The sequence below is a fragment of the Eleginops maclovinus genome, chromosome 4, assembly GCF_036324505.1.
Source record: "Eleginops maclovinus isolate JMC-PN-2008 ecotype Puerto Natales chromosome 4, JC_Emac_rtc_rv5, whole genome shotgun sequence".
Taxonomy (NCBI): Eukaryota; Metazoa; Chordata; class Actinopteri; order Perciformes; family Eleginopidae; genus Eleginops; species Eleginops maclovinus.
The window spans coordinates 34,319,092-34,440,987 of record NC_086352.1 but is presented as its reverse complement, the minus strand read 5'-3'; the positions used below and the strand labels follow the sequence as shown (position 1 = coordinate 34,440,987).

The 121,896-nt window shown below is 41.3% G+C and overlaps 2 protein-coding genes and 1 long non-coding RNA gene across 4 annotated transcripts in view; all 3 read left to right on the top strand.

Moving 5' to 3' along the window:
* The first annotated feature begins 20,413 nt into the window (after positions 1-20,413).
* On the top strand, positions 20,414-109,966 carry efl1 (elongation factor like GTPase 1). Of its 2 annotated transcripts, none has more exons than XM_063880482.1 (23): positions 20,414-20,442; positions 20,914-21,013; positions 22,792-22,859; positions 22,940-23,024; positions 24,158-24,291; positions 26,656-26,793; positions 27,528-27,757; positions 28,477-28,600; positions 32,035-32,114; positions 32,651-32,787; positions 32,894-33,016; positions 35,366-35,465; positions 52,119-52,276; positions 52,613-52,773; positions 53,798-53,933; positions 84,461-84,592; positions 87,060-87,207; positions 94,533-94,659; positions 94,875-95,001; positions 98,467-98,671; positions 99,562-100,088; positions 100,974-101,158; positions 109,529-109,966. In XM_063880482.1, the coding sequence occupies exons 2-23, from the start codon at positions 20,923-20,925 to the stop codon at positions 109,715-109,717; spliced, it is 3,405 nt and encodes a 1,134-aa protein (XP_063736552.1). In that variant the 5' UTR covers positions 20,414-20,442; positions 20,914-20,922; the 3' UTR covers positions 109,718-109,966. The 2 variants fall into 2 exon arrangements, with proteins under 2 accessions (XP_063736552.1, XP_063736551.1); XM_063880481.1 differs by having other exon boundaries at positions 20,442-20,475.
* On the top strand, positions 63,255-65,541 carry LOC134862514 (uncharacterized). The gene is made up of 2 exons (XR_010165528.1): positions 63,255-64,006; positions 64,574-65,541. It is a non-coding gene; the product is annotated as an uncharacterized LOC134862514 (long non-coding RNA).
* A 9,280-nt stretch (positions 109,967-119,246) lies between the features above and the next one.
* LOC134863098 (uncharacterized) overlaps positions 119,247-121,896 on the top strand; it is a 7,994-nt gene continuing 5,344 nt past the window's right edge. The window contains exons 1-6 of the mRNA XM_063881368.1: positions 119,247-119,593; positions 119,930-120,133; positions 120,621-120,712; positions 120,854-121,227; positions 121,375-121,441; positions 121,614-121,769. Of these exons, the coding sequence (XP_063737438.1) occupies positions 119,247-119,593; positions 119,930-120,133; positions 120,621-120,712; positions 120,854-121,227; positions 121,375-121,441; positions 121,614-121,769 (1,240 nt within the window). The remainder of the gene's footprint in view (positions 119,594-119,929; positions 120,134-120,620; positions 120,713-120,853; positions 121,228-121,374; positions 121,442-121,613; positions 121,770-121,896) is intronic.

Here is a 121,896-nt window from a genome sequence, read left to right as displayed (position 1 = left end):
AGGTAGGGAATGAAGCCTTACCCCAAGTGAAGGAGTTCAAGTATCTCGGGGTCTTGTTCTCGAGTGAGGGAACAATGGAGCGTGAGATGGGCCGGAGAATCGGAGCAGCGGGAGCGGTACTGCAGTCGCTTTACCGCACCGTTGTGACGAAAAGAGAGCTGAGCCAGAAGGCAAAGCTCTCTGTCTACTGGGCCATCTTCGTTCCTACCCTCACCTATGGTCATGAAGGATGGGTCATGACCGAAAGAACGAGATTACGGATACAAGCGGCCAAAATGGGATTTCTCCGCAGGGTGGCTGGCATCTCCCTTAGGGATAAGGTGAGAAGTCCAGTCATCCGGGAGGGACTCGGAGTAGAACCGCTGCTCCTTCGCGTTGAAAGGAGCCAGTTGAGGTGGTTCGGGCACCTAGTGAGGATGCCACCTGGGCGCCTCCCTAGGGAGGTGTTCCAGGCACGTCCAGCTGGGAAGAGCCCGAGGGGTAGAGCTAGGACCAGGTGGAGGGATTATATCTCGTCGCTGGCCTGGGAGCGTCTTGGAATCCCCCAGTCAGAGCTGGTTGATGTGGCCAGGGAAAGGAAAGTTTGGGGCTCTCTGCTGGAGCTGTTACCTCTGCGACCCTGATGGAAAAGCAGGAGAAGATGGATGGATGGATGGATGGATGGATGGATGGACGGATGGATGGATGGATGGATGGATGCTGCTTTTTGTGGGGTCAAGGCTTCAAACGCTGAACAACGTGCTGACCCAGGCGTCTCCACTGCACTTCACCCTCAGCCCTTCAGAAGCAACCGTGTCCTAACGGATTCAGTCCTGCGAGTGCCGAGGGAAAGCATCTCTTAAATTAACAAAGCTGCAAGAGAGCTGAGAGAAATTTGTCTTGTGTTTGAAAAATAACATGGTCCTCAGTGGCATATGACAAACGGGGCAGGACAGTGAAAGAACGAAATGCAACAACCGCGCCAATGACCCCGGGACGCCCGTGACATCGCCTCAACGTTCCACCTGTTCATCACACTGGCCAAAGAGGAAATAATACTGAACATGACAAACCTGGAGGGTTCTTGGAAATATGGAGACTTCTGGAAAAAGATGAACGATACTGACCTGCGCACCTACATTGGGCTGTTAATCTTAGCAGGTGTATATAAGTCCCGATGCGAGGCTGAAGCTAGTCTATGGGAGAGCGGCAGGGCAATTTTCCGTGCCAAAATACTTCTCAAACTCTTTCACATCCACTCGAGACTGCTACATTTCGACCGCAGGTCAAGAGCTGAAAGACGCTCCATGGACAAACTTGCCATAAAACAAGAGAGGTCTGGGATTGGGTTGAGGAGCTCCCTTAGCCCTACCTCTTAAATCCAACGCCTGACGTGAAAGTGGATGAGCAACTGGTTCCGTTCAGATGTGGTATCGATCCATCCATCCATCCATCCATCCATCCATCCATCCATCCATCCATCCATCCATCCCTCCATCTATATGTGACCCTTGTGAGATGTCTTCTGTCTAAAATGACTTCAGGAGCTGATCAGGCTTGTGGTAACAGCAGGTTTATTCCATATCTGCATTCATAACAAAAGAATAGAGTAGAACGTGGGCAACGGCGCATGGTCTGTCTCAACGTAAATCCTCCGTTGCTTTTATATAACCCATCCAGGCATGGACTGGCCATCGGGCGTACCGGGCAATGCCCGGTGGGCCGACGAACATTTTTGGGCCGGGGCTGTCATAATTTAATAATGAAGGGAAAAAAAATCCACCATGACGGTATTTGAGACACGAAACGGCCCATTGGTTGATTTTCTTGACGGACATTGGGGTTGGCCAATGACATCTCTCAGCCCTCCCCCTCCCCTCCCAGGGTTATCAAATTTTGCCATTTGACTCGAGCTGTCTGACAGCGGAGAGAAGTGAGTTTCAGTCTGTGAAATTGTGAAAATGGATAGTAGGCCTAATAAACCACCACAAAAGCGCAAGGGGGGCGCACAGAAGCTGAGAGACAAAAGGCTAAAAAGCCTACAAGTGGACGCAGCAAAATGTGTCAAAATCACAGAAATGTTCGCCCCAAGGTCGACTGTTACAGCGGATGCAGGGCCGTCGACATCGAGTGCACAGGCTGAACGAGTGGAACACAGCTTTGATGTGCAATTTAGTAACACAGAGGAAGGCGAAGTACAGGTGGATTCGGAGGAGAGAGACGTTACGTTTGATGTGCAGTGTAGTGACACAGAGGAAGGAGAAGTACAGGTGGATTCGGAGGAGGTGGAGAGAGACGTTACGGAGGAGGAGGAGAGAGACGTTACCCAGCAGGGACAAATTGAGGAAGAGGTCAGAATAGCTACGGTAAATGTTAGCAGAATGAAGAGGGACGGTTCATGCAGGGAGGGCTGTTGTGTGTGTGTGTGAGGGTAGGGTGACCACCTGCTCCTCCGCTTTCGATTGACATGCATTTGTGCGTTTCTCTGCAGCATGCATCAGTAGTAAAGAAGCCATCTGCATTTTACATTGCGCTATTCGACTGTCGTCGACGCGGAGAGGAGAAAAAAAAAGTTATCCACCACAAATCAACGAGAGGTCGGCCTCAACTTTTTGAGATCTGAAGTCAGTCATGATTGGTCGAAATTGTTGTCAATCTTGACGTAGTACAACAAGCAAACCTATCACATTTCTGTGCGCATACAGGCAGGTACACACACGTAGGTTACACACGCACGCACTCAGAAAGACACTAGAATGACACAAAAATTATGATAGCCTATAACAATGAAAATATTTTGGGATGTGTGTGTATCTTCACCTAATAGTATCTGGGGAGATTGTAGGCTAAACGCATGTAAATGCTCAACATAGGAATTAATTACAGGACTCATTTTATTCAGTCAGACTTAAAACATGCATAATAATAGTAGCCTATAGAGTTTTGTGCACAATCGTTGCTGGTTTGGAGGTGGTCACCCTAGTGTGTTTGTGTGTGTGTGTGTGTTTTAATAGCCTTTATTTTCAAATAATGCTATAGACTCGGTGTCCAACTTACAGTGTTATTTTTGTAAGTTATAGTTTGCAGGTGTTATAGCTTACAGTTATTATTATTATCATGTAATATTAGTGAAACATTGCTTTCCCGAAATGGATGATAAATCATTGGAAACCAGAGAAATAACACTAGTGAAATTAACATTCCTGCCTTTCTCTCTTTCTCTGTGTTTAGTCAAGCCAGACTGTTGAAATAGGAGTGGAGGTGTCACAGGGAGATCAGGCAGATGTAGACTATTTTAGCCGCCCTCATTCCACAAAGAGGCAGGAATTCTTTAAGTTTCACCCACAACAGGATGCCACAAATCCTGTCGTCCAGAGGCTCTTCACTAGAACGGACGACATGGCATGGAAATGGCTGACTTATTGTGGTCAACGTCATGCTTTATTTTGTTTTCTTTGCCTTGCTTTTAGCAAACCCAATGATCCAAGTACTTTCATTAGAGGAATGACAGACTGGAGGCATGTGCACCAAAGAATAGAGGAGCATGAGAGAGGCATGACACACAGAAAATGTGCTGAGGCATACTTTTTAAACTGATCCAGAGCAAGCATTGGTCACCTCCTTGAGGTCACCTCCTTGAGGGAAGACAGTTGACAGGACACCGTGAGCAGGTTAAGAAGAGACGGCAGGTGTTGGAACGTGTAGTGGAGGTTGTGAAAGTGATAGGGAAGAGAGGCTTAAGCTACAGACAGGAGCACAATGAAGCTGCATACACCTTGGACATCGACAGTCTCGACCATGGCAATTTCCTAGAACTAATTATATTGTTGGGGAAATATGATGTTTGTTTAAAAGAGCACCTCAGCAGTGTCATTGAAAGAAGCAAGCAGATCCATGCTTCGGGCACACAAAGCAGAGGCTCTCTGATCACCCTCCTGTCCAAAACAACTGTGAATGCAGTAATCAATGCTATCAAACATTTAATTCAAGAGAGAATCTCTGCAGACATTAAGAAAGCAGGGATGTTTTCTGAGCAGCTAGACACAACTCAAGATATTACAGGGAAAGAGCAGTGTTCTGTGATTTTGAGGTTTGTCACGGATGCAGTCCATGAAAAGCTGGTTGCAGTCGTACAATGCAGCACAACTACAGGACAGTCATTTTTGACTCTGTTAACTGAAGTCCTTGAACGTCTGAAATTAGACATAGGCCTGTGCATCGGCAACTCCACAGATGGAGCCTCTAATATGCAGGGGCGATACAGAGGTTTCTCTGCATTAATGGCATCCAAATACCCCACCCATCAGCATGTGTGGTGCTATGCACATGTCCTGAACCTCGTGTTGTCCGATACCACCCATAGTGTTATTGAAAGTGGATCACTATTTGACCTGCTGAACAACATTGCTGTATTCATCAGGGAATCATATACAAGGGTGAGTGTGTGGGAGACCGAGAGCCAGGACAAGAGGCACAAACGCATTTCAACAATTGGAGAGACGAGATGGTGGGCTAAACATCATGCCCTGAGGAAAGTTTTCGGAAACTATGGCAGACCTGGTGGCCTCTTTGTTGAAGTGGTGTCCACACTCTCTGCCATAATGAAGCTGGATACACTTGGATCAAATGCACAAACCAAAGCCAGAGGATACCGAGATGGCTTACTCCGATATGAAACTGTCCTAACAGCTCAGTTATTCCTCCGGATATTTGAGTTCACCTCACCACTATCAAAATACCTACAGACCAGAGGAATGGACATCCTCTCAGCACATAGGATGGTCACCACAACACAAGATTCACTGAAAAAGATAGCAAGAGATTTCCCCGCAGTCAAAGATGCAGCTGACTGTTTTGTCCATTGGGCAAATGAAAAGCTAGAGGAGCACGATGAACTAGATTTGGAAGTGGCGGCTGCACTGCCTCAAAAAAGGGTGAGGAGGAAGAAAGTCTTACCAGGAGAGATGGCCCAGGATGAAAGCCTGAGTGATTCAGAAAAGGCCTATGAGGTCAATGTTCACCACCAGATTCTTGATACAGCTGTTGAGGCCATGCACCAAAGATTCCTCACCCATGGCACCCTGTATGCAGATTTATCCCTCCTACATCCCAAAAACTTCCCAGTTATCCAGACCAGTGGCAGTGCGCTACAAAATCCTTCTCAGATTTAATATGCTGACTCACGCATACCCCCTACTTGGGTTGGCATACAAGTTTTTGCTGACCCTGTCAATAACTCAGGTGTCCTGTGAGCGGTCATTTTCAACCCTCCGCTACATCAAAATCAGACTGAGGAGTTGCCTGTCTGCCAGCAATCTGGAAGCCTTTATGTTGATGGCCATTGAGAAGGATGTCCTTGTGTCCCTTGATACTGACACAGTGATTGACAGAGTTGCGGAGAAGAGCGAATTAATGAAGAAACTGCTTTTTTAAGGTGAGATTTATGATAAATAAATACATTTGTGTTAAATGAGTGGTTTAATTACACGTTTTGACAGAAAGTAATGTGATTATTGCTTTGCTCTCTCCTCTCCTCCTCTCTCAGGATTATTGGAGGGCCATTCAACATTTTCTCAACCAGCTGCCCTGTCCCTCAGGGATGTTCCAGGGATGTGCCTTTTGGAGTGAAGGTTTGGGTTTGCCTTTCCCTGATGTGGAGTTCACATGTGTTCTTTTTCTTTCATTAGCACCAAGGTCTAGCAGCCTTTTGTCTCAGCATACGGTGCCACTTTGAGGAGCTTTGTTTTTACATGGATGCATGGTCTTATTGTAGGCCTAATTGTCTTATTTGTATAAACAGTATATTTCTTTTATATTATTATTAAATACTGAAAAGACATTTCTAGCAGTGTTTCTTTGACAACCACTTTCACTTCAAGATGGGAATTGTGGCACTGTAGCCATCTCTCCCAAGATGAAAGTCGTGTAAGTAAAAGAGCGTTTACATTTTTTTAACATGTTAAACTCTTAACAGCTATTCCATGTAGGCTACTGCGCTTTATTTTTACTTTTTGAAACACAATGTGCACATATATCCTCTGGTATGTCGTGTGCCTCAGCATATCGTATAAATAATCATTGTGGGCCGCCATGGCCAAAAATGCCAGGGCCATTTTTTGGTCCCAGTCCAGCCCTGAACCCATCCCTACATCTCTTACACTAAGTACAATACAAATGGTGATCGTATAGTGGATTAAACTCAGTCAACTCAATAAAATAAATGAAAGAAAACAGAACTTGTCCCCCTCTTAATTAGGTAAGGATAAGATACAAGACAATATTACAATAAGGCAATTTCACACTGGACTGTTACCTTTTCCTTAGTATTTCACTTATTTAGAAATAACACAATATAAAACCGGTTGGCAAATACCCGGCAACCGTTACTAATTTGCATAATTCACATTTTAGGGCAACATACTGCAACATACCTGCATTCATAACAAAAGAATAGGTAGAACCTTCATCACATGGGTAACAGCGCATGGTCTGTCTGGAAAGACGGCATCGTGTTAACAATTGCTACCTACACAGTGGGGATTTTTACTAACACTAAAACACCTAAAAAGTATGTTCAATCTTCACTAAAACGTGGCGAAATCATTCTGGGATACACAATATCTAACCACGTGCAGCCAGCTGAACTTATACACAGTTATCAAGCAAGTTAACATCGTGTTGCCCACGGACATCTACATACACGTTACCACAACGTAAATCCTCCGTTGCTTTGAAGATTACCCATCATACTTTGCTATTTGTAATCATGCAGTTAAATCTTTATGACAGCAGGTGGCGTAGTTGTCCCATTCAGCTGGATTTAACCTGAACCTTTTTAAGTATGTTCAGGGGTGCGCATAACTGGTACGCCGGTACGCATGCGCGACAAAAATCAGGATTGCGTAATGCCACCTGTGTTACTACACGCCTTAGCGTACTTGACCGATCTCATCTAACCTTGCACATGTTGCTTGTCAACTACTGTCAGAGATGTCCAAAAAGCAACAGACATTAAGCAGCTTCTACAAAGAAACGCCAACTGGAGCCAGAGCCGAAGAAAATAAGACTTTTTCGGAAACGTGGCTCCAAGATGTGCAGTGGCTTGAAGCTAACGATGAACGCACTGAAATGTGATGCAAGATTTGCCGCTCACATCCACATCTAGCAGACAAAACAGGTGTGTTTTATAAAGACTCAAAGAATTTCAACCATCCTTTATTTGACAACATGAAAAGAGCAAGGAGCACATGAATGTGACCCAAGCCATTGCTAATAAACAAGCTAGCCGAGACGAAATGTCCAGTCTTCCACCTGCCAGATGGCGAGACAAGCTGAATGAAGAACAGCGGCAAGCTCTGTTTAATATTTTTCTCCTCGCCTTCCATAAAGCTAAACACGCACGTCCCATGTCTTCCTATTCGGAGAATGTTCCTTTACTGAAGCGGCTAGGAGTAAATGTCGTGCATATCATTCACGTGAAGGGGGCACACGGATCATGCAGAGCATTGCTCACACCATCAGCGGGAAGTTACGAGCCAAGTTGCAGTCTGCTGATTTTTGGGGGCTGCTTTTTGATGGATCTGAGGACATCACAAAAACTGAGCAGGAAATCGTTTACATTGTGTCTGTGTCCAGCAACGGAGAGTTGACCTCGGACTTTAGGCCTATTGGACTGATTGAACTGGGTGCTGACCGAACCGCGCAGGCCATAACAGAGGGACTTGTGAGACTTTTCCAGGACACAGGCTTGGATGACTGGACAAGAAAGTTGGTCGCTGTGTGCACAGACGGGGCTGCTGTCAACGTCGGTGTGTACAACGGCGTTGTGCCAAAACTCCGGCAATCTGCTGTGGTTGGAAACTCCCTTGTGCACATGTGCACCGCGCACACACTGGAGAATTATGCAAAATCAGCTGATCGCAACGTTCCTTACTGTGAGACATTTAATCGCTCTGTGGTCAAGCTGCTGCAGTTTTATTTACAAAAAGGTGGAGCAAAAAAAAACTGCTGTGTGAAGAAAATGGGATCTCCTTTGTGAAACTGGGTAAGTTTCATAATATCAGATGGTCTGCATGGAGGCATGAAACACTGTTAAAAATATCAAGACTATTGCAAGCCATTAAAATGCAACTGGCTACGAGTGATAACAGTGACTTGCAGCATATCTGCACAGAGCGTTTTCAGTGCTTTCTGTCAAACATGCTTGACATTGGCAACATTTTGAAGACCACATCCATTAGGTTTCAGAAGGAAAAGCTGACCATTGGAGAATGTAAGGATGAACTCATGGTGGCCATTGGACAGTTCACACAAGACAAACTTACTCAGGGGGTTAATTCAAGAGTTTGAAATCAGATATGACTCCCTCAAGTCATGTGATCATTTCTTAGTATTTGATCCTTCAACATGACTCCAGGAAATGCAAGACCTCCACAGTTTTGGAAACACACCAGTTTGCAGGATTCTCAAGAAATATGAGGCCACCTTGCAACTTGACAAAGACACCACTGTGACAGAATGGATGCGCTTAAAGCAGGCAGGAAAATGCCTGGGAGCCTCTTCTGTGTATGACTTGGTCCAAATAGTAAATACAAGTAACCCAGATGCTTACTCCAACATCAACAAGGTGGTTAAGCTGTCTCTTACACTGCCTTTAAGCAGTGCAGCTTGTGAGAGGGGATTCTCACATCTCAACATAATAAAAACCAAGTACAGATCTCGTCTGTCACATGCTCGTCTCTCACCCCTGATGCACATTCACCTGTCAAAGCAGACCACAGTGACATTTGACCCAAAGCAAGCTGTTGACCTGTGGATGGAGACAGCTAATCGGAGGCTCAACCAAGGACAGGGAGGTGCATCTGCAGCATCATCATCATCTACCATGCAGGAAGCTGAAGCAGAGGACATTGGGGGCGACACTGAGGAGGACAGTCAGGAAGACTGCACTTATTAAGACCACGCTACATATGGGGTGAGTACCAAACACCATCTCCTGGTACTCACCTGAGTAACTCACTGAAAAAGTTATGTGCACCCCTGACTATGTTACATATATATACAGTGAAAGAAATGTATTCGATACCCTGCTGATTTTGTAAGTTTGACCATTTACAAAGAAATTAAAAGTCTATGCTTTTAATGCAAGGTTTATTTTAACAGTGAGAGACAGAATATCAAAAAGAAAATCTAGAAATGTACATATAGTCATACTCTTACCAAAATCACACTGGTGTTTGCTGTTCCCCTGTAGTTCATTCACAAAAAAGTATTTAACTCTGGGCTCAGCAGGTGAAAATCGAGAAGGGGGCTTCCACACTCAGAAAACGGATTCTTGGCCCAAATAAATAATATATTTTCAGATAAAATATAACTGAAATCTGTAAAAGCAATTGAACACAACGTGAATATGTTGGATATAAACTGAAAGTAAGACAATTACTACAGTTTATTGTATTGAATCCCCTAAAGGGAAGCAAGACCCTGAAGGGAGGTAATTTGCACGCATGTAACATCATGACGTCACTGACGTTGACTATTCACCCTGGACGTAGACTTGGAGTTTTCCGGGTGTCTATGACATTTTTTGATTGTGTTCTGGTTTTATGTTTCTGTAAGTAATTGTAAGCAACTTTGATTGACAGAATATTGCTTTTTATTTAACTTTCATTTTCATTTTTCAAACAAGGCTGATGTTATTTGCACCTGGGTTTCTATAGCAAACAATGCTATATACAGCTGGGTGTCTATGGTCTACAATCTTATATAAACCCAGCGTGTGAATAGCAAATGTGTTTGGGGCACACAGTCATTGCCGAATGATTTAAAGGGCTGTATGAAAGTCTTTATGTTTAAGAAAATCTTAATCAGACAGTATGAAGATGATTTTTGATTGTGTGCTGGTTTTATGTTTCTGTATGTTATTGTAAGCAACTTTGATTGACAGAATATTGTCAGGGTTGGGGTAATAGGACCCAAGTGCAGTGTGAGTAAAGGAGGCAGGTATGGGTCCAAACAAAAGGCGAGCTTTATTCCAATTAAAGCTGTACTTTCAAACAAAGAAAAACCTAACCTACACTAACCAGGGAACACAGGGACACCAGGAACAGGAGCGGACAGACAGTGTGACAGGAACAGGCAGGTAACATAGACGGGAAAAGGCATAGAACATGGACATGACCAGATTGGAAACGACGACAACCGAACAAGAGACAAAAGGGCAACAGAGACTAAATACACAAGGGTAATCACAAGACAAGACACAGCTGGAGAGGGGAGGAGAAACACAGGGGCAACAGGTGAACACAATGACACAGTCAGGCACAGGAGGGAAACGCAGACAGGAGGTGAAACTAAACATGACACAAGAGGGGAAAACATTTCTAAATAAAACAGGAAACAGACACAAAACAAGGATCATGACAAATAATGTTTTTTTTTTGTTTCTTTAAAAGATTTTCCAAATAAGGCTGATGCTATTTGCACCCAGGTGCCTATAGCAAACTATGTTATTTGCACCCGGGTGTAAATATCAAACAATGCTATTTACAGCCGGGTGTAAATAGCAAACTTGGGCTGATGATGCTAACGGCTGATGTTTAGGTTCTCTGATTCAACGTCAGTGAAGGGTGAGATCTGCACTGCTGATTGGCTTATATGAGAACGCGCAATGCAAATTAGACGCTCGACTTGAAGAAATTGAACTCTCGCGATTGACGGCCCCCTTCAATATCTCCAATCACGTCATTCGGGCTGCCGGAGCCAATACCCGTCTATCTGCGTCTTTGCATTGACTTAACATGACTTCACATGTTCACACTGGACGCGATGAACGCACCATAAGAAGTTTCTAGTTACAAAATGACTATCTCCTTTTATTATACCTCCTATATTCCGGTTGCCTTTATACACAGATGAGGTTAAGAGTTATCAGTACGCAGACACCCTGCCAGCACAGCCCTTCCCTCCAACAGTTAGCTTTAGCTGTTCTAGCCCTTGAACAATAGTCTGCTCATACTCAGACTGGCAGAGGAGAATGCGCAGAGTGAGGACACCTGCACAGCTGTGGGTCATGAGGTGGAATACTCTCCAGTTCTCCCTGTCCATATTCCATCTGCTCTTTTGTTCACCCTATGCTGACACTTGTAACTTCACTGAACAAAATAGAGCAGATGTAGTAAAGGCCAAAGTAAAAAGGATTACTAATAGGTAGCTTCAGAAATTTCAACACCACAAAACTTTTCTCATCCGTGGTCAAGTAACATCCAGCCTCCATTTCCCCCCTGATGACCCCACAGTGTGGACATACAGCTGCAAAGTGGAATCAAAACCAGTGTGGTCTCCTAGTGAAACCACCTCTTCATAATGGCACACATGGTACCTAAATGTGCGTGCAACAGGTGGAATATTGACGTGGAGGACTTGTGGTCTCATGAATGGGGTCTTCCCTTCCCACTGTACCTTGGCTGCATGGGTTCAAACACTTCCCGGTGAGTGTTTATTCTGTAGCTGAGTAAATTTGCTACACAGTGGTCACATCAGAAAGCCCAAAGTGAGCATCTTGCCAACATTCCCCAACAAGAGAAGGAAATGCGGTGTAAAGCGCAACTGCACACAAACATACACAAATTGCCTACGTGGGATAGTGTGGACAGTGCACGACAGTCTTTCTTCTCCAACATTATTGCCAAAAACAACACACGTGACCTATTTGCCACTGTCGACGGACTAACAAACCGCCCAGTGTCGGTGGCCTCTGAGTTGCTATCAACCAGGGCCTGCAATGAATTTGCCTCCTTCTTCACTAACAACATTCTGAAGATAAGACATCCAGTCAATGCCTCTGTATCAGGTACAGCAAATGTGCTGTTGGTGTGTCCACCAAAAATCAATTCAGACATCATGACTGAATTCCATCAGATTAATGATACCTAATTAATGACCTGGAGGACATTATTCAACTTCTGAAATCCTCCTCCTGCAGCATTGATATTATACCTACAGGCTTTTTTAAAACTCTTTTTCATAGCATGGCCTCAGGTCTACTTAATATAGTAAACAATCTCTCCATTCACGGGTATTCCCACAGGCCCTGAAAACTGCAGTAATTAAACCGCTCTTAAAAAAGAATAATCTGGACGCTTCTAATGAATAATTACAGGCCAATATCAAACCTCCCATTTGCAGGTAAAATGATTGAAAAGGTTGTTTTTTTTTAACAGCTGAGTAATTCTATGCTTTTAAATAACTGTTTTGATGTGTTCCAGTCAGGTTTTCTACCACATCACAGCGCTGAGACTGCTCTTGTTAAGGTCTTCAATGACATCCACTTAAACACAGATAATGGCAGAATCTCGGTGTTAGTATTATTGGATCTCAGTGCTGCATTTGACTTTGTGGACCACAACATGCTGCTAGACTGTCTAGAAAACTGGGTAGGAGTTTCGGCCACAGTTCTACATTGGTTTAAATCTTACTTAAAGGACAAGAAAAATGTGGTCTCTATGGGAAACTACACATCAGAGTTGACAGATGTGACGTGTGGGGTTCCTCAAGGCTCCATCTTAGGACCTCTGCTTTTTAATATCTACATGCTGCCACTGGCTCATATAATAAAGAACAACAAGTTAAGTTACCACAGCTATGCAGATGACACTCACATTTATATAACAATTTCACCAGGAGACTATGCCCCAATTAAAACACTGATTAAGTGCATTGAGCAAGTCAATGACTGGATGAGTAAGAACTTTCTCCAATGAAACAAAGACAAAACAGAGGTTATGGTTTTTGGATCAGAAGAGGAAAGAATAAAAGTCAGCAAAGAGCTTCAGTCGTTAAAGCTCAATACAACAAATAAGGCCAGAAATCTACGTGTAGTTATGGCCTCTGACCTGAACTTCAACAGTCAAATTATAGCAATTATTAAGTCTGCCTGCTATCACCTGAAGAACATATCTAGGATTAAAAGACTAATGACACAGCAGGATTTGGAAAACTAGTCCATGCTTTTATCTTCAGTAGACTGGATTACTGTAACGGTGTCTTCAGGCCTCATTAAAAAATCTATCAGAACGCTGCAGCTGATTCAGAACGCTGCTGCTGAGTCCTCACTAACACTACTAGAGTGGACCACATCAGTCCACTCTGAAGTCTTTACACTGGCTTCCTGTCGATCAAAGAATTGATTTTAAAATACTGCTGCTGGTTTTTAAAGCTTCACATGGGTTAGGGCCAAAATACATTAATGATCCCCTGCCAAATTATCAACCATCCAGGAGTCTCAGGTCTTCTCGGATGGGTCTGCTTTTTGTCCCAAGAGTGAAAACTAAAAAGGAGAAGCAGCGTTTAGCTTTTATGCACCCACTACCTGGAATAAAGTCCCAGAATCCTGCAGGTCGGCTACAACTCTTGCTATTTTTAAAACCAGACTGAAAACGTATCTTTTTACCTCTGCTTTTGATTGAGCTGTTCATATGTCACGCTGCAGTGTGGTTTTCATTCATGTATGTTATAGCTGTTGTGTTTATCCCACTATCTTTGCTTCTTAATGGCTGTTTTTAAATGCCATTTTATAATGTGTTTCTGCTGCATTTGCTTTTAAATGTTGTCTATTTTGTTTTATAAAGCACTTTGAATTGCCGTGTGCTGAAAGGTGCTATATAAGTAACCTTGTCTTGCCATGGAAAAATTCTGCAGCGTGTGTGTCGATTGTGTGTGAGTAGTACAATCAGAATTATTTGAGAAAATTCAAATCTGTGGTGGAGTTATTTCTTAATTTGGTCACTAATCATCTAATTTGAATGCCAGTCTTTAATGTTTGTGTAGTTTCTGTTGCAGTTTGTATAAATATAGTGATGTTCTAATGGGCTGCCTGTGTGTGTAAAATGTGTTGAGAGCACTCTGCTAACTCCCCAAAACATGTTATTTTCCAAGATGCACTTTAATGTTCAAATGTTTTTTTGACTGTTGTATTTATGGAATAGTGTCCAATTTAAATTGAGAATTACATTTGAAAACTAAAGTTTGAACAACTATTTTAACATGTCTTTAGTTTTCAAACATGGTGAACATGAACGATCTAACAGCACAAAGAAATGTCATTATTATAGAATTCATCGCATGGTGGTACAGCTAAAAAGGAAATTCCACTCAGAACCCAAAGCGGAAACTAAGAAGTCCATGTTGTCACTGATGAACAGCGTAGGCGTTCTTCTCGCGACTGAGGGAGGTGAACAGGGGGGAAAGGAAATGAGTGTCTCTAAAAGGTTCAAGGACAGCTCCAGTGTCAAGCATGTAGTGTTTACTCAGACACTAATCGACATGTTGTACAGACATGTTGCTAGTGGTATGTCACAGAGTGATTTCCCGCAGCCTGCTAGGCACTCTTCTGTCAGGACGTTGGCCATTCCTCAGGCGCACGCCGACATGTACGCGGAAATCCGCAATCGGTCGTGGCGTTTTGTGTCAATGATGAGCTGGTTTGTGAACACTCAGGTCGGCACTCAGAGTCAAAGGGTCCAACAGGCCATCATGGGGCCTGATGCTCCGTTTCAGTCAGAGGCCTTGGTTAAGAGGGAAGAGGCTATTGAGCGAGCCTCGGTTTGTGAGGAGACGACTGCCAATCGTTTGGAGGACGACGTAAACAGGCATTTGAATAGAGTCTTTGTTCAGATTTTTGTGGAGAAGCTCGTCACACGAGCCTTCAAGAAATCTAAAGTGACCCACACTCTTGTGGACCACGGGGGCATCATTCAGAGTCTCTTTGATAGCATTTGGGCTGAAGTAGAGGGCGTGGACTTTTATATCACCCCAATAACCTTCGCTGACCTTGACAAGACTGTTTACCAGCTCTTGTGCGAGAATGAGGGCTCTCCAGATATGGTCCTGGCCCTTTTGGCTTTAAAGGACCCAATACTTGGAGGTTTTATTGCTGGGACCTTCAAAATTCACCTGCAAGAACCTCCTCGAAAGCGTAGCCTCATCTGCAGATTCTTTAGGTCTGTTGGAAAAGTCATCTCCAACCTCTGCAGAAGCGTTCAGTAAGTGAACTGTGACGCAGGGTTTTCTCCAGGTTTTCCCACATTTTAGCATGTAACTGCAAACAAATGAAAAAACTGTAGCGTGCGTTATCTAGGGGCATATTAAGGGTAGATTTCCACAGGTCTTTTTTCCGTTCAAATCCACACGGGTTTCTTCCGAGTGCAACATCTGCTTCGGTTTGCCCACACTGATTGCAGATTTCTGATTGCAGATTTCTGCAATCAAGTAAAAAAAGTAAGATTTAACATCCATTTGGAAGGAAAAAATGTCCAGGGCTCTCCCTTCAAAATAAGGGGTTGGGGCGGGGGTGCTCCAATTTCCCCACATTGATTTAAAGGTGCCATAGAATGGAAAACTGTATTTACCTTGGCATAGTTGAATAAGGAGAGTTCGGTACATTGAACTGACATACCGTGAACCTAAAACACCATGAAACACAGATGAATTACAACAATCCCTGTGTGTGATGTAACACACAGTAGTCCAGCCCCAACATCTGCATACACCAGCTACTGGAAACACTAACGCTAACACTTACCACTCGGTAAAGTTGCTCTCCAATCTCCGACCAACTGGCTGTTCTTCAAATTCATCGGTTTCCTCCTCCGATAAAGGCTCAAACATGTGAGGTTGGATGCCAATAGCCTCCATGGTTCATCTCTCGCTCCTTGTAAACCAGCCAATCAAAGCAGAGCTCGTCATAATTATTTAAATGAGCCCCAAATAAGGCAATTCAGCTTGTTTCATTCTAGGACCAAATCATAGGGTTGTAAATGGGCGTTTAAAACCGCATCTGGACATTTTTTGGATCAACCAAAGTTATATACCTTCTGTAGACATCAGAGAGCAATTTAAAATACCAGATAGATGCTTTCTATGGCGCCTTTTATTAAAAATAACTGTTAGATTTCTTAAAGTTAACGATAAAAACATCAGAGACTAATGTGTCAAGGACAAAACCATGGAAATTAGGAAAACTTAAACTTAAACAATAACACCAGATAATTTAAAACATTAATTGTCAGATTTAGTCAGATTCCAGCAAAATCTGACTAAATCTAAAGTTTAACTAGGTAGGCCATCCGTCCAGTTTTAGATCAGATAGTGTGACTTGGAAGTTTTGCCTCACGCCTGCACAGCCTTGTACCGGGTGATTATTTGTATTCTTTTGAGATCACCCCTATTTTACACTTTTAGTTTTTTTTTTTTACTACCTATTTAACAGCCTGGAGGTCTTAAATGAAAAAAGGAAAAGCGACGCAGTGATCAGGAACCTGACGCCTATTACATGACTACGTACTAAATAAACCAACCTCTTGATTTACAATATTGATTTAAAAATGAATTTGTTCAAAAATTGATCGTATTGCTTCAGCTAAGAAAAACATTGACGTTCCACTGCATACCAATGGCTGGAACTGAGGCGACATCAACATAACTTAAAATGAGATCAGCATTGATGGAGGTTTCCTCTAACTATCCAAGTCTGTTCCCATTTTCTCTTCCATTAACCACGCTTTAAAAAATGCCAGAGCTCATGCTCTCGACAATTATATAAATAAATCAACATTTAAAAAAGTACTCTATGGTGTTTTTTTCAAAGGAGAAACCTGAATTTAGTTGTCCACAGCTGACATTACATGTTCCAGACTTTCTGAACGTTCATACAACTGCACACAGTTCCTTGATCCTCCTTAGCAATGATGTGCTAGCGAAAACAACCTCTGAAATGTCCAAATTGACCAATCAGAATCAAGTATATTCAACTGCAGCAGCATTTATCCTTTCACTTCTTGGCTTTCATTGCCTCTCATTATGTTAATAACTGATTAGTACTTGTATTGTTCGTCAAACATATTCTTCACACAGATTTTAAGATATTTAATGTAATTGCCATTGAGAAACGCTTTTTGATTTACATTATGTATTCATTTTCATGTATTAAGTCAGGTGCTGTACTTAGGTGCAGCTTTGATTGCAAGTGTTTTATTCCGTGTTGCATGTCTGTACGTCTACCACAGAGGCAAATATGGTAATTCTTTACATTACATTTAGTTTAGAACTTTGGTAACTTTAAAGATCGGATTCGGGTTAATCATAGTTTATCTATATATTATACTGTTGTATAGATTAGTCTGTATGTAAAGTTATATGCTAACACTTGTTTATAGAAGATTTTTTTTAAATGTTGAAGTTAAATGCTTTAATCTGGTGCACTTTGAGCACAAAATGAAGAGATCTATGGATACATCTCTAAACACTCTATGAAAAATAACTGTATATATTTCTTATTTTATCAAGGTAGCACACACACACACACACACACACACACACACACACACACACACACACACACACACACACACACACACACACACACACACACACACACACACACAAAACAAAAACCCACAGAGGTGAGTTTCAACCCAGAGTCTGTGTGCTCCTCTGAGGCACTGACGGCTTGCGGTTGAAAAAAAATTATAAACAAATTTGAAAGTGGGGTGGATACAAACGGGAGGGCTGCTAAAGAACAGCAATATTTATTCATTCAATGATCATGGCTCTTTCCGCTTATTCTTTTTTTACACCTGGTTTAGAATGCAGCATGTGTTAAAGGAAGTGACGCTGGTGACGCTCTTTGGTTGCTTGGTTACAATCAACTTAAAATCGGTTCAATACAAACTCTTGGAAGAAATGATAGTTTGCATCCATAAAACACAAAATAAACATTCAAAAAGAACAGAAACTAACGCAAGGAAATTAATACATTCTAGTTAAATACATATACAAAATACAAAACAAATTAAAGTTCATTATATTAAAGAAAACTATCAGGGGAATCACAGTGGCCAATTAAAAGAATAAACCCTGGTTAACAAATATTCAAATCTCTTGCTAAAACAATCGCAGCAACACCTCAGTGCAGAACAAACACAAAGTCCTTTAGCAAAATAACAAAACATTGGCATCAAAATGAACTACATAAAGGATAATAATATACGAATAACTGAATTATAAATATCAACTTGTTCGACACTTCTCTGTACTGTTGGTAAAGGAGAAGCCCATCTTTTTACTATATAGTATATAGGCTACTCATGGGCGTAGCTTCCACTGGGGCGAAGGACATGTTCCCCCCACTTTTCAAAATCCCGTTTGTATCCACCACACTTTCAAATTTGTTTGTGTGTGTTTATACTAAATTAGCCAGCAGTTGGATGTAATGAATATATGGATATTGAAAGCACATTTCTGTTTTGTTTATAGTATATGTTCCATATTCCTGTGGAAAAAGCTAGACAAATGAATCATGTCGAATAGAATTCAACTGAAGTTGCAATTTAGCTGAATAACTATTAGGCAAACTCTCTTAATCAACTCAAAACAAGAATATGTTTAATGAAAGGCAGGTTTCCCTATAGAAAGAATCATTTTTGATATTAAATATACAGCGGGGGCAAGATTTAAGAGACCACTTCAGCATTATTATCTTCTCTTGTTTTATTATTTATAGGTATGTCTTTGAGTTAAATGTTTTTTTTTGTTGTATTCTATAAACTACTGACAACATTTCCCTCTGTTGGAATTCAACAGACACTGGAATGGCTGCCATACTTGTAGAGATAAAGATTTAAGAAACATTTGGAGTGGGCTCTTCATTTTTCCCAAAGCTGTATCTTGGTTTGTTCTTTTCTAAGGTCACATTGTTCGCTTGTCTTACACTCAGTACCAGTACGGTCATCTTTCAAACAGAAGGTTTTGGGTTCAATACCAGCCAAGTCAACAAGTTGATGTATCCAAGATACTTAACCCCGATTAAAATGGCCAACAGTGTGCGAAAGTTAGTTTCCTAGAGCAAGGTGGACTGCTCTGTGTGAATGGGTGAAAGACTTGTAGTATATAAAGCGCTTTGAGGGTAAAAAACACTGAATAAAGAGCTATATAAGTAAAGACCATTTACAAGTATGGCAGCCATTCTAGCTCAATAAGATGTTTGGTACTGAGTGTAAGACAAGCGAACAATGTGACCCTAGAAAAGAACAAACCAAGATACAGCCTTGGGAAAAATGAAGAGCCCACTCCAAATCTTTCTTAAATCTTTATCTCTACAATTATGGCAGCCATTCCAGTGTCTGTTGAATTCCAACAGAGGGAAATGTTGTCAGTAGTTTATAGAATACAACAAAAAAAAACATTTAACTCAAAGACATACCTATAAATAATAAAACAAGAGAAGATAATAATGCTGAAGTGGTCTCTTAAATCTTGCCCCCGCTGTATATTTAATATCAAAAATGATTCTTTCTATAGGGAAACCTGCCTTTCATTAAACATATTCTTGTTTTGAGTTGATTAAGAGAGTTTGCCTAATAGTTATTCAGCTAAATTGCAACTTCAGTTGAATTCTATTCGACATGATTCATTTGTCTAGCTTTTTCCACAGGAATATGGAACATATACTATAAACAAAACAGAAATGTGCTTTCAATATCCATATATTCATTACATCCAACTGCTGGCTAATTTAGTATAAACACACACAAACAAATTTGAAAGTGTGGTGGATACAAACGGGATTTTGAAAAGTGGGGGGAACATGTCCTTCGCCCCAGTGGAAGCTACGCCCATGAGTAGCCTATATACTATATAGTAAAAAGATGGGCTTCTCCTTTACCAACAGTACAGAGAAGTGTCGAACAAGTTGATATTTATAATTCAGTTATTCGTATATTATTATCCTTTATGTAGTTCATTTTGATGCCAATGTTTTGTTATTTTGCTAAAGGACTTTGTGTTTGTTCTGCACTGAGGTGTTGCTGCGATTGTTTTAGCAAGAGATTTGAATATTTGTTAACCAGGGTTTATTCTTTTAATTGGCCACTGTGATTCCCCTGATAGTTTTCTTTAATATAATGAACTTTAATTTGTTTTGTATTTTGTATATGTATTTAACTAGAATGTATTAATTTCCTTGCGTTAGTTTCTGTTCTTTTTGAATGTTTATTTTGTGTTTTATGGATGCAAACTATCATTTCTTCCAAGAGTTTGTATTGAACCGATTTTAAGTTGATTGTAACCAAGCAACCAAAGAGCGTCACCAGCGTCACTTCCTTTAACACATGCTGCATTCTAAACCAGGTGTAAAACAAGAATAAGCGGAAAGAGCCATGTTCATTGAATGAATAAATATTTGTTGCTGTTCTTTAATAGTACTTACGGATAAAATTATAATAAGCTGGATTAAAGGGTATGTAAATTGTGTTATAATAAATATTTCATATCTAATTGGAAATGGTACATACAGATAAAATAATAAGTGGCAAGATAATGGTCGTTTTTACCATGTTCGCTGAACGTAGCATGTCCCGTTAGCAAGTGGGCGGTGCTTGTGTGCACTATCACTTCCGGGAAAACAACGTGAGTTGATGATGTCCACATGTCTTTAAATAAGTGCGTATTCTCACAGTACTGCTGTGTTTTTACTCGACGAAGGTATCTCCTAATACTAGTGCTGCGTGGAGACTGTAGAAACTAGTTTGAATCGTATTCTTCTTTCTGTGAGAAACACAGAGTTTTCACCTGTCACAATTCACAGAGCACCCCGGCTCAGTACCGAATGTCCGGCTTACTTTCACCCTCTGTGTCCATTGTAGTGAAGTTAACAAAGTCCCTGTTTTGAAATTTAACTGTCCAACTGCTCTGTGCTGCCGACTCAAGCTAACGTTAGCCACGTAAAGCAGAGCCAGCACTGCAACATAACTTAAAGTACCGTAGAGAGCTTACTAAAACAGTCACAACCCTATCACGTTGCTACATTGTCATTAGTATCAAATACGCATTTTAACGCAGCAGCCAACAGTGTAGTGCTCTCATTGGTTTTGTGTTTAGGTGTTCGACATGGCACACACCAGCCTGGATAGGATCATCGCTCTGCAGAGGAACCCTGCGAACATCAGGAACCTGTGCATCCTGGCACATGTGGACCATGGTGAGTGACATGAGTCTGTTCATCAGGGCCTGTACGGATGGATACACTGTGGTACCTGCTTCCTACTGCTACGTAATACATTTGGCAAGGACACACATTTTGTTTTTCCTACTGTATCTGTGATTATGGGTATTGTAATACTACATGGTTTCCCGTTTAACAGCAGTGTAATGTAACTTGAATTTCCCCACGGGGATGAATAAAGGCTAATTTATCTTACTTGAGTATTTTCACATTATGCTACTTTATACTTTTACTTAACTACATTTTGTCTCCAAATGTTGTACCTTAGTACTCCACTACACTTATTTTACATTTTGAGTTACTTTACATATTTTGGTTAATACAAAATATACATCAATAAGTATTATAATTCTATAGGTTAGTTAAGATAACCCGTAGTGTATTAAGTTATTCAAATAAACCTCACTATTACCAAGTGCAACAGTAGTTTTATAAAATAATTTAAACACATCTGTTACTTAAAATAGCTAGTTTTCCTAATGAGTACTTGTGCTTTTTGTACTTTACTGCTAATACTTTTTAAACGTTTAATTGTAACTGAGTATTTTTACACTGTAGTATTGCTACTTTAACTTAAGTAAATAATCTGAGTATTCAACCTCTGCCATTTTAAGGCCAAACTGCTCCGCCAAATAAAAATAACCTCAAAGATTATAGATCAACCCTTTCAGAAACTCTATGAATCAGCCGACCATAATAACATATTAACATTGTCTCTGACCCCAACCATGTCCTGAACAGTGAATATACAGCTCTGGAAAATATTAAGAGACCACTGCAGCATTATCAGTTTCTCTGATTTTACTATTTATAGGTATGTCTTTGAGTTAAATATTTTTTTAATGTATTCTATAAACTACTGACAACATTTCTGTGTTGGAATTCAACAGACACTAGAATGGCTGCCATACTTGTAAATGGTAAATGGTCTTTACTTATATAGCTCTTTATTCAGTGTTTTTTACCCTCAAAGCGCTTTATATACTACAAGTCATTCACCCATTCACACAGAGCAGTCCACCTTGCTCTAGGAAACTAACTTTCGCACACTGTTGGCCATTTTAATCGGGGTTAAGTATCTTGGATACATCGACTTGTTGACTTGGCTGGTATCGAACCCAAAACCTTCTGTTTGAAAGACGACCGCACTTCCTCGCAACCACAGAAGTCGATACAAGTTGTATTTTAGAGATTGAGATTTAAGAAACATTTGGAGTGGTCTCTTCATTTCTTCCGGGGCTGTACATATATTGTTGCCATCAAATGGGAGATACAGGCTGTCACGAATCAATAAGATTATACTGAAGCATTCATTTGTGCCCCAGTCAATCCTAAAGTTAAAAATGTAGTTATATTTCAAATCAAATATACATAAACGGGTCTTGAACATAGTGGGATTAAATGTTGGGTTAAAAGTCTGTTTCCTTGTTTTTTGTGTTTGATGTGTTCTTGTTGATGTTTCAAGTGGAGCTGCTGTGATAGAAAAACATTTCAGACATGAGCTGACCATTTTTTATAAATAAATCAGTCAGATCATCAAAAGTAAAAAATAAAAAATAGACGTTAACATTTCTTATAGCTTAAAGTAATAAAACAATCCAAAATGTACCTATATTCAACTTAAAATAATAGATTTGATTTGATTAATCAAAGGTTATTATGATAAGGAAAGTAAGAAAATACTCAGTGTGTAAGTACGTATGCTGTGCACTGTACGGGAGTGAAATCGTTTGGAACTTTCTAAATCTCTGCAGGTAAAACTACTCTGGCTGACTGCTTGGTGGCAAGTAACGGAATCATATCCAGTCGGCTGGCCGGGAAGGTAAGAGCCGCACTCACCTTTTTCACACTCATGTTGTGTTGTCATGATTTGTGCTTATGTTTGGTGTGTGGTTCTGTCAGCTGAGGTATCTGGACAGCAGGGAGGATGAACAGATCCGAGGAATCACCATGAAGTCCAGCGCCATCTCTCTGCATCACACAACGGGTACGCAGGGTTGGGAGGGTTTCTGTTAGTGTGTAGTTATTTCTATAGGGAAACCTGCCTTTCATTAAACATATTCTTGTTTTGAGTTGATTAAGAGAGTTTGCCTAATAGTTATTCAGCTAAATTGCAACTTTAGTTGAATTCTATTCGACATGATTCATTTGTCTAGCTTTTTCCACAGGAATATGGAACATATACTATAAACAAAACAGAAATGTGCTTTCAATATCCATATATTCATTACATCCAACTGCTGGCTAATTTAGTATAAACACTATATTGTAGAGTGTGCATATATATCAACATTCAATATGATCCATGGTGGTTGACTGGCTTTTATTATGTTCTGTTTAATGTAAAAAATAATGAACGATCCAACAATATATAGTCTGTGATGGAAACTTCTGGAGCAATGGAGAGGAACCTCAGAGAGACACAGGGAGAGCTGGAACTTTGATGCAAACACTCAGGGTTTATTATTAACAGCCGGAGAATTGACAAGACATTTGCTGCAGCCACGAGTTGACACAGCGGCTGCCCGACCAATTCTGAAGAACTCTACTGCAGTCCGAGGTTTTAACTAGTTCAGAGTGTATAATCAACATTCCTCATCAGTGAGAATAGACAAATATGGACCCTGAATCTAACTAGAGCTGTCGTCCATGGAAAAGAATGTATGCCAGGGAACCTACGTTCCAGATAAGAAGGGCTTCTAGACGTCCCTGAACAATAAACTATCTCAGGTCAGCTTGTGCTCGGTCAGAAACTGGCATCAAAGTGCCCAAGCTGCCCCTCCTTAAGGGAGACTACAGCACCCCCAAGGCCAAAGACTTATGCCATGGGAATAGAGACAGAGGAAGGAGAAAATCATGAACTAGGTCAAAGGTTAAACACCTAAGCCAAAAATTCCATAACAGTGTCTGCAGCAACAAAGCTTTGACTCATATCACCACCATACTATTGCTTCTCAAGAATTAATATTAGTCTGGTGGAACATTTGATATAGTTAAAAGAATTGCTATTATGAAAAAAAAAACGATTTGCCTTTTTACTCTAGTGTTATTGGAGTTCTAGAGTTTGAGATTACTGTGAATGAGGAGAAGACTGTAAACTGTGTTTCTGTGCCTCCTCAGGAGATCAGGAGTACTTACTGAACCTGATCGACTCTCCTGGTCACGTGGACTTCTCCTCAGAAGTGTCCACTGCTGTCCGGCTGTGCGACGGGGCCATTGTGGTGGTGGATGCTGTGGAGGGAGTGTGTCCACAGGTAAATATCAACATCTGAATATCACTCTGAGCGTCTTTACATGAACTTTAGATGAGCAGTGGAGATGTATTAAACTTCAATAATGATTTGAGCACATAAAGACTTTTTTGGACCTTCCGGTACAGTATGCAGGACAACCCGATCCAACCACAAAGGTTGATATAATACTTGTTATTTATATATAGCGCTTTTCCTGGTGCAAGCAAAGAAAAATAGCAACAAAAGTAAAAAGTTCTAAGCTAGGTGGAATTGGTGAGAGGGGTTGAAAAGGTGAGTTTGAGGCTTTTTTGAATGATATGAGAGTGTTGGCAGATCGGACGTGAGGGGGAGGGACCTCCAGAGTGAGGGGGAGGCTGCAGCAAGAGCCCTGTCGCCCCAGGTCCGGAGCTTGGTTCTGATGGGCTGCAGTAGGTTAGCGTTCAGCAGACCTGAGGTGATGGGTGGGGGGTGTGTCGTTGCATGAGGTCACAGAGGTAGGGGGGGCAAGGTTGTTGAGGGTTTTGTATGTAAAAAGTAAGATTTTAAAGCTGATCCATAAAAAACGTTCAGCATGTAATGCAGGTGATTTCAGAGACTGCAGATGCATGTGCACATTTTTCTATCCATCTCTGAAAAGCTTAGCTGATTTTGTTGCCATTAAAACACAGGGCTTTTTCAAGGTCAGAGTTGTGATTTCTGATGCATGATTTATTGGGGTTTTTGATTGTTTATATTTGTCTTTGTTTGTAATATTATAAATTATTATTTCTGCATCAATTATCGGCGGGATCAGCTGGGTCACATGGGTATGGGCGACACTTATTGTTATTAGAATCAGCTGTTCACCTGTGTGAGGTGTGTGTGGAAGAGAGGGTGAGAGGGTCGCGGAATTTTTTGTCGACCGCAACCTTTCCCAACCTTATTATCTAACCTAACGCAAGATATGTTCCACGCATTTTTGGATACCAGACCTCATTTTTGATAGCGCGTCTGGCAAAGGCAATGTGCCCGACCTTAGCCTCTCAGACCTGCTGCTGCTACCTGTACTTTACATACAGTATTACTACTGTATGATGATATATGAAGTTAATGATGATAATTATAAACTTGATTGAAATAGCACCTCTCATGCAAGATGCAGCCCTGTATGATACTGCAGTGCTTGTCTGCTGGACGTACGACGAGCTGCAAGATAAGGGATTCAAAATGGTCCTTAATCTTCTCACCCTGGGTTACCACTTGCATTAGAATTTGCTGAAAGGTTATTATGGACAGTATTGAGGAGTAACAGATTCAATAATCATGTTATGGGATACTTTAATCAGGATATAGTTAAAGGAAACTGTATTCCCACAGTGACATAAAAAATATCGAATCAGATTACTGTTACATTTCTAATAAGGATCAGGAGTGGAGTGCACCAGCTCGGCGTAAGTCTGGGCTTAACTCTATGTCCGACGTAGAACAGAAGGTTAAGGCCAAAGTAAAGTTATGACTAGTGCACCACTTAGACTTAAGCCCTTTATGCGTTGCGCGTGGGTGTAACTTTTTCGCCTAGTATGGAGCACGTCTTTAAATCGTAAAGACAGACTAGTATCCATAGTAACGGAAAACAAGCAAGAAGGAAAATAAAAAACAATCTTGTTTACCGGCTTAACAACGAAAGGGCATTAAGACGAGATAGAGTCGTCCGTGATCGAACAAACTCTGGACATCTATTCGGACAGTGAGCTGATAGAGAGGTTTCTGCAGACAGCCTTTTTGAACCAATGGAGGAGCTCTCCCCTCAACTACACCGTGGATCAGACAGAAACGCGGCGCTCTCCCCAACCTTGCAGGTGCTGATTCCACTCTGATTTTAAGTTTACAGCTTGATTTGAATGGAGAAGTTCAAGTGTTAAATTATGTAGATGTGCACATCTTGAGACTAGGTGTAAATTCAAATCACTAAGTCGGACGTAGCTAAGCCCGACATTAGAGTTAAGACCTACTTCTTTACGCCCAGCTGGTGCACTCCACTCCTGTAAGCTAATACGGTAGTTTGGAATCTACTTTAGGTCGGGCCGGGCAGAAGTCCAGAGACTGAAGAAGGTCCTACGTAAGCTGCAAAAAATTGCGTAACATTTGGATTGGACTTTCTGACATTTACTCCGGGCTGCATCGTGATCATTTCAGTTGAAATTTGCCCAAACAGCATCTAAACTTTCTGTGTAAAACAGTAAAAAAAACAGACTTAAAACTGACTGATGTCTTTAATCTGTTAGAAAATAACATTTCAGCTACAGTAATGCTTTATTTTCCCTTTGTTTTAAAGAGCTTAAGGAGAATACAATAATGGTGTATATACTGTAGGCCCAGTTAGATTTGATTGTGTCATGTGTGCAGACGCAGGTTGTGCTGCGTCAGGCGTGGCTGGAGAACATCAGGCCTGTTCTGGTCATCAATAAGATAGACCGCCTCATTCTGGAGCTGAAGCTGTCCTCTCAGGAAGCTTTCATCCACCTGCAGAAGATCCTGGAACAGGTGAGCACCTCTCCTCTCGTCCATCACTCTATTTCTCAGTATAAGCATTATCTGTGGCGGTGGTGGTGAAGTCTGTCGGGACTTCAAGACCCTGAAAGACCAGGTGCTACCGAGGTTTCATTTTGAATCGGCCCTCAGCAAATTCAAAAACCATAATGACATATGGCCCACAAATGGAACTGTGCTTGTCTTGTATTGTACTTCTTAAATATATATGTAAACAGGTATAACACAGTAGTATTCATGTGTTAATAAGCCCACTTTTCGAATAAATTCAGTCAATTAAAGCTGACATTTTTTTCTAACAACTCTAAGTTGTTAAGAAAAAAGCTCAACAACTTATTTACATACAGAGCTTGAAATATACCCATCATATTTCCTCTTATGATAAGCAATATGAGGCTATTGTTTTAAGGAATGAGCTGCAAAACTAAATAAATGAAACCTTTTGGAGAGCTGTGATGGAGGCTGTTTTTGCTTCAAGCATATTCAATTAACAAGAATCATTGACCTACATTTGGTTGATTTTGCTTGTGAGGCAATATACCTCACCTCTGGAGAGTGGCCCAGTCCTTCATTTATTTTTCTGTATGTGGCCCCCGGAGAAAACAGTTTGGACACCCCTGACTTACGGGAAACATAAATACCGATTGAAGTGACTCATCGGAGCGGAGACTCTTTAGATATTAGAATACATACTTTAACTATGCGTTGGCGCATGTTCTTCCTTGCAGGTGAATGCAGTGACAGGGACTTTGTTCACATCCAAAGTGCTCGAGGAGCGAGCAGAGAAGGAAAAGGACAAGGAGGAGGAGGAGGACAAAGAGGAGGTGGAGACGCTGACTGGCGACCAGGTGTATGACTGGAGCGCCGGGCTGGAGGAGGCGGACGACTCCCTGCTCTACTTTTCTCCTGATCAAGGAAACGTGGTGTTTGCCAGTGCCATAGACGGGTGGGGCTTCAGGTGAGGCCAGGACACAGGGTGGGGGGTGTGAAGAAGCACAGGTGCTCAGATACCTTAAAAACTGCAGAGGGCAGCTTCACGATTCCCCATTTCTTAGCAATATCCACACTGATTGAACAGTGCTTTTCTGATCTTTGTAAGTAAAACAAAACCTTAGTTTGCCTTATGTGATTGGACGCAGAATGACATTTATTTAGATATAAAAGTCCTCATGCCTTTGGAATAGTTAATATGGCCCTGGAACAACCCAGTGACTTCATCATTTCCCAATCCATTTCATTGTTCTCATTACATATACTTCCAGTGTCCGCTAGATGGTGCTGTCAACTGAGTTTTGATACATGCTGCACCATATGACCCTCAACAGGAACTCATCAGACCTGTTTCTACTCGTATGCGTTCCAGCTGAAGACTTTCAAAGTAAAAATATCCTCCTAGTCTATTATTACTTGCCCTTCACAATATTAATTCTACATCTGTGACATAAAGTGACGTCCTGTCTGCCTCTGCTGCAGCAGGAGAGCAGGAAACTGAGATGTAGAAAACACACTCATATTCACTCCGATGCTCTTAAAATCTCTCAGCCATCATAACAACTCCGTTACATCCAAAGGTATAAAAAGCCAAACACTGCAGGACAGTTTGCAGTAAAGATACACCTGTGTGTTGTCAGTGAGCCTGCATTACAAATGGAAGAGTTTGATTTTTGTCTTTTATAGCATCCAGCAGTTTGCCCACATCTACAGCCAGAAAATGGGTATTAAAGCAGAGGTGCTGCTCAAAACCCTGTGGGGGGACTACTACCTCAACGCTAAAGCAAAGAGGATCATGAAAGGAGCTCAGGTAATGCAACAGCCTCCCTCCAATGCTAACCAACCTTGTGTGTTTGACTTGTGTGTTCTCAAACTGTCGGTGCTCCTGCCTGGTGGGTGATTTGTGTCATTCAATCATCACTGCTATCTTTGTTCATGGCTTATTATTTGTTTCTCTTGATATAACACAGAAATTCAGGAATTTATTTTGTTTATAAAGTATAAGTACAAATGAACCGTCAAACATCAATAATACAAGAATCAAAGAGTCCGATTAGTATTGCCAAAAACAGCTGTTTTTGTCTTCTCTAGTTCCTTAGACTTATAGTTTGGCCTTTTTTTTACTTTTTAAAACTCCAAGTAATCCATCAACAATAAGGTTGATGCAAATGTTTTAAATCTGCTAAGCTTTAATAATCCTAAATCCGCTGGGATATTTAACTGTAAAGATCAGAATGTGTTAATGTTAACGACTTTCTCGTCCAAATCCTCCGGAGACTTCTTTTTGTCAAAAGCTACTAGCGACAAATCTAGCTACTTGATCTGGTGTTATTGTAGACTTTTGGTTGACTGCAAATGAATCGTGCATGCACAGTGCCGCCGCTAAACCCGCCCTGGCTTGCAGGGTCGCTTTGTGAGTCCTAAGCCCGGATAAAGAAGGAAGGCTGGGCGTAGAGCTGCCAATTCCATCCCACATAACAGTCTTTTGGTTAAATGTGGTATTCTTACATTTAACAATACAGGACTAAATGTATTTATGAAATGTGGGCAATAAAGTTATGAAGTGATGGACTATTTCAATGGCAAACATAAAAAGAAAAATCAACAGAAGAAAGTTCATTTGTATTTCTGAACATATTACGGGTGTTTTTACTGACTTTTGTCTCTACAGCGTCCATTACAATTACATTCAAATGGCATATTATGCAAATTTGTTGACGTAATTTAGTGAGTTTTAGGACAGCCAATAGCTGCTTTCCTTACCATGGAGTTGGCAGCAGTGTGTCATTGACTCACTGATGATATTAAGCTTAAATTATACTATCTATTACTCTTTTGTTGTTGTTTTGGTCAGTTCACAGCCAACTCTCTGATAGCACCCTGAATTTGATTTATAACTATTAAAAGACAATCTTCCTGTGACTAATATAAAGTTGAACTCATGAGTAGTGGCTGTTGATCAGTCTAAGACGCTCACTGGTATGAATGGTACCCAATGACTGATAAAGTAGCTAACTTTAGCCATCTTAAGATCACGAGATGAAGGTGATGCAGTAGGTTAATTTCCCTGTTAGTTAGCTAAGTAAAACTTTTGAGTGAGATAAGAAATATAAAACACATTGGTATCTGTAAGCAACACTCATTAAGATGGACTACTTCTGTTTGGTGATCCCTAATTTCTAATATACTCTGCTTACATTGGGATATTTTTTACCAGGGATAGAACACAATAACACACACTGTAACACACACTCAATTGCTACTCTGCCATTACTGGTAAGAACAAGAAAACATATTTTTAACAGCAAGGCGATATTTGAATGATCTGTTTAACTTTTTAGGAGTTTAGTTATTGTTTGAAAAATCTAATCTAATCATTTTATTAAATGTACTTTCTTTTTTTTTAACAAAAACTAGAACTTCTCATTGACTGTCCATATATTTCCATTCCTGTGGGGTAATGCAGGCATCAACTCACAAACCATAACTGTTAGCAAGTTCAACTATCAGCGCCTTACTAACCATTGACTCAGGTATTAAAAAGGCTGCACCAGTATTGTTCTAAGGCAGGAGTGTCCAAACTAGGGACTGGGGGATAACTCCGGCCCGTTTTCCATTTTTAAATGGCCCTTCAAAAAGTATGCTTGTCTTATATTGTGCTCTTAAATATTTATCTAAACAGATATTACACAGAAGTATTCATGTGTTAATGATGCCACTTTTCAATGTCAATTAAAGTTGAAACAATGTTCTAACAGATCTTAATTTATTGTAAAAGGCCCAGTAACTTATTTACATAACAAGCTTGAAATATACCCTTCATATTTCCCTTTGTTATAAGCAATCTGAGGCTTCTGATCTAAGGAATGAGCTGCCAACACGTTATGAAACAAAATAAATGAAATCCTTGGAAAAGATGTGATGTAGGCTGTTGTAAAGCATATTCAATTATCAAATATAATTGACCTATATTTGATTGATTTTGCTAACTTATAACTTAACTTATGAGACAATGTACCTCACCTCTAGTGAGGGGCCCGGCCCTTCATATGTTATTCTATGTGGCCCTCAGTGGAAAAAATGTGGACCCCCTGTTCTAAGGTAAAAGTGTGATAAGGCACTGTACTGACGCTACTGATCGACAGTAGTTTGTGTTCAATACGTTCAGCTATGAACACTGTAAGGAGTCTGTGTTTATTCTGATAGCTGTACTCGGCTCAGGGTAGAAATGAGTGTGAAGAACCTCTTAGTCTTAGAAGTGCATTAATATTAGCTCTGATAGAAAATTGGAATTATTGACTTTCCTCACAAAGTCAATAATTCTGGTTCTGCACTGGGACTGAAATAGACTATTGCATATCTAGGTAATTACTGGGGAAACACTGAGGTGCAGTAGTCGCATATTAACTCTGTACCAACCCTACACGGAAGGTACGTTTCTATAATCAGTGCACTGCATTTCTAGTGTTAGACAGTATCAGCAACATCCAAAGACTACAAAAGAAACACAAACACCTAATGAGCAGAGAAGTAACTCAGTACATTTACTCAAGTACTGTACTAAAGTACAATTTTGAGATACTTGTGCTTTACTTGACAATTTCTATGTAATGCTACTTTGTACTTCTACTCCACTACAGTTCAGAGGTAAATGGTGTACTTTTACTCCACTACATGTATTTAATCCCTTTAGTTACATATCTGGATTAATGATGTGAAATATAATCAGCCCTTAAGTCAGACTTTAGTTCACCTGCAGTAAATTCAGCAGCTACCCTGCAGTATACAAAGCCATTCAAACTAGCTGCACCTTTACCAGCTCTGAGAACACTTTAATGATCAATAATTATAAAACATATCAGAGATATTATTCTGAAATGGACCAATCAAACAATGACTACTTTTACTGTCGCTACTTTAAGTACATTTAGATGAGAATACTTTCTACTTTCACTGGAGGAACATTTAGAATGCAGGACTTTTACTGTGACAGAGTATTCCTACACTCTGGTACTTCTACTTTACTCAAGTACACGATCTGAGTACTTCTACTTTTACTCAAGTACAAGATCTGAGTACTTCCCCCACTTCTCTAATGAGATTATGAAATAACTGTTTGAAAATGTCTGCATCTATGCCTAGAATAAAATCGGAGCTACGTGAAGCCATGTAGCTATCAGTCAAACTGTTTTTCCTTCTGTGTCTCCTACATTCATCCTGATGTTCTCTTCTTCTTCGCTGCAGGCCAAAGGGAAGAAGCCTCTTTTTGTGCAGCTGGTACTGGACAACATTTGGAGCTTATATGATGCTGTGGTCACCAGAAGGTGTGTGAAAGATACAACTTTAAATGGCACACTGAATATGTTCTTGTTTCTTTTAACTTTGAGTTGGCATGAACAAAGTTGGCACCACCCAGAGCGTAACTGCCATATATACAGCCGCAGAAAAAATGAAGAGGCCGCTTCAGCATTATCAGTTTGTCTTGTTTTATTATTTATAGGTTTGTCTTTGAGGTAAAGGATTTTTTATCTGTTTTATTGTATTCTATAAACTACTGACCACATTTCTCTCTTTTGGAATTCAACAGACACTGGATTGGCTGCCATACATGTATAGATAAAGATTTGGGAATAATGTGGAGTGGTTTCTTCATTTTTTCCAGGGCTGTATGTAGTAACACGGCATATTGAAATAAACCGCTGCTGTCCTTAAGCCTCAGCTTCTCAAAGTGCCTAAGCTTGGACCATATTACACCACGATAACACATTAACGCTCATTATATTTACACCAAATAGAACAGCTTAGTGTATGTTATCTACACGGTCTGTCTTTAAAGGCTCTCTCCTCTTCCTGTGACTAGAGACAAGGAGAAGGTGGAGAAGGTGGTGTCCTCTCTGGGGTTGAAGGTGATGTCCAGGGACTCTCGGCACTCTGACCCCAAAGTCCTGCTGTCTGCCATCTGCAGCCAGTGGTTACCTGTGTCCCAGGCTGTCCTTGGTATCCTTTGTCCCGTGTCAGCGCTGGAACAGAACAGGAAGGGGTTATGTGTGAGCATATTATGGGATGTCTGTGCATCTGGTGTGTTCTTTAACTCAGACTGCAGCGATGGTGTGTGAGAAACTCCCCAGCCCCTTAGACATCACGGAGGAGCGGGTGGAGAAGCTGATGAGTGTCGGAGCGCGGAGATTTGACTCACTGCCTGAACAGACGCAGGAACTGAAAAGAGGTACACACACACACACACACACACACACACACACACACACACACACACACACACACACACACACACACACACACACACACCCACGTCCAGCAGTGGCTCAGTCAGTAGGGGCTTGGACTGGGAATCGTAGGGTCGTCGGTTCAAGTCCCCGAACAGACTTGAAAATATGGAAGGTGGACTGCTACTTGGAGAGGTCCCAGTTCACCTCCTATGCCCTGCTGTGGTGCCCTTGAGCAAGGCACCGGACATCTCCAATCCCTCTCCCCATTGCTCCCCGGGCGCTGCACAATAGCTGCCCACTGCTCCTAGTACTAGGATGGGTTAAATGCAGAGGACCAATTTCACTGTGTGTGTTCTGCTGTGTGCATGTATGTGACAATAAAGAGGGTTTCATTTCATCATTTTCACACACACACACACACACACACACACACACACACACACACACACATACACACACTTGATTGAATTAAAGGGGACATCCACTTATTCCACATTAAGGTTGGTTAAATTACATGAAATATATTTTGAATATCTATATCTTCTGTGGAGGGGGGGTTTGAAAGGCTTTAGTGGTTATTAAACAGGGAGGCGCTATCAAAAAGTTCATATCAATGCATTATGAGAAATGTAGTATCCAGTGATTCTAGAGCTGAATACTTGGGACTAAAAGTCAGGATATCCCAACAATGATTTTCATATCCTTCATTATATCTGTCTCTAGGTAGTCCTAATGCAGTGTAATGCAAGATCTTAAAAGGCAGGTTATATAATTGTTATTATATTATATTTATTTAATACAAATCTTATTAAAATGGACATTTAAAATAAATAAAATAATATTTGGTAAAGAATAAATAATATAATGTTGTTTGATACACATCCTCTTTAAATCCAACCATGATCATTGATATGTTTTGTTCAATAATAGCTAGGATTATTATGCAGAAATGATCACTTCTTCACATATTGCAAAAGCAATCTCAGCCAAAATGATAGCGATCCCTTATTCTTTTCAAAATCATGCCTTCATTTTTTTCATTTTTGCAGCATTCAATTCATTTCTCATTTCTCTGTGAAGAAAACTCCAAAGATGTCTCCCAATGCTGTTATGTTACTTATATAACAGTTTTAAAATAAAAACGCTGTACATTAATAAAACACAACATAATGAGAAAAGACATGGAGAGCGGACACAACAAGTCAAGAGGTAAAGTGAATAAGTAAATGAGTGAAAACCAAAAATACATGTTTAAAGAACCTAAATTAAAAGCAATACATCTCAGCACTTTACACATGCTCACAGATGATATAGATGCAAGTTAAAAGTGCAATACAGACGTTTGTATCATATTAAAGAAGAAAATTGTCACAACCAAGTATAACTATAAGCAAATTATAGGTGTGACGTCCTGCCCTGTTCCCCTCTTGTGCACCATCAAATAAAAACAGTGTTTGGATAACGTTTTGACTCACACTTTAAATCAAGTGTTTTTAATGAACTTTTTCACTGCCTATTCACATCAACAAAACAAAACAAAAAAAATGTACAGCAAAACAGATGGCTGATACACATCACGGCATCGTCCTACAAAGTTTTATGGCAAGGTACTTCAACGAGTCCCATTACATATTTAAAGAAAAATGAATCTGCATGGTTTTTCAAATCAAATGAGCATATAATAAAAGAAAAATAAGCATACACATATCACTTGACATTGCAGAATCATAGAAAGGCTGTTGTGGCGTTCTCCCCTTTCAGAAATGATGTAAAGCCTTACCCTTAAGCAGAGAGGTACGTTTTTCAAGAGCAAGGGAATAGGATAGTCCACAAAGCCAGACCTGCAAACTCGGTTTAGTAGCTGATCTCCAGGACTTGGCTATAGTGTTTTTTGCTTGTAATAAGCAGTAGACTGTAATCTTTCTCTCAGACTTGCTGTGTTTGCAGTTTACAGGAAAAATATTGAGAATGCACAAATTAGGGCATAATGAAAATTTCACACCTGTAACATAGGAAAGGATGTTAAGAACTCTTTCCAGAAAGTCTGAATTTACAGGCAGACCCATAGGCATTGAAGAAGAGTACCTTAAGTTCCACTTGAAAAAAAAAAAAAAATTGGGGGCTTTTTGCCTTTAATCGGATAGGACAGTGGAGAGTGACAGGAAAGTGGGAGAGAGAGTTGGGGTGGGATCCGGAAAGGGCCACGGGCAGGGAATCGAACCCGGGTCGCCGGCATACAGTGCAGGTGCCCCAGCCAGTTGTGCCACGGCCGGGGCCAGTTCGACATTTTTTAACACACACTTTTATGTGTGTTTGACTCTTTTTCCTCCTTCTTTGGTTCTTTGCAGCGTTCCTCCGGTGTGGAAGCGGGGAGGATGATCCACTCATTATCTTTGTGTCCAAGATGTTCACTGTGGACAACAAGGCCTTGCCTAAGAACAGACAAAGGTGAGTGTATGAGTGTGTGTACAGATGGTGTAGGCAGTAGATGGTGCTGCAGTCCTGTTCTTCCCTCTTGCTCTGTGAATATGCCTCATATATTGCATATCAGATCTCAAGGCTCACAGAAAACAACAAATCATTTTATCTCTTCACTTTTGAATCCCTGCTCTGACACTAGTACACAAGACTTCATTCAAGAATGTAAAAACTTGAATGAAACGTTTGGTTTTCTACAGTCAGTAATTAAATGCTTGTCGACTGGTGAGGATCACAGCACCGATATCCGACATTCAAACCTTTGAGTTCTCCAATAAATGTATGGTTCCTTAGGTTAGAGTTCTTGGTGTAAAATAATGCAACACTATAGGGAACGGTGGCTTGTTTATATAAACTGCACAAAATACAAAACAATCAGCTGGTATACTGTGTTTTATAGCCACTTTCAGAGTGCCAGACTTCTGTTAAACCAAATTAAGGGGCATCCATATCAATATGTTTACTAAGATGAATCTGTAGGCCGATTCTTAAATCTTGATATTGGTCATGGCAACACAAGTCGAGTTTCAGTCTGGCCCTAATTTCCATGGTGCTGAAGGTTGCAGAGAGTGCACACATGGACACAACAGGTTGAAATAGTTCATATTAAAACTCTTCAGTGTGGTCTGGGGATTAGTCACAAGGAGACTCACAAAGTGTCAGAAAATACAACCCTCTCTCTTTTCCTCCTTACCCACATCTCTAAAACCAGGGGTACAAACCAGCTGATCCAGATTTGCTTCGGTTATGAAGTCATAACCGAAATGTGGGCTGGCTTTACATTGAACTCCTGGCAACATCTCACCCACGTGACACGTCTCAACCTATCGTCCCCCATATACAGTCACGAGCTGAATCCCCTCCGCAGCACCTCTCTGTGTGTCTGTGTATTCAGCAGGATGTCTCCAGGAGGGACTTACAGCTGTGTTTTATGTAATACATAATGTCTCTGTTCTAGTGGTAAACACTGAGAAGTGTTTCAGAAATAATGCTGGATGTGGTTTGGAACATAATATGGTTTAATCACGGAAGCGTTTAGCTGAGTTTCTCCCGATAGAAAACTCTCTTCAGAGGAGAGATCATGACGCTCCAAAGGGGCGTGGCCAGCAGCAGCTAGTTCATTTAAACCTACAGGTCTAGGGTCTAGACACTGGTGGTAGTGGAGGCATGAAGGGATTGATGGAGGTAGGTCTGAAGAGGAGGAGTTTAAGCTTGACATGGACCCTGGATTCTGAGGAACGGGAGGTGGAAGGGGTGGAGGAGGGCTGTGTCAAGTCACCTGAAATCGCAACTGTGAGTGGGGAGAGAGCAGATTTAAAGGTATGACGATGCGCTGTGATTGGTTTGTGGGAATAGAGGCAAAGTGATTGGTTTAGCTGGGGGAGTGCCCCCGATCGCTGGTTATAGGGTGAGAGTAGTGAGGTGGAAATATGTGAATGACAGATATAAAGACGGTCTTCCTGGTTGAACTTGCGCTGAGCTTCATTAGTCTGCCCTCTGCAGTCAGGATTGGGAAACTTTATACCCCGTTTCTTGTCACTCTCCAAGTTGTGTAGTCCTTCTCCTTGAGGGAGATGCAGCTGCCATGCTCCCTATTGTGTGTCCTTGGAGGGGAACTGAGTGTAGACTCCTCCAGTCAGTGATGCAGTGAGCCTGACATCCCAGAGCTCCCTGCTTCAGTGTTTGGATCTAAACCTGGGTTATCCCATTCTATCTTGATCCTATTGAAGCGGGTAGAGGAGTTCCATATTGTGGAACCATTACGGTGGTCCCAGCACTGGTTATGGTGTGGTGTGTGGATCCCATGTGTGAGTTATTAATGCTTTCATTGTCTCTGCTCCGCCCCATTGTGCACTATTGAGCCATTTGCATTTGCTTAATTGTGCTGAAGCTATAAAATCTTCCTCTGCTTTGTTGTGAACTTTATCATTACAGCCGTCTTTGACTCAACACTGAAGCTCGTTACCGGTTGGAAACAAGGCTTTGCAAATTAAAGATGATTGCGGTTTATTACAACACATTTGTACCTGCTGAGGTATGGGAACTCTTGTGTTTGTATACGAATGCGTAGCCTCGGTTTAAGGTTGGGGATGTTAAATATCCTGCCAATAAAAAAAAAATAGTTTCTGCCCTCTTCAAATCTACAGTGAGGTATATCTGTGTGCAAAAAGTGTGAATAAGCTGGTGCAGCAGTGTCTTCCACTCATGGTTTAAAAGTCTTTGGACAGAAACTCTATGAAACTCATGATACGTACAGTTGGAAACAAATGTAAAATGAATCAGTTAGGATCAATGTATTGTGGTTTTGTATGACCAAAAATATTCTAATTTAATCTAAGCTTTTGAAGTCCCAGTAAAAAAGATGCTTAATCTTGTGTCTACTTGATGCGCTGAAATCCAGAAGTTAAGTGTGGGCATACAGCATACATGTTTGTAACACCCAGAGGAAGTACGCCGGCCATTAAAGCACATTTTCGAAGTAGCCAAATGGCGTTGTTGGAGCTATATAAGAGTTTATGTTATTTAGTAATTCAATAATTATTTTCTAGCTGTTTTTGTTTGTACTATATAAATCACCAGGAGAAACCAGCAGGAGGGGCCATAGGAAAGGCCACCGGTGAAATCTTGTTCATTTTTGTATATTTGGAATATGACCAAATAAAAGAACAAACAATATTCTTGCCTGGACATTATTTTACTCCCGTAAGATTCGCTTTCTGGTGCCCCAGCGGCAGATCAGTTTAAATGAAGTCTCTATTTTATTGCTTTGTTTAGTCGTTACAAGCGTTACTACATCTCCTGTCTCAGTCTGTGACGTCATTTGGGCCCATTTCTTTCCCATTGACTTACATTGGGGAAAAGACATCTGTACATCTTCTTTTTTTTTTAGCTGAATCCAGAGTTATTTTCCCTCTTCATTAATTTCCCTGAATAGAGCGTGGAAGATTGGAGACGGGGCTTAAAAGAGACTCAAGTGGTTATGCTCTATGGGACCAAGACCATGGACCATGATTCTGGTACTACTTGTTTCAGGGTTTGGGGAAACAGGACCCAAGTGCAGTAAAATGAACGGGAGGCAGGTATGGGTCCAAACAAACGGCGAGCTTGTATAACACAACACAAAGACATGACAGACACGAAACCAGGATCATGACAACTTGAATCTATAGTAGCTCCATTTACAGTACGGCTTCATGCACCAATGAGCAGCTCTCATAGGATTGGACAGGCTCCGCCTTCGACACTGTGTCCAGTTCTCTTTATACTTCTATGGTAACTCCCTGCTCTCCTTCTCCAGGACTTTCTGTCTGTTTTCAGCTTCTACTCCAGCATATCTGATGCCCACTACATAGGTCTTTCACCCCCCCTTCTCCTGCTGTCACAGTACTGGATCCTAATGGCAGACTCTGCCTATACACTCCTAGGGAAACAGAGCGGAGAGCAGAGTAGAAGACATATGGACAGGCTGTCGGATATAGGTCGAAGGATGAGGATAAGGAGGTTCAGAAATAAGGAGACAGAGAGTGAGAATAACGGATTTTAGTGAAAAGAAGTAAAGGTCATTTCAGACTGTGAGTTAGGAAGAAAAAAAGCCTTCCTAAAATCTCTGCTAATGAGGCTTCATACACAAACTATAATAATACTATATGCCCCATGGCCTGTCGGCTTAACTGTGACACCTTCAACCCAAGAAATCTGTTGAGATTGTAAGAAGTCATGGTTCAAATGAAATAGCTTATGATTCAAATCTTATGCAACGTTTAACATATACAACAAATTAATGAATACATTTAAACAATCAATGTATTGCTTATTAACAACATTATTCATAAGTTTAAATTATTTTTGGATTATATGGAGATCTCTCTCTTTCTCCCTCTCCCTCCCTAGCCCTCTCTCTCCAGTCAGTTTTGTCCGTATCAGTCTCATGCAGCTTGCAGGATCCAGTAATGATTGACCCGACACTAGAGGATATACATATGTATAATTAGTTTAGCCAGTGCCAGAGGTAGATAAGATGCTAAATGTGAAAGGTCTAAATAGAAGCATGTGTTTCTCTTGGCTCACCAGTCCTGTCACGGTAAAATTTACCTTGTGTTAAATCATCTCAAGTTGCCAAACTACATCACCGGAGTTAAGATCAGAGATGAGTGTTTTGCAAATATCGGAAGGTTTACTGTCAGATGCACATAGAATACGTTGAATGTAACCGTGAATTATAAACATGGTGAGTTGTTGATGCACCTTTATACTTCTTAACCAACATATTTTATTAAAGATGCTCTATTCTGCTGATGTTCAGGTGTATATCAGAATGTAGTGTCTCTACTTTAAAGAGTCCTCTCTTGCTGATGTTCAGGTGTATATCAGTATGTAGTGTCTCTGCTTTAAAGAGTCCTCTCCTGCTGATGTTCAGGTGTATATCAGTATATAGTGTCTCTACTTTAAAGAGTCCTCTCTTGCTGATGTTCAGGTGTATATCAGTATGTAGAGTCTCTACTTTAAAGAGTCCTCTCTTGCTGATGTTCAGGTGTATATCAGTATGTAGTGTCTCTACTTTAAAGAGTCCTCTCCTGCTGATGTTCAGGTGTATATCAGTATGTAGAGTCTCTACTTTAAAGAGTCCTCTCCTGCTGATGTTCAGGTGTATATCAGTATGTAGTGTCTCTGCTTTAAAGAGTCCTCTCCTGCTGATGTTCAGGTGTATATCAGTATGTAGTGTCTCTACTTTAAAGAGTCCTCTCCTGCTGATGTTCAGCTGTATATCAGTATGTAGTGTCTCTACTTTAAAGAGTCCTCTCCTGCTGATGTTCAGGTATATATCAGTATGTAGTGTCTCTACTTTAAAGAGTCCTCTCCTGCTGATGTTCAGGTGTATATCAGTATGTAGTGTCTGTACTTTAAAGTCCTCTCCTGCTGATGTTCAGGTGTATATCAGTATGTAGTGTCTCTACTTTAAAGAGTCCTCTCCTGCTGATGTTCAGGTGTATATCAGTATGTAGTGTCTCTACTTTAAAGAGTCCTCTCCTGCTGATGTTCAGGTGTATATCAGTAGGTAGTGTCTCTACTTTAAAGAGTCCTCTCCTGCTGATGTTCAGGTGTATATCAGTAGGTAGTGTCTCTACTTTAAAGAGTCCTCTCCTGGTGATGTTCAGGTGTATATCAGTATGTAGTGTCTCTACTTTAAAGAGTCCTCTCCTGCTGATGTTCAGGTGTATATCAGTATGTAGTGTCTCTACTGGGACATGTCTCCATGCTTTAATGTTCAAAAAGCTCTTTTTTTTCCTCATTCTGCCTGTGCTGCAGCATCTCTTTTCACCCTCTGTCTGAAACCAGAGCCCAGTCTGCTCTGATTGATTAGCTGCTCTGTTGTGATTGGTCAACCACTTACAGATGTCCCACCTCTTAGCTTATAGCGTAAAATGGGCTGGAGTGCTAGACAATAGAAGCGCAAAGGAGTCCAATGGAGGCATTTCCGGCAAGGGGAGTGTGTGAGAGAGGGACTCCCTATGGAGTGAACACAGGGATTTTAACCTTTGCAGACCATTTACATGCACTAAAACCTATCTAACACAGTAGAGGAAAGGGAACACCCAAACAGCACAACATGGCCCCTTTAAGATGAATCCTCTCCAGCTTGAAATCTAATAATCTGTCTCGGCTGTATCATTCTGTGAATGTCAGAAGTAATATCATCTCAGTCGCTGCTCGGTTACATTTCTACACTCCAGCCAGAGTGGAAACAAATCTTCAATCGAAATCATTCAGCGGTACAAAGCCATGAAGTGTGTTTTGCAGACGGCTTTAATATCAATATATTGTTTAATTTTCCAGCACACTTTTCCCCTCCTCCTTCACAATGTAGGAAAGGTCTGCATGTGGTTGTCTTCATCCTTCTTTGGTGTTTGGAAGCCATTACTTCATAACCACGGCAGGCGAGCCCAGAAACCCAGGCATAGCATTCCCATCATTACCACTGAGCGAGGGAGAGGCAGGGACTGAGCATGAAGCCCTGTATCTATCACACAGCTATGTTTTTATTTAGATGTTCGGATTGTACAAATACCTTAATAACCTTCGTTGTAACATAGTACTTTTGGTCTGTTTGTTTTGAAGGAAACACAGTGAGAGAAGCTGTGAGCTGGGCCAGCAGGGTTTGGTCTTGTTAAGATCCTAAACTCAGGCTGTGGACACAATCATATCAAATGAATGCAAAAGAGAGTAGTGATCCACCTCAGTGAGTCTGCTGCTGTTGTCAAGGGCAAATTATGGGCTGTTTTTACGTGGTTTGTCCTCATGGAGCAGAGCTCTGTGGCATGGCGTCACTCTGCCCTATTGTGAGCAGTTGGGATGGAGTAGTCACTGTGGTCCCTTTTTGAAGAGGTGTACACTCACACACATACGCTCACTCTCCAACCACACTGCACCCCACAGAAAAGGTCATGCAGCAACACAGATGTAGGAATAATTGTATTCGCTTTTTGAAGTTTGCTCTCGCTGTGTGGGAAGTGTAAAATCTGACCCTCCTCTGAGAACAGAGTCTATGTCAATCATAGTTATGATATCGAAATGAAATCGGTCAACATTTTAAAATAGGACTCTGTGGGGTATGATTGGTTGATTAAAGGTCCCCAATTATGCTCAGTCCCACCCCTTCCTTATATAACAGCTGATCGATCACAATAAATCCAAACTTTTCTCAGAATATTTCATTTAAAGGTCCCTTATTATGCAAAATGCACTTTTTGATGTCCTTTATACATAAATATGTGTCAGAAAATACAACCTTCTGTCTTTTCCTCCTTACCCACATCTCTAAAAACGTGGGGTACAAACGAGCTGATCCAGATTTGCTGCCGATATGACGTCATAACAGAAATATGGGCTGGCTTTACATTGAACTCCTGGCAACATCCCGCCCATGTCCCAACCTATCATCCCCCATATTCGGCTAGCTGAATCTCCTCCCCAGCTGTGTGTGTGTATTCAGCAGGATGTCTGCAGGAGGAACTTAGAGTAAAGTTGTTATATATCAGTGGTTCTTAACCTGGGTTCGATCGAACCCCAGGGGTTCGGTTAGACAGTCTCAGGGGTTCGGCGGAGGTCAAGACACACACCCGACTCATATGATTCATGATGACACGCCCCGCTTGGCCATCACTGGCTGCAGGTGATCAAGCTACATCGCTTGGTCTATCTGTGCTGCAGGGAATTTGATGCGCTCAGTAGTCGACTTGACTCAGTAGCCGAGTGACTGTTGTGATGGTACGTTGTGTGATTTCTTTCTTAATATTTTAATCCCTTCATACTTACTATATCGAGCAAAAAAAGAAAGTGGTCGGACGAATATGTACAATATGGATTCACATGTATAACGGAACGTGATGGGAATCAGCGTCCTAACTGCATGATTTGCAATGCCAAGTTGAGCAATTCTGGTCTAGCACCGGCAAAACTAAGGGAAAACTTCCTTAAGCAGCATGGAGATGGGGAATACAAGAACACAACGCTTGCTGAATTCAAGGTGAAGAGCACTGGCGTAACACAAGCACTTGGGGCCCCCCTGCAGGTACTTAGACTGGGGCCCCCCACCGCCACCTGCCACGGCCTCCTTACTACTAGCCTACTCCTACTTCTCTCTCTTTATATATATATCCTAATATATATATAGGCCTGTGTGTGTGTGTTTTAATTGCATAAAATAGTGAAAAAGATGCTGCAACTCAGCCCCTGACATCCCATGCCCATTTAATCCATAGGCCTATATAGATGTTTTGTTAACCCATTAATATTCTGTACACAGAGTAGGCTATCCAATCCATTTATTACATATAATTCTAACAATGAAACAGTCAGCAACAACAGTCAGCAATAAAAGTAACATTAATGATGATAAACAGAGCATTTACATCTTTGGATACGAGTATATGTGGGCACTCCTCCTAGCGCACCTATGAGCGAAGTCTCTAACCACACCGTTTAAATCTAACTTGCGAGCGCGCCTGTTCTCTATAGAAATGATGGCTAGGCCCCGTAGCCTATCTTGCGACATAGTGCTTCGCAAGTATGTTTTTATCAATTTTAGTTTAGAAAACGACCTCTCTGCTGTTGCAACGGTTACGGGTATGGTCAAGAACAATTTTATAGCTGTGGCAACGTCAGGCAGACTGGACAATATGGAACTGTGTTTCACAAAGAGAGTGCGTGCCAAATCTTGTACCCCACCACGTTCAATTTCTTTTAGAGCGGGTAGTAATGCGCTTCTAAATGACAGGATCTGATCAGGAAAATCAGCAGATAAGTCGTCATTATATTGCGCAGCCAGAGTACTTGCTGATGCATATAACTCACCATCGGATTTCGAGATGAGTTCCTCGGGGCGTAAAAACCCAAACCTTCGTGCCACTTCTCGCATGCTTTCAAACCTGCGACCCACCTGCGCAACGACTATGTCTAAAGTGGCGTAGAAGACCGACACTTTAAAATTCTCCTCTGCATTCGTAAGCCTTTCGTCCTCACACAATTCGTCGAAATAGGTTTTCGTACGCCTGTTGCGTTTCTCGGGAAATACAGGAGAGATACCCCACAATTTGGCCAGGTCTTGGGCAGCTTCTTTGAGGCTGTCATATTCACCTCTGAGTGACGCAAGGCTGTCAGACGCACTTGAGAGATGCTGGCTTGCCTGTAGTATGTCCACGTTTTGTTTTTGGAGATGTTGGGAAACAATGTGGACTGACTCAAGAATTTTACCCTGTATGACCGTTTGAAACACAAATTCAAAATTTTCCATGCTGGCTTTGAGACCAGTGGCCTCCGCGCGTTCTTTGGGTTTTTTGGACAGCAGGGATATTTTAGTGAGCGCTTTCATTACGTCTGGGTAACGAAACCGAAGGGCGCGCACCGCATCATTTCTGGATGCCCAACGAATGTCGGGCATAGACGTTTAAGAGTTGGCTGCCCTGCCACTTTGAACTGCACTTCCAAAATTTCCCAACGTTTAATGCTTGCGCTGAAGAAGTCATACAGTTTCTCTACTGTATCGTAGTACGCTCTCACCTTTGCCACATTCTGGCACGCATCGTTTAAAACTAGATTTAGATTGTGAGAAGCGCAATGAACGTACATTGCATTTGGTTCCCTATCCGAGATTCTTTTTTGTAAGCCAGAGTAGACCCCGCTCATTGTGGCTGCGCCATCGTATCCCTGTCCTCTGCATTTATTGACCGAGATTCCTTTCATCTCTAACAGCTCGAGAATAATTTTTTCTAAGCCGTGTGCGCTTTGGTCGTGGACTGAATGGAAACCCATGAAACTCTCGTGAATTTGCACGTCTGAGGGCACATCATTGTCATCTTTAGGAATCGTGACATAGCGGAGCACTTGGCTTAGCTGATCCACTTTGGAAATGTCTTGTGTTGTGTCTAATATGACCGAATAAAATTCTGCCTCATGGATTTCTTTCACTATTTCGTCTAAGACAGTTTGTGCCATGATTGAGATCATCTCGTTTTGAATTTTTGGGCTTAAGTATTTGATTTTACTTTTACTTCTGATCAACTTCTCCAACACGGGGTCGTAACGCGCAAGGAGTTCGATGTGGGCCAGAAAGTTTCCATTATTGATTTCTCCTAGTTTCTCGTGGTGCGCACGGAAAGCGGAGTTACAGGACGCAAGGGTTAATGTAACGTCAGCAATCCTTTTTAAAACATCTGACCAAAAACTAACCTCACTTTTGAAATCAGATGAAATCCTTTCGTCGATGGTTACATTTTGCTGCCATGTATCATACACAACACAGGCTGACAAGTGGCAACGGGCATGTTCGTGCTCTCTGATCTTCCGCGAAAGACCTTGCCAGTCATTAATCCCGGTTGTCCATGCCAAATTATGGCCCACAGACGTTCTGTCACCAAACAACCAACAACACTGGCAATACACACGATCCATTTTAGGAGAGTAACACAACCATTTGCGTGATATCTGTGTACCTTTCTTGGACACACGGTTATAGTACTCTTTAGAAAAGCACCTGCCTCTAGCATCCCTCGGATAGGGGCCTTCGTATTTGCATGGCCCCTGCTTTATAATCGATCTCTTAACATCACTGTCAGAGATGTCAACAGGGAAATTAGCCCTGTCACTAGGGTAAGGATCAGAAGGCCTATCAACAGCGCATTCAAGATCAGAAGAAGTCCCACTCCCAACATTCTCGCTGTCCCGGATTTCTTCTTCAGGCCCCGTAATGGTCTCTCCCTCAGTTGAAGAAGAGTCAACGGCACATCCAGAGACATCTTCCTCACCTGCGGCTGCGGTACACGCATCTCTGTCATCAGCAGCCATCTGATGCACGGCATCTCCTCCCTCATCCGATGCACCTGTGATTTCAGCGTCTTTTCAGGCTCTTTATTTAATTGCCACAGGCTATTTACTGCTTTTCAATAATAAAAAACAACAACTTTGATGCTTTGTCTTTATGAAGAAGAGTCAACGGCACAGCCAGAGCCTCACCTGCGGTATGCCTATCTCTGCCATCAGCAGCCACCCGATGCACGGCATCTTCCTCATCCGATGCAGAAGGGCATGCGCCTGTGATTTCAGCGTCTGTCTGATGCGCAGCGATCCCTCCCTCCTCGTCTGCTGCTAACCCTTTGAAGAGTCCGATTGCATTTCAGAACTTATTTTGGGTTCTCACGGCCATGTCACAAATTCTCCGCAAGTTTTTAACACAGACGCCTACGAGGGAGCTGTAGGGGCCTACATGTTAGCTTAAGACATTTCTGGACGGATGGATGAAAATCCAATTCCCTTGCGTTTTAAATGAGAGAAACAATTAGACGTTTTACTTAAGTATTTTTTTCTCTTTGTTTAATTGTCACATGTTATTTACTTCTTTTCAATACAAAACGTAACTTTGATGCTTAGCTTGCATGGAGGCTAGTGGAGGCTAGAGGCTGCCTCAGGCCACTGCCTCGTTTTACTGTAACTGCGCTAGTTTTTTTTTTCCACGACCCTACCTGATTGTGCATCCTGAAGTGGAGAGTTAGGCTGCACTCTCCCAAAAACAGATGAAATTTTGGGCAGTGTGGATGTAAATTCATCTCTTTTCTTTTTGTTTTGTCGCTTTTGAGCACCACTTTTTTCTCTGGTGCGCTTCATTTCTGCGGTGAAATGGCGCGTAATATTAGATCGCATATTTCGTGCATTGAATCATATCGGGAGACGAACACGGGCCCCCCCTAGCGGCCCGGGAAAGCTGTATACAACACAGCTACTGCTTTTACAATGAGCTTACAGCTAAAAAAAAAGAATGGAGAGTATTTGAATAACTTGTACTAGTAGACACAAACGAAGAATAATTAGAAGTGAGAATGAAACAGTGACTCATTTTCACAGTTTTTTTTAACTATACATGTTTATCTATACATTTATCTAAATATGATCAGTTTAGTAAGCGATGAGGCTGATGCATTCAATAGCTAGCTAGTATCAACCTCGAACTCATCAGACTAATATTACCTCAGTCTAAGACAAGTAAATACAAGACAAGCTAGCAAGTTTGCTGGCAAACTAGGCATGAAAAGTGAGATGACGAACGATAAAACATTTTAAAATACGTTTCTTCAGACTTTCATAAACAGAAAACACATCTGATTACCATCGTTGTTACTTGTGCACAAAATAGCTTTCACCCACAGACGCGGGAGCTTGCTTTGGAGGTTGCGAAAGTCACGAAGTGACAGACATTTCCATAAGCGGTAACGCGAAAATTAGCTTTTTTGAACGTCCCATACAGACCAATAATTAAATGTTACATATCTCTGAACATAAAAGTGCCATGGGTTTACAATCCATTCAAATGTCGTTGATCTGGCGATGTCTTACCAATTTAGAGAACGATGAGGCTGTGCTAGTTATAAACCAACACTTCTGCGACATACGAAGACTTTAGCTAGTCAGAGCAAACAGGAGGATACTAATATTACTATTTTGAATAGGTATTTTTTATTTAGACTTTTCTTACATCACTGCCATACAAACGTGATGATTTGTCATCATTGGTGCACAAAAATACGGTCTCATCCTGTGAGAAGAGATGTGTCTGCTCTGATTGCTAGCCACGACGGCATCTGAAACACTGTAATCTTCAGGCGATCAGTCACAGTCAGTAGCGAGGTTTAGCTAAGAAATACTTCAGAAAAGTCAATGACAACACACCCAATTTCCGGGTTTCAAAATAAAAGTAAGTTGTTCATGTATCCACTGGCGCAGTATTATTTCATGTAGTGTCTTTCAAAATTGCGGCCGGCCGCGGCCGCTCTAGTAGAAATCTAACATGCTGTCGGCGGCCGCTTTGGGGTATAGAGGTAGGGGGCCCGTTCTCATATGAGGGGGGCCGGGGCCCCCCCGCCTCGCGGGGGCTGCGGGGGTATACTTTACGCCAGTGGTGAAGAGAGTCAGATTCGATGAAAAGGCTACTCTGCCTGTTCTCGGCTTTGTACCCATCAACAAACCGATCCTCACAGCATCGTACGAAGTTGCTTACCTGATTGCAAAGCAGGGCAAACCACACATCATTGGTGAAACACTCATAGCGGCTGTCACACTGATTTGCAGTAAGTATTCATTATTATGTTTTTGTTTTTGTGTGAAAATCATGTTTTGTTCTTTGTGAAGGTGATGCACGGTTCATTTTGTGCACCAGTAAAACATATACATATGTCTTGAATTTGAAAAAATCATATTTTATTTTTCCAATAAAGAAGGGTTCGGTGAACGCGCATATGAAACTGGTGGGGTTCAGTACCTCCAACAAGGTTAAGAACCACTGTTATATATATATAATACATATAATGTCTCTGTTCTAGTGGTAAACACTGAAGAAAGAATAAGCTATGTGCTGTATCAGAAACAATGCGCCACGTGTTTTGGAAGTAATATGGTCTGCGTTTACATTAGCAAACAGCGCTAACACTCAGAGCTAACGCTGTACTGGAGAGACTATGTGTAATGTAAATGTCCTGTCCTTGTGGTAAACCGAGAGAGAAACGTTTGAGCTCCATACTGTTTCAGAGATAATGCTGGATGTGGTTTGGAACATAATATGGCGTTTAATCACGGCAGCGTTTTGCTGAGTTTCTCCCGGTAGAAAACTCTATTCAGAGGAGAGATCATGACGCTGCAAAGGGGCGTGACCAGCAGCAGCTCCAAAGGGGCGAGGCCAGCAGCAGCTCCAAAGGGGCGTGGCCAACAGCAGCTAGTTAATTTAAAGCTACAGTCACAGAATCAGCACTTCAGGAACAGGGCTGAAATAGAGGGGGATGAGGCATGCTACAATGGGGGATCTGTTTGGTATTTTGAGCAAAACACTTCAGAGACAAGTTTTGTATAGATATGGACCTATAATATATTGTTTAAATATAGCATAATAGGGGACCTTTAAATGACGGCTTTAAATGTTTTTTTTTGTAGTTGATTGTCCTGCACTGGCTATTGTTAAGCTAATACAGTATTACAGTTATTGTATGGTCCATTCATTGTTGCTAAACGATGGACAGTATTCGAAATGTGGTGATTTTTTTTATGGGATGTGAAAATTATTAATACATATCGTGGCTTCTTTCTAATTTTTTCTATCAAGCCACGAGACGCCTTAACAGGGCTCGAAATGAACTTTTTCCCTCGGTGTCCCACAACTGTCCCGAATTCTACTTTGTATTGTCCCGGATATAACCAGCAGTGTCCCAAATTTAAATTTGTATCGTCGCCCCCCCCAATTATGCAGAATTTGATACTTTTTTGTCACTTAATCATCACACCATGGACTCTGGTCCACCATATAAGTTTAAAATACTTATTCTTTTAAACATATGAATATTAGTCTGATCTGTTGCCTCTCCTAGAGTAGAAGGGAAGAGTGTTGTTTTAAGACAGTAAGACTCATTTATCATTGTCATGTCAACATTGAAGAATTCTGATTTGTATTTTTCAATTCAATATGGTATGGCTGTATGGTCTCTGTGTTTTATGATCGGAACCCTCTATCTGGCAATACAAGTGGTATGAATGATAATCAAAAAACAGAAGTTCCATAATACAGTTTAATACATGAATCTGTTTTCAGTTGTAATTACAAGTTATCCTCACAAGTCAGTAGTACTATAGGAATATAAATTGATCTTCTATCATCATTCATGAATGTCAATCATCTTGCTCTCACTCATTCACCCACCCCACCAGATCTCCCCTTCACATTTTCTGTGTCGTTAAACATGGGTCGTCGTGTTCTCTGGCCACTTTGCCACCACTTCTCAACTGCCTGCTCTGCATTATAGTCCTCAACCTCAGGGCCATGCAGAGATATACGGAGGAGGGAATTTAGCATTTTGTTAGAGAGTGATCCTCTTCAGTCAGACTTGATCCTTTTCATGCAGGAGAAGCCTCTCTCCCAGCATGATGTTGACATCGGGAACACGAGCAGTATCTCTATGATCATCTGCATGTGGGGAAACTGTTCAGGCCTCCCTATGGCACCTTGCAAAAGTCTCTGTCATAACACCTGAGACTGAAGATGCCTGAAATGTCGATGCACTAGTACCTTTAGGTCAAGCCACTCCTGTTTCGCTTCTTGAATTGATCTGAAGTCCTCACATGCTTCAAGAATTCTCTTAAAGTGAGAGACAAAAGTCTCAAGATCAGCCAGGCCAAAGGTAGCCAGGTCAGTGATGTCCTCTGGCCAGTTGCTAAGGTCAAACATGGTGGCAGCAGTTTTAAAGACACCATCATCAAGGCTGCCAAACCGTGTGGTGACGTAGTCACAGAAGCCATTGATAAGTTTTTCTTTCACTTTGTGGAGGTTGTCATCATCCACCAGTTTCCTGTTGAGCTGTACACCAGAGTACATGTTTCCAGGAAAGGGCCCCACTTCATCCAAGAACTGCTTCAGATGCTGGCCTGGGACTGTCTGAAATACACGATCAAAGAAAAAAGTCTTTCACTGTCACAATCACTAAACATACACTGTAGCATACAAAATTCTCTCTAGGGAGTTTATTTACCAACTATTAATTTTGTTTACCTTCATGGCTACAAGAGCCAGGGTCGTCTTCTTCAGTCCATCTGACACCATCTGTAGTGTCAGCCCATCCCTCTGAAAGAGAAGGCTTAGGTCTTTCAGCTCACTGAGAATATCAAGAAGAAGATGAACAAAAATGACTGTCTTGAATTGCTTAAGTCCTTTCACAGTGTGGCTGGCCCGCCCCTTCATGAGGTCACTTGCTTCTCTATCATGCATGTCACTTGCGTGGCTCTCCAAATGGAAAAGGATGGCTTGGTAGTTCCTGATAAGGGCTGACAAACCATGGAGTGTGTGCGGAAGCCACCGTGTGCCATCGATAGTCCCTGGTTTGACCAGATGTATGTTGAGGGCTTCTGCCACAGTCTTGAGCTCACGGCTAGCTTTGGCTGATGTATGGTAGTGTTTGTAGATTCCGTTGATAATTTGCTTCAGTTCTGTGAGAGCTGGAAAAGATTTCATGCTGTCTAATGCGGTCAGCTCAAGACGATGAGCCACACACCAGATGGTCACCAGCGATCCAAACATCTCTTTCAGCCTGGCAGACACTCCATTTCTATGCCCGATCATCACAGAGGCCCCATCACATCTGAACCCAACCAACTTTGCCTTTAGGTCATCTTCTGAAAGCCCAGCTTGGTGAAGTCCAGACATTATGGCGTCTAGGATGCCCTGGCTGTTAGTATGCTCCAATGTCACCATAGTCAACATGACGTTGACAGGTAGACCATTTTCAATATAGGTGAAATTATCACCTGGTCCGGCACTGATCGGTCAACAGAAGAGTCAGACATTATAGAAAAAAATCTTGCAGCCTTTATCTTCTCTTCCAAGTTGTCTATGAATGTCTGACAAGCTTGGTCATTTTTGTATGTGATTCCCAAATTAAGGCCATTCTTGAAATGCAGATTCACTAATTTGAGAAATGTTGTAAAGTCAAATCAAACAAAGAGGCACAACTCAAATAAAATAATAAACAATGTAGGTGGTCCTTTCTTTCTTTCTTTCTTTCTTTCTTTCTTTCTTTCTTTCTTTCTTTCTATTTTTAGGCTAATATAACTTTTAAAAATGATTTAAAAACTGTGCCTCGACTGCGTCTTTGCGACAGGTTGCCCATCTGTTACTTTAGAGGGTGGTGCTGTGGGAATTGTAGTCCTTTATACTGTGGGACTACATAAGTGATTAGGTGGCCTTTTTTATAAAAAACAAAATACTGGCTCCAACAATACCAATGAAGACATATGTCTTGTTTATGTCCATGAAAGACAGAAATGATGTATCAAGTGTAACTGTGTTAGCATCTCTTCATGTCATTTCTACTGTGGCTATGAAAAATGAAAGTGAAATAATAATAATAATAATAATAATAATAATAATAAAGTGAGCCAGGGAACTGACCGATCTTTAAACTCATTCATTGCTCAAACTTGACTTCTTGAATTGTATTTTATCATCCCCTCGGTCCCTGAAGAGACACATAATATAGTAAGATATTCAGTAAACCAAAGCCTGTGTGTGTGTGTGTGTGTGTGTGTGTGTGTGGTGTGTAGGCCATTGACACACGAGGAGATTGCGCAGCGCAGAGAGCTGGCGAGACAGAGACATGCTGAAAAACTGGCAGCTGATCAGACGGCAGCAGAGAACCCCACAGCCCGCCCCCCCTCAGAGAGCATGCAACAGGAAGCCCAGCTGGCAGAAATCAGCACAGGTTAGCTTGACCCTCCATCGCAGAGTCATCTCTATCTATCTTTGCATTTATCTAAATGCACAACACTACTACCAATATTAATATGTATTGATTTCTGTTTGCCCATAGGTGTCCGTTTGTGCTAAAAGTAAAAGAATAAAACATTTAACGCATTAAAACATGGGATATTAGCACTCGCTGAATAAATGCTATTGAAATATATGTTAAGAGTAAGCATTTATCCTTCTTTGGACTCGGCTAGTGTTGGTAAATGTTTAAGAGATCCTGAATCTGTACAGTACGATGGTGACCAGAGTCTTAAAGTACTTCCTGTGTGTGTCATGTGCTTCCTGTCAGCTAAGATGGAGAGTTTGACCCTGAAAGACTCCAAGCCAGAGGAGGAAGAGGAGCAGCAGAACTTTGTGGCGTTTGCGCGGATCTACAGCGGGGTGGTGAAGAAAGGGCAGAGGGTGTTTGTGCTTGGACCAAAGTACGACCCCGCCAAGGGCCTGAGCATGGTACACTCCTCTACTGTTCTACACTTTCTTCTGTTTAATGTAAACCTCTGTTATTAATTTAGGCATTGAATTATTAGATTGAATATACTAATGTTCACCATAGAGTAAATCATTTTTGAGGCCTGGTAAAAAAATGATAGCCCAAAATGTCTCTACTCATAAAGACATTGGCAGGCTTTACAGGATTTTCTTTGGTTTGCCACGCGTCTAAGGCAGACTCCCAAGAAGTACTCCGGATTTAGAGGAAAATATTTGTAGAGGCCAAACTCCGTGTAGTACAACTTCCGTATCAGTCCGTGACGTCACCTGGCCCAGAAAGACTTTTTCCCATTGACTTATATAGGGAAAGAGACGTCTGTAAATCGGTGGATCATTTTTATAACTAAATAAATTACCCAGTACAATTATTAAAAACATTAGGTCCTTAAAGTTGTAAAATGTGCTAAAACCTGAATCCACATTTATTTTCTCTCTCCATTCAGAGGGGCGGGGTTTAAGGGGAAAATCAACTGCGCATGCTCTATGCTCTCGACAGCTAAAGCATGATGGGTAATTTGTGACGTTTTGCTCTCGAGAATCTCAGGCCATTTTGTCTTCATGAACCAATGAGCAGCTCTCATAGGAATGAACGAGGCCTCCAACGCTGGATCCAGTTCTTATTATACAGTCATGGTCTAAGGGAAATTAATATCCTACTGTTGCTTGTAAGCTCTTCTCTGTTTGGTGATCTCAATGACTTTACATTGCTGCAGTGTAGACAAAGCAACCAACCCTAAAAGACAAATGTAAAGAAAGGAAACTTAGTATCAAGAGACAAAGACTTGAATATTCTGTATTTAGAGTAAGGGTTTGGAGTCAAACTTCCCTTCTCAGAGTCATTACTCAGAGGGGATCTGCTCATTTGCTAATATCTCATACTTAACAGTGCCAATTTGCTCAAATGTGAACAAATCTAGGCTCAAAATAAGGGTGCACAGTATCACACTTTGTGTAAATCCTCAATACCACCTCTCCTCTGCTCCAGCTGCCAGACGGCTGCAGGGCTTCAGACTGCGTTCCTGAGGTTCCTCACATGTGCTGCTGCTCCATGGAGAGCCTGTTCCTGCTGATGGGCCGTGACCTGGAGGATCTGCAGCAGGTGCCTGCTGGGAACGTCCTGGGTAGGAATCTGTTTCTTCTCTCTGCTTATTGCACTACAGTGGCTGTTCCTAGTCTCACCCAACCAGAGATTTTGGAACAGTTGAGCATGATGGCGGCACATGCATCGAACCCAAACCATTCCTTCGGTTTTTGTGGCAATTACATGAAAGAGACCCATATTTTGATGTGAAAATATTAAGAGACTGGCCAAATTTAACACAATTTATTTATTAAACTAAAAGTTCTAGGGATGAGAGTTGGAACCATTTTACAGATACCTAATGTTTTATCACTACATTTTTTAGTTGACTCACCAAAAATAATAATTAATAATAAAGCTTATTTATACAGCACTTTTCATACAGCACATGCAGCTCAAAGTGCTTTACAAAATGGCATGCATCACAAATTAAAAACAAACAGCAAAAAATTCCCCTCAGATCAGATGTTTAAGACCTTTATATGCAGCATAGCAACAAAATATAACATTTTAAAGGGTTGAGAGACACTTTGAAGTGAAAGGTTTGGTAATAAAAATACAATACAATAAAATAAATAATGATTCCTCTCGGAAAAATAAGACACAAGACAAAGTGAATTGATGCAAAAATATAAAACCCTATAAAATAAAACCAAACGTGTACAAAAAAATGTAAAAGGATGATAGTTATAAAACCTTCATAATTATAATAAAGAGTACAAATATTATAAGACCAAATAAAGGGAAATGTTGCTGTTAAAACAGTTTAATAAATAATAACAGTTAAAATCCTTTAAGACCAGTAAAACAATATGAAAGTAGGTAAATAATAAAGACTAACAGACTATTTAAACGAGTGCTCCACTAATAAAAAGCTAACCTAAAAAGATGTGTCTATAGCTGTAGATTAAGAATGTCCACTGAGTTGGCCGCTCTGATATTTCCTGGCAGGGTGTACGATAGTTTAGGAGCATAGTGGATAAAAGCTGCCTTACACATTTTATTTTGGGGGACTTTAGGAATATTTAAAAGGCCAGCTGAGGAGATCCTCAGGGCTCGTCCAGGGACGTAAAATGATAGTGACTCGGTGAGGAAAAAGGCTATAAATGTGTTTCCAGATTTACTTAATTCTGCATAATATTACTCTGGGTGTGTTTGGCTTTTGGACTATTGGTTGTGTTTTACAAAACATCTAGAGTTGTCAACCTTAGCTTCGGGGAGTATACACTTTTAATATTTAACAAGACAATTACTCAACCAACTGAGAAACTACTCGTCATATCAATACTGTGAGTTTTAATCTCTTCTTTTTAAAGTTGTGTGTGTATAGGGTGGAGTCATGATCTACAGGAGATATCTGGTTCAAACTGTTCTACATTTTGGTTTCATCCTGAAAAATCTGAACTTATATAGATGTACTACGTGTGTTTGTGTGTGCTCCTATAGTCCACAGTGTGTATAATGTGGCTGAGTGTTACTTTGTGAACTATTGATCTCACATTGTTGTTCCTGAGCACTTTGAGCAGAGTGCTGCTCACGCTGAGGGAAAGTCTAACCTGTGTGATATCCTCCATCGGGACTGTCATGAATTATGAAGGAGACGCGCATTAGGATATTGATGTACAGTCATCGGTCGCTATGGGACCGGGGCAGAATGCACAATAGGAACAAGTTGACAGTAAGTGGGCATCACAGGCTCACAGAGGCCCTGAAGTGGTTTGTGGAGGGGCCTAAACAGCACGGAGCTGGTAACCATTGGACTAAATCTATGGCTTGGATCGAACATGGTCAGGCTTGGTGACTTTCAGTACCACTGATCTGCTATGCAACGCTCAGGTATACTTTAAATGTTGTAATAATATGTTTAATGTTGACTGATGTAAAAACTGTTTCTCGCTCAAACTCTAAATACAATCCAGTCCAGACCAGCAAAATTGATGTAACAAACCTAACCTCTCAGGGTGAAAATCCCACGTTTCTTTCATGATACAACATTGTATTGATTCTTTGCCAATAACACAAAATCTGCCATTTATTGAATTAGATTGGATTTGATTTCAGACATTTGATTGAAAATCTTTAGCATTAGCATTTCTCGCTTACTGCGATAGGTATCAGTTTTGGTTTTGCAGAGATCAAATCGTGGAGCATTGAATTAATGTATGAATGCAGATGAATGGATTGTTACAACCCTTTTAATATGGTGTGTGGGAAATCAGATTTAAAGGATGCCCGGTGGTGTGCTTCTAACTATGCTATTGTCAGTAATGATTGGATGCATTATCATTAACTGTAGTGCAGACATTCCTGTTCCCCAGAGGATCCCTAAAGCTTTTCTCTTGTGCCATCAAGAGTTGGCCTTTTTTTCCACTTAAGAGTGGATAAGAGTGGAATTACATTTCTAACAGATGGTCATGGTCCCCAGACCAGAGGTGGTAAGTAACCAGGTACATTTACTCAAGTACAATTTTGAGATACTTGTACTTTACTGAAGTATTTCCATTCTATGCTACTTTGTACTTCTACTCCACTACAGTTCAGAGGTAAATGGTGTACTTTTACTCCACTACAATTATTTAATCCCTTTAGTTACTTTACAGATCTGGATGAATGATGGTAAATATAATCAGCCCTTAAATCAGACTTTAGTTCACCTGCAGTAAATCCAGCAGCTACCCTGCAGTATACAAAGCCATTCAAACTAGCTGCACCTTTACCAGCTCTGAGAACACTTTAATGATCAATAATTATAAAACATATCAGAGATATTATTCTGAAATGGACCAATCAGACAATGACTACTTTTACTGTCGCTACTTTAAGTACATTTAGATGAGAGTACTTTCTACTTTCACTGGAGGAACATTTAGAATGCAGGACTTTTACTGTGACAGAGTATTCCTACACTCTGGTACTTCTACTTTTACTCAAGAACAAGATTTGAGTACTTCTACTTTTACTCAAGTACAAGATCTGAGTACTTCTCCCACCTCTGCTACAGAGGATGTACTTCAGTGATTTTAGCATTCCCATGACTCCTTTATAGCAAAGTCATTTCCATCCCATGCTCTGCTTGGTGTTTAATTAGGGAACATTAGAATGCTAACAAGCTAAACTTGGGGAACATTTACCTGCTAAACATCAGCATGTTGTCCTTGTTGTTGTTGTTTTTGATGTCGGTGTTCAGCTGTAGGAAGGAAGTCTGTACACTCAGCCTTGTGTATGTCTTCCTGTAGTTCTCAGTTAGTGTAAAGATGATTTATGAAAATGAGATAAGTTATCTATAAAGGAATTCTTAGGATATGACATCATTAAGGAGATGAGAGGAAACTTAAAAATGTCCCATTAGCATGCTAACATTATCTTTTAAGCATGTTCAAATACTGGTATTATGATTTAGCTAAAAGTCTGAGTATTGCCCCCTTCTCACATGTCACATGAGATGAAGATCTTGGCTTCCTACATGTCATTGTGAAGGTGTGCAGCACTCAGTTATTCTGGGCAGCTCGATGTGCTGCACAGATTGGTCGAGGTTAAAAAGGCCTGGGGGAGGAGTTTCTCTTTATTTTCGCTCCAACTGTTGTGGTTAGTAATCACTGAGTACAACACAGTCAGCGTGTTCCCCTGGGGATCTCAGTGCCGTCCACCGAGGAGCTTGATGACTTGGCAGAAAGCTGAACCAGTGGCAGGCAGGCGTATGCACATCAAACTGTGTGTGTGTGTGTGTGTGTGTGTGTGTGTGTGTGTGTGTGTGTGTGTGTGTGTGTGTGTGTGTGTGTGTGTGTGTGTGTGTGTGTGTGTGTGTGTGTGTGTGTGTGTGTGTGTGTGTGTGTGTGTGTGTGTGTGTGTGTGTGTGTGTGTGTGTGTGTGTGTGTGTGTGTGTGCACCATGTGGGAGTCATCACTCTGTCCTGTTAGTGGACTGTTTAAACCCCTCCAGGCCCGGCCTTGATTAGACCCCCATTATTATCTGACGGCTGGAGCAAGTAATTTGAGAGGGAGGTAACTACACACACAACTCTCTCACAGGAGTACACACACACAAGTCTCTCACAGGAATACACACACAACGCTCTCCCAGGAGGACACACAAACCGCCTCATTTGATGTGGGAAACATGACGGCACACAGCACATGTGTTTGAATCTGCACTGAACACTGCACACACTGAAGTCAGTGTGTCGTGGGGTTGAGACCCCTCTACTGGGACACACACACACACACACACACATACACACACACACACACACACACACACACACACACACACACACACACACACAGGCAGACAAAGGAAAGGCAGCTGCTGCGCTGTATGCTCTGAATTGTACCTCCCTCTGTTTCCTGCCAGCTGTTTTGAAACAACAGTCTCTGTAAATAACAATCTCCCATTATGCTCTCTGTCAGACATCTATCGTTCCTTCTTTTAGACTCCAGGTATGTGCCGGGTTTCACTGAGCACAGGTTGGATAAGCTGTGATTGATTATCAGTGCAATCAGAGAATTTAAAAAGACGTTCAGCCATTTTCGGGGGTTATGTATATCGAACTTCTGCATATGAAACTCTCCTGGCTTTATTACACAGATGTGTAAGTGGTTCTATGAGCCCTTTAGTGTCAGCGTGCTGGCCCTGAGTGAAGTATTCTCTCTCTCCTCTGCTTACATGAACAGACTTAGTCTCTAAAAGTTTCTCCACATCAGATCACATTCTTCCTGCTGAGAAGCCTCCAGCTCTCATGTTCATGTTGATTTCTCATAAACGATCTCAGCATGGTGCGTCTGATTCATCTTCTCTTTTATGAGCGTTGAGAGTTTTTCAGCTCTCTTGATAGATGCAGATGAATACTCAAGACTTTGTTGCTCTTTTTGCTTTTGGAAACAGTCAGTGTGGATTAAAGTATAGTTTGGGGCTGGTCTGTTTTTAGTTTTGGCTTAGTCCTTAAAGGGGCCTTGTTATGCTCCTCTTCAGCTTCATATCAGTATGTAGAGTCTCTACTTTAAAGAGTCCTCTCCTGCTGATGTTCAGGTGTATATCAGTATGTAGTGTCTCTACTTTAAAGAGTCCTCTCCTGCTGATGTTCAGGTGTGTATCAGTATGTAGCGTCTCTACTTTAAAGAGTCCTCTCCTGCTGATGTTCAGGTGTATATCAGTATGTAGTGTCTCTACTTTAAAGAGTCCTCTCCTGCTGATGTTCAGGTGTATATCAGTATGTTGTGTCTCTACTTTAAAGTGTCCTCTCCTGTTGATGTTCAGGTATATATCAGTATGTAGTGTCTCTACTTTAAAGAGTCCTCTCCTGCTGATGTTCAGGTGTATATCAGTATGTAGTGTCTCTACTTTAAAGAGTCCTCTCCTGCTGATGTTCAGGTGTATATCAGTATGTAGTGTCTCTCCTGGGACATGTCTCCATTCTTTAATTTTCAGAAAGCTCTTTATTTTTCTCATACTGCCTGTGCTGCAGCACCTCTATTCACTCTGTCTGAAACCAGAGACCAGTCTGATTGGTTTGCTGGCCGGCTCTGTTGTGATTGGTCAACCTCTTGGAGATTGAGCGCTAGCAAGCAGCTGTGTTACATAGTGGTGTCATTATGTTGCGGTAGTAAAGAAAGGAGTCCAGTGGAGGCAGGCAGGGGAGTGTGCAAGGGAGAAACTCCCTCTGGAGGGGAAACAGCGATTTTGCAGACAATTTAATTGCACACAAACCTACACTCACTCTTTAATGCAAATATCTAATCAGCCAATCACATGGCATCTCAAGGTTTTTAGGCATGTAGACATGGTCAAGAGGACCTGGAGAAGTTCAAACAGAGCATCCGAACGGGGGAGAAAGAGGATTTAAGTGACTTTGAACGTTGCATGGTTGTTGGTGCCAGACTTGTGTATATAATATACAGTGTGTGTATATAACGCATTACAGGAGAGGGAAAACCCCAACAAGCAGAATAGGTGCCCTTTAATTCAGTGAGGGGAGATCTTTATGCTACAGGATAAAATGTTCAATTCGGCACCCACTTTTTATATTTTTTTATTTTACTTGTCAGGCATGCACAAGTCAGTGTTTTCAATTAGATGTAATGTTCTTCTTTAGTTTAGTTTCTTATTTTATACTTGGAGATGTTGTGAATATTTTGCTGTTTTATGCAGAAAACACCTTTAGGGTGAGTGTGATCGCTCAGAGGAAGATTAAACATTGAGAGGAAAGCCTGAAAGAGTGGAGGCTGAAGTAGCATCAGATTAAAGCTCAGTAATGTTTTCAATAGACATTTTCAACACATACGGGTGTGTTGTTTAAGTTTCTGCATATTATGCCATATAGTGTGTTTATAGAATATGTTTGTATAAAACTACAGAGGGCAGCAGAGCAGTAAGAAGCACCTTTACATTTTAGAGCTTCTAGACCAGACGTGTTGGAGTGAAATGTTTTCTTATCTTTCAGTTCTGATATCTTTACCACTTTGGCATCTTTGCTGATAAAACCAAACATTCTTTGGATCTTTTGGTTTAATATTTCCCATTAAAAGGAAGAATGGTATATATTAGAGATGATTCCCTCAAAGCCATGGAAACTCTCTGACTGCTCTAACAAAAGTCCTTTGTTTAATCCTCTTCAGTGTTTTCCATTAGCAGCACAGTCGCAGTCAGGTTTATCTGTGACTGCAGCTGAGGTTGAGCACACCGCCGCCGCATGCTGTTTGATGGAGAGCTCACTGAGGCCAGCAGTTTTTCACAGGGGTTAAAGACGTGGGCAACATCAAATTCTCATCATCAGGGCTTAATGTGAAGCAGCTGTCTGCAGAGACGCAGCCACAGCCCGAGTCATCCGAGTCCATCCTCTGGGAGGAAAAAAAGGGAAAGGGAGTCTGAGCAGAATGAATGATGCTGATTCAACACTGGGCGACTTTATGAAAACATTTGTTCTGCATTAGGCCGCTCTCTGCGTGCCAGCGGTGACTGAGCGTCCCAGATCTTTAGCAGAACACAGCGACTGAATGATTTTACTGATGCTAACCACACAGAGTGATGGCAGAGCAGAAGAGTTCAGCTCAGTGCAGCACATCCTGAATAATGATGCTGTGCACAGAGAGTTTGACTCTGAGACAGGAGACCATGTCTTATTTATTCTTTTTATTTTTCTGCCTAGGAGTACAGGCAAGTGTAATGAATGTTTATTTTTTACTTTGCCTGGTTGCATAAAACTTGTAGGTTTTTTCCGTTTTTATCCAGCATTTTGGATTTGTTTTTTTGTTTAACTTATGGTCAGATGATTGAAATTAATTCTGTCTGTGCTGTGAAATATTTATTTAGTTTTCCATCGATGCTGGAAATCTCCTCAACCCACAGTCAGTGTTAATGGTCTGTATGAAGCCATAAATAGCAAAGAGACCGTCAAATCAAGATGTGTTTAGCTTAGCATAACAACTGGGAGTAGACAGCTACTCTGTCAAAAACCCCTGTATTGTATTTAACCCATTCAATAATGGGGTGTCCAGATATGGCCTTTTTCTGGCAAGATGTTGCTGGCAGTGTGCTAAGGAGTGTTTTGACAACATATCGCTACTGTTGTGTGACAGACTAGCTTAGATCCTTTGGATTTTATTATCTAGACTATATATCTATATATATTTGTCTGACATTGTTCTTAGCTATAAACAACCACTGGAAGATGCTAAGAAAGAATCCCCGTGGGGAAATTAGAGAATTCTGCATTTGACCCATCCTAGCAGTGGAGCAGTGGGCTGCCATATGTACGGCGCCCGGGAGTGTAGGGAACGGTGCCTTGGTCTTTCGGGGACTTGAACTGGTGACCTTCCAGTTCCCAGGCCAAGACCGGAACTACATTGCCACTCACACTTTGTTTGAATGAGTTTTACTGTTCAGTCCGAAAGCAGTGGAGAGAGGAAGACAACTGCATACGCAGATAAAATAACAACACCAGCAGCAGCAACATACTGGGTCCACCAGCCGATCTGCAACAACAAACGGTCTTTTCTCTCTTTGTTATGTCTGAAAGAGACAGTCAAAAAGAAGCTTGTTATCCAATTTCTAGTCACATTTTTTTTTAACTCAAAGGGGCTTGGTATGGTCACACAAAATAGCGGCTGTATGCAGCGGCATGCGTTCTGTTCTCATTAGAGAAAATTGAAGAACACACTCAGAAAAAGGCGCTATGTGGACATGGGGCATAATGGGACTTGAACTTGGGAACTACAAAAGAGACTCACCTCGTTTTGGACCATATAACATGGTTGAGCAGCCAGATGTGGGAGCTTCATGTCATTCAGGGTACCTTTAGAACCCGTCCATGTTAGCTTAAAGGTCCCTTATTATGCAAAATGCACTTTTTGATGTATTTTATACATAAATATGTGTCCCCGGTGTGTAAGTAGACTCACAAAGTGTCAGAAAATACAACCCTCCCTCTTTTCCTCCTTACCCACATCTCTAAAAACGGGCGTACAAACGAGCTGATCCAGATTTGCTGCGGTCTTCATATCGGAAATGTGGGCAGGCTTTATATTGAACTCCTGGCCACGTCCTGCCCACGTGACACGTGCCAACCTATTGCCCGCAATACACAGTGTGCTAGCTGAATCGCCCCCAGTAGCGTATGTGTTTTTGCCGGCTCTTACGAACATGATGTGTAAGGCAGTCAAACATTGTGCTGTTGTTGGCTGCAACAATCCAGACAAGGTATTGCATGCAATGCCATCTTCGGAAAAAGACAAGAATGAGTGGCTGGACTTCATCTTCAACGGGAATATGCCAGAAGACATCGGCAAATTTCTGTTTTTGTGTTTGAAACATTTCACCACGGACATGTTTATTATTAACTTCAGTCAAGTCAAAAGTGGATAATAGTCCAAATATTAACAGAACGGAATAATTAGCACAGCCTCCTTTACAGATGCAAGCACCGTACCAACACACACCGAGTTACCGTAAAATAAATAGTGACAAAAGCAGGTCAACTAACCATTCAGAAACGTCCTGCTGCAACCAAAACGTTTCCACCTTGTCTTCTTCACTATCAGATTCAGGATCATATTCATAATAAGCTTGAACAGCTGCATTTGTGTGGGCAGACATGTTTCCTCCCAGGCCGGCCATCCCGGGGAAGCGGAGAGTCGTAAACACTTCCACAGAGGGGCGTGGCCAGCTGCGGCTAATTTGCATTTAAAGCTACAGACCCAGAATCATGCTAAAATGTATGATCTGTTAGGTATTTTCAGAAATACACAGAAAGGCATGTTCTGTGTTTGTCTGAGATTTCAATATATGCCTAAAAAGAGTATAATAGGAGACCTTTAAAAGTTGAGCTTGACAGTACATTCTCGAGTTACATCTCCAGGATGAAGACATTTGTGGACCTTGAGTTGTCAAAGGAAACTTAAAGCCAGTTACCCAGAGCTTTCTGAGCGTAAAGCCCTCTGGGTTCTGGTTCTGTCTTTTGTTCCACCGTGTTTAAAAACATTAGGTTTTAGATATAAGCCTCTATAAATGTTGCACCCTTTTGGCGACACCAGGACATTGTCTTTGTCATGGTTATGAGTTCAAACAGTATACAACTTTCTTTTAATATATACATCTCCAGAAAAAATGAAGAGACCACTCCACATGTTTCTTAAATCTTGATTTCTTCATGTATGGCAGCCATTCTCGTGTCTGTTGAATTCCAACACAGATAAATGTTGTCAGTAGTTTATAGAATACAATTAAAAATCTTTTTCCTCAAAGACATACCTATAAATAATAAAACCTGAGAAACTGATAATGCTGCCGTGGTCGCTTTATTTTTCCCAGATCTGTATTTTGGTTATAAAAAAATCAGTAGCAGAACAGAAATTATTGTGCATGCTGTGTTAGCGGCAGCGAGTTCTCTGATGCTCCTAACTCCTTCGCCTCTCTCTCTCACTCGTCCTTGACACAGTTTACAGCTCCAGCCGAGCCTGCTGGGATCCCAGTGCCAGCAAACATCCTCCACCTCATCAGTCCTCCGCCCTCCCATCACCTCCTTTTTTCTCCTCCGCTGCACTCCTCTTCACTGCGTGTCCGTTTACATCTCTCTCATCCTGACTGCTCTACATATTTCTTGTTTGCCTTTTCTCCTGAAATGTAGGAACTGATCTTTAAAGTACATATTAACATATCTGTTTGAGCAAAGATAAAAAACTATGTGAAGACTTAGATGAGGAAAGGGAAATAATCACAACTCTTTTATTGATCCCACAGTGGGCCGGGAAAAAAAGAAAATAACACAAAATAAAATCAAAACCATGGAGCAGCAATTAAAAAAAAAGATTTTGGGACATTCATAAAAATATGGTGGGTTTTTTTATATAAAGGTGAATATAGTACGGTGCAATTGCTAAAGAATGAAATTCACGTTCATTTAAAAACCTTTACAGACAATCAACATCATTTCTTTCATCTGCAGTGGAGCTGCAGAACTCCAATCTAAATGTAGGCAACAGGTTAGCCTTAAAGAGTGTGTGTGTGTGTGTGTGTGTGTGTGTGTGTGTGTGTGTGTGTGTGTGTGTGTGTGTGTGTGTGTGTGTGTGTGTGTGTGTGTGTGTGTGTGTGTGTGTGTGTGTGTGTGTGTGTGTGTGTGTGTGTGTGTGTGTGTGTGTGTGTGTGTGTGTGCATGCATCACTGACACCTCTCTCTGTTCTCTTTGTTCAGTGCAGTGCTGCTGGCGGCCTGCCCTCAGTCTTTGTGTGAGCCATGCGGCGCTGCAGCTCTCACACAGCCAATACATGCCGTGAGTGATGATGAGTGGAAGAGGAAGGCTGCTCCACTTGTTGGCCTCTACCTCCACACACACACACCAACACACACACACATACACACAGAAGAACACAAAGGCTGAGGCTGTAACAGGATATTGCAGGGAGTGTTCTACAGATGGATTTGGAGCACAGCTCTGCATTCATTATGGAATTTCAGCTAATATGATGAGTGGAGTGTATTAATGATGACTGCCACGCACATTTAACTGCTTTCAATCAATACAAATAGTTAATTGCAATCTACCGCATGATTTCCACATTTAACACGCGATTATTAATCAGAAATGAATGGCACATTAGTACTCAAATATGATGGCTTTATACAATATGAATGTTTTATAATATTATTATTGCAGCAGTCCAAAACAAAGACAAATTTAACTTAATTCAATTTAAGGTAATTTAATTTAGGCTTATCAGCCTGCAATCTGTAGCAACAAAACTATTTTAAAAAATGCATTTCCTGCCGAAAATGTGTGTGAATGCTAAAAGCTGCGCAAATGTATTGCTGAAAAGAAAAGTGAAATGCTTTTATTGTATTTATAAAAATTAACCTTATGCTGAAGTTGTTGTTTTTAGACATTGATATTTTAGGGCTTTTATTTTGAAAAACACATCCTTCTTCCTGCGCTTCTCGTAAAGTAACAGTAAAACTATGTGAGCGCTTGTGTGAATGTATCAGTTTGTCTGTGGGTGTTACTGGATTAGTTGATGTCACTCAGGTCCGCTACTTTATTGAGTATTCAACCAAGCCGTGTAATAAATATAAATATATATATATAGATTCACTTTTCTTCGTATTTTTCACTGGCAGTATCTGTCCCTTCGTACTTTGATGGCCGAATAAAAGATCAAACAACATTTGGCTTTTTTATAAATGATTTACTATATGTTGGTAAAATGATGTTGATAGAGGCTGTTTTAACCTTAAATGATCATTGCAAGAATAATCCTTTACAAATTATTGTGACTCAAGTGTGAAAGAAACAATCATTACAGCAGACACTCCCCCTCGTTGTGTATCAGTCACTGATTGGACGCTACTGCTGATCCACTGATCTGATACATCTGAACTTCTCAGACAGATAACAGAATAAACTAAAGAGCGTCACTCTGTAAGAATACTTTCTTCATTTTTATATTTGTCTTTTTACGACCTGTTGTTTCTGCCATTGACTTTGATTATGGATACAAAGAATTCATAGAAAGGGTTGAAGAGTTTGTCAGCAAGGAAACACATGTAGAATGTGTTGTCATTTTCATTCAGGCACAAACTGTCAAATGTCTTGACAGCTGTTAAATCAGAATGACAGACGCCAGTGATGAAAACTTGAACACACTTTAAGAGACTTGGGGTCTACCTTCAGTGAAAGCCAACATTCAACAGCATCACCCAAATGTTCCTAGCATGGATCCTTTCTTCTTCTCCCTGCTGCTCTAAGCTGTTTGATTTAGATTTCATAGCAGAGATGCTCTTCAATTTGAAATGCTATTTTGATCTGTTGCCTTTTTTGGAAAGTGCTCTGTGTTTGTACAGAACACACATTTTTAAAGTTATCCTTGTTTTATTATGAAAATAGTAACAAATGCATTTGGCCCAGTGACTGCATGTTAACACACTTCCTATTGGGAACACATGTGGCACACACAGCACATTGGATCAGTCACAGGAAGCTCTTCCCCAGCTGGGTGATATGATGAGTGCAGATGTAAAAATGAAATAATCTCATTTGATCAGCATCTGTTTAAGCTCATGGCATCGCTGCTCGCTCTCCAACTCCCAATGAAATTAAGTTTCTACAGCTGCTCAAACCTCGAGATTTTTATGAAAATTCTACAAGCAGCGGACACAAAGCCAAGCTACAGTTGTTAGCCTGCTATCCATGCTAGTTTAGATGTTTAACCCTATCCATGCTAGTTCCTTTCCACAGCTGCTTCGGCCACAAAATGCATGTATGATTTGTTAGGCGAATTAGATTTTATTCTGAGTTGAGGGTAGAGGGGTAAAAAGGGCAATAATAAATGACATTAAAGGCAAAGAGTTGGAAGAAGTACTCAGATCTTGTACTTGAGTAAAGTAGAAGTACCAGAGTGTAGGAATACTCTGTCACAGTAAAAGTCCTGCATTCTAAATGTTCCTCCAGTGAAAGTAGAAAGTACTCTCATCTAAATGTACTTAAAGTAGCGACAGTAAAAGTAGTCATTGTTTGATTGGTCCATTTCAGAATAATATCTCTGATATGTTTTATAATGAGTGATCATTAAAGTGTTCTCAGAGCTGGTAAAGGTGCAGCTAGTTTGAATGGCTTTGTATACTGCAGGGTAGCTGCTGGATTTACTCCAGGTGAACTTAAGTCTAATTTAACCCATTTAGGCCTCAAACGCCTGGAAAACATGCCCCTAAAACCTATGGGCGATTTTAGAAGAACCCCCTAAAACCTGAAGTGTTTCTGGAAATTCAGCAATTGTGTCAACGCCTACTAAATAATAGATTTCTCAGCCTCTGTAGCAGATAGAAACAAAATTCAGAAAGTATTTGAGAGCTTACAGCTGTGGCTTTCATGCGTGGTAATTCTCCATCCTCCACTCGGTTTCAAAACCTTCAAACTCATGGTCATCATCGTCGCTGTCTTCAAACATATGTCTTAACCATAAATCCCGGTCGATTTAGTTCGACGGGTTCAAAGTAATCAGCAATAATGTCTTCAGCGCTGTGCAGATCGTCAATATCACTACCTTCATTAACTTCAGAATTCCCTCCGCAGTAGACTAAGTCTGCCATGATTGCTCGAAAAAAATCCAAACAATGCCACGTGTATATTCTGTTGCATTTCATTGGCTAAGAGGCCGATAATTAATGCAAAAAAATACCACAGAGCTCTTGTACCAGAAAATGACACATCCGCTTTCCCGGCTTCAATGGTAGAAATGCGTCAACGCTTTCCCGGCTTAAATGGGTTAAGGGTTGATTATATTTCACATCATTAATCCAAATCCGTAAAGTAACTAAAAGGACTAAATACATGTAGTGGAGTAAAAGTTTACCATTTACCTCTGAATTGTAGTGGAAGAATTGCTCTCAAGTAAAGTACTTTGAAGTGTCTGCAGTGATAGAGAAATATTTCATGATTGTTTTCATGGTGAGCTGCGGTACCATGAGGTGTTCGGTTAGGTCGGGTCTTTAATGATTGTAGAGAAGGTGGCAGCTCCATGTGATTCTGTTAGTTTTATATCTGATTGTATGGCCAGTTACTGCCTAAATAGGGACAAACTTTTCTTGCACATCCTTTGAATCAACGCATCTTCAACTTCCACTTTTAAGTTACCACTAGAGATGGAAATATGCGTTTCTGATTTTGGTGAGCATTCCCTTTTAACTTTAAAATGTTACAGTGATAAGCAGTAACCCTGCCATTTCAGCCTCCTCCTTCAGGGATACATGTTGTGAGTCAAACACACAGACTGTATAAAGGTCATCGATCTTACCAGGACTGAAGAAGAAATATTTAGTCTGGCTGTGAAGCGAGTAGACTAAGATCCCTGTGGAGTGACTTTTTCTTTATCCTAAGAATAGCCATGGCTCTGATTCCTTTAAGTATTATAGCAGAGAGGCTGATAGTACTGCGTCAGTGGAAAATACAGGTATTGAAGCGTTAGGATGAAAACTGCTGGCTCCATGTTTGGTTCATAAAGAAAACAGGAAGCTTCTCCAGCGCTCCATATCTACCTCGAGTACACACACATGTTAAAGCCATTAGCATTCAGCGTCTTTATCCACAGATGTGATAAAAACATTTTCCATAAACTGCAGCCCTATGAACAAAGAGTCTGTCCCTGACTGATTGTTGTTTTACGCGTTGGTCATTGCTCTTTCATGAGTTTTTTCATAGTGCAATACATCATGTGTAACGGCTCCTTAATACATTAGCTATTGTTTCTCTAGCTGCGTAGGCAAAATGTTGGTCTGAGAATCAGGCCTCCGCATTTTCCCAGGTTTCACTTTCACACGTGTAGCACACAGATTGTCAGTGGAATGACTTTGTTTGTTTCTGAGTGATGGTAGCCGCCTGGGTACAGCATGACACTGGTACCATAGATGTATAAAGAGAACTGGATACAGCGTTGGAGGTGCCACTCAGTTGCTCAGTGGCATGTGAAGCCACGTGCTAATAGGGCATCCACACTCGTGTTTTGCTTCATGGCAGCGTCATGGCTTATCTCGGCCCATCAAATAACAGATTAGGACATTTTTTTGTTGCAGCAGCACAAAACAAAACAAGGCATTACACATAAATAGAAATAAAGAGTTGGAATAAACAAGTATGAAATATAAACATCGCAAAATAGAAATAAACCAGCATTAGAGAGTGAAATAATATTGAGTTGACCGTGAATTTAAAGAATCTATAAACTGTCCGACATATAAGACACTATTGAAGAGCCAATTTTCAGTAAACACAAATGAATGGATAGAGAAAACAACTCTGGATTTGACTTTTAGTGCATTTCACAACTTTTAGACCTTCATGATTTTAAAAAGGGCTATATGGCTGTTCGCACTGGGTAGTTGCGAAAAAAATTATATATATATAATTTTTTTATATATATATATATATATACGCTGATTAACAGATCTCTCTTTCTCAATTTTAGTCAACAGGAAACATTCTTACTGGGCCCAATACTGTCACAGACTCAGAGTACCAGAGTTTTTATGTTATTTCACTTGTATTGGTATAATCTACTAGATATATACTGTATATAAGTTGATTTCACATGGCCATGTCTTGGTGAAAATGTGTATGTATTGGAATGATCTGATTAGATAATGATGAAAAATGTAAGAGCCTTTGTGTGTGCCCTCTTAACTTCAGTTTTCCTCTGCTGGTTCAACATGCTAAATAAGCAGTAAAAGCCGCCGATTCAAGCTAGGGCGACTAACACTTACTCACACTGAGTGTGTTGGGGGTACCTGGAGTTACCTATGGAGTCAAAGAGCAGAAATACAGACAGATGGTTAAAGTGGGAATAAACTTAAACCCTCTCATGCCAACAGTTTTTACATGCTTTAACACTGAAACATCTCTCTGACCCTTAACCAGAGCCAAAATAGAACATGGACATTGTATACTCAAGTCCACCAAGTTCGATATGTAAGCCTTTTCCCTATCCGCTCTCTAAAGAGTACTTATATGAACAGTGTAGATAATCTCTGTTTAAATGGAACAGCAGTGTGAGCCTGCTGCAGTGTCACACTGGTTTCAGGCTCATCCCATTGTGTTTTAGCACGCTAGTCGGTTAGCACTGTGGCTTTTCATCAAGGGGTTCTAAATACTAAAGTTAAACTGGATCGAGGTGGAAGGAAGTAACCACTGTTGTAGGGCTGCACAATTAATCGAATTTTAATCACGATCACGATTTTGGCTTCCCACGATCGAAATTGCGTGATCGAGCGATATTTTAAATGTGTCATCCGGTTCATAGAACGCTCAGTATCAACGTTTTTTTCCAAAGCCAATCTAGCGCTTCTAGCGAGTGATGGAGAAAACAAGCCTTGTATACAATACAATACACAATACTGGGTTTTCGTTTTAAAACGGAGGCTTTTGGAAACGCTGCTGGCCCCGGGGCTGCTGATTAGTGTGGACAGGCAGAAACGCAGACTTTTGGAAACGCTAACGTAGGCTCCCATGAGCACTTTCTGATTGGGTCTTATCGATCACGAGTATCCTTCTCTGATTCGTCACGCTCCTACCATGTGACCCTTCCTTACCCGGAAAAATTAAAATCAGCTGGGTATCGGGTCTGATCAGCCTTGACTACCAGTGGTAAACATGGATAACGGAGTAAAAGCGCTGTTGACCTTGTTGTCTGTGGTAGCAGTTGTTGTGCAGGTAAATTCTGCATTTTATAATGCTGCAACCGGCACGCACATGCCCAGTATGCGCAGTCTACCATTGTCATTTTATGATTCAGAATCAGCCCGCATTTGCCCACCAGGATCACAGAACATGTGTTCAGAACCAACTGCTAGTGCCCATGTAAACAGATCCAGCCCCCATTGTGGCGACCCTGATCCCAGATCATGTGTCCAGAGCCAAAACTTAGGGCCTATGTAAACAGATCCAGGCAGGGCTTAAGATATGAAATAGAATGCATGGACAGTGCTAGGTTTAAGTTCAAGCCCTTCACAGTGTAATACTTTAAAGACTCCTTTAACTATATTCCAGTCCATATTTGTATACACATACAGTTATACAGTTATAGTTGTCATTAAAGAATTGTTACCAAGACAAGTGCTGAGCAGGACATTTTCCAATGTAAAGATAGTCCTTTGAATGTGCTTCTCTTTCGGACAAACGATGTAAAAGAGACACTGTGTTTCTGCAATGCAGTTTTATGTTTAGTTTTTTTATAAGCCAATTTATTGAACATGTTAAAAAAGACTTAAGGTATAACAATAAATACTCGAGTAGTTTTCCTTCATGTTCAAAAGGGGCAAGAAGAAGCTTTAAAACTTTTCTGGTCCTTCCCCCTATAGCATACATTGTTCATGAAAATCTAAGTTCTGTTCATAGTCATCAGCATTCGTGATATTTGAATCAAATAATCTTTACAATGAAACCAAAATCGTCAAAGAGAAGAATAATCGGAAATCATCAGTCCTGCTCATAACCATTCAGGATTCGGTTTCTGAATCATTTTGTTTGTTTAGATAAAGCTATTATTTCAGCTCATTATTACAGTTATTCCACAGATTTGGTTTTGCTTGCGTTCAATGTTCATTTATTTTGGTCAAACCAGATCTTCATCCCTCTCAATTCCTTTTCCATAGTTAACTGACATAACCCAGTGTTGGCTTGAATATTGCTCCTGCACCTATGTCAGAACCGTGTTTCTTCAGGATCAAACTGTGGCGGGGCAAATTCTATTTTTGATGTGCCACCCTTCTCTGGGTTATTGATAGGAAATACTGACGATCTCTGGTTGAAGTTGTTTGTTTCAGGGGGGAGAAAAAGCATTGAGGGGAGAGGCATCGACCCTGAACCTCTGCTGTTCAGCCAGAGACTTTATTTAACATATGGTTGTGCATGGTCTGTTCAATGTTCCGGGGAGATTAGTTTTTTTCCCCAGCTGGATTATTACCAAAGGACTGCAATTCACCCCCCCAGTAGAGTTCAGACATAGTGAGTGACCCCCAGAGGACACAGACTGAATGTTCGTGGTGTTCTGTGTACTTCTAGTTAAACTGGCAGTAAATCCAGGAGGGCAAATCAAGTTCTAACTGAATCATTTCAAAATTATAAATTGGCATTGCTGCTTTTTGCAGATGATGTGGTTCTGATGGCTTTATCAGTCTGCCACCTTCACCACTTATTGGACCGGTTCAAAGCTGAGTATGAAGTGGCTGAGATAAGGATAAGCACTCTGAATCTGAGGCCATTGTTCTTAGCTGGCCAACCTATGGACTGTCTACTCTCTGTAGGAAATTACCCCAAATGAAGGAGTTTAAGTATCAAGGACCAGGTGGAGGGATTACATCTCGGAACTGGACCTGGAGCGCATTGGAATCCCCCAGTCAGAGCTGCTTGATGTGGCCAATAGTGGTGGGAATCACCAGGGTTCCTACGATACGATACTATCTTGATACTTGAGCCACGATACCATAGTATTGCTATTCTAGGATATGCTAAGTATTGCGATACGATATATTGCGAGATGGCGCATTTCTGATTTCTCTCTCCTCACTGACTCCATCTTTGTTTGGTCTAACTTCCTGCCAATCCCACTGACTTTACCCATGGCCATGACCGCACAAGAGAAAGCTCAGCACCATGTAGTGGATTGGAAAAGCAATTACCAAAAACTTGAACTTTGATTTGTAATATGAATAGTCTATATAATAAAATATCGATGTGTATCGATACAATATCACCACGCAAAGTATTGCCATACTATGCTGTATCGATTATTTCCCCGACCCCTAGTGGCCAGGGAAAGGGACGTTTCGGAAACCTTTGCAGGGGCTGCTTCCTCTACGACCCAACTCTGGATAAGCATTTGAAAATGTATGGGTGCATGGATGGCAAGTTGACTTTTTTTTCTAATCAAGGATGCAGATTCATGAAAATTGTACTTCTGTAAAAACCCAACAACCACTGTGGGTCGAGCTCTGAGGAGGAGGTTGATTCTTCTATGCAAATGTTCAGAGTGCGACAACAGCAGTCTAAACTGGATCGAGTTTACAGGTGACTCAATTGTCAGATTCTAGGTTCAATTAGGCCTATATAAAGCTGTAGCGTGGGAGATGGGGGGAGCATTATATCCGTCTGGGAGTTCATGAGTCAGACCCCAAGCTCCTGGAAGCAAAGGTGACTGCGCTGTCAATGTATGGGCTGCTTTGTTCTTTGCCCACACATGCATCACTCTCTGACGTATGTCACCGCCCCCCCCCCCCCACCTACACTCACACCCACACACATTCTGACACATGTTCAGTGGATGTGGCAGGCCTACGGAAAGGTGTTCAGACAGTCACAGCCAGTGAGACGTCATGTTTTTAACAAGGCTTTCTTCCTTATCCTTTTTCCATATTTCACTTGGGAAAATGTGATTGTGACGTCATTGTAATAGCATAATTAGCGCCGACACATGTAAGAAGAGGAACTGTATTTTGTGTGTGAGCGAGAGAGAGACAGTAAACCAGTTACGGGGATCGTTGTTGTTAGCATCTGGTTAGCTCGGCGCTAACGAATACAAGAAGCTGTTTCTACAAGAGGGTGGAGGGGAGTCCTCTCCTGTCAGACTGAGAGACTGATAACACAGCTCAGTGAGGTAAAGGACTCTCTGAGTGTTTGGATCTCTTCATTTTGCCCTCAAAGTGCACCAGATTGAAGCTTTTAACTTCAACATTTAAAAATATATCTTACCGGGGGAGCATGCCCCCAGACCCCCCTACAGGATGTGAGGTCCACCCCAAAATAAAACAGGTTCACATGGATAGGATACTAAATAGGTTTGCACGCATATTATATGACTACAGTATGTCCATATGTTTCTGTTTTGGTAGATTGGTCTATTATTGGGAGTTAAAATGCATTATTTACTTTTCAGATTGTGTTTTCTTTGGAGTATATAGTTATATGACCATAGACCCCCAGCCCCTGTGTTTTGTGTGTGTGTGTGTGTGTGTGTGTGTGTGTGTGTGTGTGTGTGTGTGTGTGTGTGTGTGTGTGTGTGTGTGTGTGTGTGTGTGTGTGTGTGTGTGTGTGTGTGTGTGTGTGTGTGTGTGTGTGTGTGTGTGTGTGTGTGTGTGTGTGTGTGTGTGTGTGTGTGTGTGTGTGTGGCCTAGATTAGAGCATATTGTGGATGCATTTGTTATATGGGGGAGCTGCAAAACTGGCAAATACTGTGTGTGTGTGTGTGTGTGTGTGTGTCCAAACCAAAGTTACACCCTTGTGTACGAAGCAGTGTTTTTATTATTACAAGTTTTCAAACTGTTCGATTCCATTTACAATTACATTTGGTGATTATGTGGTGTCATTTTCTTCTGTGAAACCAGGAATCCCAGTTATTCCATGATGAACACACTTGTCACATGAGGTATTCAAATGTATTTAGATTTAGTTTTTCAGCTGTATGGCCCAGAATTTGTCATATATTATAATGTGTATTATTTGCCAGTTTTGCAGCTCCCTCATATAACAAATGCATCCACAATATGCTCCAATCTAGGCTACACACACACACACACACACACACACACACACACACACACACACACACACACACACACACACACACACACGCTCTTGGCTCTCTGAAGCTCCAGCGGGACTTTCCAGTGAAGGGAAATTCCATAGGATGTTAAGGAGAGCAGATTTCCGAGGCTCTGGCCTTGTACTTAATAAAACACGATCTGCACAGAACACCTAATAATTTCCAGCCCCACATTGTATTTATTGCTTTTCAGTGTGCTGTTTTTCCACCGCTGCAGAGCTTCTCCAAACTGTTTTTTTGTAAGGTGACAAAAAGTCTAACCTTATTCATGCCATAAGTCTGGCTGTGTGGTTCTTCCTGTGTAGGACAGTCGGGCTCCTCTTATCCCCTGCAGGAGGCAGAGTCCTACTTCCTTATTTGTCCTATCCTGAACCTCTGTCATGTACCCTCGAATTAAATAGATTTGGTAAAAGCAGCGCAGCAGAATATCACTGCAACAGTGCTCCCTGTCATACTCAGAGCTCGGCTACAGCTCTGTGGAGTGCATACTATAATCAGAATTCCTTTATTTGTCCCGCAAAGTGGAACATTTACGGTGTTACAGCTAAGTATAGATAGAGACAAATAAGATAAGATACTTTTATATAAAAAGGCAAGCACATAGTATTTCAGTTTAAAATGATTACAATTTATAGAAGTACACATTCAGGTAGAAAGTTAAGAAGCAGCAGTATTTATAAAAGTGCAGCACCATCGAATGAAGTGTGGTTTATAACAGTAGTACAAGTATTATTGCACGTAGTTACATAAATATTATTGTTACTGTAATGGATAAATTATATAATCATCAGTCATTACTCCATGGATATTTACTTTACTGAAAAAAACCATTCCAACAGTCTGGAGTGTTCTGGGTAAAAATATAGTGTTTGAACAGTTTGAATAAAACTGACTTTGTCAAACTGCAACTTGTGATTATTTTAACTGTTGACTAATCTGCATATCATTTACATATTTAATAGACTATCTCTTCAGTACAGTGACAGTTTAAAGCAGCTCGATCATCCGTCATTGTGATTGGAATATTCTCTTCAGCTGCCCTGAGAGTGCTGAGTCATCAGTGTTGCTTTCTGCAGGAGCTTCCCTCAGCGGGACTGAACGGGCTATTGTCAGCTCAGCTGTGATGGCTCAGTGTTTCTTCCTGGCAAGAGCTGATAGAGAGACTCAGTTTCACAATACAAATCCAGAATCCAGCCAAACTGTGTAACCACCACTCTTCATGTTATTCAGGTAACAATGAAAAACGAAGAAAGGTGACAAATGGTCCCTGGAGAAATGATGAATTTAACATGCAGCTGGAAAGCCTGATGTGGGAATAGAGAGCATGGGAGATGTTTGCCTTCAGTTCCCCTGTGCTCCGGTCCAATTGTTAAAAAATAATCAGGTCCCATGTCTGTTCCTAATTACTTTCCCTTAACCTCAGTGAGAGAGGCCATGGTGTTAAGGAGAATTCATCAGGACTTATGAGAAGAGACCGCACTGACACTGGGAAACGTCGTCATGATGGGACAGCAGATGTGAGTTTGAGCGTGAAAACTACAATTTTCCTTAAAAGGTCTACCAGTCCCTTCTTATCATGTTGTTTCATGCTAGCTTTGAATACGTGGACAATAGTTAAGCTTACCCGACCCAACTCAGCACACAGTGAAACTTTACCTGATCATTTTACAGTAATTAGCAGAATATCTGAAGGTATCACTTCTGGTCATATTGGTGAAAATAAAAACATATAAGCATTTTGGTGAGGTAAGGCATGATTTGTAAAACGCTGGATTGGGCGAGGTATGACTTGCGTCTGATTTGTAAATCTGCGTCTAGGGCTGAGGTTTTATCGATTTGGCGGTGGTGGCGAAGTCCATAGGGGGTTGGCCTGGGAACTGGAAGGTCACCAGTTCAAGTCCCCGAAAGACCTAGTGCCACCGTGGTGTCCCTGAGCAAGACACTGGTTACCTACACTGCTCCCCGGGCGCCGTACATAATGGCAGCCCACTGCTCCTAACACTAGGATGGGTCAAATGCAGAGACCGCATTTCGTTGTCCTAGTACTTGTACTCTGTGCAATGACAATAAAGTTGAATCTATCTATCTATCTATCTATCTATTTGTTCAGAGCGGAGCTGGTAAAAGCTTTTCACTGGTGCTGAGTGGCATTGTAAATGATCTTGAATACAAATTGAATTTTTGAGAGCAGAATGAGATTGTCAAAGCTGAGGAGATGTATTTCTTCTTCTTCTAACCTTTATTTTTTACTTGTAGGGCATTGAGGTTTCCCTCATTTTCAATGACCACGAGTTTACATCAAGGGTCATGCACACAACAACGGCAATGACGGATAAACATGAGGAGAAAAATAACAAAAAATAAAAACAGTTGCAATGGACACCAAATGTTTAAAAGCAGTAGCAGATGGGAGTACCTCCAACCTTAGAGTTTGTTGCAGAGCTAGGGGCATCAAAGAAAAAGGCAGTTTTTCCAAGATCCTAACGTGTGCAAGGAACCCTAAGAATGAGCCAATTGTTGGAACTGGTTTGATAGGAACCAAGATTCCAATGTAATAGTGAGGAGATATACGGAGGAAGTTTACCACTGATGGCTTTTAAAAAAAAAAAAAGTACCAGTGGTAACTGCGCCTCAAAGAAAGAGAGGACCAGCCAACCTTACTATAGAGAACGCAGTGGTGTATTATAACTATCACCGGTGACAAATCTAAGGGCAGAATGATAAACAGAGTCTAATTGTTTCAATGTAGATGTAGCTGCATGTCTATAGATTACATCACCATAGTCTAATACTGATAAAGAATATTGGATAATATAATATATTATTGTAATGATGGTGTTTTAATGATTTCTTATCAACAACTTTAAAGGCTTGTTTGAAAATACGGGTTTCAGCTCAGTCTCAATCATGGTGTACAAAAAGGTTTTTGATGCTCCTATTGTTAATGAGTTCCTTATATTTTTACATTTTAAGGAAGTATTAAAGCTCATTTACCATCACCTGCAGAATATAGACCGCTCTTACGGCTGACACTTCATCAAAATTGACAATTCAACCACAACCTGCTCTCACTGGGCGCTCAGAGGACTCAGACTGCAAGGAAAGAAGCCCGGCAGCTTTGATCATTACAAGCGTGAGAATCCAAGTTTGGCTTAAATGTAGTTATACAATTTGTTTTGCTGCTCAAACCATGTTCCAGTTCTGTCCTGCCTCATGCTCACATCTTGTCCGGCTCTCACAGATCAGCCCTCACAGAGGTGGACTTGCAGATGTTAGAATTCTGTCCTGCTCTCTCTGCTCTGTCCCAGCCTCTGTCTTTTATTTCCATGGCTTCATACCACCTCTCCAATTTCAATACCTTACCTCCCCCTCGTTCCTCTCAGTGTGTTGAGAGCCAGTTTTAGTGGAGGTTAAAAGTGAGGATTGGAGAAAAAAAAGAAATCCTCTTTATATAACCAGAGTCACAGCCAACCCTACCTGTGGTCGGAGCAAATGTTTTCAGGCTCAAGTCATCCTGAGCTCTGCATTTAGACATAACCAGGCTGTGTGTGTGTGTGTGTGTGTGTGTGTGTGTGTGTGTGTGTGTGTGTGTGTGTGTGTGTGTGTGTGTGTGTGTGTGTGTGTGTGTGTGTGTGTGTGTGTGTGTGTGTGTGTGTGTGTGTGTGTGTGTGTTTGCTCCTGGCTTTCAATTCAGACTTGCCCTAAGTTTCAAGGGTCTAATAGGGTTTTAGAGTTTGTTAATCAGCCTTTTGTGAAAACCACTCAGACATTTGACTCCAAATTCCTTTAGAAGTCCATTAAACACTTGAACTAAATGATATTATTTTTGCAGCCTTTCAGAATATGTTTAGGGTGTTACTGCATCTTACTTTTAGAGGTTTTGCAAATTTTTAAAGACTTAGAGATTAATTATTTTTGCTGTAGGTGGATGATTCACTTTAAAATGAGCCAAAGTAGTTTCTGCACACGAGAGAGTAAAGCCAGTGACCCAGAGCTGAGGCTTGAAGCCGAAGGATAACTCCCACTGTACCAGATATGAACAGGACCACACAGCTTAATTAGCACATAATACAGTGATCCTAAAAATCTGGAAATTTCCACTTCTGGTTCCATTGTCTCGTTGTCAATGGTTTTTTGAACGTGTTTGTGGTTAGAAGCCTGAAATAAGGTTAATAAAAGCTGAAAAGATTTCAACGTTTTGTTCTACGACATTAAATACTTAAGTGAATACCCCAATGCTTAGTGTTCAAATGTTCTGTGTCATAAAAAAAGGTGGTTGCCTACAAGAGGCTATTAAATGTCATCACGCGTCACAAATCCGCCTTTAGCCTAGCGGTGGTGATGCGCCATGAGACCGTGATGTACCTCCTCTATCGCCTAGCGTTAGCTTTTATTCTTACGATTGCATTTAGGATTTTAAAATCACAAAGTGGTATTATTATGCCGAGATAACCCTTCTGAACAAAAAGTATCATGAATGTGTGCTTGCCACAAACCTTATATCCAAAATCCAATGGAGAAATCCCACTGCTTTTTGTCGAGGGATCCATTGCGATGCTATTTTCAGGATCGGTTTACGAAAATACGCCGTCACTGCACCACTCTATATAGTAGAGCTTGACAGTAGCCCAAATGTATTCTATTACCAATGAAATAGCTATTTCTTTCCCCTGCACAGGTCAATTCTACAGGTAGAAACTCTATATAGTGATTTGATTCAATTCACCGATAACATTTTGCCTGGACTGCGCAGCTTTTGGTGAATGTTTGGAGAATCAAATATGGAATAATGTTTTCTCTCAACCAGAGTTTTAAAACACATTTCAAGAGAAAAAAGTGTATGTTTGTGATATTGTTAAAAAAATAAATAGGCTGGTGTATTTTTGGGACTTGAGATCAAGCCTTCAGACACTGTTGTTCTTAATCGTTGAAATGTTCCTTTAGGAAAAGATGTACTGTATATAAGATAACTCAACTCAACTCAACTTTATTTATAAAGTCCTTTAAAACAGCCGCAGCTGAAACAAAGTACTGCACATGGATGAAAACACGTAGCACAAAACACAAAAACTATATCAAAACAACAAGACCAATGAAACAGAAACAGAAACAGAGTCTCATGCTGGGTTAAAAGCCAAGGAATAGAAGTGGGTTTGAAGATGAGTTTTAAAAATGGGCAGTGAAGGGGCTTGTCTAATGTGCAATGGGAGGTCATTCCACAGTTTAGGACCGGCAGTGGAAAAGGCTCTATCCCCTCTGAGCTTCTGTTTAGGCCTCGGTACCTCCAGGAGCAGCTGATCAGCTGACCTGAGGCATCGGGCAGGAGTGTAAGGATGGAGCAGCTCAGAGAGGTAAGACGGGGCGAGACAATTTAAAGACTTAAAAACTAATAAAATAATAATAAAATGGACTCTAAAATGCACAAGATAAGACTTACTCTATTGATCCAAAATTGGGAATTGAGTCTGCCTCTCCAGCTTTTCTCAACACAGCCTGATGTATGTGTGTGTTTGAGCTACTAAGACTGTGTGTTTCCCAATGACACACATTCAAAGGATGCTTTGTGCTGACCTGCTGAGAGATGTCAAAGCTGCTGCTATGCCTCTCATTCTAACTAAAGTGTGTCTGCAGCAGGGGCTGTGGGTTGCTTGGGTTCTCTGAGTTCATTTTCCCCTCGTTCAGTTTTATTGTTCTTTGTCGGCGGGGAAGGCCTTTAGGGATTGAGTCACCTTAGAGTGATTACAGTGTCAAGTTATGCAGGAGGCAGCCAACAGTGTCCTGGATCTGCTCAGCATTCAGCCGACTCTCTGCTTGTGTGTGTGTGTGTGTGTGTGTGTGTGTGTGTGTGTGTGTGTGTGTGTGTGTGTGTGTGTGTGTGTGTGTGTGTGTGTGTGTGTGTGTGTGTGTGTGTGTGTGTGTGTGTGTGTGTGTGTGTGTGTGTGTGTGTGTGTGTGTGTGTGTGTGTGTGCCCTGTTCACAGCCACAAACCAAGACTGCATGTGCAAAACATAAAGTGTGTAAAGTTCCTGTGAGACAAAGGAAAAGTCCTCTTTGTTGTGAGATTTGAGGAAGTCTGGAAGTTGGGTGCTGAATAATCACACTTTGCTACCCCATTACCTTTCACCTCAACTAACGGGAGAAGCCACAGACCACAGTGCAACCCCAGACACAGTTTGTCATCAGCTGATAAATGTACATGTTAGGCTGTTTCTGATAAACAGTAGGGGGAGCTAGACTTCAACGTGTGTCCTTGGCTTAGTTTAGGGCAGTGGTCTCCAACCTTTTTAAACCCAAGATCCCTGACCTCCACCTTGGTGAGAGGCAAGATCTACCTATTTAAGCGTTGAAAGAAAAAAACAGCCCAGATTGTTCTTCAACTTCACGCCTTTTATTCAGGCTAATTGTATTTGAATTACGGGAAATGCTTTGGTCCAACGTTCAAATTTATGCAACAAAGAAAACACTGTAAATAGCTTATCAAACTGGCCATAGCTTCACATCAACTTCAATTCTAAATTATTCAATTTAATTTCAACACAAAAAGAAAAGGAATGTGGAATTTTCCACATATGTGGACAGTATTTTGACTAGCAGATCATATCAAGTGTTATGGTTATCCAGTGAAGCTTCAAGTCACATTGTCCAGCAGTGGCTCAGTCAGTAGGGGCTTGGACTGGGAATTGTAGGGTCGCCGGTTCAAGTCCCCGAACAGACTTGAAATATGGAAAGTGGACTGCTACTTGGAGAGGTGCCAGTTCACTTCCTAGGCCCTGCTGTGGTGCCCTTGAGCAAGGCACCGGACACATCCATTCCCCCCTCCCCATTGCTCCCCGGGCGCTGCACAATAGCTGCCCACTGCTCCTAGTACTAGGATGGGTTAAATGCAGAGGACAAATCACACGCAGTGTTATGCTTATCCATTCAAGCTTCATGCAAGTTACATAACATCTGCATTTTAGAATATATATATAAATAAGATGTATTATTATTATTAAAATAGAACTGTAATTGTGTTTTAACAAAATTCTCAGTCAGTGAAATAAGCTCAGTGCAGTTATGTACCATCTTATGCATCATCACTTTTCACATTGCCATCAGATGTCAAAACTGACATGTTACTCACCCAGGTTAGTGAGATGGCTGTGACTGAATACTGTCTGTGAGTGCTTTGTAGTTTGGCTCATAGCTACTGACAGCTAGTCTGAGACAGTCTGTGAGGTGTCTGTCAGTGAGGCGGCTCCTGTACTTTGATTTAATTAATTCATCTGTGAAGCCAAAGTAGGCACTCACTCTTAGTGCACATGACGTGAGGAAGGGAAACCTCTCCCTGCTGACAGTTCCCCAAAAGTTACTGTCCCGTGATCTTACTTTTACCTCAATGTCAACCCCACTAGGCAGAGCAAATACCTGCTGAAATTTGGCAGCTACCTGTTCCACATCAATGGTCAGGAATGGGTTTAATACGAATGCAGCAACATCTTCCACTTTGTCCAGGTGAACACAGTACTGCTCAGGGTGAAAAGCGTCCTTGTCACCGATGGCATGTGACATTTTCTCCAGGTTGGGAAAGTGTGTCAGCCTCCCGTTTTTCAGCTGTGTGTTCCAAACACCAAGCTTGGCCTTGAACGCATTCACTGCGCTTATCATGTGGGGCAGGTGTCGGTCTTTTCCCTGGAGCTCATTGTTCAGTGCGTTCAGTTTTGCCGTCAGGTCTGTCTGAAACCCCAGGTCCAGCAGCCACTGATCATCTGACCGCTCCTCGTTCCTTGTCTCCAGAAAAGTCTTTATCTCGGGCAGCAAATCAACAAATCGCTGCAGCACTTTGCTGCGACTCAACCACCGGACATCTACTACATACTACATCTACTTTCTAGTAGGACATTGCTCTGACATGCTTGTCTTACATTTCTACCTGCAGAATTGGTTTCCATAAATGTTTCTAATGTTTATATCAATCAAAGTGTAATTTCACTTTCAATGCCTGAAAAAAAGTTGCAGGTGATTGGATGAACTTGATTCAGCCTTTGTGCCTATCTTTGCTTTCCTTTAATGAAAACACTCTCCAGCTCAGAAATAAATGATGCTTCGGCAGCTCTTTAGGAGATACCATTGTTGTTTTGAACTAACACACATTCTTTATGTCGTTTCACCTACACCACAACACCACCGGCAAGGTACATTTTTGCTGAACAGGTTATGAAATCATCAACACATCTAGTATCACATCCAAATGGGAACATGGCTGTTCCCTGAACTGTGTGTTATTCTGTGAATTTACTCCGATTGCTCTTCTTGTACACAGCTGTGAAAAGAACAGTAGAAACGTACCATCCATAAATAAACAAGTGCAGTTGTCAGCCTGCAACGTTCATATCCAGCTTCAGATGTGAGAGCAGTTGATGGAGTTAAAGGCTAGAGCGGAATTTGTGAACAACAGCCTCTGTCCTTCTCTGGTTGTTGCTCTCATTCCTTTCCAAAAAAATCTCAGGATTCTTCTTTTTGAGTGACCTTACCCCAGTATACAGCAGGTTCCTGAAAAATTGGCAAAGCTGCTCAGTTACTAGGTTCTTATTTTAAGGAATCATTTCTTGCCTAAATCTCCTCTGCTGCATTTTCTGCTAGTTGAAAGGAGACTCATGAAACAAACCAACACCTACAATCCAGCCATTGCTGCAGTTCAACTTAACATCCGATAAGTTGATTGGTTTACTTGTCTCCCTCTATTTAGAGTTCAATCTCAGGTGTCAAAGTAACCCAAAGCACACGAAACATCACTAAACACAGGGGTGACTTCTGAAATGGTCCCCAAGGAAGAGGGAAATGTGCAGCAGAAGCATTACACTGAGAATGCAGTCACCTCCATCAAGATCATTGGAAGGGATGTCACAATATATAACTGATAACAGCCTTGATAAATGACATAGGAGAATATGTGTAAATAATCTATTGAATCTCACAATTTGCTATTGTAATTAATCTTTCTGTAAGCTTTTGTACAGTAATGGTTAGAAACCATATATTTCAAGAGCAATTCATTTGCCACACCTGGATCAGAATGAGAAAACCAAGTAGGTTTACACATACGAGGAACTGTACATGGTGCAGTAAGATAAAAAGTACGATTTTTATAAAAATGAAAACGAACATAAAACTTTTTAAAAATGATTATAGTGAAATATGCATATAAATGAAAAGAAAGAACATTTAGAAAATATCTTTCTGATAGTCTGTGCACCACAGTGTTGGAAGAAAAATGATGACTCATCTATGTATAGGGCATGGGAGCATCATTTTAGTACCTCCATCTAATTACTATGCTCAACTTCTCACCACTTTATAACTTTATAACAAGGTAAACTACACCTAATATCTAATAATAAGTTGAGATCGGGTCAGTCACGGATGTGTTTGGGGAGTTAGTTCCAGAGGGAGGGGGCAGCGAAAGAGAAGGCTCTGTCCCCCCAGGTTCACTGCTTAAGAACCTGTACACAATGTCTGGAAACATATCGCACCTCTTCTTGTCGTTTTTTGCATTTTTCTGGGTTTTGATTCTGCAATATGTTGGATGTTTGTGCATGAATGTTGGTCCATGCAGAAATAAGTGTGTTGTTCCTTTAGAGTCTAGCTGCTGTTCCACCTCATCCAGAATGGCACAGGAGAGTGACAGCTCTCAGCTATGTGTACGACCGAGTCAGTCAGTCTGTGATAGCCAAGAAAATTATTCCTATTTGTTTAGCTCTATTCTCTTTGTTTATTTCTCCCTAACAATGGTAATAAGATAAGCTAAACCTTTATTGATCCCTGCAGGGAAATGCTAGAACAAAATAAGAGTTCCCACTGGGATAATAAGAACAACTATAAGAGATAAATGTAATAGTAAACTTGTAACAGTATGAATAGCAACAGCAGCATGAGGTTACCATTTCCCACAGATTCATGAATCCCCGCTGTGACACTGTTACTCGCTTTGTATTGATTCTCTTCTCTCCTATGTTCTCAGGTATCGGAGGTCTGGAGGAATGCGTCTTGAAGTCAGCCACCTTGTCCACCTCCCCTGCCTGCCCCCCCTTCATCCCACTCAACATGGAGGCCATGCCCATCGTACGGGTGGCCATCGAACCCAAACACCACAGTGAGTCTTGGAGGGATACAACAAGATCATATGTTATTGGTGATGGTCTCTTCTGGTGCAGTAATATTTCAACATGCTGAAGTAAAACCAAATATACAGTAATTAACTTTATTTAAACTAAGAGGAATTTGTGTCCAGCCGTTGTAGAACAAAGTAGGAAAGAGTACATCAAGGTTGAAGTCAACTTTATTGTCAATTTCTTTGTGCAAACAGGGAGATAGCAATGCTTTTCCTCACCGCCTCAATACTATATTTAAAAATATTAAGAAATTAATTCATATTATGTATGTACATACACATACACACACGTGAACACCCACCTAGATATACTATACAGAAATGAAGAGACCAATCCACATGTTCCTTAAATCTTTATCTCTACATGTATGGCAGCCATATCAGTGTCTGTTGAATTCCAACACAGACAAAAAAAATTGTCAGTAGTTTATAGAATACAATAAACAAAACTCAAAGACATGTCTGTAAATAATAAAACAAGAGAAAATGATAGTGCTGAAGTGGTCCCACGGCTGTATATATACACAGATACATCATATACACACACATTAAGAAGTATAACATCAAATACAAACCATTTAAATTCATTAAATAAATATAATTAGCTGTCAAAACACACTTTTGGACAGGACACCGGTGTAAGTCTAATCGATTACTCATAAACGGACAAATATATAACATACAATACAATAATATACAAGTCCTGCGAATCAATCAGTAGTGTGAAACAAAATAGAGTCCATATTTAGGGGCAGCTGTAGTCGTGAACCAATGGGAGGGTCGATGGTTCGATCCCCGGGCCCTATGGTCAACATCAAAGTGTCCTTGGGTATGAAACTGACCCCAGAACTGCTCCTCTGGCACGGCCCCCCCTGTGTGAGTGTTTCCTCTCCTGATGAGCAGGTGCTGGATGCTGCTGTGTGCTGTGCAGCTCTCTGAGTGGTTGTAAAGTGCTATATAAAGGCAGTATATTTACCATCTAAGCCTGTAGACCGCTTCTCAGTGACTGTGGATGTAAATGTTGATTTGATAACAACTGGAACAAACTAAATCTACTTCTGAAACACGAGCCAGGCATTCAGAAGGAGTTGTCACAGTTTTACAACTCAAGTGGTAATAAGGGGCCATCCTACACTGCGTGGCACTCACACACTACATTGCTGACTATGTTTCAAACCATAGATTACTGGTGGCAAATGTTTTAGTATTTCCCTACAACATCTGACCACTGTAAATTGTCAGGGACTATTTTTAGCCACATATTATTGCATATTTGGTTCTCTAGTGCGGGTTTGGGTGATTGAGGATTGTGGATTGAGTAAAAAATACACAACCGTGGGTGCATGGCAATACAGGAACATGTTGCTCTGTGTGGCTCATTGTCGTGACCGGTCTTTGTGCACAACAATGAAGCTTTAGTACTTGTGTCCTGCTTGCTTGGACAGGAGAATTACACTGCTCACAAAACTATGGTCTGACCATTTGCTGGAATATATAGTAAAATTAAAAATGATGGTGAGTTGATGAAAACACGTTAGGTCATTGTGATTAGCTTAGCTGTTTTAGAACCATGAGAGCAGTGATGTGATAAACCAGCAGGCTTGTTGGACGCACACAGTGGTGGAAGAAGGAAGTAGCAATACTACATTTTAAAAGTAAAAGTACAAAAGTATTGGCATCCAAATGTACTTAAAGTACCAAAAGTAAAAGTACGCCTTATGCGTGATGGCTCTTTCAGAATCGTATACATATTGAGTTACTGGGTTAATATTATGATTAATCATGTGTTTTTATAACCGCTGGTAAATGTAGAGCTAATTTGAATAACTTTATATTCTGCTGCTGGATATCTTAACCTATACATACAGCCACGGAAAAAGAGACCACTTCAGCGTTATCCTTTTCTCTGGTTTTATTATTTATAGGGCTGTCTTTGAGTTAAATGATATTATTGTATTCTATAAACTACTGACAATTTTCTCTGTGTTGGAATTCAACAGACACTGGAATGGCTGCCATACATGTAGAGATAAAGATTTAAGAAACATGAGGAGTGGTCTCCTCATTTTTTCCAGAGCTACTGTATATGTGAACGTTTATTTTATTATTGATTTAGATGTTGTATTTGCTTATAATCTGAGCCTAAAAAGTAACTCGTAACAAAAGGTGTCAAATACTGTATATGTAGTGGAGTACAAAATTGCTTCTAAAATGTAGTGGAGTAGAAGTATGAAGTAGCATTAGCATTAATAAGCAGTCCTTGAGTAAATGTATTTGTTTTACTATCCAACACTGGGACTTGCTGCTGTTTAAAGTTAAAATAATATTAATGTTCATGAACACTCAATACATGCCTATGAGCCACCATCCACTGTCCTACTGTTACACAGCTACCTCTGTGTTTACACACGAGGTGTTCTGATCAATGAACTGCGTGTTTCGGTGCCAGGTGACATGCCGAAGCTGGTGCGTGGGATGCGTCTGTTGAACCAGGCAGACCCCTGTGCTGAGGTTCTGATCCAGGAGACAGGAGAACATGTTCTGGTCACCGCTGGGGAGGTTCACCTGCAGCGCTGCCTGGACGACCTCAGAGAACGGTAAGTGTGGGAACCCTCCAAAAGTGTGTGTGTGTCAGGAACAAATATCGTCCTGTCCAGAACCTGTCACCTGGTGCATTGATACTAATAACTGTGCTCCTAAATGATGTGTTCTTCCCCTTCTCGTTCTTCTCTCTGTATGTATTTCCTGTCTGAGTCAGATTGATGTCTCTGAGTGTGTTTCTCTGTTCTGGCTTCTGTGTAGTGACTGTGTGCTTGTGTTCTGTGTTGTAGCACAGATTGAATACAGTGTGTGTTCATACTGAGTGACTCACATCTGAGAGAGACAAGATGATCTGTTTCCATTTTCAGCAGCATCGTTCTCTGGCTGTCATATAGACTCTCTCTGTCTGGACACAGCGGCTCACTGACAGACTGGCACACATATTTTACAGAACTGTTATGTTGAGGTAACATCAAGTATAGGGACCGTTATTTTTGCTGTTTCCAGAACCACTTCTGAGCTTCATATTAAACAGCGCAACATACATTTCCACACAAAATGCTGCATGGTAAAGTCTGTTAAAGTGGATTGTTCTTCCTTTGGCGTGCAGTTCATTTAAATATCACAACAGAGCCTGAAACTACAATAGTGGTACTAACTAATAATAATAAATATACATTACGAGTGTTGTTGCATAAAGTCCTGAGAAGCATCATAAACGGAAATTAATGATTGGAATGGATGGATGAAAAATATATATCATTTACTTTGAACAAGGGGTCAAAGAATGCGTTTGCCTCCTAACCAATCCGAGCAACTGGCAGCTTTGGCCATGGTTTAAGTGTGAAAGGCGGAATGGATGTTAGCGTAGATGCTTTAGTGCATCACTTGTATGAGAACTGCAGAGTGTTTCTTTATAAAAGAACAGCAACGAACAGCACTGGCACTATGTTCAATGAACAACAGAGATCAGAGCTTAGTGAGTCGTAAAGGGATCGATACGTCTGGGCAGGCGAGCTAAAACTCAATAGCACGCCTTCCTTCCTTCCTTCCTTCCTTCCTTCTTTCCGTCATACCCTGCTTCCCTCCTTCCTCCCTTCCTTCCTTCCTTCCTTCCTTCCTTCTTCCTTCCTTCTTTCCTTCCTTCCTTACTTCCTTCTTTCCTTCCTTCCTTCCTTCCTTCCTTCCTTCCTTCCTTCCTTCCTTCCTTCCTTCCTTCCTTCCTTCCTTCCTTCTTTCCATCATACCCTGCTTCCCTCCTTCCTCCCTTCCTTCCTTCCTTCCTTCCTTCCTTCCTTCCTTCCTTCCTTCCTTCCTTCCTTACTTCCTTCTTTCCTTCCTTCCTTACTTCCTTCTTTCCTTCCTTCTTTCCTTCCTTCCTTCCTTCCTTCCTTCCTTCCTTCCTTCCTTCCTTACTTCCTTACTTCCTTACCTCCTTCTTTCCTTCCTTCTTTCCTTCATTCCTTCCTTCCTTCCTTCCCTCCTTTCTCCCTTCTTTCCTTGTTTCCTTCCTTCCCTTCTTCCCTCTTTTCCTCCTTCCTGCCTTCCTTCCTTTCTACCTTCCTAACCTCCCTATTTCCTTCCTTCCTTCCTTCCTTTATTCTTTCTTTCATTTCTTCCCTTCTTCCCTCTTTTCCTCCTTCTTGCCTTCCTTCCTTTCTACCTCCCTAACCTCCCTATTTCCTTTCCTCCTCACTTCCTTCCTTCCTCCCTTCCTTCCTTTCTTCCTTACTTTCCTCCTTTCCTCCTTCCTTCCTTGAAATTCAAAAGCACATCTTCTCAACGTTATATTTCTTGAAGAGTTACTGTAACTTAGTAAACTCTGAAGCCTTTAGATGTTGCAAATACAGCGAATAGCTTTTAAATCCTGAAGCCTTAACATCTGACTTCCTGTTCTGTACATGATCAGTCAAGTTTAGCTTTAGTACTCAAAATGTATGATTTTTGAAATATTTGTTTACCCTGCCCTATGATAAGCAGACTGTTAGGTAGAAGGATCTGTAAACGATAAACAAGACAAAAGCCTGTAGACAAACGACTACACAACAACATTATTCTCATAACCGTTAAATAAGGCAATCCCATAAGTATTTGGGGAAATTTATTGATTACTATTTTCTGCATTACCCCCCCTTTTACACCAGCATTGCACCTGCATTCCATTATTAAATTGTATAACACCCTTATTATACCCATATTACACGGTTATTCCACACATATAACATCCATGTTACACCAATATTACACTGAAATTACACATGAAAACACCCCATTACATCTATAATACACTTAATTACACCCATGTTATGCCCATGTAACACCGTAATGACACTTTTATTACACACACATTTTTCATATGGGCACAGCCTGTGAAATGCCTGTAAGAATTGAAGGGTTAGTCCTAAACTGCCTGTAGCTCCCCCTCTACACAGATCACACTGAAGACACCTCTACGGCTTTCTAATTTCACCTACATACAGTACAGCCAGGACCTATCAGATATAATGCATAGGGGGTCAAATTAGAGACAAATGGTTTTCTCTTCTAACATTTTAGAAAGCTGCTGACTGCAGAGGTCGGAAGCACATTGTAAACATTGTCCCACATATCGCATGTGCTTTTTATCCTCAGCTTGGGCATACAGTGTGTGACAGCATGTTGCTAGCTTTAGCTGGGTGTCGACTTTGTGAGAAGCATGTATTCATTAGTTTATTGATACCATCTTTTTTGAAGTCACTTGCTATGGAATTGCCGCTGTGTTCATCTATCAAAGCTGTGGCCATCCCAGCAGGGGAAAAAAAATCACTCAATTCATATAAAGTCTAAGCAGCCCGGCACTGCTGCTGATGTGATAATAACACGAAATATGAGGTAGTTAGCAGAGCGGCTCTTTATTGAAGTGCAGAGATATAATACAGACTGAGCCGCTGAAGCCAAATGGAATATTGTTTTGTTCTCTCTTGTAGACTTCAAAGTTCAACTCATAAATAACTATATATATAGGACATAAAACAATAAAGCAAATACAAAAACAATACAAATAGTGTGAGTATAAAATAAAATTGTGCAAAGAATGTTGGTAGAACAATGTGCTGGTAATGCAAGTGAAATATTTATAAATATATAGTAAAATAGAATAAGATGAGCTAAATTATTTACAGTGAAATAAAATACTATTGTCAGTCATGAAGGAAGAAGACACTTTGAAAAAACAATTTGTTTTTATTTTAAAGCATAAACACATTTTTGATGTTGAATATGCAGAAGATTGTGAAATAGAATACTGTTGCAACATACTCAACTCAGTTTGTGATGCTAAACTTTAGCTGATTAGCATATTGACATGTTAGGTTCATAATTGTTAGCATGTAGAGGTGTGCTAGAAAATAACACAACCCATGATAACACAAAACCCTTCAAAAAATAGCTGTATGTGTTCTCTGTAGTGTTGGGAGGGTTACCACAGTGTTCTTGTTTATGTTTGCACTGTGGGACTGCCAGAAACGGTATTTCAATTTTCTGTATGTGCAATAACACCTGTGGAAACTTTGACAATAAAGCAGACTTTGACTTTGAAACATATAATTTGTAACAATTACCAGAAACCTCTAAAAACAGTAAACTAAGTAAGAAAACTTAGTACCAAAATATGAAAGTAGTGTATGATTGCCTCTTTTTTTTAACGTAACTACATTTACCTTCTTTGTGTATCCTGATCATATAATTATTTGACATGTAATCCATTACTCCCCAAACCTTGTACTGTTAGTTGAAGTAATTAGAAGGCCAATGTTAGTATTTGAGTGATTTAAAAAGGAAAATCATTCTTCATATACTGGACTGAAATCCATTGGCAGCTTTGTTGGTGATGACATCGTCTTTCCCCTTGGACACATCTCTCTCCTGATATCATCCTGCTGGCTGATGGGATGTGCTTATTGACCAAAAGCACAAAATAATCCACTTCTAAATGAAATGAAGAGGCATCACAGATCGGTTCAACCAAAACAGATCAGGACTTGGGCTGACACTTTAACTGAAAGCAAATGGCTTGATGCAGCAGGTTTTTAAGTATGTCTCGATGTTTGGCTCCACTCGTTGGCCTGTCTCCCAGAGCGTGCCTCACCACCCTTCATCACACAGAAAACATTAACAGTGAAAAGTGGTGAGCCTTGTTTTCACCAAACCCACTGCCTGGCTCTCAGGCAGTCATCTCAGACACTCCTTCCTCTCAGACTGCTTTCAGAGCTGTTTGGAAAACTAGAGGTGGCCATTTAAACAGCAGCGAGTTCCATCTGGCCACTCCACCATACAGGTCTGATTGCTGAGAGCCACAGAGGGGGACCCCTGTGGAGGGCCCTCATGCTGTTACAGTGGTCCCTGGCTTCTTGGGCATCTCATGTATTTATGTCATTTGCACCAAGCTCCTGCTCCTGTGGCAATTATATCAGGATTGGTCAGAGCTATGGATTTTTATAACTTGGAAACTGCTTCTGCCCAGAAACTGAGAGCTGAACAGAGCTGTGCGATGCACCCTGAGTGCACGTGGATACGAAATGCCACGTTACCATGAATGACTTGAGAGACAGCAGATGAGAGAGAGAGTAGATGGAGACAACAGGGGTCTAGAAATCTGGAAATTAGTTTTCAGTGTTTAATGTAACGAGGCTGTGTATCACAGCACAGATATACTGTCTTGTACATCTTTGGAAGTGAGATCTGATCAGAAACAACCTTTTTGAATGAATAAATAAACAGGCTGTGTAGGAGACAGTATGGAAGCCCATTTCTGCCAAAGAAAATACAAAATGTTTCCTGTAAGTCATGATTATGAATTTGCTGTTTCGTTATTAGGGGTAACTCATTATTTTAACTTAAAATCTCATTATTTGGATTAAAATGAATTTAACATTTGTTATTAGTTTGAGTTTATCAGTTATAATAAGGAAGATACATTCTTTTCTTTTCTGTGGCGGACATGGGCTTCCATAAAACAGACCCCTAACCTCCTGATCTGAAATATTAAGTCAGATGCGTGTAGATATATGTAATATTTGTTAAGGTTTCATAATCTGATGCACTACCAAATGCACATGCACTTGTATTAAAGGGGCCCTAAAATGATTTTTGGGGTGTTCCCTCTCCTGTATTGTGTTTTAAAGGTTTTTGTGCATGTCAATGGTCTGCAAAGGCTAAAATCCCTGTGTTCCCTCCCCTGAAACTCCTCACTTGGAGTCCTTTGTTAACTTTAGGAACATAGTGAAATCACTACATAACACTCGCCCCTCTATTGGCCAGCACTCCAACACATTGTACAGGATAGGCTAAGGGCCTGGATATCTCTAAATGGTAGACAAATCACAGCAGAGCCGGCCAGTTAACCATCCAGAGCAGACTGGGCTCTGGTTTTAGACAGAGGCTGAAAAGAGGTGCTGCAGCACAGGCAGTATGAGAAACATAAAGAGCTTTTTGAACATTAAAGCATGGAGACATGTCCCAGGAGAGACATTACAATTGAAAATGAACATTTTAAGGCCCCTTTAAACAGAAGTAAATGCACCTCCCCGCTCACACACAGAGAGAGATACATAGCTCAAGAACACTGACAAAGCTTTTTCTTTGTTGGATTGGGTTCTTTTCACAGTCAGTAATGAATAAATCCTTGTATCTGCGAGCAGCCTGGCAGCGACCATGAAAAGAAAACCTAATTTTAATGGGATGAAATCAAAGCTATTTCAAAGGGAAACAGTCTGCCTCAAAGAAACACTTTGGAGACTAACAGAGCAGAGGCAGACAGCGACAAAAGAAAGAATGAGACAGATGTAGCAGACAGGTGTGGGCAGCACAAGGTCCAGATCTCTATAACTGGCTGGGGTTCCGTCTGCTTCTGCACACACTGATAAAACACACTCATATAATGCTGATAGCTCTGTGGCATTTTTTTATTTTTATTTATGGTTTATTTGGTAGGGACAGATACAATATACATTGACAGACTGAAAACAGTTATCCGATGCAAGTATCGTAGTGTTTATAGCGAATGCTAGTTTGCAACACTCGTCCCTAGAAGAGCTTTTATGGAACTAGGAAATTACAACAGTGAGGTGAAATAGAGTTAAACAGAATACAGCACGATACAATAATGCATACGTTAAATAGACATGGGTACATGTTTGTTGTTGGATTAACCGGGATTTGGTAGCTCTCTTAAAAGTGGTGAAGTTAGCAGCAGATTTCAAGTGATCAGGTAGCAAGTTCCAGGACTTTGGTCCTTTCACAGAAAAAGCTGTCTGAGAAAAAGATGTTTTGCAGAATATGACCTTACAGTTGCCAGTAGAAGCTGCTCTGGTGGGTCTGCCGCAGCTCTGTAATCTCTGGATGTATTTGCAGAGAGACTGAGGAGCAAGTCCATTTACACATTTGAACACAAGCTTTACATAATGAAAGTCAATAAAATTAGCAAAACTTCAAATCTCACTGGTCCGCTGCCTGACCTGCAGTGTGTCACGCTGACACAAACATATAGGGTTGGGAGGATTACTTTAAAAATGTATTCTACAATCAGTGACCTTATCTGAGTTTCAAAGTAAAAAAGTAATGTAGCCTGATTACTTTCAGTTACTTTTGGATTACCTGCGATATTAAATGCGATGCAAAAAATACAACCGAGGAGAAATATCAATGCGATGTTTTTTACTGAAGTGTGCTATGTACATATTTAATGACAACAGAACAATGTGACGTTAGAAAAGAAGAAACCAAGATATTTAGGATCAGAAAGTGTCCTTCAGGCTTGGCCAACAGAACAGTAAGATGCATTTAAAATACATATATTTTAAATTAAGAATGAATGTATTCTGATTGAAAACCAAAAAATAATTTTCAGACAGCATGTCTACCTTATATATCCATCTTTATTTCAAAATGTATTTCAACATTGTAATCCTGCTGGTAATCCCCATCTTTATTTTGTTTTACAGTTATCTGATCTGTTTATTGTGACTGTTAGAGATACACTTACATTTTTCAATCCTGATTACGTAATCCTGTTACATGTAATCCGTCCCTTTTATAGGTACCAGATGATGTGTCCATATGTCTCTTTTTATCTGGCAAACAGAAACAGAAGATATTCATTTTACTGTTTTGTATGACAGGGGAACCGGGGAAGATAACAAAAATTGTTAGAATACAACCTGTTCGTTATTGATTGATTGTTTTATCTCAATTTAACACGCAAAACGTATCAGCTGTTACCATTTAAAAATGTATACGACTATGATGATAAAATCACACTGGCCTGGAGCTGATGGAGGACAACGGAGACCCAAATGATCCGTCATTAGCATCACTAACAGGAGTTTCACTTGTCTTTTTAAAGGTTTGCTAAAATTGAGATCAGCGCGTCCAAGCCCATCATTCCTTTCAGAGAAACCGTGGTGCGTCCGCCCAAAGTGGACATGGTGAATGAAGAGCTGGGCCATCAGCACAAAGTCGCCATCCACCGGGTCAGTCCGCAACACATTCAAAGAACTGCGGTCCATACCAATATATGACCAGAGGATACAAAGCTTCTGTCTTTGTCACATTTTTCTTCTAAAAGTTGTGTTAAAGTGACATGTGTAACTATACTTTGATCGTGAAACAATTGAGCAGTAAGATTTCTTAGATAAGTATCATCACTCAGTTTCACACATGTTGGTGTGTATGTTTGGGTTGCTAGGTGAAAGAAGAGGCCTCTCAGGGACGTTCATCTGACACGCTCCATGTGGACCCCAGTGGCCTGGTCACCCTCGCCACCCCCAACAGGCTGGCCTCCGTCAGCGTGCGGGCCGCCCCCCTGCCACAAGGTAAGACCGCACACAGCAACAGAAAAAAATCAAAGAGATCAAAGTATCGTTGACTTTTACAATCAAGTGGTGCAGGAATGAGAACTAGAACCCAGGAATGACTCTATAAGCCCAATATAAGGTCTGTGGTTAAACAAAGAGATTTTCAAATGTAGTTCTACGACATAAAATACATCAGTAAATACCCTACTGGTGAACGTCTGAAGCTTTTGTGTCATAAACAGTGTTGCCACAGTTACCTTGAAAAGGTAATCTAATTACTCCTTTAAAAAGTAACTTAGTTACTTCACTGATTACTTGATTTTAAAAGTAACTAAGTTAGATTACAAGTTACTTTATTAGTTATTTTTAGCAGCTGCCAACAACACCCCCTTCACATTCACATTTGATGTAGTGTTTTTGAAGCTTATTGAATACTGTCATCTTTAGCTGACACAAACTCAAAATAGTGACTGTATTTCCAGCTAGAAAACACGCATCTCTCTCCTCCCTCCATTGTTGTTTACGTTTGTGTCGCTGCGTGGTATTACACGTGAGTTGTCCTCATGCTGAAAACGTGACTTAATTGTCGCATAGACGTCACTCCCCGAGACGCAAGAAGAAAGCAAACATATACAGTGGGGCAAAAAAGTATTTAGTCAGCCACCAATTGTGCAAGTTCTCCCATTTAAAAAGATGAGAGAGGCCTGTAATTTTCATCATAGGTATACCTCAACTATGAGAGACAGAATGAGAAAAATAAATCCAGGAAATCACATTGTAGGATTTTTAATGAATTTATTTTCAAATTATTGTGGAAAATAAGTATTTGGTCAATAATTAAAGTTCATCTCAATACTTTGATATATACCCTTTGTTGGCAATGACAGAGGTCAAACGTTTTCTGTAAGTCTTCACAAGGTTTCCACACACTGTTGCTGGTATTTTGGCCCATTCCTCCATGCAGATCTCCTCTAAAGCAGTGATGTTATGGGGCTGTCGCTGGGCAACACAGACTTTCAACTCCCTCCAAAGATTTTCTATGGGGTTGAGATCTGGAGACTGGCTAGGCCACTCCACGACCTTGAAATGCTTCTTACGAAGCCACTCCTTCGCTGCCCTGGCGGTGTGTTTGGGATCATGGTCATGCTGAAAGACCCAGCCACGCTTCATCTTCAGTGCCCTTGCTGATGGAAGGAGGTTTTCACTCAAAATCTCACGATACATGGCCCCATTCATTCTTTCCTTTACACGGATCAGTCGTCCTGGTCCCTTTGCAGAAAAACAGCCCCAAAGCATGATGTTTCCACCCCCATGCTTCACAGTAGGTATGGTGTTCTTTGGATGCAACTCTGCATTCTTTCTCCTCCAAACACGACGAGTTGAGTTTTTACCAAAAAGTTCTATTTTGGTTTCATCTGACCATATGACATTCTCCCAATCCTCTTCTGGATCATCCAAATGCCCTCTAGCAAACTTCAGACGGGCCTGGACATGTACTGGCTTAAGCAGGGGGACACGTCTGGAACTGCAGGATTTAAGTCCCTGGCGGCGTAGTGTGTTACTGATGGTAGCCTCTGTTACTTTGGTCCCAGCTCTCTGCAGGTCATTCACTAGGTCCCCCCGTGTGGTTCTGGGATTTTTGCTCACCGTTCTTGTGATCATTTTGACCCCACGGGGTGAGATCTTGCGTGGAGCCCCAGATTGAGGGAGATTAGCAGTGGTCTTGTATGTCTTCCATTTTCTAATAATTGCTCCCACAGTTGATTTCTTCACACCAAGCTGCTTACCTATTGCAGATTCAGTTTTCCCAGCCTGGTGCAGGTCTACAATTTTGTCTCTGGTCTCCTTTGACAGCTCTTTGGTCTTGGCCATAGTGGAGTTTGGAGTATGACTGTTTGAGGTTGTGGACAGGTGTCTTTTATACTGATAACGAGTTCAAAAAGGTGCCATTAATACAGGTAACGGGTGGAGGACAGAGGAGCCTCTTAAAGAAGAAGTTACAGGTCTGTGAGAGCCAGAAATCTTGCTTGTTTGTAGGTGACCAAATACTTATTTTACCGAAGAATTTACCAATTAATTCATTAAAAATCCTACAATGTGATTTTCTGGATTTTTTTTTCTCATCCTGTCTCTCATAGTTGAAGTGTACCTATGATAAAAATTACAGGCCTCTCTCATCTTTTTAAATGGGAGAACTTGCACAATTGGTGGCTGACTAAATACTTTTTTGCCCCACTGTATATTTTCACTAAGGAGAATGATAAAAATAGTAACGCACAGTGACTTGGATAAGTAACTTTAATCTGATTACAGGTTTGGAAATAGTAACGCATTAGATTACTCGATACTGAAAAAAGTGGTCAGATTAGAGTAACGCGTTACCCTCTGTCTGAAACCAGAGCCCAGTCTGCTCTGATTGGTTAGCTGGCCAGCTTTGTGGTGATTGGTCAAGACCTTAGAGATGTTGGCCCCTTAGCCTGTACCATAGAATGTGTGCTAGCCAATAGAAATGCAAATGTTACGTAGTGATGTCACTATGTTCAGGAAGTAGTCCAATGGCACATCACCCCCATTTTCATCCACGTTCACTGGCTCGCCGTCAAATCTCTGATCCAGTACAAAACCCTCCTGCTCACATACAAGTCTCTCCATGCACACGCACCCCCAGTACTTATCGGACCTACTCCACCCCTACACCCCATCTCGCAGTCTGCGGTCCTAGGACTCGCCTGCGAACTGTTGGACAGGGCATGTTATAGCCCCCACCCTCTGGAACGCACTTCCCTTGAAAAGCGCAATAAAAATGTAATCTATTATTATTGTCGTGGTATATTGACCACATAATGTTTATGACGTTACAATGCAAACTGGTGCTTTTTGGACCTTGTTGAATACGGTCCTGGTTAACATGTTGTATCGCGCATGCGCAGCCAAGTTGGAGTTCAACGTGGAGTAAAGATGTGAACGACATAGCGGTGTCCGTCTCCTTAATACACCACAATTATTATTAATGGAGGCGTTTCAGGCAGGGGGGGAGTGTGTTGGAGGGAATCTGGGATTTAAGCTTTGCAGACCATTTACATGCACACAAATATTAACACTACAGGGAAGGGAAGAGTCCAAAAAGCAGAATAGGTCCCCTTTAATCATAAACTGAGGATTATGATAAAAGTCCTCTTCTTCTGAAACTAAATAAAGTTCACAACTTTTTCCAAGGTTTTAAACAGTTCTCCGTCTATTGCACACATCTTTATATATCCATCTGAACTCATTAAAATCAGCTTGTTCCTACGTGAGAGAGAGGGAACGCTCGGTGTACACTTCCCTCTGACTTCACCTCGGCCCTGCTGGGTTTTATTCCTAAAGATCAGGAAGTGATTTATGACTCTGGTGAGTGTTGTGTTTGGCAGAAGAGCAGCTCTGTGTCAGCAAGACCAGGTTAAGCACCACTGAAATAAAACTGTCATGTCGGTTCTCTGTCAGATGTGACGTCTCTGTTGGAAAGCAGCACGGAGCTCATCCGGACTCTGGAGCAGGTGAACATGTCCCTGAGGGAGGGGAGGAGCGTGGACATCAGCCCAAGGACTCTGGAGGCCATCGCTGGATTCAAAGCCCAGCTGGAGGAGCTTCTGCAGGGGCGGAGGTGGAGGAACGCTGTGGAGCACATCTGGGCCTTCGGGCCCCGCAGGTTTGTGCCTCCTCCTGGATAGATTTAGAGCACAAAATAGTAGATATTCAGTTTGATCTCACATGCAATATAACATTCTGCAGATGATAACAACAGAACCCAGATTAGACTGACCGTTTCCTAAAGAAGTTTGACCTTTATTTACCTCAACTTTAGAAGCAAGAACCAGTTTGGTTTTTAGGAGAGGCCTTTATTCCTAATTTGCTCTGTTTTTACGAATATGTTTAGATATTAAATACTGTGTTCTACTACTGCTGTATGTATCAGTTTTAAGTTGCCAGTGTCAGTAGCCTGGCTATTTAAAAAAAGCGGTTTTGTGCAGCATGTCCTGTAAACACCAATACAGCCCCGGAAACAATTCAGAGACCACTTCAGCATTATGAGTTTCTCTGCTTTTACTATTTATAGTTATTTATTTCAGTTAAATGATTTATTTAATGTATGTTATAAACTACTGACAACATTTCTCTGTGTTGGAATTCAATAGACACTGGAATGGCTGCCATACATGTAGAGATAAAGATTTAAGAAACATTTGGAGTGGTCTTTTAATATTCCGAAGCTGTATATTCTTACCAGCCATAATATAGTCTGCAATGTTTAATCTCCATATTCTAATACGCTTTGGAACCAAAAACGTACCAGGTACTATCCATAACTTCAGTGAACTGAAAACCATAAAGTGTGACTGCTAATGTTGTCCTGTGTCAGTTGGATGGTGAAATTAGAAACGTTTTAATGCAGCATTTAAATAACTGTTAAAATATTGTATTTTATTTAAAATCATATGTTGTGAATGAGGCTGTGCTGCATGCCTGGGTTTGGTATGAACACATTATTTGTATTATTCTAAACATTACCATTCAGCGTGTTACTCTTCCTGTTTCCAGATATGGTCCCAACATCCTGCTGAACAGTGTGGAGGGCTACCAGCGGCCCTCGGTGTGGCAGTGTCTTTGTCGGGGGGGCGGCGCCGCTGAGGCCGGAGCTCAGACCCCCTTCACTCGTGATTTAGACAACAGCATCGTCAGCGGCTTCCAACTCGCAACCCTGTCAGGGCCCATGTGTGAGGAGCCATTGATGGGGGTCTGCTTCTCCCTGGAGAGGTGGGACATCCAGTCTGCTGCCCCCCAACATCAGGACTCTGTGGAAGAGGACTCCATATCCCATGAGGCTTCAGCTGACGGTAAAGCGGAGGAAAGCAGTGAGACCCCTGCCCAGCCGGTGGGTCTGGTATCAAGGCCAAGCCAGGCTAGGCGCAGACCTGAGGGCCCCCCCCAAGGCTGCTATGGGCCGGTGTCTGGTCAGCTGATCGCTGCCATGAAGGAAGCGTGCCGCCACGCCTTCCAGGCTCAGCCGCAGAGACTCATGGCCGCCATGTACACCTGCGAGATCATGGCCACCGCCGAGGTGCTGGGTGAGCTGCTGATCACACACACACACACACACACTAATGGTCTAATAATGGTCACTTACTCCATTATTAGACCATTTTTTATTGCTTTCATTCGTTTGTTAATAACAACGGTGAAACCATCATACAAGAAAAGGTTCTTTGCTGCATACTTTGAACTCTAAACTCCAGGTGGCTTTGCCTCTGATCCAGCTTCCACCTCCCGCTGTTTCACCGCTCGTACTTCTGTTTTATATATTACATTTATTTGATTTGATTAATGTAGGTTCTGACTAGCAAACTTTAGACTTAATGGGTTTATTTATATTTTTAAACAATAAAGCATCCACTCTGGGTAGGCAAGTCATTCATAGTAACTCCTAATGACTCATTTCAACATTTCAAGATGATTTCAAATGTAAAGCTAGCATTTTCTGATAGTAGTATTTCAGCGGAGTCTGTCTCCAGAGTTCTCTTCAGAGAAGCCAAGAGGGAATTTCAGATTGGAAGTCTTTAGAACCTTATTGGTTAGTTTACTAAAGCTGCTTTTCTTTAATGGATTTAAAGAAAGTTAAAGTCCACCAAGTCTCCAAGCTAGCTTTCACTTCTCTGTGTTTCCACACAGAATTTTGGAGTCCAAATTTGAAGCTTAATGAGTATCAACTACTGCTCTGGATAATTGAACAACTCAACATTTTCCTAAAGCTAAAAATGTTATCTTTTTGTTAGTACTAGAGTTAAATTCAGAGTCTAAGTCTGACTGTGTGCTGTGTATGATTTAAAGGATGTCACATAAATGTTTTCTATAAATAAAAGAGATCAAGATTTTAATTGATGTGACATGATATGATATATTATCAATAAACACCGTATTGATTATAATACATCTGCTTTTTCTTCCTTTTCCAGGCAGAGTGTACGGCGTGCTGGGGAAGCGCGAGGGCCGGGTCCTCCATGAGGAGATGAAGGAGGGCACAGACATGTTCCTCATCAAGGCCGTCCTGCCCGTCGCTGAGAGCTTCGGATTCGCCGACGAGATCCGCAAGAGGACCAGCGGACTGGCCAGCCCACAGCTGGTCTTCAGCCACTGGGAGGTAAATACTGTATATAACAAATGTGTTTTACATTTACTCAAGTACAATACTTGAGTAAATGTAAAATACATTATATATGTTGGATTCTTAATCTTGAAGAAAGGAATAGGCAAATAGAATCCAAGAAGCTTCTCGTCAAGTTTAACAGCATTTATTAATAAAATGATACGATAAATCTACACAGCTGAGGTCCTCCCCCACGTTACTGACCACAGTCCACGTTGAAGCAGTTAATCTGTCTACAGCTGCGTGGAAAAGGCCTCCATCTCCTGTTTACATCACGCATTTCTACTCTCTGGTGTTACCTAAATGAATGAAGAGTGTTCGAGAGTGCTGTCTTACACTCCTTAGTTTTAGCAGGCAATACCTCCTTGACTTTTCCTCCAGCTTATACGTTTATAGGAGCTTCTGTGGCAACGCTACTGTCTGAATGTTTGTTTGCAGAGGAGATAACTCCATTCATCGTCTGTAAATAAGGCGGTCAACAGTGGAAAAATCTGAACTTCCTGAAGCCATTGTATGCAGACACACGTGTGCTCACACAGCTGCAGGGAACGGAGCGCACTTGCTGTGGGTCACTCAGGCAGTTTGGGTAATGAGACAGCTCCCTCAGGGGAGTAGGGATCAAAGCTGCGGTACACAACATGTGCATTAGACCGTTATACCTGCTGCGGCACACACACTCACACACACGCTCTCAGCGTCCCACAGGCCATATGGATGGTGTCAGTTGGGGTAATGGGGGAAGTCGTCTGAATCTCCGCCTCATGTCATGTGTTTCAGAGTTCAGTGTGTCACATGTTTCAGAGCTAATCCTGTATGTGCTCTATCTTTAAAGATGATGAGACACCATGACACACACTGCCATCTGCTTTACTAACATCAGTTATCCAGTAGCGTTGGCTACTATAGAATCCACAAACAATAGGGTTCTGCTTAAATATCGGACCTGTTTACTCACACACACTCATAACTCAGTCAGTATGAGTCCCAAAGTCACATTAATGCATTTCTAAGGTTCACACAAACTTGTGTTCATGTCATTTAACTGATGCTGTTATCTAAAGTGACTAACACACTTCAGCTCCAACAGGAGCCTTTGCACACATACTATACTTAGGCCGCGTTCACACCAGCCCTGTTAAGTACGGTTGAATCGCACCCTGGAGCGTTTAACCCCTGGGTGCGACTCGTTTGGGTTGGTGTGAACGCAGTCCGAGCCCTCTGACGTGAACTCAACAACCGGACTCTGGTCCGCCTAAAAGAGTTGATCCCGGACCGCACACTAGTGAACTCTGGAGCAGTTCATTGCTGGTGTGAACGCAGTCAACACCAAAACATAGGAAGCGTAGCATTTACACGTCATAAGAACGCCGATCTTTAGCAAAAGAATGAATTACATTATCAGTGCGGACGCCTGCAGTCAAAAGGGTTTTCATTCCACGCTTTGCAGACTTTCATTGTCTGACTGGCGTAAAGCCATTTTAAACTCTTGGACCTGCTCACTGGAATCTGCTTTACAGCATGTAACTAGGTGGTAAACAATTTATAAACATAAACCTTTGCGCAGTCCAGACTCGTGGATATATACAAAACTATACAAAAACAGTATTATTGTAACTCATGATTATTTAATTAATTTAAAATACATTTAAAGACTATACAGCCTTCTTGCCAACTGAAACATAACATATGTATCTCTAGAATGGAACTGATTGCAGTGAAAAGGGGCTTGTGTGGGTCTCCAGTGTCAGAGCTCTGAAAGAAACCAAACTAAGAAGTTCCAAAGATGAGCAGTAATCCAGATACACTAACAGTCCTAAGGTTAGAGAGCAAAATAAACTGAACATTTATTAACTATTTGGACAGAAAGCTGAAAAAATGAAAGCTTTATCACAATATCTCAGTTATAAGAGAAACTACTGAGTGAACTGTAGCTGTCATAACCCTTTGCATGTGAACCATGACCTTCCCATCTCGCAGCGCCTTGCGACACACGCACACCCCCCCCCCCCAAGCAGCAGTCATTGTCTTTGCCTCATTATAAATTGTCTGTCTGATTTCATTTATGTGCAGACGCTTCTTCACAAAGAGTCGTCGTCCCCCCCCCCCCCCGCTTAGTGCTGATGTCAACATTCTTCCTGACAGCGATTTGATATGGCCAGGATATTGGATTAGCATATGAATGAGCACCGAGGCAGGGAGCGCAGATTCTGAGCTTGGTATTGTGGAGGGCCCTGCTCCTTTGTTCAGCTGCAGACCGAGGAGCGGTGTGAATGAGTCTCGTATTGATCAGCCAGCATCTGTCGGACAGTACAACCCCCGTGTGTGTGTGTGTGTGTATGGTGTTAGGAAATGCATGTGTGTGTAACCTGCTAGTTCATAGACCTCGCGCAATATATTTACATTCTTTTATTTTCAATAAGTAAAATGAAACTTAAAATGTATCACATTACGTGTTCATATAAAGACACTTCAAATAACAATATCAGCCTAAAAAAATCAGTCACTCTTGTCATACATTTTTTTTAAACAAAAACATAGTGTAAACATTAAAAAAAGAGATCATATTGTAAATATTGTAGTTACATTTTTCAACATTTCATACTTGATTTAATAGTAAAATTAAAAAGGAAAATGTGGTTGTTGTTAATTCTACCATTAAATTAAAAATATATATATTCTCTGCAATTACAAAAAACAGGTCTCTGGTCCATGTCAGTCATCTTAAATGTATCTTCATCCACATTTTTAACACTAATATAGTAACTCAGGGTTCACTTTTTCCACTGTATCTCACAGCCTTCATCAGCAGATTGAGTCCCCATAAAAGCTGCTCATCATCAACCCACTGTCCCACGTCATTCAGGTCATGTGAAAGCAGGTATGTCCTCTCTCTGGACGCCCACACCTGAACACAGAACGGTCATGGTCAACGTCACTGTTTGAAACGACCTCGAGTGTAGAGATCTGTTTCCATGGTTTACAGCGTGATGCTCCAGAGACTGTAGTGCTGTGACGCATGCATTACTGCACTAATCTATACAAAACTGTAAGTGTTTTTCTCAATATACCAAACAGATCCCCCATTGTAGCATGCCTCATCCCCCTCTATCTCAGCCCTGTTCCTGAAGTGCTGATTCTGTGACTGTTCCTTTAAATGAACTAGCTGCTGCTGGCCACGCCCCTTTGGAGCTGCTGCTGACCACGCCCCTTTGGAGTTGCTGCTGAACACGCCCCTTTGGAGCGTCATGATCTCTCCTCTGAAGAGAGTTTTGTACCGGGAGAAACTCAGCTAAACGCTGCCGTGATTAAACGCCATATTATGTTCCAAACCACATCCAGCATTATCTCTGAAACAGTATGGAGCTCAAACGTTTCTCTCTCGGTTTACCACAAGGACAGGACCTTTATATTACACAGGGTTTCCCGCAGCCCTTAACAGCTTATCTCACGCCTGCCGCCCTAAACAAAAAAAATATGAGCGATATTCGCCGTGTTACTCTGTCCTGTTTTCTCTCATTCCAAACCGTGACCAACGCCTGCCTCCCGTCTCTGCAGAACGCATTTAAAAAAAGTAATAATAAAAAAAACGTGTCATGAATTCAAAAAACTAAAAATTGCAGTCTTCTTCATGCGACGAAGCAGGCCTACCTATCAAACATGTAATAGTATTATTGCAGCATCAATGAGTGAGAGGTAGAGGCGGTGTGTTTAGTATGTAACTCCACGAGTCCTTCTCCCTCTACTCATATATACAATACAACATTAGCTACATGCTATCTGAGGATAAAAACAACATCCGGTTACAAAATAAACAGTTTCAAAGTAAAACGGTTTTCAAAATAAGACAGTGTTGTAGTTGCTCATAATATTGATTATTATTTCTTACAAAACCCTGTTACACATAGTCTCTAGAGTGTTACTGATGCTTGTTAATGTAAACACAGACCATAATACGTCCAAAGCAGAATACAACTGTATATGGGGGAGGATAGCTTGGGACGTGTCACTTGGGCGGGACAAATGCAACTTTTCACTGCACCCTCCAGTGTGGAACAACTCAAAAAATGTCTAGCATAAGAAGACTGTTGGTCTTTGGATAGTTATTTAACATATATTTAACATTTGTTTTACAAAGCTCATCTTTTAATATTTAAATCCAGAATGCAGGGCGCCCTGCTGGCTGAACCGGTGTCCCTGCTCTCACGCCTCACTTCCTGTCACCCCTCCACACAGCCTCTCTAATGAAAATATACAATCCCTAAAATAAGCTTTAACAGAGATGTGATTTTCTCCCATGATGCCTGCCCTGACACTTGTCTGTGCCACGCTTCTGACTCGCTCACACACTCTCTGCTCGATGGTAGAGGCCAACCCCTCACATTCATCCAGTACAGAACCCCCCCATCACAGTCCAGGAAATCTCGAAATATGGGTTGGGGCATGTTCATTTAATTCAATGAGGGTTTTATATCCCATGCTTAAAAAAAAAAAAAAATTAGTTAAAACAAAGATGTGTGCTTAAGGGCGCCACTAGGGGGCGCCCCCCCCCCCCCCCCCCGCCAATTTGGCGCCCTAGGCGGTCGCCTTGATGGCCTGTAGGAAGAACCGGCCCTGGACATACCATCGAGCTCTGTAAACACCGCCGATGCTATCCGCCGCAGAGACAGGGCGCTGAAGCGTACACATCAGGCAGAGGAGAGAGAGGTAGTTATGTGTAGCTGTTATCCAGCATGCTAGCAAGTGTACTAGGCAAAGGGTTGGATGTAAAGTCGTTGTCACATACACAAAATACATATATATTCATACGCACGCACAAATAAGCCTAACGTGTAGGCTTTATAGCGTTCAACAAAACTGAGACTGACACATCCGGCATTAATTGAAATTGAGTCACCAAACAAAAACGATCCAACCTAGGGAAACACGTTTGAAGCAGTCTTATGTCAAACTCTACAAGCTAGCACTCCGACCAAACAGACTGCATAAACCACGACTCTGACGATAATCACACTTCGATAATAATGCGTTTACTAGCTGCTAACTAAACCACGGCGGGTCTGTTAACATAATCCAATGTCCCTCTCTACTCACCAGCTAGCTGATGTTCTCCGTCTTAGGGCAGTTTGACGCAGAGGGAGTTCAACTCGCAGAAATAGCTGCCAGTTCTATAGTAGGAGGGATCCGTGCAATATCCATCCATGCAATAATTATCTGTGCAATATCCATCAACATCCATAAGGAAAAAACTAAACTGCCAACTTTGGAGCTAGCCTAAAGTAAACAGAGAAACTCGCAAATTATCCGTGCGCCTAGGGTGCTTCTAATACATGCAGCCAGAGACGGACTCTGATGCTAACTTGCTGTAGAAGCCACCTAGCATTGCCACCTCCAACACCTCTCTCTCACCGCACAGCATCCTAAAGGACCTATGACTGGTGATGCATTGATGAGCACCCAACAGATGCTCCAGGTTTGCCTCCTGCAGCAGATGGATTCCAGCGCAGTGTCCATGCTCCGGCAGCACCCACACACACACACCAATCACTTCCACCCAGACGATGTAGGCCTGAGGGTAGAGTTGGAGCTGGAAATTGATCGTCTTGTAGGATCGTATGTTGGCCTATCCGGTGGTAGTCAGAAACTACAGGTCTGGCCCTCACGGGCTCAAACACGTAACCCATTACATTACTCATTTTCGTTAGCTGCCTATTACCAGAGAGTGTCCTACCATGCCAGTGACGTCATCAAAATTGGCAGCGTTCTAGTACTAACACACGCAATTTTTGTGTTGCTTAAAAGAGCTATGTATTGATTTTTTTTTTTTTGTCATTTATTTTTAATTGTCATATCCAACACTTTATCAGTGTTGATCAGTGACGTGCGGTGAGGGGAGGCAGGTGAGGCCGTGCCTCACCTGCCTCCCTCACCGTCATCATGAAAAGTAAAATGAAGAAATAAATGTAATGATCATATTTATCCAGTTGTTTGTATTATAAAGTTATTTTCCTTTTAATTTCACCAGTTTTACATTATTTTGATCCAAAATCGCTGAATTTTCATATTCACGTTCAAACACTGAGAACGGCTGCTCGGTGAGGCACCAACCTGCTGACATGCTATACAGTGAGACTGTAACTGCTGTCTGTATGTCGCTATTAAAATGTTCAAACACTCTGGCTATATTAACTAATTTCCATACTTTAGCTGGTGTATATAATATACAGTGTTGTTTGTCAACTGTATGTCTGTAACGTGTCTCTTGTGCTGAGCAAAACCACTGCGAAGAGAGACTAGGTGAGGCACGCAGTTCTCCTGCCTCATGGCAGTGGGTGCTAGTGAGTCCAGTGATTCTTCGTGCGCTGCAGAATAAGTGACAGCGAGCTAAAATTTACAGTTAAGTCAAGTGCAGTCGTTTGCTTATTTTTTCGTCTCGCCTGACCCTACTTTTAGAATGGAGGATTGCATATCCAAACTAAAATGTATGTGTAAGATGCTCTAAGGTTAAAATCTGATTGTGATGACGTCAGTGCCTCACCAGCCATGAACTTCACCGCACGTCACTGGTGTTGATTATTTTCAGTTCAGTTCATCTTTAAGTGCATATATGATTGGGAGGGCTACAGCAGGCTGCTCAGTGACACGTAATATCCAGGACTTCACATTTCCACACTGCGCTGACCCTGTGACACATTTTAGCACGATGACCATACAAGAGGCAGGCTTATACTGCTGCCTGCCAGGTGTTGTGGAGGGTTGAATTACAAATCAATTTAGTTTATTTTGTTATTTACAATATCTAATATATAGATTTTTTGGCATGAGTCGTTTTTTTGTTCAGACCAGCGGAAAGTTTGTATCAAAACTGACTTTCAAAATACCTGATCGAAAGTTGCAGATGTTAGATAGATATTCACAAATGTTTTGGTTTACTTCTAATTTCATTATAGGATTTACAGATTTTCCTTTTGTTTGTGGTTATTCTATTTGCAGTATTTGCATATCCTTTTTATACATTTTTGTGGGTTTACAAATCTTTTGTTGCATTTCTGGAAGGTGTGTTACATTAACTGATATACTCCTGAACATCAGCAGGAGAGGACTCTTTAAAGTAGAGACACTACATACTGATATACACCTGAACATCAGCAGGAAAGGACTCTTTAAAGTAGAGACGTTACAAACTGATATACACCTGAACATCAGCAGGAGAGGACTCTTTAAAGTAGAGACACTACATACTGATATACACCTGAACATCAGCAGGAGAGGACTCTTTAAAGTAGAGACACTACATACTGATATACACCTGAACATCAGCAGGAGAGGACTCTTTAAAGTAGAGACACTACATACTGATATACACCTGAACATCAGCAGGAGAGGACTCTTTAAAGTAGAGACACTACATACTGATATACACCTGAACATCAGCAGGAGAGGACTCTTTAAAGTAGAAACGCTACATACTGATATACACCTGAACATCAGTAGGAGAGGACTCTTTAAAGTAGAGACACTACAAACTGATATACACCTGAACATCAGCAGGAGAGGACTCTTTAAAGTAGAGACACTACATACTGATATACACTTGAACATCAGCAGGAGAGGACTCTTTAAAGTAGAGACGTTAGATACTGATATACACCTGAACATCAGCAGGAGAGGACTCTTTAAAGTAGAGACACTACATACTGATATACACCTGAACATCAGCAGGAGAGGACTCTTTAAAGTAGAGACACTACATACTGATATACACCTGAACATCAGCAGGAGAGGACTCTTTAAAGTAGAGACACTACATACTGATATACACCTGAACATCAGCAGGAGAGGACTCTTTAAAGTAGAGACACTACATACTGATATACACCTGAACATCAGCAGGAGAGGACTCTTTAAAGTAGAGACACTACATACTGATATACACCTGAACATCAGCAGGAGAGGACTCTTTAAAGTAGAGACACTACATACTGATATACACCTGAACATCAGCAGGAGAGGACTCTTTAAAGTAGAGACTCTACATACTGATATACACCTGAATATCAGCAGGAGAGGACTCTTTAAAGTAGAGACACTACATACTGATATACAGCTGTAAATGAGCAGAATATGGTCCCTTTAAAGACATATGCACATGAGTATGAATAAACAATTTAAAGGAAGAATATAAACATGACTAAAAAAGGTCTGAGAACTCCTGGTAAAAGCTCTTTTGGTATGACCCAAATAGATATTAACATTAAAACTCCTGGTCAACAGAATCAAGGCAATGAACCAAAAAGGAGTAAAATGTAAAATGACACACACTCTGTGGGATGTTCTCTTACACTCTCTGCTCCGTCTGTGCCACAGGTGATCAGCAGCGATCCATACTGGGTTCCCACCACAGAAGAGGAGTACTTGCACTTTGGGGAGAAAGCAGACTCTGCAAACCAGGCCCTGAAGTACATGAACGCTGTCCGCCGCCGCAAAGGCCTTTATGTGGAGGAGAAGACCGTGGAGCACGCAGAGAAACAGAGAACACTGGGCAAAAACAAGTAGAGCGGGAAAGACTCAGGAGCAGATCGTCCTCCCCAGCTCTTCCGTTAATGACTATCGTTACAGAGGGGCAGATATGGTGTCCAATACCACAGACACTTCTCTGACTTGCTGTTCATTCAAAAGGCAGACTCCTTGCATATTTTCTCGTGCAAAAGAACAAATGTAAAATCCACATATTTATGGTCTTGATTGGTGTGATGCATCTTGACAATAAAAGTCTGCTTCTTTTGAGCAATGGGATTGTTTTCATATCAGAATAACTTAATTCGTCCCACAGAGGGTAAATTTGCATTTCTTACAGCAAGGAAACCGCCAAAGACAGCTTAATATATCCCAAGAAGCATACATAGAAAATATATTAAAGATAAAAGATGTAAATCTAAAAATTACACAATTTACAAAATACACATAAATAGAGCAAAAGTACGTTAAATGAAGTAGAAATAAGGAAACTATTCAGTGGTAAGTAAGAGCTGCTGTGGCTGTGAAGGTTGGGGGTTCGATTCCCTGTCCCTGCATCCAACAGTGTGTAAGTGTGTGTTGAGGTGCGCCTTGCATAGCAGCCTCTGCCTCTGTATGAATGTGCAGGAATGAGTCCTAAAATCCAGACAATAAGTGATAAAAGCATGTAATCACTCTCAGTTCCCTCATCTGGAAGTCATCGTTTTTGAACGTGTTTGTGGTTAGAAGCCTTAAATAAGATCTGTGGTTAACACGATTCAAGATTCAAGATTCAAGAAGCTTTATTTATCCCGAGGGAAATTGAGGATAAATAAAGCTTCTTGAATCTTGAATCTTGAATCTTGAATCGTACACAAGCTGCAGAGTGTTTGTTCTACAGTAAATACCCCACTTGTGAATGTCCGAAGCCTTTATGTGTCTACTAAGTAAATGATACAGACTGCTAACAAACATCAGCCGCCTTTAGCTTAGCGGTGGTGCCGCCCAGCCATGTCACCGTGATGTACCGGTAGTTCCTTTATAGCATGGAGATTTTCCTGCTGAACAAAACATGTAAGTATCATAAAGGTGTTTGCCAAAGAGATTTTCAATACAAAAATCCCCTTGCTTTTTGTCGAGGGAGCCCTGCGTCGCTCACATCCAGGTCGGAATCCAAAAATCTGTCATGACTGCACCACTGTTAGTGAATGCTGACTTGTAGAGTATATGTAAAAACGCTTAAAGGGGGTAAAGACTGGAGAAGAGCTCCAGAAAACCAATCCATTTACCATAACATCCTTGTGATTCAATACAATATTAAATCACAACTTGTAGAAGTCAAAACACATGTTTATTGGCCTAGTTAAACAGACAGATTCAGTGAAGGAAAGAGATAACCACACTCACAAGGGGCTGCCACCGGGTTACTGTAACTCTATCTCTGTCGCACACATACACACTATCACTTGCAATCAGAGTTTACTCCATGGGGTTAAGCTCTTGTTTCCTGTCCTCACACTAACATCCTCAGCTGTTCTGGTTGGAGTGTATTTTATATTTGGTGGACCATACCACGTTTTTCCAACCCAGTTTGGATTTAACCACGCCTACTTTTGCATGAAAAAAGCATTAACCAATACTTGTTTGCTAATTTATTCTTCCTAAATCCAAGCAGGTTAATATTAAAAGACTAACGAACATGACTTCAGCTCTGCATAACTGTGATTGTCAGTATTTTAGAACACTTCTTTCATCAATCTATTTAAAAAAGACGCTCTATGAAGCGATGTGTCTACGATACTTACATAATGTGGAAGTGGAATTGGTCGAATCTAAACTGGGTTGGAAAAGGATTGAAGCAACTTTACCATATTTGTTTCAAACTTAACAGTGATAGATACTCAGGGAAGGTCTTGACTATCGCTCTCCTGGTCAGCGTTTATGGAAGTGAGTCATCCTGATAAAAACGTTTCCAAATGTTTCTTTTATTTTAGCAGTTTGAAAAATAGGTTGGAATCTCGGCATTGTAAACGGGCCTTTATGAATACCAAATAAATGTATTGAGGATGATACTGTCCGGGGAGGTCGTGTTTTTAAACGTCAGTGTTTGCTTCTCTAGCTCTCAATTATTGCACTCATGACACAAACAGCTCCTTGCTGTCTGATTTGTTCATGTGTCACGTTCTGAAGAAGCTCCTCAGCCTCACCACGCTGCTGCAGACTGATACACGGAGCAGCGCTGCCTGCTAAGGGCGAGCTCCTCCTGTGAGACTGGGCTAATGCAGCGAGAGGACCGGCTCGTCTCGCATCACAGACTCAGTTACAGTCATGCATAATTGAAAAGCTCTTTTTCCCAGCGAAATCTGGTAGTTTTGCTTTATTCAAGAGACTCAAATCAATTAAACCACCCCCTTCCCAGCCTACAGCTTTTTTCAATTTCAATACACACATCTTGGAGACAGCCTTTTAATTTGTTTAATACAAATGTGGTAAGAACTGAGAAATGTTTTTGAGAATCCAATTGGGAAATGTGTTTAATAATCCGTGATGGGAGGCTGTTCACACGTTACAGAATAACACAAAGTCAATCTAATTCAGGAATCTAAATGTGGGGGGGTTTTCCTGACGGGGTTGCATTACAAACAGAAATAATGACTGATGTTTCTCAGAGCCTCCCTGAATAATGAGGAACCTTTTATCAGCTCACCTCACACCTCTGACTTTCTATAGATCTATTTTTTTCACACCTCTCTTTTCAACCCACTCCCTTCATTATTTTGCCCTGCCCCTCCCCATGTAAATACTTGTAGAAAGATGCATTGTTCTTGGTTGTAGAACATCAAACATTGCTTCTTGTTTCCTACTAACAAAGAGGTTATATTATTTAGATTTTAAAAATTAAAAGTGAAGGGGCCAAAACTGAAGCCCTGTGGGACTCCAGCATCATTTAAATCACACGTACGTAACACACAGTGAACGCACCATAATGTCATTTCAGAACAAGACCACGAGATACTTGAACTCCTTCACCTGACTTAAACATTTTAAAGACTATATTTAAAACATATATTGGGGCCATGAAAGGCCTTCCGTGTACCATGAAACAAAACTAAAGTGTACCTGGCTCTCAAACAATAAAGAAATCCTTTCTACAATTCTTTTTGACCGTTAACAAAAACTAGTGCGGTGCCAGTTCGGGATGTGCTCGTGCCGCTGCTCCTTGGGTTTCTTCAGGATCATGGGTGCAGAAGCCCTCGAGGAAATGTTATGGCCTCATAATGTCAAAGCCACCTTAAATGTGTTGGTCCGAGGGACGCCTGTCATTACATATAAATGCAGTGTGTGAAGTTAAACACCGGATCCTACAACTTTTAATTCCCGAACAACATGTGAGCGTACATTTCTTTCCTGATTATGGGTCGAAAATGTTAACACATGGTTAACGTTGTGAATTAAAACAAAACAAAACTACTTTGTTAGGTTTGGTCAAACATGATTAAAGGACGTACATCAACAGAAAACAGCTGGGAGAAAGCCCTGTTGTTGTTTCTTGCACCCATCTAAGCCAATGGAGGCCTGTGCAACACCCTTCTCTGGTGTAAATGTTAAGGAAAGCAGGAAAGAGAGCAGAAATTAAACTTAATTAAAATCCTGAAACCAACCCTCCATTTGTCCTGCCTCAGCAGCCACTCTACATCCAGAGGTGAATGGAGTGTGGTTTGTTGGAAAGCTGTTTACAGTGCGTGTTGACACATTGTTTGTTGCTAGATTGCACTGTTGTGGTGTGTCCCGTTTTATTAGATGTCATGCTGTGTACCACAATGAAAGTGTGCCCTGTTTAGAAGCAGGTTTCCAAAGTAATAACTGAGATCTGTCTCCTCACTGCGCTCAGGATTCTGTCCCACATCTGCCTGTTCTCCGATTCAAAATACAGCTTTAAACAGAAAATCCTTTTTCTCCCTCCCCTGTGCAGAGGGTTCCTGGGAGTTTTTTGCAGCCTCAGCATGGACAGAAAACACCCTACCTCTTCCTGCTTTCACCCCGGCAGGTTGTAAAGAGAGCAGCAGTGTGTAGACACACAGGTTGCAGTAAAAGCTGTCTGTCTCACGTATCTTCAGAGAGGTGAGAGAAGGCTGCACTCTCAGAGTAATTGCCTTTGTTTCCTGCGAACCGAGGTGCGCTACCTCTGCCATTACCTCAGCCACCCCCCCCCCCCCTACAGCACACAGCACGAGGGCTCTTACTGAGCTAAGGAGGCCAGGCACAGTAAGGGTTCGGTTTGATTGCCTGGTTTGCTTACTACAACAATCCTTACTTCACTCTAGTAGTGTCTAAGTGTTTACATTTTGCTTAGTTGATGAGCTGAAAGTGTATTTGTTTTCTCACATGGACTTCACCACCAGTGATTCCAAATGTCTCATTCACAGAGGAAATACTGCTTAAAGTCTGTGCTAAAAGCTCAAAGTATTTCAACTTTGACCTTGTTTCTGCTGACCTTTCAATGCGCAATCAATCAAGATAACAACTGTAAGTAGCAGCATGTGCGTCCCTGCATGGCTCAAAGTGTAGCTCTCTGCTAACTATGTTTGCTTTGCTAACTAGCATGCAGGTCTTCCAGCCCTGATCCCCAATGACAGCGCAGATACGACTTCTCCAGAAAGAAAAAAACCCTCCAGAATCAGCAACCACTCAACACAACAAACAGTCAAAGGTATTAAAGATTTATTTTTGGACATGCATGTCTAACATATACTGTATTGTTACATAGCCTAGGTTCAATTCTGACTGGTCATTTTGTAAATTCGGAGCTCTGCTATTTTTTGTTAGCAGAACGTTTCTAAGGAGGACGACGCTATGATCAAAGCACCATGTGCGGTCATATCAAATTCAGCTCAGAGATATAACACCTTTACACAAAAGCTAGTGTGGGAGTGGCGTGTGTTTCAGTACCTGAGTGTGTTCAGTTTTACATCCTTTTGGGAATAAGACGGTGTGTGTTTGTGTTTGTGTATGTATTTGGGCAAGGAATGATTAAATAATCAGTTTAGGCTTTATAATAACCCAAACGTTCATTTAGTTCTCATGTTGTTCATTTACATTCATGTCACAGTTCTTTTTGTCACTGCATCCCTGAAAAAAATAAGTTTTGGTGGAGCCCCTTACAAATGCATTAGTGTTACTGTTGTGGATGTTAAAGTTCTAAGGCCACTTATTCCACAAGGTGATATCAAAATGTATCTAATGTTCCAAAGCGTCCAAATACCTTTAAACCTTTTCACCTATTATGCAGAATGCACTTTTTAATGTCTTTTATACATAAATATGTGTCCCCTGTTTAAGGAGACTCACAAAATGTCAGAAAATACAACCCTCTCTCTTTTCCTCCTTACCCACGAAAATGTGGGCGGGCTTGACATTGAACTTCTGGCAACGTCCCGCCCACGTGACACGTGGGAGCCGAATCCCCTCCCCAGCTGTGTGTCTGTGTGTGCAGCAGGATGTCTGCAGGAGGAACTTAGAGTTGTTATATATATAAAATACATATTGAAATGGAGGAAAACTAATTTTAAAGGAGTGTATAAATATTCTGATCCGGATGTGGTTTGAAGCGCTACAGCCAGTCGGTCAGGACTGCTAAACTAAACTTAAATGAGATGAGCACCACCAGTTTCCAATGGTCTTCTTTATTGAAGATTTGATGACATACTTAGTTGTGTGGTTCTGAAATAAACCCATACAATCAGGAAATGAATAAAGTATACATTAAATACAGTATGTTATCCCACGTTGATGAATCAATCCTGTGTAGCTGCTACAGCATGTGGACTTGTTATTACACAGGTATGACTGCGCATGCAGAACCCTCGTGGCCATTAACGGCTCACATGCACACACGTTTTGCCCTATGCAGCTTACTAGCAGCTTGCTAAATTAACAGGAGGGCACTACAACCACTTTTATACCATACCATAGTTATCAGGTTATATACATACAATTACACACATATTTCCAAACCTGAAATAGCACTTAACAGACGCTACAAAATTGTTCATTAAACTAACTACCACAGACTAGCCTGCTAAGCGGATAATTAGCATTTTCCCTTTACAGTGTAAAGAACAGCATGACATTATTAAACTAACGGTTCCAATAGAGTTTGCACTTACTTTTAGTTGTCACGCACACATTCAACTGTCAAGTAGGCTTCAACTGTCAACTGTCAACTAGAAACAGGCACAATAATGCGGCAACCAGAACTCCTCGCAGTTCGCATTAAACTCTTACTCCCCACTGACCAGGGCTGGACTGGCTATCTGGCGTACCGGGCAAATCCCGCCAGGCCCTCCAACGTTTTGGGCCTTCCCAGGGCCGATAACAAAACATACATTATATATATTATATTTTTTATTGATTGCGACGGTAAAAACATGACACATCGTGGCCCATTGGATGCTTCTCTTGAGGCACATTTGGCTAGTCCAATGAAATTCCTTGGTTCTCGAAGGCCCGCCCCTCCCTAGAGGCCCTCACTTGACCCAAGTCATCACCTCAAATTTTGTAAGCGAATGGTGGAGGATAGAGAGGTCGCGAGATGGAGAAACAAAAGAGTGGCCATGAGAAGCGAATGGAAAAGAGAAAGCAAAAACTTAAAGACGACGCAGCAAAATGTGCAAAAATCACCGACTTATTCAAAAGCACAAGCTCGACTTCAGGTTCGGGTAGTGGGGCTGCTGCTGGGGCCGTGGGAGATGATGGGGAACCAGGCAGCTCAACCTCGGGTTCGGGCGGTGGGGCCGCCGGTACAACGACAACGAGCGCACAGGTGGTGGAGAATGTAGAGGAGGAGGAGGCGGAGGAGATGGTGGTTCGAGCCGGGGAACCAGAGGAGGAGGAGACGGAGAGACGAGAGTCACGAGACGTGACCCAGCAGGGAGAGATTGAGGTTAGAATTCAGCTCAACACACCCGCTAGCTAGCCAATGCAGTGTAGCTATTCACCGCTTCGGCGTTTCGTTTCCCATTTATTGCCTGAAACCGAGACCAAGTTGTCATCCTGACTTTATCAAATCAGTCACAAACATGTACCCATTTGATATATTTTCATGCACTTCTCTTGTAATGTTGCGCCAGCATATATAAATCTTCCATTTGTCGAGCTGTTACAAGGTCATGTGATGTGTTTCAAGTTATGCTAGTGCCGTCCCGTCTAGAAATACCCTAGCTAGCTAGCTAGGCAGATTAGCTATTCACTGCTTCGGCGTTTTTCCCATTTATTGCCTGAAACTAAGACTAAATGTGTCGCCCCCACTCTCTCAAATCAGTCACAAATATGTACCGATTTATTTTCGTACACCTTTCTTGTATTGTTTTGACAGCTTATAGAAATCTTCCATTTGTCTTGAGCTGTCAGCTGTCACAAGGACGACATGTGCTGTGTCTTGTAATTGCTAGTGCGTGTTAGTTATGGCATCCCCCCTTTCACTTTCTCAAATCCGAAAAATATCTCATTTCTACTCTACTGCTTGTCGTGTCTTGTGCAACTGTGATTTTATACAAAATGTATTTTTGTAATATTTTCCTTCTGTAATGGCATGCCACGTCATTATCAAGACATCTCGTATTATCTTAAGTTTTCTGCCTATTTGCACGGTAGATGGATAGGTAAGACGCTGACTAGCCGTGCTACTGTTTAGGAATATCTGATAGCTGATAGCTACGCGCTCACTCCAATTTGCATGACATGTAAAAACATGGTATATTAGCTTTGTTGTTGGCAATGTGTATCTGATATTTTAATCGTGTCTTTATGAGTTGCATTTTCCTGTGGTGGTCATGGATAGGCTATCCTACCATTCAAACACGTTGTGTTCTGGAAAGCATTAAAGCAATGGATGTTTCAATTTCTTCATGGTTGAGACAACGCAGTTGGATGTTTCAAGGCGTATTGTACACGGAACTTTAACAAGTGATGTTGGAAGCCTAAGCAATAAGAAGCGGTCACTTGGTTTTGCTGTGGTGAAAAAAATGACGTGTCCGAAAAAAAAAACACTGTTAGACATAATGACTAGCTTACGCTGTTTTGATCTGTCTCAAGTTGCATTACAGTTTATGCCTAGACAACTAGAAACGTTTTGGGGGGGGGGAATTCAATTAAGTAAGCTATATATATATATATAAAAAAATGGCGCTTGGCCCTTGGGTGATCAAAAGTGCCCGGGCCCTTTTCAGATGCCAGTCCAGCCCTGCCACTGACTACGCGAGCCAGCTGGATTTCCCCTACGTGCATACTGCCCCCTGATTGGTCCATTTTCCCTACATTACGGTGGACCTTTTTAACAGCCGCCCCCAAATTAACAACATTAATTTGTACATCAAAAAAGGTCAACATCCACACTTGTATCAACAATCAACATCAAATAGACAAGTCACACACTGTAAATAATTACCAGCATTTCACAATGATTTACAGTATTATTTTACAGTAACATGTTGTAATTAAGTTCCCCTGTAATATCCCAAAGAATACCTGTAAAAACTACAGTATCCTTGGATTATACAGCATTTAACTGTTATTTCACAGTAAAACCCTGCAATCAAAAAACCCCTGTGATATCACAACAAGGTCTGTAATATCACAGTAAAACAAATAATACGGAAAATACCCAAACAGCCGTGAGTACTGTGCTCCAAATTGCGCATGCGTCAGACCGCGTTTTTGAAAGAGCGGGACAGCAAACTCTTCACTGCCATCTTCCTCTCGCTGCCGGCGGCCATCGAACGGAAAAGAAGGTAAGCAATTTGATGTGTATAATAGCGCGAATGCAAATGGTGATTTATGAAATGATGAGACATTCCACTTCACTTGTATTCGGCGTGCGTCCGTGTTACGTGCCATGTGCTGACGCTAACTTTCGGTTCAAGTAACCAAAAGTTATGACAGACACGACAACACAAATACACTCATCGTAGGCTAACATGTAGGCCTGTCGCTAAATGATGCAATTTATAAATCGATAAAAGTCGCGTTCATTTTTGTGTAATTAATTCATCTTAAAGTCCCGGCCCTAATAATAATATTTACTTTCAAATGGACGTTTATCGCATGACACACTTCATATGTTGTTAGCAAGTGTGCCGATAGTTGTTAAGTAGTTAACTTAAGTTAAGTAACTAACTAGTGAAGATAGTTTAAATAACTATGAGAGAACGTTCTCTCACAGCATTTGCTAATAGTTATTTAAAAGTAGATATCTGTTAGAACTTGATTTTTCAAAAAAGGTGACAGCTCTATATTACAGTATCACCCACAGTTGAAACATGACCCGAGAGCAAAAGCGGTTTTAATCATATTGATAATAGCCAGTAATGATAATGATAATATTGCAGTACACCCAAAGGTGATGTAACTCAAAAAATGTCCATTACTCTCATCCAATAGTGTTGACAGGAAACCAACGTGTGAGCTTCCTCCAGTAAGTACTGGAGCAGGACTACGGTTATCACGTAGTCTATTGACTCATAGCCCTACATCTTGCCCTATCTTAATTAATAAATAGTTTTTGTACCTTCTAGGAATTGCTACTCTTAATATGGAGGTGGTCTCTGAACCAAGTGCTCCAAGTTCCCCAGCTCCAAGTTCTCCAAACACTCTGGCTACTCCTCAAGCATTCCAGCCTCCAAATCAGCTGTTGCCCAGCCCTCCAAGCACTGCCCCACGCACTTCAAGCCCTTCACAGCTTGGCGTACCATGGTATGTGGACTTTCGTCCCAACTGGGACCAGGTGTCATCAGCCATTCGACTTAGAGTGGAAAAAGAAGAAAGACCATTGCCAGACCAGAGAAAGGCCTTCGTGGTCGTGCTCGTGGACCAAATGATGCAGCACGACCGCAACCCATCCAGAGCCATGTGCCACAGCGTTGTAAGAAACATTGTCAGGTAGGCATGGGACTATTATCAATATTATCATTAATTGTAATTAAAAAAATACAATTAACGTGGTGCAAGCTGTCAGTTAATCCCTAGCCAGACCCCCTTTAACTGTTTGTAGTTTTCATTGACTCATTTCCTGCACCTCTATGATGTCACAAGGGTGCAGAAGTAAAGACTTTGTAAACATGGTTTGTTTAAATAGAGCTAATATAGTCAAGAAAACCAGAGTTATGCATGTTGGACCTTTTTTACTTATATTTCGTGTTGCAATAATATAGTTTATCGTGATTATTTTTGCCACAATGGTGACATATTTTCTAATTGTCCCACCCCTATTTTCAGGAACCATCCAAAAACATTTGGCGACATTGGCAAGCACGGTGATACTGTTGGAGACGGATGTCACTCTCTTCTGCAACAAGTAAAAACGAGAGTGGAGTACAAAAATAGGAATAATACTCTTGCTCAACGCCGCAGACAAGGAAGACCGCGAACGGGAATGGAAGGAGAGGCCAGACTGGCAAGAGGTCCTGTTGACCAATACGGGTATGTGGAAATATACGGGTAAAATCTGTCAACATTTTGATCGAAAGCATTGTATATGACCATGAATGCAACCCTGAAACAGGACAAAACATACTTTTCTCTTGACTACTATATTGACACTTTGACATGGACCCTTTTCCCAGCAAGCATGCTGCGGTGTCAATAGTGTAGTAAACACAGCTGTAATTACCTGTGATTATGGCCCTGTTCCATTTAGGATTAAGCTGAGCCAGGGTGCTGATATTGTGCATAGTGGCTCCCTGGCATGGCTGTGACACACAAAATACCTTGACCATAATTAATTTGATAAAATACACCTGTGCTTACAACACTATGACACCGCAACATGACTGCTGTGGAATGGGTCTATTTAGACAGTCACAACCGGGAATCAAACTGCTGACCCTTCAGTCATGAGACAACCTGCTCCACCTTCTGAGCTTAGCCGCCCCCGATAGTATTGTTACCCTGTGATGCCCACCCCTAGGTGTATGAGGTGGGGCCCAGCAGATTTGCCAGAGGGGGAGACCGAGGCAACGTTGGAGAATAGGAAGAGGGATCTGCTCAACATCTACTCAGGCATGCCATCTACTGTCTTTTTGGTTAATTTTGTTTAATGCAAATTTGCAAACTTGTCCTGATCTGAACACTGTGTGTGGGTGGCGGCTACCAAATTGTTACTTGGGTACTAACAATACATTTGTATGTCTGTATACACAGAGGAAGGAATGAGTGGGGCAGAGAGAGCAGAACCAATAATGAAAAAGACATACATCATCCTGCGGAAATACCTTAACAAAGAGCCTGCCGCAGAGATGTCCGAGATCAAACTGGAGTGGCCGTTTCTCTTCTCTCAGAAATGCCTATTCTCACACTTTGGCATCCTGACGGACGTCGATGTCCTTCAAAAACTACAGGAGGCAATTACTCGACAAGGACAGACCATCCTGGATTACTGTGCAACACTGGACAACCCCAAGATCCGCGATGTTCTGGCCCGCTATGATCCAGACTCTGACAAGGCTGCCTGCATCCTGCTGCTCCTAATGTCATACTTCAAAGAGCGGAAGGAGAATTTGATGCTTGAAGTTGATGTAAGATTTTTTATTCAAATATTTAAAATGCAAAATGAGTGATTACATTAGACGCCATTTATGACCTTGTATGATTTACCTCTGACCAATGAACAATATTTATCCTTTTATGTTAAATCTATGCTATTGTGTGTTACTATGTTACAGCCATGTGCCACTGCTGTGGACGTTAATACTGCAGAACTCCCCAGCACCCCCTGTTTGATCATTCAAGGTAATGTTACTTGGATCTTGTATCGACATTTCTAACTCAGTATTTGGTTTTGATTCTAGGAATCTACATGACCACAATAAATAATAATAATGATTACATTTGTATAGCACTTTATATCTGAAACAGATCTCAAAGTGCAAATAACACATGATGTGGTATCTGTTCATTTCAGGTGACATGATGAAGCCCTCTGGATGGCTTATATCCATCGAGGGACATGTCGTAATGGGCCCACACCCTTTGTTTTTACACGGAGTAGCTGCTTTCTTCAGCAGCTATTACGTCTTCAACCTTGAGTATCCTGCCGCTGGATCGTCAACGCTGGAGTTCAGTGGCGCGGGAAGGGGGGTGCTGAGGGTGCTGCAGCACCCCCTGTTTCACCCTCAGCACCCCTCAGCACCCCCTGTTGGCAGGCGCTGGATTTTTTTTTTTTTTTAATTAAAAAAATAAAATAA

What these genes read in the sequence shown, in the direction of transcription:
- efl1 (XM_063880482.1), top strand. Translation starts at nt 20,923, where the DNA reads ATGGCACACACCAGCCTGGATAGGATCATCGCTCTGCAGAGGAACCCT. An exon ending in CCGCCAAGGGCCTGAGCATG is followed by an intron (nt 52,774 to 53,797) that starts GTACACTCCTCT and finishes CCTCTGCTCCAG; the next exon opens with CTGCCAGACGGCTGCAGGGC. An exon ending in CATCGAACCCAAACACCACA is followed by an intron (nt 84,593 to 87,059) that starts GTGAGTCTTGGA and finishes TTTCGGTGCCAG; the next exon opens with GTGACATGCCGAAGCTGGTG.